The sequence below is a fragment of the Ovis aries genome, chromosome 4 (assembly GCF_016772045.2).
Source record: "Ovis aries strain OAR_USU_Benz2616 breed Rambouillet chromosome 4, ARS-UI_Ramb_v3.0, whole genome shotgun sequence".
NCBI classification, from domain to species: Eukaryota; Metazoa; Chordata; class Mammalia; order Artiodactyla; family Bovidae; genus Ovis; species Ovis aries.
In genome coordinates this window covers 63,450,714-63,590,923 of record NC_056057.1, presented here as the reverse complement: position 1 = coordinate 63,590,923, position 140,210 = coordinate 63,450,714, and the positions used below count along the sequence as shown (strand labels likewise).

Below are 140,210 nucleotides of genomic sequence, written 5' to 3'. Positions count from 1 at the left end.
GATCGAACCCGGGTCTCCGGCATTGTAGGCAGATGCTTTATCGTCTTCCATCAGAGTAACTGCTCAGTAGATGTCCAAAGCAGTGGATGCTGTCTATAGAGGATGGTAAGTCCTCTGTCCTCCCAAAGCCTGAGGCTGACAGTCCAGAATGGATGTGAAGATGCAGGGGAGTAGAGTGCGGTAGAACAGGGACAGCTGTGTGATCTTCCAACCAGTCCCACCCTCTCTGGGCTACAAGTTTCTCAGCTCTCTGAGCAGTTGCTCCTCCCCTTGAAGTTCCCTGCTTCCCACATGTTCTTTACAAATAAGGACCGTCTTTACAAATAAGGACCATCTGGTGGATCGTTAAGCTTGTATAAAATGGTAAGCAACTCCTCTTACTTCTTTCTCCCCTCCCCCAAGAAAGAAGGCTGCTTCACACAGAGAGGGTGGTAGAGCAGAAAATGGAATAGTCATGAAGGTTATGTGCCAGATTTCATTTTGTTGAAATGCACAAGAGCAGACAGCGCAGTGTCTTCATATTCATATCTTTAGGCTAAGGACTGCCACGTAGTGGTGAATGCTGGAGAGATGCAGAGAACTGAAAGCTGCACTTAAAAAAAAGTGTGTTGTGTGCAGATGATCCTATGAATTAATTCAAGATTATAATGAATATAGATTAAGTATTACAATTACTGACCAACTTTAATGCCCTTTTCCCCAGGAGTTCCAGATGTACCGGGAAAGTACTTCCTTATGTGACCTTATAGAAATACTGGATCAAAGCAGACAAATTCTGAGGAGAGAAACCCCACAGCGCAGGACTTCCCGGTGGTCTAGTAGCAAGGGGGGCCTGGGTTCAATCCCTGGTCAGGAAACTAGATCCCTCTTCCTGCAACTAACACCTGATGCAGCCAAATGAATAAATAAATACGTTTTTGTTTTTGTTTTTTAAGAAAAAGAAACCCCACAGAACAACCACACGTGAATTCCTCATCTGGTCACCAAGTTATAAGCCCAGTCCTTTTCTTACTAAAAGCTACATTTTGGACATTTGAAATAAAAACTTTTAATCAAAAAAGTAATTTTGTAAAAAATGTTGGGGATGGAGAAATAAGAGATTAAAAGAAGGAAATGAGCATAGAAATAATAGACAAGTAAATGCCCCCAAATAAAGTTTAGCAATATTATAGAGACCAGGGAACTACTGTTAAATGAACCACAAAAAGTAAAATTTGGCCAAAGGAAGGCTGCTGGGAACCAATTTTCTTATTTGTTTCCACTGGCATTTTCAAAGCCCTATTAAAAGCCCTATCCAAATTTCCCCCTTTTCCTCTCACTCCCTCTCCTACCCACAGAGTGAGAGCAAAGGAAGAATCTTGATCGGGCATCTACTTCTCATTTCCTTAGAGTAAGTCACTTGATCTCCTTTTGCAGAAGTGTCTGGGGCTCAAGTTCTAGATTCTGACAGCTGTGTCCCCCAGTGGTTGCTCCTATAGAGGAACCTGTGTAACCAAGGCACACTTTACAGAAGCCTAAAACGGGTGCAACAAAGTACATCTGTATAACATTCAACTTTCTACAAAGCTCCAACATTAACTTGTCACTGTGTTATAATGTATTCCTTTAGGCTCTGGTGAGAACAAATGTAAATTGCTACTTTATTGCTTTTCAGATTCTATCTTCTGTCTTTCTGGTAGCTGACCTTGTAATTTTAACTGTTCATACTCCAATGAGTGTTCCTGGGAAACTCAGAAAGTTCATTATTAGTCCTAGTTCCAGTGCATCATCCCTCTTACACTGTTGGTGGGCATGCAAACTAGCACAGCCACTATGGAGAACAGTGTGGAGATTCCTTAAAAACTGGAAATAGAACTGCCTTAGGACCCGCACCCCACTCCAGTACTCTTGCCTGGAAAATCCCATGGACGGAGGAACCTGGTGGGCTGCAGTCCATGGGGTCACTAAGAGTCGGACACGACTGAATGACTTCACTTTCACTTTTCACTTTCATGCATTGGAGAAGGAAAGGGCAACCCACTCTAGTGTTCTTGCCTGGAGAATCCCAGGGACGGGGGAGCCTGGTGGGCTGCCATCTATGGGATCGCATGGAGTCGGACAAGACTGAAGCGACTTAGCAGCAGCAGCAGCAGCAGCATGACCCAGCAATCCCACTGCTGGGCATACACACCGAGGAAACCAGAATTGAAAGAGACACATGTACCCCAATATTCATCGCAGCACTGTTTGTAATAGCCAGGACATGAAGCAACCTAGATGTCCATCAGCAGATGAACGGATAAGAAAGCTGTGGTTCATATACACAATGGAGTATTACTCAGCCATTAAAAAGAATACATTTGAATCAGTTCTAATGAGGTGGATGAAACTGGAGCCTATTATACAGAGTGAAATAAGCCAGAAAGAAAAACACCAATACAGTGTCCTAACGCATATATATGGAATTTAGAAAGATGGTAACGATAATCCTGTATGCGAGACAGCAAAAGAGACACAGATGTATAGAATAGTCTTTTGGACTCTATGGGAGAGGAAGAGTGTGGGATGATTTGAGAGAATGGCACTGAAACATGTATAATATCATATATGAAATGAATCGCCAGTCCAGGTTCAATGCAGGATACAGGCTGTTTGGGGCTGGTACACTGGGATGACCCAGAGGGATGTACAGGGAGGGAGGAGGGAGGGAAGTTCAGGATGGGGAACACTTGTATATCTGTGGCAAATTCATGTTGATGTATAGCAAAACCAATACAATATTGTAAAGTGATTGACCTCCAATTAAAATAAATAAATTTATATAAAAAATAAAGTAAAAAAAGAAAGAAACACTCCATTACAGAGGGGCATGTCTCCCTAAAATGCAGTTCCTATTACTGAGGGCTTACTATGTCCTTGGTATCTTAGTGGATTTTAGAGACATTAAAAATTCAGATAAACTCTTCATCCCCAAAAGGCTTGCAGTTTAGATGGAGAGGCAGGGTAAGCCAGGAGCACATTTGATTGTGCAGGAGAATGTGTGATTTAGAGCCTAAGTACTGAAAGAGTTACAAAGAGGAGAGACCACGTCTGACACGATTTAGGAGTTTTCAGGGAGCAGATGAACCTTGTCTAGGCATTATTGGAACAATAGAGCTTGCTTAAACAGAAGGAAGCTTGGAAAACACATTATAGACAGGGAACAGCATGTTTCTGAAACCCTTGTGTGCCTGGCCCATAGTAAGTGCTAATAGGAACATCTTAAATCCTTTTCAGAATGAGGAAGGAAAGAAGCAACTAATTTAAGGAATAAATAGATTAAAAAGACTGGAGCATGAAATGCTTAGAGTGCTCACACATGGATTCTGGGTCCCAGAGCCCCCAGATCTCTCTGCAACTGAGCAGACTACTTGCTAAAGGATGCTGAGCATTCCTGCCCCCGTCTACCCTCCACTCCACCACCCCAGTGCCCCACAAACACACCCAGGTGGACTTAGAAACACTGGAAGCCAATGAATTCCACCATTCGCCTCTAATTTGGGCAGAGACTTGCTAGTATCCAACAGGACTTTGCTGACTCATAGCCTGAGCCTCATGCTCACCTGCCTCCGGATGCAGATAAGGTGGGGGATGGGTTCATCTGGACACTGAATGGTCAGTGCTTGAGCCCATTCTCCAGGATAAGCAACTGAATATATCACACAACTTATCTGCTCCTTGCTAAACTGTTTCCTTGACCCCACCTTATCTTGTGCTCCCTGAGGCCGACAATCCATCCCTCACACACTCAGCTCATCTCAGTAGTCTCAAAACCTTGGCTCTTTTTAGAGGTCCTTTCTCCTGTGACAGGTTCATTCCCTCATTAAGGCCACCCCCTCCTTTCCTTGGATCTCCTTTCTGCCTCCGGAAAGCTCCTCCGGGGCCCTTGCTGTCTTTGCCTTTCGTCATTGCTTTTCTCTTCAGGCAGCTCCATTTACTCTAGTCCTGGCCCCCAGGCCTCTTAATTCCTACCATTGCTACAACTAACTTGAGTACCTTTATAACACTGAGCCTCTTAGCTCCTTGATATTCTCGCCTCTGATGACCTGCATTCCTACTCTGTGTGACCCCCCCACTCTTATAGTCCTACCCTGCTCTTTGTCATCACCCCAATCTGGCTTTACTCCTGCAGTTAAAATCCAAGCAACCCAGCTTCCAGTGCCTCTAAGTCTCCTTGTTATCCCACCCCAGCCCATCACTGCAACTCCCTCTGTCAAGATCCCCACCCACGCCCCCTGCGTGGTCCCTCCATCTCATGCACCTGGCAAAATCCCACTGTCTGACTTCAGACCCCATGCTACTGAGGAATGCTGGAGAAATCCCACAGCCTGGAAGGCAGGAACTCCTATGAATTCTTAGTTTCCACTGGCAACTGGCCCTGAGTGCTGCCCGGAAGTCGTCCAACATGCCCCTGGTCCCATTCTCCATAGCAGATACAGCAAATATTCGCTGCTCAATGTATAATGTATAATTCCTGCTCCCCAGATTCATGGGTTAAAACCAAATCCCCAGTGTGATGGCATTTGGAGCTGGGGGGATGTAATTAGAACCTGAAAGCAGAGCCCTCAGGAAAGGGATTCGTGCCTACGAAAGAGACTTGGAATTCCTTCTCCCCCTTCCATCATGTGAGGATACAGTGAAAAGAGGGCCGTCTTTGAATGGGGAAGGAGGCCCTCACCAGACACTGAATTTCCCAGCACCTTGATCTTAGACTTCCCAGCCGTATCTCTCTCCATTCCCCAGTCCCCTCTGCCCTCTGTCCCCCTGAACTTCTTCACATGCTGTTCTCTTAAACTGTCACACTTCTGTTCTGCCCAGCCCCTGGCAGTTCTAGCTAACTGAAATCCTCAACCCCTCACTTAGAAATCATCTTCTGCAGGAACTCTCCTCTCCTTTCTCCCCTCACATCCTGAGCCATACATCTAGTAACCTAAACTTTCCCTTGTCATATCACTTACCACTGTCAATTTGCCTGTTTATTTGTCTGACGTCTCTGTTAGACTGTAATTTTCTTGAGGGAAAGCTCTGTATTAGGTCAGGTTCCCCAAAAATCTCTAAGATAAAAATTTGTATGCAGGTGGTTCCAGAGTCGGGGGAGGTACTTTCAAGAACAAAGCTTTTAAGGGAGTCAAGAAAGTAGAGTTAGACAAAGAGAAATCGAACTGCAGACCAAATGCAGCAGAAGCCTCGATCAATCCAACAGGGAGCCCTGGAGCTAGGGTGGCCCTTCACAATCATTCTGAATTGTGGCAAGGGTCCCAAGTCTGTGACACCACGCCAATTGGCTATTGGAGGTGGCCTCTTGCAAGGAGTGAGAGAGACGTGGGCAGGCAGCTCCATAGAATGTGTACAGCTAAAAGCCAGTCCCCAAAGGGGTTCAATGGTGAGCTGTTAGCGACCTACACCCCTGGCATTAACTCGGGGGAAGTCTGGGTAGCCTACAGTAGCCCCCTCTGCTCTGTGCTATCTCAAGGCCTGACACTCCAGAGGTGCCCATTCTCTTTGTACATAAATCATCAAATGTATGATTAAATGAATTAATTAAAATAGCAGAAAACAAGGTTAGTAGATTAAATATATTAAGATTTGGAGCCTTATAGAAGGAAGGACATTTTCTATTCGAAAACAATGAACTCTAGTGCTCAAAAGATTAATGGGTTGTAAATAAGATTTGAAAAAATAGCAAGCAGATATGCTCTGAGGATATGAATTTGTGGCATGTGGATGGTAGGGATGGCTGAGATGATAGCAGTAATGTCTCTGCTTTTTAATATGCTGTCTAGGTTTGTCATAGCTTTTCTTCCAAGAAGCAAGCATCTTTTAATTTCATGGCTGTAGTCACCATCTGCAGTGATTTTGGAGCCCAAGAAAATAAAGGCTCTCACTGTTTCCATTGTTACCCCACGTATTAGGTATACTTGATCTCATATATTAGTTATAAGCAAAGAGTCACCATTTGAAATGTCAGGACTATAAATCAGATGTAAGTCTAACCTTCAAAGGTATTCACTGTACATTTCTAAACTATAATTTTTGATCAGTTTAGTAGATATATTTAAAAACTAAAATATTTAGTTGGTTTACTTCCCGAGCAGCTATTAATTCAAGTCATCTCAGCCCTTGCCACTAATCCTGGTTTGTTTTCAGAAACTAATATTAAAGGCAATAAGCTGTAGATAGTTTGTAGCCATCTCAAGATGACCTGAAGCCCACAATACTCAGCAATGTTGGAAATTCCTTATTTTTTTCCTACCTGAAACTCCACGTTGCTATGGTGCCCATTTTGTCCCAGGAAATAGTTTAGGGAGGAGGAACAGGTAAGGAACCTTTGGCTCTTCAGAGGAAAGTGGCATGGGTTCCAGCACTTGATTTTGCAACCAAATAAGGGATGTTGTGTCTGGACTCAAGACTGCTCTTGCGAGCACTAAAGTGCAAAGTTTGGTGAAGCAGAGCACTAGCTCTGGCATCTTGCTGGAGAGGTGGTACACATCATGCTGGGTTGCTGGAAGCTTTGGGAGGCTCTGCAGTATGGATTCTGTGCAGCCTCAGGAGGAATCAAGATCCAGTTGTCATCGGCCCCAGGGTACCGAGAGAATAGGGGCACAGTAAGAAAGAGCTTACCCCAATCCTTTCTGACCTGTCCCAAATGGCCTATTTGTTGGGTATAGTGGACAAAGGAGCAAGAAGTGGCAATGACTGAGCACACAGCCCCAGAGTCCATCCTCAGGCCTATGACTGCACAGTCCATGAACTGCTATACATATCTGAGGAGTTTCCAACTCAGGATTGGGGGCACTGGTACCAGGTGCAGTGGTGTTTGTGATGCTTTGGGGCCAGTGCTTTTCCTGACACTGTTCAAAGTGTGAAAGTCAGAGAGGGTTAAGCTGGGCGTCCAGGGTCCCCTGAACAAATGCCACAGCAACCCACCCAGTGCTTGGCCCAAGTGCCGCATCTTGCTTTGTGCAGCGTTTCATCACCCTTGGGTATAGTACAGCCCTGTAAGCAGTTTTGCACGGCATACTCTGCAGTTCCTTTGGCAGCTTGTCTCAGCACACTTGGTTCTAGGTGTTTGCTTGTCTTTCTTCATTTCCCAACACGAGTTAACACAATCAGTCCTTTAAGATTATCTGCAGGCACTTCATTCCTTCGTTGTCATCTTCAGCCTTCTAATCTGCAGTATTATTTTGTTCATGGGAGTGAAACTTGCATGGTAAATCCGATACAAGTTACCTGATAAAACACAGAGAATGAAAGAATGCAAGATCAGCTCTCCATAACAGTCATGGACAACCAGAGCAATGCTTGAGCACACTTGAAGTCCACTCCAGCCAGACTAGGTGCACAATGAAATGAGAATGCTGGGAAGTTACACACCTTTATTATTCATTATGGCTAAGATAAATAAGCTACAAGGATGCATTGTATAGCACAGGAAATAGACCCAGTCTCATATAATAACTTCAAGTGGAGTATAATCTATAAAAATATCGAATCACTATGTTATATACCTGAAACTAATATAATATTGTATATCAGTTACACCTCAATTAAAAAGAAACATTTTACAATTCAGCAAGTTAAATGAAATATTTTAAAAAATTAGTTCATCTTCCTAATACCTTACCATGTTCTAAATTTCTTTTCTTCTGTGGCTATCTGGACCAATGCATGTGTTTCAGATGCCACTGAGTGAATCGGTTGGTTGAGGAAGAAAGAGTATGGTGAGACAAGAATTGTTCCAAGGAGGATGATCCTTGGAATGGAGAGGAGGCAGAGGCAGAAGGCGACAAGTCAGGGAACAGACAGCTCAGTAGAAGCACAGAGACAGAGACAACACTGATGTCAGGGGCCGTTCAAGCAGCTGGATACGCACCTCTGGGAAGCTGCCCTGAACCCCCAGGACAGGCCACCTGTTGAACTCCAGACCTGCCTCGTCAATACTTTCCCTGGAGGAGTTAACCTTTACCAATTTATTTACTGGAACTAAGTGCTCAGTTTTGTTTTAGAGACAGCATTGCTGCCTTAACAAGTAGAGCCAAGCGAAACACCTGGAAGTTTGTTTTCCGGGTTGGTTTTTGGCTCTGACGGGTCTTCAGTGCTGCACAGGCTTTTCTCTGGTTGCAGCAAGTGGGGGTCACACTCTGGGTGTGATGCATGGGCTTCTCATTGCGGTGGCCCCTCTTGTTGCAGAGCACGGGCTCTAGCACTCTGGCTTCAATAGTTGCGGCCCATGGGCTCAGTACTTGTGGCTCCAGGGCTCCAGAGCACAGGCTCAGTAGTTGTGACCCATAGGCTTAGTTGCTCTGTGGCAGGTGGGATCCTCCTGGACCAGGGATCGAACCCAGGTCTCATGCATTGGCAGGCAGATTCCTCACCGCTGAGCCACCAGGGAAACCTGGAAGTTTGTTTAAAATGCAGATGACTGGCTCATGCCCCTAGAAAGTGAGAAGTTGGAGTTGAAGCCACAGGTAACCTGTGTGTCTAGCCAGGAGGCTTCTGACAACACATTATAAAACCTGGCCTGGGTGATAGTATAAGAGTTACTTACTTTATATGAATTCATTCTGAGTGTTTGGTGGTTGCACTTCCCAGTAAATTAAGATTGTTTTGCTTCTATTTTGCATTTGTTGAAGACAAAGGTTTTCTCAAATCCCTCTATTAATATTTATATTATTAGTATTTAATAATCTATCAGTATTAGTACTTAGTATTAATAGTAATATTAGTCTAATAGTATTACTATTAGTATTTAATAATCTGTACATTTGAGAAGGATAAGCAAACAAATTGTGCCTGTTGAAAAAAAATGGACAACGCAATAGAGATTCATCTTCATAGAGTTTTTTCTTCATCCTTCTTTTTGGGATTATATTTTGGATGAATAGCTATTAATGTTCATAATAATTCTTCTTTAGTAGTTTAAGATGGATCTTGGAAATAAGTCTTGAAAATACTGCCCAGAAAATGAGTAGGTAACAATAGGCTATGTACGATTAATAAAACTTTCCTGAAAGATTACACAGTATATTATTGTGAGTCCTGCCGGAAGCATCTATGGTGTCACCTAACCCTTTTCTTGGAACATGAGGTCGGAGGAAGGAGGTACAGGGAATACCCACAGGCACTCAGTGTGGATCCACAGGCCTGCCAAGTCGCATCCTGGAGCTCTGGCAACATTAACGTTACCTGGGAGCCTTTAAGAAATGATGCCAAAGCCCAGACCTGACTCAGATCAATGAAATCAGAAAGAATGAGCATCTGTATCTTTTAGAAGCTCCCTGGTGACTCTGCCAAACAGTGAGGCTGAGATCCAAAACTTTAGGGAAAGAGGAAATTGATCTCTGTTTTTATTCATTAGCTGCATGACATATTTTTAGCATATATTAACTTATCTTTATGCAGGGTCTGTGCAGTAAAGGAGAAAACACGGACATTCAGGGAATGCAGGATGCTGTTCTGATCAAAAAAAGCGGCTTTCCCACATCAGAGGCATATCTTGTCCATGGCACTCATCTCTACTTGAGTCCCTCTTCAACACTTAGATCAGCTCACAAATGTTCATTTAATTTGCAGAGAACAATAGTACACAGCACTGGTTTGAAAACTCTTTGGAAATTCAACCTGGAAAGCCAGGGATTCATCTGCTAAACTCCTACTCTTCTGCTCAGCCCAGCCTTGGCTTTACTTCAGCTTGGAAACCTTGAACAGGAATCTCCCCTTCTCCCTGCCCCCTCCCTGGACTGGGCAGGAACAAAAGAGCCTGAAAATGATGGACGTAGGGAAGGAGAAATGAATCAAGGTACAAGTATGAAGAGCCAATAAAGAGAGTCATGAAGTATTTTGGAGGAAAGCTCCTTGTGCCAAATCTCATTTTTACTGGAGCTACCCAAGCCCAAGACATATTTCTGGAGCCAGCCATAGAAGAGGCCCATGGAATTTTAAGTATCTTGAAAACAAAAGAAATCCAGGCTGAGATGTCCAATGTATTTATATTCAGGCAGAGTGCAACACAGTAATGATATATTTGTTCTTTACATCCCAAAACAACATGACATACAAAACATTGAGGAAAACCCTCAAAAAAGGAAAAGGTTCACAATAACAAATAATAGTAGCTGCTATAAAACTAGCCTTGGCTAGATTTCAGGCACTGTTCTGTGTCTTTTATATACATCATTTAATCCTCCTCACAGCAACCTACAGGGTGCATGCTTTTATTATCCCCATTTTGAAGGGGAGCAATCACAGAAAGGCTGAGTAACTTGCCCAGGGGCAGAGCTGGTTAGAGGGAGCTGGGGTAGGGACTCCATGGGGCCACCCTGCCTCACCCTTGAGTCCATGCAATCTTGTGTGGTGGAACATTCTTAAAAGACAGACACCGTGAATTGTGGTTTCCTTTAAGAGCTAAAAATTGCTTCTTTCCAAATAAAGGCTATCCAACAATTGCAGGCTTTCACAAGAAAGAATGTTCAGGGCAACTGAGTGTGGCAGATCACGGGGATTAACTTGAGTTCTCTTTAATTTGTATATTGTTTTCAATGTAAGTCATTGGCAGACTTGGGAACCCTATTGTTAGTAACAGATGACTTGCACCATCACTGACAGCCCACTGCAACACCCCAGCGGGTTGTAACACCACCATTGTGGGAACCACCAGCCTGGCAAATAGACCTAAGGAGGAAGATATTTATGTGACTGAGTTGGAAAAAGTAGCTGGAAGGTGAGTGAAACTAGATATCAGCAGTTTGTGTCAGGCCTCCCAGCGCAGTGCTTTCTGGAAAAGTGGGCAAGTAAACGAGTTGGCTTTGGAACATACACATCACATTGTTGCAGCTGAGCTGGCAGAGATAAGCTTCGGGGCATCCCAGCACCTGCCAAGAATACAGGACAGAAGCCCCAGAAGCCACAGTATTTATAGTCTAAGATAAAATCACTCCTGGTTGAGAATTCTCCTCTTTGACACAACAAATGACAGATGCTGGGGGGGCTTCCCTGGTGGCTCAGTTGGTGAAGAATCTGCCTGCAATTCAGGAGACCTGGGTTCAATCCCTGAGTCAGGAAGATCCCCTGGAGCAGGAAGTGGCAACTCACCCCAGTCTTCTTGCCTGGAAATCCCATGAATAGAGGAGCCTGGGGGCCTGTAGTCCATAGGGTCACAAAGAGTCAGACATGACTGGGCACACATGCATTAGGGGAAGAATAACCACTTTTCCTAGGACATGTGGAGGCTACCATTTGGGCATTTTGGCCCCTAGACACCAGGTCAGCGAGGTGACTTTGGTCATGAGTTCATCTGCATTAGCCCCATTTAACCTCCATTCCCCCAAAAACAATCTAGCCAAGAAATATTATTCCCATTCAATGTGAGGAGAAACAAAAGCTCTGTGGAGGTTTCAATGCAAAACGAAATTCTTTGAGTTCTTGCCATGAATACGAGACATCTATATTCCCTCCCCTAGAACAAAGGCATGACTTTCCACACCTCCTTGAAAACAATGACCTGTGAGGCTGGGTCACAAAAGGCCCTTGACTTCTGCTTTCCACTCTCCTGGGACAAGTCCTCTTGGAGCCTGGGCCTTGGTATAAGAAGTCTAGCTGCCCTGAAGCCACCGTGCTGAAGAGTCCATACGGAGAGATCACAGTGTTAGGGAAGAGTATCCTGAGGAGCCCCAGATGAGATATTCTAGCCCCTAGCTGTCTAGGACTCCCCAGGCCAGCAACCAGACATATGAATGGAAGAGAGTTTAAGAAAACTGGAGCCTGGCCACTGTGCAACTTTGTAGAAGGACCAAGAAGTTCCTCACTGGGCTCCATCAACCCCACACAGTGAAAAATAATACATGCTCATTTGTTTTATGCCACTAAGTTAAGAATGATTTGCTGTGCAGCAGGCTTTAAGAGAAGTCACTTTCCAAGATCACTAAGGAACTTCCCAGTGGAGCTGGGGCTGGAATCAGTTCATTCCATTCAATGCAGTATTTAATAACCAGAGAGGCGTGGCCCCTGGGGACCAGACAAGAATAAGATACTGCCCAAACCTTCTGCAATCAGGGCCTCCACCTTACACCTCCTCCTGAAGGCAGCTCCTCCATGCTGGAGATAGATGGGGTGGGTAAGCCCCACTGTCACTGGTTTCTAGAAGGAATTGGCTCCGGGGCATTCTGGCTATTTCTCTGCAGCATGCTGTGTACAGGTGGCTTCTGGCATCAACAGGTGCCAAGCCTGCCGCCAGCCTTGGCTTTCCCTCCAGCCCTACTCTGATGAGCTGGTTGGCTGTGTTTACAATTGAAAGCAGACAGCATTGCAAAGGTAGGTAGTTACCACACAGCCTGCCTGCAGAGTGTAGCTTGGCTCTGATGAATTATGTCCAGTCCCTGGTCTCACATTTGGCTGGATCTGCAGGAAAAATATGTGTGTTCTAGGCCCCAGCTGATCATTTAATCTAGCTTCTGTTCTAACATAAACATTCTCTGTTAAAATTGTAAACTTTCAACTGCTTTTTGAAAATAGATTGTTATAAAGGCATAAAATATATAAAAATCATTTTTACTTTGTAATGAGCTCAGGGCTGTTGGGTGGCCAGCACTCACTCAGACTCATGAGGTTGTCCTGTAAGTCAAGGAGGAGGCATTTACAGCAAAAACCAAGGGAATGGAGCCCCAACCGCAGGGTACAGCAGTCCTATGGTATTTTCTGCTAGGCAAAAATAGTACTCTTTTTCATTTCTGAGGTATATGTAGTGTATTTTCATTTAATCTTCACATTTCATGAATGAAATCAACAAATATTGATCAAGTATTGACTTGACTAGATATCAAATCAGTTTTGTTTAAAAAATGAGAACTAGCTTATTTTTGCCTGTCATAAAATCAAAGCCCAATTAAAATTTATTTGCCAAATTTATATTGCTGCTTTCTAGGTCTCCTTTAATCAAAGAATTCCTAAACATAAAGAAGAAGAAGAAAGGGGAGGGGAAGAAAATGAGGGAGAATTCAGCATTGTGATAGAGAGTAAATATTATGTTTAGAATATTATGCACAGTGCCTGGCCTATGATAGATACTCAATAAATGCGATTATAGATCTTTATTATTCTGCCTTGTCTCTCCAAGGCCTCTTCACCAGGAAGATACAAATGAGGTCAAACTCACGGGGCTATTTAAATTTATTTTACTGCTCGGCTGGCTCACATCTGCGGAACCTTTGAGCATCCTGCACTGTAAGTTCCACACCAGCATTTCTGGGACTCTCCAGACATGTCTGTCAGGTGTACGAGGACTAGCCTGCTGACTGCCCTGCACATCTGCCTGTGCCTTGCCTGTCACCGGCATACCCTGCTTTCAGTTGCCACAGCCTGGAAGCTTCCCCTGATGGGAGAAGAGAGGTCCAGTTTCTCTGCCACCCACCTGCTCTGGTGACCTGAGCAAAGCTGACAGCAAAGTGTGGGGAGAGAACCATCTCTGTGTTAACAGCTGTGGGAGGGATGCTGAGCAGGGCTCCTTGTGACTTTCTGTGTTAGAAATTTGCAGATAGAATGGTCATTTTTAAATAGGCATTGATGTCTTCTTCCCTTTCCCCAAGAAACAGACAAGCACCTGCATCCCAGGGGCTGGGCTGGGTGGGCACCAACAGCTCCCTTTACACCAGGCTTGGATTCTTTACTCTCTCCAGCAGTGAAGCCTGTGCTGTCAGTGCCAGTTTACTGCCCTCAAACCGCTTCTCTTGGAAGGTCTTCCCCACAACCCCGGGGGGTCTGTTCAGCTCCCTACAGCGTCAGCCCATGGTGGGCCCAGCTGGCATCTCTTCCAGCATGCTCTTCTGCTTGTGCAAACAGGCTGCTGCAGGTCCATGTCTCGTCTGCTTGTCATTCACGCTTAGCCTCCCACCACTGCTGCTTCACACCTGCTCTGGGGAGCACTGCCTCCTGCATCTCCATCCTCCTCAAGGAATGACCACTGTGGCTGCCACAGGTTCTGTCCAGCTCCCACTGGACTTGGCTCTTCCTGACCCAAAGTGACAATTCTGGCAAATGAGAAGCCTGGCCTCTCAGGTGGATGGGAAGAAACCAGTATGCATTGAGCACCCCACTAAATGTTGGGGTGTCTGGCCATGTCTTTCCTAGCTGTCCAGGATTTCCCTTTTGCAGGATGAGTGAGAGAAGGTTACTTTGCCGTAGCCAGGAGCCTGACTTCGAAACCAACTCTGACTAAATCAAAACTTCATGCTTCCCAGAACTTCCCTGTCTTTGCAACCCCTGAGGGAATCTTTGCCTGTCAATGGTCACACTTCATGGTGTCATGAGAGTTATTACAATTCCCTCAAGAGCTAGGCTGAACATGACTCGGAGTAACAGTTCTGACCACCACGTTCCTCCCACATGGCCCCTAAACTAGCCCTGGACCAAATCCCCATCACTAGTTACGCTAGCACCTTTCTTGGGGTCTGCAGTTACGGTCCACAGCCCCTCCTTGAGAGTCATCCTAAGCTCTGAGGCATTGATATCTTCCTCCAGTGAATCTCCAGTGTCTCCAAGGGACCTGGGTCCCCTGGGAACATGGGGCCCCTGGTGGCATTCCTAGTGATGTCTACTCTTTCATTACTGATACTGGTAGTTTTTGCTCCCCCACCATCCCAGTCTGTTAATTTAACTGAATTTTATGCATTTTGTTGATATTTTCATTGACTTTGTTTATTGTTTTCTGATTTCACTTTCATTGATTTTTGCTCTTATCTCTATGTATTCCTTCCTTCTGCATACTTTTGATTGAATTTGTTCTTCTTTTCCAATTTCTTAATCTGGAAGCTTAGACTATTGATTTGAGACTTTCTTTTTTTTAATATGAACACTTAATGTTATAAATTTTTCTCAAAGCACTTCCAATTGTTATACTTTTATTGTTATTCATTTTAAAATATTTTCTTATTTCCCTCCAAACTTCCCTTACTTCTTTGACCAATGGACTACTTGGATAGTATTGTTTAGTTTCTAAATGTTTGGATGTTTTCTAGCTATCTTTCTGCTTTTGATTTTTTAAAATTATTTTATGGTCATACATATTTATTACTGTCTACATACCTGAGCACTTTCAATTATTCTTTTTTAATTTAGGTTTTATATAATGACCCAGAATATGCCCATATAGGCACTTTAAAAGAATGTGACTTTTGCTATTTTGGAGTAGATTGGCATCTATTCAAATCCACTGGAGATTTTTGGAGTTTTTCTCTCTTCAAATTCCTGGATACAATTGATTTTTAAAATTTAATATAAATTTGTTTATTTTAATCAGAGGTTAATTACTTTACAATATTGTATTGGTTTTGCCATACATCAACATGAATCCGCCACAGGTATGCACGTGTTCCCCATCCTGAACCCCCTCCCTCCCCGTACCATCCCTCTGGGTCATCCCAGTGCACCAGCCCCAAGCATCCAGTGTCATGCATCAAACCTGGACTTGCAATTCGTTTCATATATGATATTATACATGTTTCAATGCCATTCTCCCAAATTGTCCCACCCCCTTCCCTCTCGCACAGAGTCCAAAAGACTGTTCTATACATCTGTGTCTCTTTTGCTGTCTCGCATACAGGGTTATGTTTCCATCTTTCTAAATTCCATATATACGTGTTAGTATACTGCATTGGTGTTTTTCTTTCTGGCTTATTTCACTCTGTATAATAGGCTCTAGTTTCATCCACCTCATTAGAATTGATTCAAATGTATTCTTTTTAATGCCTGAGTAATACTCCATTGCAGAGAAGGCAATGGCACCCCACTCCAGTACTCTTGCCTGGAAAATCCTACGGACGGAGGAGCCTGGAAGGCTGCAGTCCATGGGGTCACTGAGGTTCGGACATGACTGAGCAACTTCACTTTCACTTTTCACTTTCATGCATTGGAGAAGGCAATGGCAACCCACTCCAGTGTTCTTGCCTGGAGAATCCCAGGGACGGGGGAGCCTTTTGGGCTGCCATCTATGAGGTCACACAGAGTCGGACACAATTGAAGTGACTTAGCAATACTCCGTTGTGTATATGTACCACAGCTTTCTTATCCATTCATCAGCTGATGGACCTCTAGGTTGCTTCCATGTCCTGGCTATTATAAACAGTGCTGTGATGAACATTGGGGTATATGTGTCTCTTTCAATTCTGGTTTTCTCGGTGTATATGCCCAGCAGTGGGATTGCTGGGTCATAAGGCAGTTCTATTTCCAGTTTTTTAAGGAATCTACACACTGTTCTCCATAGTGGCTGTTTGCATTCCCACCAACAGTGTAAGAGGGTTCCCTTTTCTCCACACTCTCTCCAGCGCTTATTGCTTGTAGACTTTTGGATCACAGCCATTCTGACTGGTGTGAAATGGTACATCATTGTGGTCTTGATTTGCATTTCTCTGATAATGAGTGATGTTGAGCATCTTTTCATGTGTTTGTTAGCCATCTGTATGTCTTCTTTGGAGAAATGTCTGTTTAGTTCTTTGGCCCATTTTTTGATTGGGTCGTATATTTTTCTGGAATTGAGCTGCATAAGTTGCTTGTATATTTTTGAGATTAGTTGTTTGTCAGTTGCTTCATTTGCTATTATTTTCTCCCATTCTGAAGGCTGTCTGTTCACCTTGCTTATAGTTTCCTTTGTTGTGCAGAAGCTTTTAAATTTAATTAGGTCCCATTTGTTTATTTTTGCTTTTATTTCCAATATTCTGGGAGGTGGGTCATAGAGGATCCTGCTATGATGTATGTCAGAGAGTGTTTTGCCTATGTTCTCCTCTAGGAGTTTTATAGTTTCTGGTCTTTCATTTAGATCTTTAATCCATTTTGAGTTTATTTTTGTGTATGGTGTTAGAAAATGTTCTAGTTTCATTCTTTTACAAGTGGTTGACCAGTTTTCCCAGCACCACTTGTTAAAGAGATTGTCTTTAATCCATTGTATATTCTTGCCTCCTTTGTCGAAGATAAGGTGTCCATATGTGTGTGGATTTATCTCTGGGCTTTCTATTTTGTTCCATTGATCTATATTTCTGTCTTTGTGCCAGTACCATACTGTCTTGATGACTGTGGCTTTGTAGTAGAGCCTGAAGTCAGGCAGGTTGATTCCTCCAGTTCCATTCTTCTTTCTCAAGATTGCTTTGGCTATTTGAGGTATTTTGTATTTCCATAAAAATTGTGAAATTATTTGTTCTAGCTCTGTGGAAAAGTACTGCTGGTAGTTTGATAGAGATTGCATTGAATCTATAGATTGCTTTGTGTAGTGATAATATTGATTTTTGTTTGTTTGCTTTAGCAACGAATCAACCTCATTAGGTACAGATAAAAAAAAAATTCTGTGGAACTGGTTTCACCTCAGGTCAGGTCTCCAAGTGACTGTGATACGGTTTTAGGTCTGACTCATTCATGTGCAGCCTGGCAGTAAGCCCAGAGCCGTGTTGGTTTGTTCACAGAATTTAGAGCATTTGTCTCTCCAGTTCTGGCCTCTCCAGGGTTTCCCACACACTCTCCAGTTCCCATTCCAGTCCATTTTAGTTCACTGATTCCTAGAATGTCAACATCCACTCTTGCCATCTCCTGTTTGACCACTTCCAATTTGCCTTGATTCATGGACCTAACATTCCAGGTTCCTATGCAATATTGCTCTTTACAGCATCGGACCTTGCTTCTATCACCAGTCACATCCACAGCTGGGTATTGTTTTTGCTTTGGCTCCATCCCTTCATTCTTTCTGGAGTTATTTCTCCACTGATCTCCTGTAGCATATTGGGCACTTAGCAACCTGGGGAGTTCCTATTTCAGTATCCTATCATTTTGCCTTTTCATACTGTTCATGGGGTTCTCAAGGCAAGAATACTGAAGTGGTTTGCCATTCCCTTCTCCAGTGGACCACATTCTGTCAGGAAGCAACAGTTGGAACTGGACATGGAACAACAGACTGGTTCCAAACAGGAAAAGAAGTACATCAAGGCTGTATATTGTCACCCTGCATATTTAACTTTTATGTAGAGTACATCATGAGAAATGCTGGGCCGGAAGAAGCACAAGCTGAAATCAAGATTGCCAGAAGAAATATCAATAACCTCAGATATGCAGATGACACCACCATTATGGCAGAAAGTGAAGAGGAACTAAAGAGCCTCTTGATGAAAGTGGAAGAGGAGAGTGAAAAGTTGGCTTAAAACTCAACATTCAGAAAACTAAGATCATGGCATCTGGTCCCATCACTTCATGTGAAATAGATGGGGAAACAGTGGAAACAGTATCAGACTTTATTTTGGGGGGGGGGGCTTCAAAATCACTGCAGATGGTGATTGCAGCCATGAAATTAAAAGACGCTTACTCCTTGGAAGGAAAGTTATGACCAACCTAGATAGCAGATTGAAAAGCAGAGACATTACTTTGCCAACAAAGGTCCATCTAGTCAAGGCTATGGTTGTGAGAGTTGGAATATAAAGAAAGCTGAGCGCTGAAGAATTGATGCTTTTGAACTGTGTTGTTGGAGAAGACTCTTGAGAGTCCCTTGGACTGCAAGGAGATTAAACCAGTCCATCTTAAAGGAGATCAGTCCTGGGTGTTCATTGGAAGGACTGATGCTAAAGCTGAAACTCCAATACTTTGGCCACCTCATGAGAAGAGTTGACTCATTGGAAAAGACCCTGATGCTGGGCGGGATTGGGGACAGGAGAAGAAGGGGATGACAGAGGATCAGATGGCTGGATGGCATCACCAACTCGATGGACATGAGTTTGAGTGAACTCTGGGATTTGGTGATGGACAGGGAGGCCTGGCGTGCTGCGATTCATGGGGTCGCAAAGAGTCAGACACTATTGAGCGACTGAACTGAACTGAACTGAACTGAACTCCAGTTCCCAGGGCCACTGGTACCTGGTTCCTCTGGCCAGAAAAATGGACTCCTCGTAGTTTATTTGGATCTGTTCGGCAGTTCTATGTGACTGGCACTACATTCAGGGCAGAGTGGTGAGATAAAAGTGAGGAAACAATAATGGAGCTTTCCCCTATCATCTTTGGGACACAGAGAACCCTTTTTGCCTGATCCTCTGACCAGAGAAACTCAATTTTTTTTTCCTCAGGGCTTTAGGTGTTCATAACACAACCACTGCAATGAAGTTCCAGACTGGGGCCACCCTTGTGTTACAAATAAAAAAAGAGGAAAAAATTGGATGTGTCCCACACTTTTCAGGTTGCAGGGGGGCCCCTTTCTTGTTTTGGTGACAAAGGTAGGTTCAGATTTCTGATGTCTCTGACTGCTGTCCAGTTCCATAACTGGGCCCACTTTCCTGGGAGAAGGGTGAAATAAAGGAAGAAAAATGACCCCAAATACTGGTTTTTCAATTTTTACTTTCCTCTGCTTACTTTTCAGATTCCTTAAATATCTGAGTTTCATTGTGTCAATTTTAGCCCTAGTTAGAGAAAGAGGGTACAGAGGGCTTACTTCGTTTCGGCCAACAACAGCAGTTGCAGTAATATTAAATACCTAACAATTATTGAATTCTATATACAATTTACATCTTCCTGTCCTTCCCTTTCTGGGAAGGATTTTTAAAATGCCGAATTTGTGGGGATTTTGGAAATGCTGTGGGCCTCTGACTTCTGCTTTCACTGAGAAGTGCTGAGAGTTTCACGGGGGGAAGGGGGGTGTCCATTAGTCCATATGCAGCTCTTTTGCGAACTGATAACTTCAACCTCCCATGAGTCATTATGATCCAGTGTCCACGCAGTGTTCAAACGTGTTTCTGTGTTTATTTTCACATTCTGGAAATATAGGTGCCTGTAATACTGGGTGTAACTGTCGGTTTATTTGTCTGTCTCCTCCTGAGGGTCCTCAAGAGCAGAGAATTTTTTCAGAGGCATAGCAGGCTGGTGATCATTTGTTAAAATTGTCTGATTTTGCCTTGAAAGTGACTTTCTTGGCATGAATGCCAGCATTTTTCTTGTCTGTTAACCATGTCTGAGGTTAATAACCCGTCACACATCTCTGAGAGTTATCCTGTACAGGCTCTGCTCCCTGAGAGAGGGTCAACACTTCACAAACATCAGTGTTCTTCAGCTGTCGGATGTGGTCACACTGAATATTCTCTACTTCAGGGACAGGTAAACTAAACCGTGGCAAAGCCAAGTGTCTTTGGACTCACCCTAAAGTTACTGATCACCATGAAGAAGTTGAAAGAGAGAATCTGCATCAACCCAAACTCATAGCAGTTCTGATCTCAATTGCCCTCAGCTGCCTAGTTGACAGCTCAATATACATTAACACTCATTTTCACTCTTGTATTAAGACATCACTTAATAGGTTTTTGGACTTCCTCTGTATCTCTGGCTGCATGAACAATCAAATGCAGCAGCGCACCATGCTTCACAATCAAATGCAGCAGCGCACCTTGCTTCACAATCAAATGCAGCAGCGCACCATGCTTCACAATCAAATGCAGCAGCGCGCCTTGCTTCACAATCAAATGCAGCAGCGCGCCATGCTTCACAATCAAATGCAGCAGCGTGCCATGCTTCACAATCAAATGCAGCAGCGCACCATGCTTCACAATCAAATGCAGCAGCGTGCCATGCTTCATCATTGTTCTCCCCCACCACCATATCATTTCCTTCTTCTTGTGGAGCAAAAGCCTTAAAAATGTATTTTTTTTTTTCACATTCTGCTGGTTTATGAGTGCAAAGCAATTTTATGTTATTTTTCAAGTCTTTTACATACTTGGGGAACTTTGCCTTTGAGAGGGATCAGCAAGATGTCACATCAGCCATTCACTTCCATGTCCTAAATTGAGCGCCTACCCTGTCTGGCTGAACGTTCCATTCATATCATTGAGAACAGCTCCACACCCTCAGGAGCTACACGGAGTTGCACACACATCTCAGACCATCACAAAGTTGCCTCAGATGAGAATTTCATTTCCTCTAGAGCGGAAGAACTGTACAAAAAAGATCTTCACGACCCAGATAATCATGATGATGTGATCACTCATCTAGAGCCAGACATCTTGGAATGTGAAGTCAAGTGGGCCTTAGAAAGCACCACTATGAACAAAGCTAGTGGAGGTGATGGAATTCCAGTTGAGCTGTTTCAAATCCTGAAAGATGATGCTGTGAAAGTGCTGCACTCAATATACCAGCAAATTTGGAAAACTGAGCAGTGGCCACAGGACTGGAAAAGGTCAGTTTTCATTCCAATCCCAAAGAAAGGCAATGCCAAAGAATGCTCAAACTACTGCACAATTGCACTCATCTCACATGCTAGTAAAGTAATGCTCAAAATTCTCCAAGCCAGGCTTCAGCCATACATGAACCATGAACTTCCTGATGTTCAAGCTGGTTTTAGAAAAGGCAGAGGAACCAGAGATCAAATTGCCAACATCTGCTGGATCATGGAAAAAGCAAGAGAGTTCCAGAAAAACATCTACTTCTCCTTTATTGACTATGCCAAAGCCTTTGACTGTGTGGATCACAATCAACTCTGGAAAATTCTGAAAGAGATGGGAATACAGACCACCTGACCTGCCTCTTGAGAAATCTGTATGCAGGTCAGGAAGCAACAGTTAGAACTGGACATGGAACAACAGACTGGTTCCAAATAGGAAAAGGAGTACATCAAGGCTGTATATTGTCACCCTGCTTATTTAACTTCTATGCAGAATACATCATGAGAAATGTTGGACTGGAAGAAACACAAGCTGGAATCAAGGTTGCCAGGAGAAATATCAATAACCTCAGATATGCAGATGACACTACCCTTATGGCAGAAAGTGAAGAGGAACTAAAAAGCCTCTTGATGAAAGTGAAAGAGAAGAGTGAAAAAGTTGGCTTAAAGCTCAACATTTAGAAAATGAAGATCATGGCATCCGGTCCCATCTCTTCATGGGAAATAGATGGGGAAACAGTGGAAACAGTGTCAGACTTTATTTTTGGGACCTCCAAAATCACTGCAGATGGTGACTGCAGCCATGAAATTAAAAGATGCTTACTTCTTGGAAGAAAAGTTATGACCAACCTAGATAGTATATTCAAAAGCAGAGACATTACTTTGCTGACTAAGGTCTTATCTAGTCAAGGCTATGGTTTTTCCAGTAGTCATGTATGGATGTGAGAGTTGGACTGTGAAGAAGGCTGAGCGCCAAAGAATTGATGCTTTTGAACTGTGGTGTTGGAGAAGACTCTTGAGAGTCCCTTGGACTGCAAGGAGATCCAGCCAGTCCATTCTGAAGGAGATCAGCCCCGGGATTTCTTTGGAAGGAATGATGCTAAAGCTGAAACTCCAGTACTTTGGCCACTTCATGCGAAGAGTTGACTCATTGGAAAAGACTCTGATGCTGGGAGGGATTGGGGGCAGGGGGAGAAGGGGACGACCGAGGATGAGATGGCTGGATGGCATCACGGACTTGATGGACGTGAGTCTGAGTGAACTCCGGGAGTTGGTGATGGACAGGGAGGCCTGGCATGCTGTGATTCTTGGGGTCGCAAAGAGTCGGACACAACTGAGTGACTAAACTGAACTGAACTGAGAGCATTTTAAATTCCAGCAAATGGGCTCTATTTTAAAAAAAAGAAAGAAAGAAATGCTGCAAAGGCCTGTGCCCTTGTCTTTTGTTCAAGGCTAATCTTGTGCTTGACTCAGCAGAGAAGCCTGCAGTCTGGACAGCAGAAACCTGAACTTCCCCAAGAACAAACAGGGTCCCTAAGTCTGCCAGTGAGCCTGGTGCTGAGTCAGCTGTGCAACTCAGTGTCTCTGCAGCTCCCCACTGAATCACTTTTTAAAAATTTTGTCTTCCTTTTTTATTGAGATATAATTGACCTATTATTGTGAGAATAGAAAGAGCAGGAGTCCTGCTGTGAGCTGGAGTTTCCGGGTTTGCAGAATGACCTGTGTGCCTGCCTCCCTTTCCCTCTCCTCTGCTGCACCAGCCAAGACTGGCTCCCCACCCCCACGTTCAGCCTTGCCTTGCACCCCCAAGCTATACCTGCTCCTTCTGTCACCAGCCATGAAAAAAAATGCTTACAAAGTACTTAACTGAATTAAACTGGGTTGAATTTAGGGTCTAAGTATGTTACTAAAAAATCATCAACATAAACTTTTGGAAGGCCTTTCTTGAAAACATATTGAATGGAAACTTCCTTACCTTTCAAATGACTGATAGCATATGCTGTGAGACAGTCTATTTGTTATCCATTTTCACTTTTGTTTTGCAACAATAATATTTAAATTATTTCATCTATCTTCTAAAATTTCTTGTGAAGGTAGAACTCTAGAACTCCAGTGTTTACATCTCTCTCACCTGAATCTAAAAATGTCTGCCATTTTCACATTTTAGTGTAAACTGCTTTGCTCTTCCCCTCCTCCTGAAATTAAGGTGTCAGTGGCAATGCGTCTTCACAGATCATGGGCTTTTAAGAGCCAAAGGCCTTACAGATCATCTGAATTAAGAGTGGAATGGGGATAAGAAGCATGTGTTCAGTCATGGCAACTCTAGGCAACCCCATGGACTGTAACCTGCCAGGCTTCTCTGCCCATGGAATTCTCCAGGCAGGAATACTGGAGTGGGATGCCGTTTCCTCCTCCAGGGACCTTCTCAACGTAGGGATTGAACCCATGTCTCTCGTATCTCCTGCATTGGCAGGCAGACTCTACCACTAGTGCCACCTGGGAAGCCGAACTAGAGCAAGTTGCCTGCAAAAGAGACTTCTGCTGGTTAGGTGAGCGAGGAGTAGCTGCAAACAGAAAGATAGATACCCATCACAAAAGAGTGGAATTCATCTAAGCAGTATTATAATATGCTTGGTCATTTTTTAAAATTTCAAGACCCACTGATTTCCCTTATTTGCCTAGTCTGATTCTCCATGGAAACCATGTACACAGAATCTGTTTGTATATATAAATTCATCTAAGCACTTATGAAAATCAGGCATTGAGTTAGGTCTTGGGCATGCAAAGGAAGGCTTTTCTATCAAGGCCTGATTTGTACTCCTAGGGAAAATTGTCACCAGCAAAGCCCACTGGATACCCAGGAAAAATATTAGTAAGATGTAATCTGGGTGATAAGGCCTAATCTCTTTTGTGCTTAGTTCCACTTATCTATAGGTGGCTGGGTGCAGAGGCCTGGTACCTAACACATCAGATTAGAGTTCCCAGTGTGAGCCACTGCACTGACACCTCAACTTGGTGGGCCACCTGCAGAGACATTGCACCCGACACTGCAAGCTGGAGGCCTGAGCAACATGACTGTGCCTGCCCCTGGAGAGCTCCTTACTCTTCACCTCCAATTCTATAAAGCAGCCCTTTGGGGAAAGCATGTGTCTAGAGCACAAGCTCATACCTCTCCATTGTCTGATCAAAGGATGAAGCTTTCCTTTGCTTCTGCACCAAACTTGGTTTTATTCCATTGGTGCAAGCAACACCAAGCAGGAGAATCGTTGATGGGCCCCAGCTCAAAAGGGTTGGAAACCAAATGAAGGTTAATAGAGTGAAAGCCACTGAAATGTTGATCCCGCAATGGAAGTCTTTATCCTATGGTGAAGGCATAAAGGAGGAAGCAGAAATTTCATTCCTATTTTTCTGGTCTGGAGAACAGAATAGGTGACCTAGTGAAAAGTCTTTGTATACTTTTACAGAACTCTCATATTTATCTTCTGAAATAGACTCAGTTAAGAAAACTGTTATAATGCCAAAAATTTTTTGCCTTAATAATGACTACATTCATTTTCCTGCAGGAGAGGGTGCTTCTAGAGAAAGCAATGTTTCTTCATCGAGGATCTCTTTCTACTTTTCTATGACCTTGCTTCTGACTCAGGAGGGCTTGGATACACCCAATATGAGGATGGTTTTGTGTGTATGTCAGATTTCTAAGTATGAAAGTAATTTCATATGTGTGTATGAATCCATAATTAAAAACCACCTAAGCTGAGAAAGTGGCATCAGCTAAAACACTATAAAATCAAAGTTTATTTTCTCTTGGATGCTACTAATAGTAGGAAAATAGTGCCTAGGGAAAAAAAAAATAAATCACCTGTTGAGGGGAGCAGAGTGTGGAAAAGTCGGCTCGGTTGAGATTGAGTCCCCAGCCTAAGTAGATAACCTGAGACATTGGTCATACAAGACAAGTTTTATACTATGACTGTCCACCATCATGGCTTTATCTAATTACGTGAAAAAGCTTCTGGGAAGCTGCTCTAGGCAAACCGGATAGCTACTGTTATCTATCTCAACCACCAGCCACCTCTTTCCTTTCCCTCCACATCTTCCCCTCTTCCACCATCCCTTCCTTTCTCCGAACCTTGATTCCAGTAGCAGGAGTGAGAGGTAGAGAAGAGAGAGAGAATGACTTGTTAAAGAACCAAGCCACAAACCCTTGCCTCTGTTTACTCTTTCTCCTATTTGACTCTCTTAAGGTTAAGCCATCTGTAAGAACAGGAATTTAGAAAAGTATTTGCAAACTCCATCTAGAAGTAAACTGAGACAGCCAGTTTCACCAACCTCTACCCAACGAGCCTGTGACATTAGGTAAAATTTGTACACAGGACATCAACTCCCTTGATGGTATTCGTGTCCTTTTTAAAAGCAGTTATTTTTCTGTTTTAATTTGCCTTGCCTTTACTAGTAAGTTAAATCAGAAGCTAAACGTTGGAGACCTGAGATGGTTGGGTTTCTTATTTTATACCTAAAGGCAAAGCCAACTGAGTAAATTCTAAATTATTTTCAAGGCAACATGATCTGGCTACACTATAGTTACCAGCTTTTGTAGAATAAGTCATAAGTGACAGTTGCTCAGTTGTGTCTGACTTTTTGCAACCCCATGGACTATACGGTCCATGGAATTCTCCAGGCCAGAATAGTGGAGTGGGTAGCCTTTCCCTTCTCCAGGGGATCTTCCCAACCCAGGGATTGAACCCAGGTCTCCTGCATTGCAGGCAGATTCTTTACCAGCTGAGCCACAAGGGAAGCCCAATACAGTCACATATTTAGGCTGTGCACATTTCTGTTTTTAGCAGAATGGCTTTTTTAAAGATATGAAATTAGCCCTGATCAGAGAAACAACACAGTAGTAAAACTTCTGCAAACTGACATAGCAAAATGCTGACAATGGACTCTAGAAGAGGCAGAGACTCGCTAAGGAATAAAGAACCCCAATCCAGGCAGCAGTTCTCTGTGCTGATCTTCAGTCGGTTCCTGGAGTTTCATAAGAACAACAACAAAAAGAACAACAAGCAGCTTAACTGTACACTGAACTCTGTTTTATACTCTTTACATGTGTTACCTCATTTTTTTTTCTTCAAAAGGCCATTTAGAGGGATATACCTTTATTATCTCCATTTTGTAGATGGTAAAATTTTTAAATGTTAAATGAAGTGCCCAGCTAGTGAGTGACAGAGCAGGGATCCAAACTCAGTCTTAATTTAGATACTGATATTTTGAACCTGATCCTCAGAGCACCTAATACAGTGTTGGATACTTGAAAATAATTAAGACCATGTTGATCCATCTGTGGGATAATCGACTCAGCTGGTGAAGAATCTGCCTGCAATGCAGGGGACGCAGGTTCGATCCCCAGATTGGGAAGATCCCCTGGAGAAGGAAATGGCAACCCACCCCAATATTCTTGCCTGGAGAATCCCATGGACAGAGGAGTCTGGTGGGCTGCAGTCCATGGGGTTGCAAAGAGTTGGAAATGATTGGGCACACAAGCAAACTAGTAATAACTGTATAAGAGGGACAGTAAACAGGAAAAGTGGAGAAGGCAATGGGGAGCCTGGTGGGCTGCAGTCCATGGGGTCGCGAAGAGTCAGACACGACTGAGCGACTTCACTTTCACTTTTCACTTTCATGCATTGGAGAAGGAAATGGCAACCCACTCCAGTGTTCTTGCCTGGAGAATCCCAGGGACGGGGGAGCCTCGTGAGCTGCTGTCTATGGGGTCGCACAGAGTCGGACATGACTGAAGTGACTTGGCAGCAGCAGCAGCAGCAGCAGCAGCAAACAGGAAGAGAGACCTAAAGGGATCACTCACCACTCAATTTTTCTAGTTACTTTCCACATTATTCCTTCACACGGTATTTACTGAAATTTTACTAGGGAGTGCCTAGTGTATCTAGCACAGTGTACCTACCTAGTGCACTAGCGTACCTAGTACAATGCCAGGTACTGTGGTGGGTGGAAAACAGAAATAAATAAGAATCTTGTATTTTAGTAGCTCACAGCTCAATTAAAGACTCCCAAGGATAATCAGACAACTTAAATGGTCAAACAACATAGGAAAGAGAAGTGACATTAGCAGACTATGGAGGAGCTGGCAGGACCCCAGCTTCCAGGAGGAGGGGGCTTCTGAGCAGAGACGTGAAAGATGAGCAAGAGGAGAACAACAGTTAAGGCCTTGATAGACTGAGGGGAGAGTGTGAGCACAGGCAAGAGAAAGGGACATGGCGATTTCAAGCTGTTCATTGTTGCTGCAGTGAAAGTGCTGTGTTGGGAGTATCAGTGTATCCAGGGTCCTGGACAGAGAGGGAGGGATGAAATCAAACAGAACCTTCTAAGACATGGGAGGTGGGAGTTGGATGAATTAAGTAGCAGAGGTGTGGGGGCAAGGGAGAGAAGCAGAAATTATGCTTCTATCACTGTGAGTAAATCACAATGTAAAAAAAAAAAAAAAAAACAAAAACAAAAAAGTGCAGTTCATGCCCTTGAGTTCTCTTCATTTCTCCTTTGGATTTTTCCTATTTTCTATTAAAGTGAAAGTGAAAGTGTTAGTCACCCAATCATGTTGGACTCTTTGAGACCCCATGGACTGTCGCCTGCCAGGCTCCTCCATGGAATTTTCCAGGCAAGAATACTGGAGTGGGTTGCCATTCTCTTCTCCAGGGAATCTTCTCAACCCAGGGATCAAACCCAGGTCTCCTGCATTGCAGGCAGACTCTTACTCTTTACCAGGGACGCCCCCTATTTTCTATTAAAACACATGCAAACGTGAAACACATTTCATTCACGAAATAACATGACCTACAAAGAGTGTTCAGGAATCAGTTTGCTGAAATAACATACCTATAGAAAGTGTTAAGGAACCAGTTTGCATGGCAACCCACTCCAGTATTCCTGACTGGATAATTCCATGGACAGAGGAGCCTGGGGAACACAGCCCTTGGAGTCACAGAGTAGGACACTATTTCATGACAAATGTTATAAGACGTCATAGCCAGCAGATGGCACTAGGCCTGCATAAAATAAACATTTTGTGCACTGTAACTTTTTAGTGGACGTTCCTTCCTAGTTATTACAAAAAGAAATGGCTTTTATAATACAGCAAATCATTTTGGTAAGTATGGGGAATAAACATGAACTATGTTTCAGATTATGATAGCTTTGCTTTCCAGTATACTAGAGAGTGTCTAATAAAGCCCAGCTGTTACATTTAAGATAACTGGACTTGGCTAGAGAAATTTGTGATCAAATTTCAGTGTCTAAATCCTCAAAGAAGCGTGCATATGTATTTACTAAGCTTTGATGGTTTGAATGCCTGGCTTCTATGGTTCACATAGCACTTTGTTCTGGGAACTCTGAGGTTTGACTAAGGTCCAGGGTGTGAGAAGCATGGGTATCTCACAGTCACGCAGTTCCCCTCTCCTGACAACAGCTACCACAATATAGCCCCAAAAGGGATTACCTCCAGGGCCTCAGTGAACTTCTAAAAAGAAGTTTCATTGGTGGCACCATCTCTGAGTTGTCAGGAAAATTCATGGAAAACTAGATTTTCCTACAGTCAGAGTTGCTTTGTTTTGTATTCATAAGCCCTGCACACACAGAGAACAGCACAACTCTCCAGAATCCCTAGCTGCTGCTGCTGCTGCTGCTGCTGCTAAGTTGCGTCAGTCATGTCCGACCCTGTGCGACTCCACAGACGGCAGCCCAACAGGCTCCTCTGTCCCTGGGATTCTCCAGGCAAGAATACTGGAGTGGGTTGCCATTTCCCTCTCCAATGCATGAAAGTGAAAAGTGAAAGTGAAGTTGCTCAGTATCTGACTTTTAGCGACCCCATGGACCACAGCCTACCAGGCTCCTCCGTCCGTGGGATTCTCCAGGCAGACTGAGACAAAACCCTGAACTTGCTCTGCTTGGGATTCAGGCTGGCATCCACCTAGGTTAGCTCAGATTCTTCAGGAAACACGCTGAGAGAGGACAAGAGGCTTATTGGAAGGGGGATCAGCTGTTAGAGGAGGGAGCTGGATTGGTTAGGGAAGATTTTTGGAATGAGGTGGATCTGATACCTACAACAGAAGGAGCAAGAAAGGAGAGCCAGGGGGATCCAACCAGGTCTTGATTTACTCAGTAGGGAGTTCCAAAGTCCAGCACTGGGCAGAAACGGCCAGGCCCTGGTAGCCTGCTATGCCTTGTCACTGGCTGGAGACTTCTCGGAAGAGTGTGACCTTGGCTTGAACACTAGTGGCAGATACAGAAGGGGCTGCAGGAAGAAGCCGTCAGTAAACTGTAGGTTGACAGTTAGTTTTTTCCCCGAAGAAGGTCTGAGGGCTGGTGTACCTTTGTGGCTGCCACACTAACCTAGTTAAAACAAACTCCATTCATGTTAAGATTCCCTTTGTATTCTTTAGGTCTCTCTTTGTGGCTGCCACACTAACCTAGTTAAAACAAACTCCATTCATGTTAAGATTCCCTTTGTATTCTTTAGGTCTCTCTCAGATGAAGGTGTGTGAACAGGCTGTTTCTTTTCCAGCAGTTGAGGTGCTATTTCTATACAGATGTTAACTCCTATATTTTTGGGTTATGATTCAATCCAGAATATTCCATGAAGGGCCCTTCAGCTTCATTTGAAAAATCTCAATGTCTATATGTGAATCATACATACCTCTTTTATGGAATTAAAAAAAAAATAAAGACTGCTGTTTGTGTTTAAAAAGTTACAGATGAATTTTAGTATCAGGCAAGCATAATAAGGAAGTCAATATTTGCAAAGGCTCCTCTAAGTTCAATTCCGTTCAGCTCAGTCGCTCAGTCATGTCTGACTCTTTGCAACCCCATGAATCGCAGCACGCCAGGCCTCCCTGTCCATCACCATATCCTGGAGTTCACTCAGACTCACGTCCATCAAGTCAGTCATGCCATCCAGCCATCTCATCCTCGGTCATCCCCTTCTCCTCCTGCCCCCAATCCCTCTCAGCATCAGAGTCTTTTCCAATGAGTCAACTCTTCACATGAGGTGGCCAAAGTACTGGAGTTTCAGCTTTTGCATCATTCCTTCCAAAGAAATCCCAGGGCTGATCTCCTTCAGAATGGACTGGTTGGATCTCCTTGCAGTCCAAGGGACTCTCAAGAGTCTTCTCCAATACCACATACTTGATTAGATCTTATTTCAAAGAAAAGCAGTGTACCCTAATAATATTAGTGAAACATGCTAGAAATTTTGCTTTTGAAAATCTTTGTAGTTAACAACAGGGGGAGAAAAGAAGGTAATTTAGCATGATACAAGAGAAACAGGGAGGCCAATTTGAAGTTCTAAACAAGGTACTGCTGAGTAATAAAAACCTTGACCTTTGAAAAAATAAAAACAAACTTGCATTTAACTATTAAACAACTTTTTTATTCTTCTTTTCAAGAATTTACGTATCTGTTTTTGGCTGCTGTGGGTCTACACTGCAGCATGGGCTTTCTCTAGTTTGCTGTGAGCAGGGGCTGCTCTGTGTGCGGAGCGGGCTTCTTACCGTGGGGGCTTCTCTAGCTGCAGAGCACAGGCTCTAGGCAGGTCTCAGTAGCTGTGGCACGTGGGATCTTTCCAGACCAGGGGTTGAACCTATGTTCCCTGCATTGGCAGGCAGATTCTTAATCACTGGGCCACCAGGAACACTCCAAGCTTTTTATTCTTAACCTTATATTTGAGATTCATTCCTATTGACATGTGAATAGATGATTTACCCCTGTAATATTCCATTATATGGAACTGTTTTGTTTTACTCACTCTCTCTATTGGTGCCTTTAGGTTGCTTCCAGCTCCCTCCACCAGGTACAAATAATGCTTCCATGAGCATTCTTGGGTTTGAAATTTTAATAATTCTGCCTTCTATAACCTATAAAAAGCAGCTCAGATGAGATCAATAATAATGGTTTAAGAAATTTCATACATAAAACACAATTTACAAAGTCAATGGTGTCCAAGCATGAAATTATGATCATTGAATCCTTATTTAAAAGCAGTGGAAGCACTGAGATTTTTTAACGTGGCATTTAATATTAAATATGACATCCTGGATACACTATAAAGTATACTATAAAGTATATAGTATAAATTATAAACTATTTTAGACAGGCTGAAGCATCATGCCCAGCTTATTGAGGAGTAGGTAAACTAATATGGCATTTTTATCAACTTTATGGAATGCTTAATGACAAGACAGAATCAGCAACAGTGAGGATCTGTAACACAGCTGGTCTCAGTGCCAGGCTGGGCTTTCATAAAATATATGCAGACAAATGTAAACAGACAATGTATAAGAGGAAATGTAACCATTTACAAACAAGAACAGGTGGTCCAATCACACAAACCATGCTGTTGCTGCTAAGTCGCTTCACTGGTATCCGACTCTGCGACCCCCAGACAGCAGCCCAACAGGCTCCGCCGTCCCTGGAATTCTCCAGGCAAGAATACTGGAGTGGGTTGCCATTTCCTTCTCCAATGCATGAAAGTGAAAAGTGAAAGGGAAGTCGCTCAGTCGTGTCCGACTCTTCGGACCCCATGAACTGCAGCCCACCAGGCGCCTCCGTCCATGGGATTTTCCAGGCAAGAGTACTGGAGTGGGGTGCCATCGACAAACTATGGGATAAATGCAAATTAAAATGATAATGAATACCATTTTGGGTGTCACAAATTAGCAAAAAATTATTAATTGAAAACCCAATGCTAATGAGTGTTGTAAGATGAGCATTATCACACACTGATTTTTGGTGATGCATATAATACTTTTGCAGAGGTAATTTGAGGCAAACTGCATTGACAGTATACATAGTGTTTTATTGAAAGAAATTTATGGGAATGTACCCTAAAGAAATAATTTGAAAATTAAAAAAGAATTCATGGCAGAGTTCTATACATATCTTATATATTGTACTATGATATCCACATAGTCACAAAAGTGGAAACAGCTAAATAATGGTTAAGATACAAATATCTGTGCATATATTTATATACAAAATAGGGCATTATGGAGCCATTAAAAATAGTTTGTATGTAACACTTCCATATTTATTACATGAAGAACAAAAGATAAAACTGTTTACATTAAAACAACAAAGACTTATGCCTAAAGGCTGGAAGAAAACAATGAGATATTAATAATGTCTTGGTGAACATTTCCCCTTTTAAATTTTGTTTTTTTCAAAATTAATTTTCCATAATGAGTTTGTATGGCTTATATAATAAAAACATATAAAATATAAGCATAGTTTTATTAAAATTAACATGAAAAGTGAAGTGAAAGTCACTCAGTCATGTCCAACTCTTTTTGATATATAGTCCATGGAATTTCCCAGGCCAGAATACTGGAGTGGGTAGACATTCCCTTCTCCAGGAGATCTTCCCAACCCAGGGATTGCACCCAGGTTTCCTGCATCGCAGGTTTACCAGCTGAGCTACCAGGGAATCCTCCATGAAAAATATTCAATGATTTTTTATGTAGTGGTCTTAGCAGCAAAATACTAGCATATAACACACGTATTATTCACTGAAGCTGTATATCAGCTTCTGACAACTTGATGGTGGAGGGAATTGCTGAGCTTGGGCACAACTCACTTTTATCATGGTTTCAAGTAAGTGTGCAAAAATGTAACCATAGGAAACTAAGGAAAATGCTTCCTTGCACTGAGGAAAAATCTACCCATTACTCAACGAATAGCATTCATGCATATTTTTTTCAGATTTCCAAAGAATAAATAATAAAATGTTCACAGACAAGAATCTAATAACCTAATTAATATTACAAAAGTAAGCAGTGGTCCAGTATTCTTATTATAGACACTAAAGAAAAGTGGGACTATTTGCATTAGTATATGAACCTATTTACTGGGAAGGAATGGAGACACAGATGTAAAGAACAGACTTGTGGTGACAGTGCGGGGAGGAGAGAGTGGGATGAATGGAGAAAGTAGCATCGACATATATACACTGCCACGTGTAACATAGATAGCTGGTACTAAGTTCCTGTATAATACAGGAAGCCCAGCCAGGCACTCTGTAATGACCTAGAGGGGTGGGAGTTGGGGATGGGAGGAAGGCTCGGGAAGGAGGCTCAAGAGGGAGGTGATATATGTTTAATTATGGCTGATTTGCATTGTTGTATGGCACATTAAGCTGTGGAAAATTCTGAAAGAGATGGGAATACCAGACCACCTAACCTGCCTCTTGAGAAATCTGTATGCAGGTCAGGAAGCAACAGTTAGAACTGGACATGGAACAACAGACTGGTTCCAAATAGGAAAAGGAGTACGTCAAGGCTGTATATCGTCACCCTGCTTATTTAACTTCTATGCAGAGTACATCACGAGAAACGATGGACTGGAAGAAACACAAGCTGGAATCAAGATTGCCGGGAGAAATATCAATAACCTCAGATATGCAGATGACACCACCCTTATGGCAGAAAGTGAAGAGGAACTAAAAAGCCTCTTGATGAAAGTGAAAGAGGAGAGTGAAAAAGTTGGCTTAAAGCTCAACATTCAGAAAACGAAGATCATGGCATCCGGTCCCATCACTCCATGGGAAATAGACGGGAAACAGTGGAAACAGTGTCAGACTTTATTTTTGGGGGCTCCAAAATCACTGCAGATGGTGATTGCAGCCATGAAATTAAAAGACGCTTACTCCTTGGAAGGAAAGTTATGACCAACCTAGATAGCATATTCAAAAGCAGAAACATTACTTTGCTGACTAAGGTCTATCTAGTCAAGGCTATGGTTTTTCCAGTAGTCATGTATGGATGTGAGAGTTGGACTGTGAAGAAGGCTGATCGCCAAAGAATTGATGCTTTTGAACTGTGGTGTTGGAGAAGACTCTTGAGAGTCCCGTGGACTGCAAGGAGATCCAACCAGTCCATTCTGAAGATCAACCCTGGGATTTTTTTGGAAGGAATGATGCTAAAGCTGAAACTCCAGTACTTTGGCCACCTCATGTGAAGAGTTGACTCATTGGAGAAGACTTTGATGATGGGAGGGATTAGGGGCAGGAGGAGAAGGGGATGACAGAGGATGAGATGGTTGGATGGCATCATTGACTCGATGGACGCAACTCTGAGTGAACTCTGGGAGACGGTGATGGACAGGGAGGCCTGGCATGCTGCGATTCATGGGGTTGCAAAGAGTCGGACACGACTGAGCGACTGAACTGAACTGATGGCAGAAACAATCATAATACTGTAAAGCAATTTCCCTCCAACTAAAGAATAAAATTTTTTTTTAAGTAGGACTATTTGGAATTCTGAAATGAGACAACACACCAGGTAACACGGTATTATAGAACTGGTTATTGGTGGGTAAGGGAGAAAGAGTAAATGGGCTAACAATTGTCGAGGGCCTGTATGTGCTGTAACACATCATCTCACTAATCCTCAAAATGACTTTGCCAAGTAGGTAATATGAGTCTCCTTTTTGTGTTAAGAAACTGAAGTTTTCAGAGTCAAGCCACATAGCTACGAACAGTGCCTGACATTCAGTAAGTGTTCAAGAAATATCTTTTCGATGGATGGTAGGTAATATATCTAGTAAATGAAAGTTATCAGGATTCACACTGAGATCCACCTGGTTACAAAGCCACACTATTTCCTCCACAGTACATTGCCTTTTGTGTGAGACTACACAGAATTGTTTTAAAATGGTTAAAAAAACACTATCAATGTAAACATGGTCGGGAAACCATGATTTCTACTTTCATATCAGAGAGATTTCAATTTCCAAATGTGTTTTAGTAAAGAATGAAGAAAGACAGAAAACACATGCCAGGATCTTCAAGGACTTTTTTAATTTAAAACATATATAGCATGTGAAATAACATAAATTCATATTAATACATTATATTTATATGAAATATGTTTTAGTTAATCCAACTCATCCATTTTTGTTGCTACATTCTAGCAATTTCTTTTAAATGTTGCTTATGAAAATATTATCCAAAATGTGCCACTTTAATTTCATTAATCTTAGGTGTTGTAGCTCTTTTCTTTATCTCACATTTACACCAAATGAAATATTTGAAAATGCTAAAATAATGCTTTCTTAGTGGCTTTGCCTCTTGTATTAAAATATTTTACAACTATAAAAGTTGAAAATAATTTTGATTTCCTATATATAAACCCATGTAAATATACCTGTACTGCATATTTTATTAACTGATAAAGTTCTTTAAAAATTCTACCAACTTCTTTAGAATAGTTCCTATGAAAGCATCATCCAAAATATATTTGAATTTTTGTGTTAGGTGTTCTATCTCCTTTACTTCTTTGCCCCATACTTAGATCAAAACAAAGTATCTGAAATGTGAATATAAATACAATTTTGTACTCTTAGCTGTCCTGTATCTTGTATTAAAATATTTTACAATTATAATAAAAGTTGAAAAATAATTTATTGGTTTTCCTGTATATGTAATTTTCTACCTACTATAAAATATGAACTAATCTATGGAATTAAGTCATTTTGCTATCTCAAACACAGAGAAGGCCAAAAACAAGGGAATTACAAACATTCCAAGATTATTAAAGCAGATGCACATTAAAATACTACAGATCTGGCATATTCAACATCTATCAGTCAGAGAGAGTGTGTACCTTTCCACTTGGCAACCATATTTTCCAGATAACTAACACTTTTCAAAGCATTACTGTTGGATAGGTTTTATACTGGAAGAGAGCATCTATAAAACATTACTGTCCTCATCCAAAACCAAAGCTAAATAAGGACTTAAAACATATTATTAAAAAAGATGGTGACTGGGGTAAAAATGACTATGACCAATGAGCTACAGGACTTCAAGATGAAAATGCCTTTGCTTCTTCAATTTTATTTGATAAAACTGGGTTTTCTTTTCTGATTATGCTTATGACCTAAATTTGGCTGTGTACTATAACAATTTTACTTGGATAGTAAAAGAAAAAAAAAAACCCCACTGTATTCTAAAAGACAGATTAATAATCTGCTGAAGTTAAATTGAGAACTGATCAATGGAAAATATCTGGCTGGATAAATAAATTTAAAAAGATTGAAAACATTGCAAAATAAGCTGTTTGAAAAATACTTAACTTAAAAATGATTTTTTTAAAAAGTTGTTAAAAGCTATTAAAGATCTTTCCTGAGGGCTACTAAAAGCAAAAACAACCTTAATAGACACCATGGTTACAAACAAATTTCCTCACAAAGATAGAGGTTGTGATCAGTACCAGGATCTTAGGGAAGTGTCATTTCAGAGACTGCATTAGTCTCTTCTAAGTGTTTTAAAGAGTTTGAGTTGGTACATCCTAGAATACTAGAGGAAATTAGAAGCAATTTGCCTAGTTGGATACAAAAGGACTTATATAGTCTTGATTTATTCAATTTCATTGTTCTCTTACATATATTTTTCTTCTTTAAAACTTTAAGATGAACATTTATTTACGGAATACGAAATGATTTACTCATTTATATGACAAGTTTAATAAGGCTGACATTCAATGGAAAACAATGAAATAATTTACCTTTTAGAAATTAGAAAAAGTTTAAATCATTTTTGTTATCTTGTTTTTAAGGGTCCTTATTAAAGCTTGTGATTTTTATTAATGTAAATAAACTAAAGTGATTGTTTTTGTGCACCTCTTTGCACCATAGTGTAAAGGGCAGTCTTTTCTCAATTAACTTTTAACACTCTGTACATACTATTCTGAAACACTGTGGTGAAGTATGGCCTCGCATCCTTTAGCAAGATGCTACATAAGGGAGGGTTAGCTGAGTTAGAAGGGTCTTCCACATCCCAAATTTCAAGCATACTGCAACCGGGCCTGAAAAAATAAGCACACATATATATATTAAAAATGCATTCATATCTAGAAGAACTATAATTATAAAATATCTCAGATTTTTAGAGACATTTAATAAATTAAAGATCTTAGTACATTTCAAAAAACATGTTTAAAATTTAGAGATATTAATAATAAAATGAAATTATGCTATATTCTTATATTCTAGTTAACCAAATAACCAATATATTATTGAATAAAATAATAAGAGCTCAATGTAATTCAGAAACATATATTTAAAAATCCACCTTCAAAGTGAAATATAAATGAATATATGTTCTAAACGGTACTGCTATCCAAATATAATACCCGTTTACAGTAAAATGAGACAAATTAAAGCAAAGTTAATAGTTAATCTAATTCCTGATGAATTACCTACTTCATATTCTTGAACTTAAATTTTGAATTAAATTAGCATGATAACATATAAAGTCCAAAGCAGGAAAGATAAGCTCTTGCGCCACTGTTACTCCCCTCAACTCTTCCCTTTCTGAGTGGACTGAATGAGATATTTCCCACTAGAGAATAACCCTGCACGGGAATCATTACAGGGAAGAAGTCAGACAAAATCAGTCTATATTGAGGTATAATTTACGTACAATAAAATTCACCCAGTTTATGTGTAAATTTTCATAAGCATGGGTAAATGTGTATAAGTGTGTGAGCATCATCATAATCATAACATGGAAAATTTCCATCACCTCAACGAGTCCCCTTGTACCCCTTTCATAGTCAATCCTCTCCCTGAAACATCAGTCTAGGTAAGTACTGATCTTCCTTCCACACCATAGTGTTGCCTTTTTAGAATATGCTAGAAAATACATATTTAGCATATGCTACACACACGGTTGGTTACTCAAGTGGTAACATTTCTATCCTTTCTACTTCAACCTTTCTTTCACGTATTTGTACTTAAAATGCATCTTCCTGTAAGGAAGGACATAGATGGGTTTTGCTTTTGTATTCAGTCTCAACCTCTGACATTTGATTGGAGTGTTTAGACCCCACGCACATTTGCAAGTACTGATACACTTCTTCCTATACATCATTTATTCAATTTTAAAATTAGATACAAAGATTAGCTACTAAAATCTCAAAAATTAGCTCTTCAAAAGTCTCATATAGCCAATTCCTAATTATTCATAGGAGAAATGAAAATTCTTAATGTTAAGATTAATACAACTAAGGATTTTTTAAATCAAGGAGACTAAACAAAGGCCTGAAGATATTCATTACACATCTCAGAATTTGATGTATTTTTAGGTATTCAAAATTTAGAAATTTAAAACTGTTAATTAGAAACAGTTTCTTATGTCCTTCTGAGTTATGTGACACTTCTTATATGTCTTATAAAGCCAATGTAATAGTAGCAGAATGCTAGTATCTCACTTTGCTATAAATTCAAATCTATTTTAGATATCTAATAAAATTTAAAAAACTTGAAAATTATGGAAAAAAGCTACATTCAGATGTTAAAATGAAAGAATTAGGATAGCAAAATACACTATCATTTCTGAAATTACATTATGCTTAAATAGTATAATTCCATGCAAGAATTTTAAATAAAATACCAAGATAACAACTTAATGGAATTAATTTAAAATAAAAATTTTTAGAGAATCAGGACTGCTGTAATGAAGTAAAACATTCACTGCTTTAATATATACCATATATCATAGAGCATAGGGCTCATACTCACTTAGTTCTCACAACACACCATGCCTCTTCTAAAATGTAGTAATTTACATGTAACTCCACCAACTTATCTCTCACTTCTTTTGCAGATTTTCGACTATATGCGGAGTAAACTATTTTTGTCCGAGCTCTTTAAATTCAAACAAGTTAAAAAAAAAGTTTCTAAATAAGTGATAATAGAGTTGACTAAAGAAATTTTGTTACCAAATTAAAACCCCAATGCTTACTGGATGGAGCCCTGATTATACATGACCCCAAACAGCATGAATTATTTGGGGATAGAAATTTCCACATTTTACTTACATTTTAAATGTTCTAAAACTTACAGAACTTTGAATTTTGCAGGTGCTGTTTATCAGTGTATAAGCCAGTTTAGAGTCTAGAGATAGGTAGCAGTATAATAGCTCAGAATATAAAAGTATCTTTGCATAATTTAAGAAATCAACTAATCTGGAAGAAACTCAGATAGAGGCTAAATATAGTGAAAATACAGATTTCAGTAGATAATTTCATTTAGAGAAGGTTTGAAAGACATATGAGTTGAAACTGAATGTAGTAAATAGAATAATTAGACAGTGAGCATCTACAGTAGTAGTCAGGTAGAGAAAGTACCCTAACAGAAGCTTGAGAAACAGGAATGCTTACTAAAATATGGTAGACAGATGATTTAGTTCTAAATGGGAGTTTTTATAAAATCCTAAGTAAATGATCAATTATACATTAGACTTTTCTTAAGAGTTCAAGCATACAGAATGCCCAATCTTCAAAGCCAAACATAAAAGTTTAATTTAAAATATTACCTTGAACAATAAACCAAAGTCACATTAAAAGGAAAAGATTATCCAATTATTGGGTGATTAAAATGATTTTTAAAAGTCACTTAAGGAAAACAAAACTTTCAGATTTCAGTGGAAACTAGGGTTCCCATAATCAACTAATAAAAGAGCAACCCAAATTTTCGTAAAAGCATTTAACATAGTGGGCTTCATAAACTGTTTTTACCTGTGAAGAAAAGGCTAATCATTGGCCACCAGTAAGATCAAGAGTGGTTTCTTAAATCAGGCGGAGGGGCTGTGGAATCTAGAACAGGGGTTGGCAAATGATGGCCATGAGCCAAGTGTATTCCCTTCTTGTTACTACTACTTAGGAGTGTCACTGGAATACACACACCCATAGAAACACACAGAGGCTAGTCATAAATGTGATCTATTATTTTACTTTGAGCAAAATTCAGTTTTGCTTTTTTCAGTTTTCAGCAATTTATTAAGGTTGCTTTAACAGGTACATGTTGTAATTTCTGAATTGTTACTACTTTTTAACTTCTAGAATGAACATGAGAATGAAAGAATGTGTATGTGTGTATATAAAAATTTTCCCTATTCCTATAAGTCAGTAGAAGTCATTGGTGTGTCTGGTTGTAGTATTCTATCAGTTGCCCACCTCAAGTCAGCATCCTCATAATGTGGGTGATTCACAATGGGGTGAAGAGTGGAAAGCTTGACACTTGCCATCGTAGGCATGGCACCAGCAAAAACAGCATCTGGAAAACAAGATTATATTTCTTAACAACATGTTTTAAAGAAAACCAAAAGTTACTCATCTATAATATTTGAACCCAGTTAAGAAAGATGTGCTGCGCTTAGTTGCTCAGTCATGTCCAACTCTTTCTGACCCCATGGACTGTGGCCTACCAGGCTCCTCTGTCCATGGGATTTTTAAGAATACCAGAGTAGGTTGTTATTTCCTCCTCCAGGGGATCTTCCCAACCCAGGAATCGAACTCAGGTCTCCTATATCACAGGCAGATTCTTCACCAGCTGAGCCACCAGGGGAGCTCAGGAATACTGGAATGGGTAGCCTACCCCTTCTCCAGAGGATCTTCCCAACCCAGGAATCAAACCAGGCTCTCCTGCATTGCAGGCAGATCCTTTACCAGAAGAGCTACCAGGGAAGCCCACGAAAGATGAAGTACTGCTACTGCTAAGTCACTTCAGTCGTGTCCGACTCTGTGTGACCCCACAGATGGCAGCCCACCAGCCTCCCCTGTCCCTGGGATTCTCCAGGCAAGAACACTGGAGTGGGTTGCCATTTCCTTCTCCAATACATGAAAGTGAAAAATGAAAGGGAAATTGCTCAGTCGTGTCCGACTCTTCGTGACCCCACAGACTGCAGCCCACGAGGCTCCTCCATCCAGGGGATTGTCCAGGCAAGAGTACTGGAGCGGGGTGCCATTGCCTTCTCCAAAGATGAAGTACAGTTAAAATAATAATCATTGACAGCATTCTTTTTTTTTTCACTTAATATTTACTGATATTCTACACAATAATAGCCAACTTTTGTTAAATGTTATCTTGGTGGCATACACTTGGTGATTATACAATTTAACTTGCACAGCTTTGGGGGTGGGTTCTATGTTATACCTGTTTTGTAGGTTAGGAAGCTAAGAGACAGCAAAGCAATTGGCCCAAGACAGCATAGCGCGGAACTATCAGGGCCCACCCTCTTAGCCATTTCACTAGAGCACACTGTTCTGTTCAAATGCTATACTAACAGATAGCACTACAAAGACAGGACTGGAAAAAATTGTAAAATTTCATATCTTGTTCCAATAGTCTAAAGTTCTAGGAACTAAAAGACTTATAAAGGGCAAGTCTCATGGTACATGTTTTAAAGTGAGTTTCGTGGGTTATGAACTGTAATCCTGAGAACCTGCCAGATGAAGGCATTGTTTTCTTCCTTTAGATCACTTTTAAATATTCATAACTAAGCCTTGACTTTATAAATATATACATTTCATCAAACTATTTCATTACGTGTTAGTAGTACTTTCTGGAGTAATAACATGTATAAATTCATTGCTTTTTGGTTATAACTAGTGATACACCAAAATCTACTGTGTGGCTTCAGTTTTAGTTGTATTTCTTGAGAGACAAAAAGACCAAATGGAAAGAAATAAATATGACTTATTATAATCATATAATAAATGATTATATAATTATGAGGATCATTATCACTTTTAATCAGCAAAGTAAAACCACCAATAAGAACTAGGCATATTACTCAGATCTACTGGAAACAACTGAATATTTATTTTCAAATATAATTAACCATTCTAAATGTAACTTTGAATGAATTTGTTGTTGCTCTTCAGTCCCTCAGTCATGTCCAAATCTTTGCAACCCCACAGACTGCAGCATACCAGCTTCCCTGTCCTTCACCAGCTCCCAGAGCTCGCTCAAACTCAGGTCCATTGAGTCGGTGATGCCATCCAACCATCTCATCCTCTGTCCTCCCCGTCTCCTCCTGCCTCAATCTTTGCCAGCATCAGGGTCTTTTCCAATGTCAGTTCTTCACATCAGGTGGCCAAAGTATTGAAGCTTCAGCTTCAGCATCAGTCCTTCCAATGAATATTCAGGATCGATTTCCTTTAGGACTGACTGGTTTGATCTCCTGGCCAACTCTCAAGAGTCTTCTCCAACATTACAGTTCAAAAGTATCAGTTCTTCGGCACTCAACTTTCTTTATGGTCCAGCTCTCACATCCATACATGACTACTGGAAAAACCATAGCTTTGACTAGATAGACCTTTGTCTGCAAAGTAATGTCTCTGCTTTTTAATATGTTGTCTAGGTCTGTCATAGCTTTTCTTCCAAGGAGAAAGCTTCTTTTAATTTCATGGCTGCAGTCACCATCTGCAGTGATTTTGGAGCCCAAGAAAATAAAGTCTGTCACTGTTTCCATTGTTTCCCATCTATTTGCCATGATTGGATACCATGATCTTCATTTTTTCAACACTGAGTTTTAAGCCAAAATTTTCACTCTCCTCTATCACCTTCATCAAGAGGCTTGTTAGTTCCTCTTTGCTTTCTGCCACAAAGGTGGTGTCATCTGCATATCTGAGGTTATTGATATTTCTTCCAGCAATCTTGATTCCAGCTTGCACTTCTGGTTCCTCTGTCTTTTCTAAATCCAGCTTGAACATCTGGAAGTTCTCAGTTAATGAAGCCTCGTCTGGAGAATTTTAGGCATTACTTTGCTAGCAGGTGAGATGAGTGCAATTGTGCAGTACCTTGAGCATTTTTGGCAGTGCCTTTCTTTGGGACTGGAATGAAAACTGACCTTTTCCAGCCCTGTGGCCACTGCTGAGTTTTCCAAATTTGCTGGAATATTGAGTGCGGTACTTTCACAGCATCATCTTTTAGGATTTGAAATGGCTCAGCTGGAACTCCATCACCTCCAGTAGCTTTGTTTATAGTCATGCTTCCTAAGACCTACTTGACTTTGCATTCCAGGATGTCTGGCTCTAGGCAAGTGATCATACCATCGTGATTATCTGGGTCATTAAGATCTTTTTGTACAGTTCTGTGTATTCTTGCCACCTCCTCTCAATATCTTCTGCTTCTGTTAGGTACATACCATTTCTGTCCTTTATTGAGCCCATCTTTGTATGAAACGTTCCCTTGGTATATCTAATTTTCTTGAAGAGATCTCTAGTCTTTCCCATTCTATTGTTTTCCTTTGTTTCTTTGCTTTGTTGACTTAGGAAGGCTCTCTTATCTCTTTGCTATTCTTTGGAACTCTGCATTCAGATGAGTGTATCTTTCCTTTTTTCCTTTGCCTTTCACTTCTCTTTTTTTCTCAGCTATTTGTAAGGCCTCCTCAGACGACCATTTTGTTTTTTTGAATTTCTTTTTCTTGGACATGGTTTTCATCACCACCTCCTGTACAATGTTATGAAACTCTGTCCACAGTGCTTCAGGCACTCTATCAGAACTAATCCCTTGAATCCATTTCTCACATCCACTGTATAATTGTAGGGATTTGATTTAGGTCATATCTGAATGGCGTTTTCATACTGTGGACTTTATTGACTATGCCAAAGCCTCTGACTGTGTGGATCACAATCAACTGTGGAAAATTCTGAAAGAGATGGGATACCAGACCACCTGACCTGCCTCTTGAGAAACCTATATGCAGGTCAGGAAGCAACAGTTAGAACTGGACATAGAACAACAGACTGGTTCCAAATAGGAAAAGGAGTATATCAAGGCTGCATATTGTCACCCTGCTTATTTAACTTATATGCAGAGTATATCATGAGAAACGCTGGGCTGGAAGAAGCACAAGCTGGAATCAAGATTGCCGGGAGAAATATCAATAACCTCAGATATGCAGATGACACCACCCTTATGGCAGAAAGTGAAGAGGAACTAAAAGCCTCTCAATGAAAGTAAAAGAGGAGAGTGAAAAAGTTGGCTTAAAGCTCAACATTCAGAAAACGAAGATCATGGCATCTGGTCCCATCACTCCATGGGAAATAGATGGGGAAACAGTGGAAACAGTGTCAGACTTTATTTTGGGGGGCTCCAAAATCACTGCAGATGGTGACTGCAGCCATGAAATTAAAAGAAGCTTTCTCCTTGGAAGAAAAGTTATGACCAACCTAGATAGCATATTGAAAAGCAGAGACATTACTTTGCCAACAAAGGTTGAGAAACTCTTGGCTAGAGGGACCCAAGCTCAGGACCAGGATCATCCAGAAGAAACTAGGGAAGCCTGTCCAGAAAAAGCTGAAACCATGGAGAAGAAACTGTCTATGAAACAGAAGGAGAGGGAGAAATACTCCTTAGCTGCTTCTTTCCTCTTGGGAGTACAGCATCAAATATGAGCATAACAGGGAAACCACAGGATCTTTTCTATAATATATTTAAATCTCCAATTAGCCTACTGCATGTATTAGAAAAAAGATCCCTTCAGATCTGACAGAACCTCACTAACATATGACTTGTGAGTGGACCACAGGCTGGATTAGAGTTCCCACTTGTCCTCTCAACTGAGCACCTTTGTGCTGTGTACAAACTATGCAAAGCTACATGGTGGACCTGAATGTAAGCTCTAGTCTCACCTTAATTATAGAATCTCAAGCTTCTATTAATAAAACATGTGGTAACCATGAGAGAACTCATAATACAGAGATGAGAAAAATTGGTAGGATCAAAGAAGAGGCAAAAATGAGGTAAGAGTTTGTGGGAAATCTCTTAGAAGGTTAAGTTGCTAAACATAGGCTTTCTTTGCCAAGAACCCAAGACAAACACTGGAACAAAGACGCAAGCAAACATGAAAAGAACAGATACCTTTTAAAGCTTTGGAAAAACAGGTGTAAGTGGTGAGGGGTGAGAGAGAGTAAAGGCAGTAACTACCTTGTACCTTATAGGGAAAAAATAAAGTATTAATTCAAAAATTCTGATTAAACTAGCCTGGAAGCTCTAAGACCTAGAGTCTAAGTGATGAGGCATTGTCATTGTCATCCTTTGAAAGCCACAGACCAAATATTTGAGTTGAAGTTTATAAGTTTACCTTCAGTTCAGTTCAGTTCAGTTCAGTGGCTCAGTCATGCCCGACTCTTTGTGACCCCATGAATCGCAGCACGCCAGGCCTCCCTGTCCATCACCATCTCCCGGAGTTCACTCAAACTCATGTCCATCAAGTCGGTGATGTATTCCAGCCATCTCATCCTCTGTTGTCCCCTTTTCCTCCTGCCCCCAATCCCTCCCAGCATCAAAGTCTTTTCCAATGAGTCAACTCTTTGCACGAGGTGGGCAAAGTACTGGAGTTTCAGCTTTAGCATCCTAGAACACCCAGGGCTGATCTCCTTCAGAATGGACTGGTTGGACCTCCTTGCAGTCCAAGGGACTCTCAAGAGTCTTCTCCAACACCACAGTTCAAAAGCATCAATTCTTCGGCGATCAGCTTTCTTCACAGTCCAGCTCTCACATCCATACATGACCACTGGAAAAACCATAGCCTTGACTAGACAGACCTTTGTTGGCAAACTAATGTCTCTGATTTGAATATACTATCTAGGTCGGTCATAACTTTTCTTCCAAGGAGTAAGCGTCTTTTAATTTCATGGCTGCAATCACCATCTGCAGTGATTTTGAAGCTCCCCAAATAAAGTTTCCACTGTTTCCCCATCTGTTTCCCATATAGTGATGGGACCAGATGCCATAATCTTCATTTTCTGAATGTTGAGCTTTAAGCCAACTTTTTCACTCTCCTCTTTCACTTTCATCATGAGGCTTTTTAGTTCCTCTTCACTTTCTGCCATAAGGGTGGTGTCATCTGCATATCTGAGGTTATTGATATTTTTCCTGGCAATCTTGATTCCAGCTTGTGCTTCTTCCAGCCTAGTGTTTCTCATGATGTACTCTGCATAGAAGTTAAATATGCAGGGTGACAATATACAGCCTTGATGTAGTCCTTTTCCTGTTTGGAACCAGTCTGTTGTTCCATGTTCAGTTCTAACTGTTGCTTCCTGACCTGCATATAGGTTTCTCAAAGAAGTTTACCTTAATGATAGCTAATTAGTAAAATGGTGACTACCAAATAAGAGATAGGAGAAAAGTGGCTCAAAGAGTCACAGGATAAACTTAAATCATAGGGAAGAAATTAAGCCTGAAAAAAACTGTCTCAGACAGGACTATAGAGTAGTTGCAGAAAATAGCACAGAATATATTCATTCTCTGGAAAGGTATTTAAAAATGAAGTAAATATCAATCTGCTTGAGGCAGTCTTAGATAAAGACTGTAAGAGAAGAAAAACTAGAAGAATATTTTAAACTTTTTTAAATAGCATGTATAATCATCTTTTTGAGATGAGTTAGTGAAAAAACCCGAACGTCCAAGATTTTAACCCTTCTATATGAGATTGGTTTTATAGACATGAAGCAGAGGGTATGCACTGGTGGAAGTCATGGGAAGGGTATTGCTAACCTCCCCACAGTCAAAACTGGTTTCTCCAGTGGCCTGTCACACAGTGCAAAAGTTTGTCATTAAAGGTTTTTTACTTTGACGTGTCACTGCTATGATTAAAATACAATAATAATCTCAGAGTTATAGCATATAACTTGTGAACAATTATTAACTCTAGATATCAATTAAAATTCTTTTTGACAGATATCCAGGAGGGGTTTAAAAAGGACACAAAATTTCCTTTTGGAAATTTGATTTGGTGAACACTGCAATTGACACACTGAAAATGCGTGAAGGTATGAATGCATGTGTTTTTTTAAACTGTATATATACCCACATATATATATGAAATGACAACTATACAATATATACAAATGTATAACAACCTATAACGTGTATAAGTGTATGTGTGTGTGCTAGCTATACATATAATCAAAACAGCTACATACCTGGCCTGGTATTGTATTTGATCCACTGTATCAGTTCTTCCTGGGGCAAATTATTAAATTCTCCTATTATGCTCCATTGATTATGGAGGTTTGCATAACCTTGTATTGACATTATTGATACAAGACTGAGGATAAGAGGCATAAAACGAACTCTGAAAAAAAGCCAGCCAAAGAGCTGAAATGAAAGAAACCATTTATTTATAATTCTTATATGAACAGTGCTATTGGGTCAATAATATATTCTCACCTTTCTACCTAAACCAAGATGGATTACCATTTGATACTAATAATATACAAAATATAATAATTATCTATTGTTTAAAACCAGCAAATATTTTAGAATTATATGATCCAGTTAAAAATGGAGCTTACTGTTCTCTTGAAAAAATTAAAGAAGAAATACCTGATCCTTCCAGTACAGATTTACAACCAGGAGTTAAGGTTAACAAATCATAATTCTGACATATCCTCAAACTAAATCCTGTAATATCTGGATGTCTTTTATGGACATCTTGAATATCTAGGAAAACATCATTAGTACTGAAAATTTTTATCCTCTCAGGAATTTAAGTATTATGATATTCTAAGGCAAAACATTTATAATCAAAACCAAGTAAGGGGTCTCTAGAAGTAACTTGGTCCCAAAATTCTAGCTACTTTATCTAGCTGTCTTGCATATGAACTACAGTAACAGAACCCTAGAAACTGACAACTTTTCCACCGATTATCCAAGCCCAACAGACAATACTAGAGCAATTGCACTGCATCTTCTCTAGTATTACAAGAGTGCTCGAGGATAGTTTTGGTGGGCCATGAAGCTATTACACTGACCTAAATTTCAGAAATTATATTAGTGAGAATACTAATAGAGGGGAAAGTCACAGAATTATCAGCTAAAGTCTAGGAATAAATTTCAAGGCTACTTGAATTTGCTTTTCTTATGCTACAATGAATTACAAACTAGTACTTTAAATCACTTAAGCTAAACAAACACCAAGTGCCTTTATGTTTTAGATTAGTGAGCAAAACCATGAGTAACTACATTACAGTTGCTATAGTGTTACAGAGCAGTTATGAAAGAATGAATACCTTACCCGCCGAGAACATATCAGGGAAGCCATAACACACATGTGAGGTGTCAAAAAGAGCTTCAGCCTCATAATTAAAATGGCAAGGGGAGTAAATGCAAACAACTGCAATGTGTGAAAAATTATCTATAAAAACACAAAACAAAATTAATATTCACTTCATATTTTAAAATTAGTATATGTACAATAAAGTATATTAAAACTATTGTTATTCACTAGGACAAGGATCTTTTAACTCAGTAATGCATCTATTAATATTCATTCATTTATTCAACAAAGATTTATCAAATGCCTGCTATATGCCAGGTACTGTTCTGAGTGCTTTGGATATAGTCGGGTGCTAAAACGACACTGAGCAATTCCTGTCCTCATGAGACTCACATTTTAGTACATTTAGTAAGGAGAGACAGAAAATAAATGGACATATCAAATAACAAAGCCTATTAAACAGTCTTTGAGAAAGTGGTAAGTATGATGGAAAAGGAAGGAGAGCTGAAAAGGAGACTGAAATGCAGGCTGTGGTGTGAGGTCACAAGCAGAAGGTGCAAGTGTACTTAGGATCATCAGAGTGGAACTCCTCAAAAAGGTGGTATTTGAGCAAGGACCTACACCAGGTGAAAAAGGGAGTCACAGAGACTTAAAAATATGGGATGCTTCAAAAATTTGTGATATTCAGTCAGCAACAAAAATCATAACACAATCTAGATTATTTTAGAAGTAGTGGGATTGTATAAATATTTGTACTAATCAGTAGGACACCCCATTTTGATTAAGATGGAGTTGCACTAAGTTTTCAAACAAAACTTTTCTAACAGACATATTCATAAAATATCAACAAACTTCTCAGTACATAAATGGACAAAGAATTAATATGAGTAAAAGTAACTAAAAATCATGTTCTAAACTACTAGTATTAAAACAAGGTAAATAGTAAAAATAATATTTTCATCTATAAAACTGACAAATATTAAATTAATATTGAGTATTAGAGAGGATGCCATGAAACCACACACTGTAATAACTGGCATATTTTTGTAATTTAGCAATATTTATCAAGATCCTAGAAAAGAGCCAACCTTGGCTAGGGTCTAGCCAAGACCCTAGAACCAAACCAACCTAAATTTTGACTCTAGGTATTAAAGGGAATAATCAAAACATAAAAATACTTCTACAAAGATGGTAACTTAAGTGAGTTTTTCACACCAGAAATAGAAACAAACTAAATGAACAATATAGAAGACTAAGTAAATTACTGCATTTTCACATGTGAAAAGTAAAGTGTTAGTTCCTCAGCTGTGTCTAATTCTTTACAACCCCATGTACTGTAGCCCCCCAGGCTCCTCTGTCCATGGGATTCTCCAGGCAAGAATACTGGAGTGGGTTTCCATCCCCTTCTCCAGGGTATCTTCCCAATGCAGTAATCAAACCCAGGTCTCCTGCATTTCCTGCATTTTAGGCGGATTCTTTACCATCTGAGCTACCAGAGAAGCTCCATTATCACATGTTATATAGACATTAATATATTGGAAGACTATTTAATGGTGTGGAACAGTTTTCAAAAACAAAGATCATGACATCTGGTCTCATCACTTCATAGCAAATATATGGGGAAAAAAATGGAAACAGCGACAGACTTTATTTTGGGGGGGCTCCAAAATCACTGCAGATGGTGACTGCAGCCATGAAATTAAAAGACGCTTGCTCCTTGCAAAAAAAGCCATGGCAAACCTAGACAGCATATTAAAAAGCATCTCCATCACTTTGCCAGCAAAGGTCTATATAGTCAAAGCTACGGGTTTTCCAGTAATTGTGTACAGAATGACAGTTGGACCATCACGAAGGCCGAATGCTGAAGAATTGATGCTTTTCAACTGTGGTGCTGAAAAAGATGCTTGAGAGTCCCTTGGACAGGAAGGCGATCAAACCAGTCAATCCTAAAGGAAATCAATCCTGAATATTCTTTGGAAGGACTGATACTGAAGCTTCAATAACTTTGGCCACCTGGCGCGAAGAACTGACTCACTGGGAAAGACCCAAATACTAGGAAAGACTGAAGGCAGGAGGACAAGAGGATGACAGAGGATGAGATGGTTGGATGGCATCACCAACTCGATGGACATGAGTTTGAGCAAGCTCTGGGAGATGGTGAAGGATAAGGAAGTCGGGCGTACTGCAGTCCACGGGGTTGCAGAGTCTGACACGACTTAGCAACTGAACCAAAGTTTTCAGAATATAAAATTCTATATTTACAAAATAATATTAATTCTATGAAAACCATTTATGTGTGTATATAATATATATGCACAGGGGGAAAGACTATAAGAGAGTATACCTAAAAAGTCTACAGAGATTATTCCTGATTGGTAATTTTTCTGGTTTTTCAAATTTTAAAAACAAGTGCTATTCTTACAATCATAAACATGTAATTGATATTTAAAACGGAATGGCATATGACCCAGCAATCCCACTGCTGGGCATACACACTGAGGAAACCAGAATTGAAAGAGATACGTGTACCCCAATGTCCCAATGTTCATCGTAGAACTGCTTACAATAGTCAGGACATGGAAGCAAGCTAGATGTCCATGGATGGAGGTTTGTGACATTGTACAGGAAATAGGAATCAAGACCATCTCTAAGAAAAAGAAACGCAAAAAGCAAAATGGCTGTCTGAGGAGGCCTTACAAACAGCTGTGAAAAGAAGAGAAGTGAAAAGCAAAGGAGAAAAGGAAAGATATACCCATTTGAATGCAGAGTTCCAAAGAATAGCAAGGAGAGATGAGAAAGCCTTCCTCAGTGATCAAGGCAAAGAAATAGAGGAAAACAATAGAATGGGAAAGACTGGAGATCTCTTCAAGAAAATTAGAGATACCAAGGGAACATTTCATGCAAAGATGGGCTCAATAAAGGACAGAAATGGTATGGACCTAACAGAAACAGAAGATATTAAGAAGTGGCAAGAATACACAGAAGAACTGTACAAAAAAGATCTTCACGACCCAGATAATCACGATGGTGTGATCACTCACACTCACTCAGAGCCAGACATCCTGGAATGTGAAGTCAAGTGGGCCTTAGGAAGCATCACTACAAACAAAGCTAGTGGAGGTGGTGGAATTCCAGTTGAGCTATTTGAAATCCTAAAAGATGATGTTGTAAAAGTGCTGCACTCAATATGTCAGCAAATTTGGAAAACTCAGCAGTGGCCACAGGAATGGAAAGGTCAGTTTTCATTCCAATCCCGAAGAAAGGCAATGCCAAAGAATGCTCAAACTACTGCACAATTGCACTCATCTCACATGCTAGTAAGGTAATGTTCAAAATTCTCCAAGCCAGGCTTCGGCAATATGTGCACCGTGAAATTCCAGATGTTCAAGCTCGTTTTAGAAAAGGTAGAGGAACCAGAGATCAAATTGCCAACATCCGCTGGACCTTCGAAAAAGCAAGAGAGTTTCAGGAAAACATCTATTTCTTCTTTATTGACTATGCCAAAACCTTTGACTGTGTGGATCACAATAAACTGTGGAAAATCCTGAAGGAGATGGGAATACCAGACCACCTGACCTGCCTCTTGAGAAATCTGTGTGCAGGTCAGGAAGCAACAGTTAGAACTGGACATGGAACAACAGACACGGAACAACAGATTGGTTCCAAATAGGAAAAGGAGTACGTCAAGGCTGTATATTGTCACCCTGCTTCTTTAACTTCTATGCAGAATACATCATGAGAAATGCTGGACTGGAAGAAACACAAGCTGGAATCAAGATTGCTGGGAGAAATGTTAATAACTTCAGACATGTAGATGACACCACCCTTATGGCAGAAAGTGAAGAAGAACAAAAGGGCCTCATGATGAAAGTGAAAGAGGAGGTGAAAAAGTTGGCTTAAAGCTCAACATTCAGAAAACGAAGATCATGGCATCTGGTCCCATCACTTCATGGCAAATAGATGGGGAAACAGTGGAAACAGTGTCAGACTTTATTTTTCTGCGCTCTAAAATCACTGCAGATGGTGATTGCAGCCATGAAATTAAAAGACGCTTACTCCTTGGAAGGAAAGTTATGACCAACCTAGAAGCAGATTAAAAGCAGAGACATTACTTTATCAACAAAGGTCCGTCTAGTCAAGGCTATGGTTTCCCAGTAGTCATGCATGGATGTGAGATTTGGACTATAAAGGAAGCTGAGTGCTGAAGAATTGATGGTTTTGAACTGTGGTGTTGCAGAAGACTCTTGAGAGTCCCTTAGACTGCAAGGAGATCCAACCAGTCCATCCTAAAGGAGATCAGTCCTGGGTGATCATTGGAAGGACTGATGTTGATGCTGAAACTCTAATACTTTGCCCACCTGATACGAAGAGCTGACTCATCTGAAAAGTCCCTGATGCTGGGAAAGATTGAGGGCAGGAGGAGAAGGGGACGACAGAGGATGAGATGGTTGTATGGCATTACTAACTCAATGGACATAGGTTTGGGCAAACTCCGGCAGTTGGTGATAGACAGGGAGGCCTGGCGTGCTGTTGTTCATGGAATAACAGAGTTGGACACAACTGAGCAACTGAACTGAACTGAGATGTCCATCGGCAGATGAATGGATAATAAAGCTGTGGTACGTATACACAATTGAATATTACTCAGCTATTAAAAATATCATTTACATAACAATATTTAATATTAATGATTAAACAGTAATATCATTAACAATAATAAAATATTATTCAGCATTTGAGTCAGTTCTAATGAGGTGGATGAAACTGGAGCCTATTATAGAGAGTGAAGTAAGGCAGAAAGAAAAACACCAATGTAGTACATTAATGCATATATATGGAATTTTAGAAAGATGGTAACTATAACCCTATATGTGAGACAGCAAAAGAGACACAGGTATAAAGAACAGATTGTTGGACTCTGTGGGAAAAGGCAAGAGTGGGATGATTTGAGATAATAGCACTGAAACATGTCATATGTGAAACAGATCGCCAGTCCAGGTTTGATGCATGAGGCAGGGTGCTCAGGGCTGGTGCTCTGGGATGACCCTGAGGGATGGGAAGGGGAGGGAGGTGGGTGGGAGGGTCAGGATGGGGAACACATGTACACCCATGGCTGATTCATGTGAATGTATGGCAAAAAACACCACGATATTGTAATTAGCCTTCAATTAAAATAAAAATAAAATAAAAACAAAACAGAATGGCAAAAATTGTACCTAAAGCTTTTTTTTTTTTATGATGTTTAAAACCTGCCATCTTTAATTTTTAAAAATAATTCTTGAACCCAAGTTTGGAATGTGGAAAATGTATTTCAAAACCAACCCTTCATTTTCCTTTAGTCAGACTCACCCTTGGACAAAATCTGAATCATGCTTTGGAGAAAGAAAAGAAACCTACACATTTCACACCCAAATAGGTCCTTTTTGGAGGGCCACTAAATCACAGATTGGTAGATTATGTGAGCCATCTACTTTAATCAACTACCCAAAACAGGGATCACTTCTATAAATCTATGAACAGAATATTCACCATTTCCAGAATAGGAATACACCTATTACAAAGATAGATGCTGTATATATGTGAGAAAATCTTTTCTAAAACTGAACTACTGTTTTCCTGTAACTTCCACACCTATTGGTGCATCTCAGTTCTCAATTATCTAAAAACTGTAATAATAATTTTACACTATTAACTTATGCTTTCTATCCAAACAACAAACTATTCAACAATGCTGCTGCTGCTGCTAAGTTGCTTCAGTCGTGTCTGACTGCGCAACCCCAGAGATGGCAGCCCACCAGGCTCCCCCGTCCCTGGGATTCTCCAGGCAAGAACACTGAAGTGGGTTGCCATTTCCTTCTCCAATGCAGGAAAGTGGAACGCTAAAGTGAAGTCGCTCAGTCGTGCCCAACTTAGTGACCCCATGGACTGGAGCCTACTAGTTCTATTAATCTGTGAATACAGAAGTGTACGGATTCCCAAAATATATTACTCAATACCAGTTTCTCAAAAGAAGTAATTCCTCCCCCAAATTCTGTATCACTTCACTTTTTCAATGGAATAGCTCCGAATAAGTTGTATGTTATGACATATGCCTTCAGCTGTATGTCATATAAAGCCCTTTGGCAATAACAGAAAAACTTTGTTTATAATATAAAACACAAAATAAAATGGACTTAAATATAAAGGATCTAATATAAAGTAATCACATAATATAATAAACTAGGGACTAGACAAAAATGAAGGCTGATGCAATACTGACTGTCATGCTCACAATGAGGTATGAGTAGGTCAAAAGAATACTCAGGAGTTAATTCTTCTAAATGTTATCTCTCCCTAGCCTATCTTTTCACAAGTTCTTCACAGTATTATGATATTCTGGAACTAAACATGGTTTCTAAATCTCTTTCTTTTTCTTTCCTGTGAATTACTATTTCTTTCCTGTGAATTAGTATTCCTTCACTAATTTCTAAGCTTGTAACATAGAACAGTTGGCTAAAAGTAACTAATATGATGCAATAAATAAAACACAAGTACATTAAATTATGAGTGAAAAATCACAAGACTCCATTGATCTAACAAACTTTAGTAACATCACGACAGTCAGGAGGTAACCCAGGGGTTCATTTAGTGAGCTGAGATTTGTAGACTGTCCCTAATTCAGAGGGTTGGCACAAAGCAAGGAACTTGGAACTTACTCCCTGGTGAAAAAATTATCCTAAGGAATTCTCACCTAATTTTGAAACAAGCTGGAATGTACAACCTTTTGTTATATCACATTCAGAGTTTGTCAACGTTTCTGCCTCTCACACCCTGTCATTCCTAAGGTGAAGTGCAGTCGCTCAGTCGTGTCCAACTCTTTGTGACCCCATGGACAGTAGCCAACCAGGCTCTTCCATCCATTGGATTTTCCAGGCAAGAATATTGGAGTGGGTTGCCATTTCCTTCTCCAGGGGATCTTCCCCACCCAGGAATCGAACCCGGGTCTCCCACATTGTAGGCAGACGCTTTAACGTTTGAGCCACAAGGGAAGTCAAGGTGAAAACAGTTCCATCCCAAACCAAAGAGATTTATCAAGTGTGAGTCACAAGTGGGAGTAGGATTAGGTGCCAAGAAGACACAAGACTTCACATTGGGTACTGCCCGGAAAGCTATCATCTCCTTCTATAAGATCTACTGTTTTTAGAAATTTAAATCTCTAATCTGTTTATGTATTAGGAGTTTAAAATATCCACTTTAGTTTAAAAAAATTAGAGATTTTCTATCACTGTCCTCTTTTTGGTCAGCTTGATTTCTAATTCCCTTTCAAAAATATATATATAATCTTTAGTGCCAATAGACTAAAATATTTAAAACTCAGATCTGACCATACCATCTCCAACTTTACAGTAAGGTCCTAATAACGTCCAGCTTCTTTACATACAAAGTTCCCACAGTCTAAAGATGCTTACTTTTCCCACCTCCTTGTCTTTTTTATCCATCAACAACACTGATTTGCCTTATATCTATGGATAAATTTGGAAAACTCAGCAGTAGCCACAGAAAGGCAATGCCAACGAATGTTCAAACTACCGTACAATTGCATTCATCTCACACACTAGCAAAGTAATACTCAAAATTCTCCAAGGTAGGACTTAACAGTATGTGAATAAGAACTTTCAGATGTTCAAGCTGGATTTACAAAAGGCAGAGGAACAAGAGATCAAATTGCCAATATCTGCTGGATCACTGAAAAAGCAGAAGTCCAGAAAAACATCTATTTCGGCTTTATTGACTATGCCAAAGCCTTTGACTGCGTGGATCACAATAAACTGGAAAATTCTGAAAGAGATGGCAATACCAGACCACCTAACCTGCCTCCTGAGATACCTGCATGCAAGTCAAGAAGCAACAGTTAGAACAGGACATGGAACAACAGACTGGTTCCAAATTGGGAAAGAAGTACATTGAGGTTGTATATTGTCATCCTACTTATTTAACTTATATGCAGAGTACATCATGCAAAATGCCACACTGGATGAAGCACAAGCTGGAATCAAGACTGCAGGGAGAAATATCAATAACCACAGATATGCAGATGACACTACCCTTATGGCAGAAAGCGAAGAGAACTAAAGAGCTTCTTGATGAAAGTGAAAGAGGAGAGTGAAAAAGTTGGTTTAAAACTCGACATTCAGAAAACTAAGATCATGGCATCCGGTCCCATCACTTCATGGCAACTAGATGGGGAAAAAAATGAAAACAAAGAGAGACTTTATTTTCTTGGGCTCTAAAATCACTGCAGATGGTGACTGCAGCCATGAAATTAAAGGACATTTGCTCCTTGGAAGAAAAGCTATGACAAACATAGACAGCATATTAAAAAGCAGAGACATTACTTTGCCAACAAAGGTCTGTCTAGTCAAAGCTATGGTTTTTCCAGTAGTTATGTATGGATGTGAGAGCTGGACCATACAGAAAGCGGAGTGCCAAAGAACTGATATTTTTGAACTGTGATGTTGGAGAAGACCCTTGAGAGTCGTCCAGGAGATCAAACCAGTCAATCCTAAAGGAAATCAGTCCTGAATATTCATTGGAAGGACTGATGCTGAAACTGAAGCTTCAATACTTTTGCCACCTGATGTGAAGAACCAACTCATTGGAAAAGGCCCTGGGAAAGATTGAAGGCAGGAGAAGGGAACAACAGATGATGGGATGGTTGCATGACATCGCTGACTCAATGGACATGAGTTTGAGCAAGCTCTGGGAGTTGGTGATGGACAGGGAAGGCTGGCCTGCTGCAGTCCATGGAGTCACAAAGAGTTGGACACAACGGAGTGACTGAACTGAGCTAAACCAGATAAATTCATTACCTTCTGTCTTCCTAGATCTTCCCTGGTGGCTCAGAGGTTAAAGCATCTGCCTCCAATGCGGGAGACCTGGGTTTGACCCCTGGGTCAGGAAGATTCCCTTGGAGAAGGCAGTGGCACCCACTCCAGTACTCTTGCCTGGAGAATCCCATGACGGAGAAGCCTGGTAGGCTACAGTCCATGGGGTCGCAGGGTCGGACACGACTGAGCAACTTCACTTTTCACTTTCTTTCACTTTCTGTCTTCCTTGCACGCGTGCATCCTTTGTCTTTAGCTAGCTATTCCTCTCTATACATTTTAAAGACCTTTCTCCAACTACCACATCCCCTCCACACAGATTTAATCACTTCTTCTGTACTACTTCTATATCTCCCTTTGTCACTGCACATGTCCTTGCATGTTCTCATTTTTTCCTTCTACTATACTCCTTCATTTCCATAGAAGTAAAAACTTGGTGTATAGTAGGCACATAAAAAAGATTAAATGGATAAATATACAGAATTAACACAAAAGATAAAAGTGGGCAAAATAAGTATAAATGGAGAAATGAATGACAATGAGAAGGTAGCAAACTAATGTGAAAAGGGGAGGCAGAAACTTAAAGAATACTTATGGAATTAGGTGGTTGCAGAGTGAGTGACAAACAGATAGATTTTGTTGCTATACTGCCTGGATTCATAGTACTTGGCTCTACAAAGCTCAGGTCACTCTAGCTTTCTGACTTTAGGCAAATTACTGACCACCTCTTTGCCAAATTTTTTTTTTAATATGTGAAATAAAAAGTAGTATTTACATCAGTGGGTTGTTGTGAGAATGAAAGTATTAAAGTATGTAAATAACTACCCCTTCCCCAACCAAAATACCTGGCACATAGGAAGCAGTAAAGTGCTGACTACTCCTCTGAGAGCACTGGAAATGGATTGGTAGTGGATAAACTCAAGATTTACTGCAAATTTGCTGTGAGACCTTAGGTGGACTATTTCATTTCTCCAGGTCTCCAGTTCTTGGCAGAGACTCTTTGCTCTTATTCCTAGAAACAGCAAGATTCCACTTCCCAGCTTCACTGGCAGTCAGGTGTGGCCCTATGTCTGAGTTCTGGCTGTGAGCAGGAAGCAATATTTGTCTATTTTCCAGGGATAGCTTTTACAAAGCCTCCAGTGTGCAGTGTTCTTTTTTCTTTGCTGGCTTGTACAAATCAAGCCTGAAAACCACAAGTTAAAGATGGCAGAACCATAGGTGGAAGAAATCTGGGTCCCTGAAACACTGCTTGTTGGAGAACCACCTGCTAATCCAAAACTCTGGTTTTAACTTTATATGAGCAAAGAATTAAACCTCCACTGAGTTAAGTAATTTTGATGTTATAATTTATCTTTAACAGCTAATATCATTTAATTAACATGATTTTCTTATTTGCAAAGTGGGAATAATAATACGAGACTCAAACAGCACAGTACATGGCACATAGTAACTATTCAAAACATATTGTTTATCATCATAAGCTATTTCTATTAAGTTCACGATCAGTTGTCCTTTCATGTAAATTTGACCTGTCCCTTAAGACTCAAAGTTCTATTACTTAGGAAATTATATTTCTAGCCCATGCTATTTTATCTCTTATTGCAAAACAATTTAGCACCATAAGAAAAGACTATCCTGTTTTGTTCTCCACTGGAATATTAGATGTACCTGAGAGCAGGAACACTGCTATACCATCTGTTGTATCCTATAACACTGCTAAGATTATAACTGATTGACCATCAGGTCTGTGTGTGGCAAAGTCACCAGTCACAGTACCTACCCTGCTGATGGCCCATAGCTGATTGGCTCAGCAGGCTAGAAATTAATGTTTATTATTGTTGAATGAATGAATGAATGAAGGTAATTTAATTTAATTATACTCAGTGGTCATAAATCAGCTTTCTGGTTGTCAAGTCCTTATCACTCTTCAAAATTGAGAGCAGCTTAAAAAGCGGGAAGAATCAGCAGAAATCTACTGCCAGTATTGAATCACTTTAGCACTGCTGATGGTGTACCTGCAGCAAGGTTATACCTTTGTGAATATCCTAGAACTTAAATATAATAGACAAATCTAGCAGAGATTAAAATGAAAGCTTTACCTCACCATGTTCAAGGAGCTGTTTTCTGGAATAAAAGAAAAATATTCTCTGTTAACTGACTGTTCATTATACTATGATTATATCAGAATGAACCTCTACTTATTTGTTCTTATATTTTAAATAAATTAATATATAAATAAAGCTGTTGGATAAAAATTACTAAGTTCTACCAAAAAATTACTAAATTAGATAAAAATTACTAAATATAGTGGAAATTTAAAAGGCATGATTTATAGTCATTCTATTTAAAGTGTATCAAAATGCTCTTCTTTGGTTAAGATAAAGTGGGTCTTACTGATTGGTAAATACTACCTCTGGAGAAATAAATAATAAAAAGAATATTTATGAAATATTCAATCACATACATATATTATGCTTTAGATAAGCACTGCTGTGACTTTTGAGTTATTTTTATTTTTCACAATTATAAATATGAACATCCTTGTACTTAAAACTCTGTAAGCATCTCTGAGTATTTCCTTAGGATAAATTTCTAGAATAAATTTTTTGGGTAAAGCATATAAATATTTTTAGTTCCACAAAAGTTGTTTTACAAATTTCCTAAATATTTATGTCTAAAAATTTACTAAAACTTTATGGCATACCTAATGTGTTCCAGACACTGTGCAGTGAACACAGTGTGAAGAGAACAGATCCTGTTCTTATTCTCCACAGTTTATGTTAGATTGGCAAGAGGTACAAGACTGCTTATTTTATTGCCCATTGTAAAGACAATATTTCACTTTTATAACAAAGCTTTGCAGTATAAAAGGCCTTCTCATATGGATTTTGGGTTTGGCAAGAGAAGTAAGACAGTATAAATATGAAAGTATGAAGTACAACGGAGTTCAGGGGCACACACGGATCCAGAGATTTTTAAAAAAAAGAAGAGTAGGAGGGAAGGCCTCTTAGAAGAGTACTGAAATCACTAAATTACTTTGCCACCGCTGCAGCTCCTTCCTGACTTCTGCAGTCAAGAGTGGAAGTGGGGGTGGATGGATAGGTTCCCACATGTCCAGAAACCTGTCAGTTACAACAGAATCCTGTAGTGAGTGACTGCATGTAAGGGAGAGGCCTGGTAGGTAAGTATGATAATCACCAAAGACCCCAACAATAACTATGGATACAAATAAATCTAGTAACTAATTTAGAATATCAGTATACAATCAAATCATGAGAAACAAGTAGGATAAAAGAAAAACACCAAGATAAATGAGCAAATGAACTCTCAAGAAAGTGTTAATATAAGTAATAAGAGTATTAAATGAGAGTTCCAATTATTATCTTCACAGATGCTTAAGAGAACACTGCTGCTGCTAAGCCGCTTCAGTCGTGTCTGACTCTGTGAGACCCCATAGACGGAAGCCCATCAGGCTCCCCCATCCCTGGGATTCTCCAGGCAAGAACACTGGAGTGGGTTGCCATTTCCTTCTCCAATGCATGAAAGTGAAAAGTGAAAGTGAAGTTGCTCAGTTGTGTCCGACTGTTCGCGACCCCATGGACTGCCACCTACCAGGCTCTTCCGTCCATGGGATTTTCTGGGCACGAGTACTGGAGTGGGGTGCCATTGCCTTCTCCATAAGAAAACACTGCATTCATATAAATAAAACAAGCTGTACTAAAAAAGAGCTTTCAGAGATAATGAAAAAAACTAATTTGCCAAATTTAAAACCTCAAAAGAAGGTCAACTAGCAGTGTATACAACTGAAAGTTGTGTTGAAGATGCATTCATGAAATTCTGAGAAGAGAAAAAAGAAATTAAAAATGTGATAAATGTAATAATAGATGTTCAAAAAAGAGAGGCTAAAGCAAAAGAGAGAGGGAGAGAGAATATCCCTTGAGCTAAAGAAAAATTTGAGTGTTCAGATTAAAATTTCCATGAATAATTATATAAATAGGGCAGAAACTTTATTTAAAGAATAACAGCTGAAAACCTGCAAACTCTGGAGAGAGATATGGACATTCAAGTACATGAAGCTCATAGGTAACTCCCTCCACACACTGCAAATTCACTAGATATAATAAAACTGTCAAAAGCAAAAAATGAACTTCAAAAACAAAAAATCATCTTATATAAGGAAACTCCTGTAAGGCTATCAGCAGATTTCTCAACAGAAACCCTTGTAAGCCAGGAGAGACTGGGATACTTAAAAAGTGCTCAAATAAAAAAATCTGCCATCTAAGAATATTTACCTAGCAAAGCTGTCTTTCAGATGAAGGTGAGAAAGACTTTGCCAGAAAAACAAAGTTGAGGGAGTCATCATCACTAGACCTGCCTTATAAGAAATGCTAAAGAGAGTCCTTCAAGCTGAAATAAAAGAATGCTAATTAGTAATATAAACATACATGAAAGTATAAAAGTTGCTAGTAAAAGCAACTATATAGTCAATCTCAGGATACTGTAATACTATAATAGTGGTATATAAATCACTTAACTCTAGTATAAAAAGCCTAAAGCATTAAAAAATAAATATAGCTACAATAATTTGCTAACTGATACACAATATAAGAAGATACAGATTGTGACATCAAAAGCAAAATGGGGACGAGGGAAGTAAAAAAGCAGAATTTTTATATGTAGATGAAGTTGAGCTGTTATCAGCTTAAAATAGACTCATAACTATAAGATGTATTATGATAACCACACAGCAAAAATGTGCAACAGATATACAAAAGAAAAAGGAGTCAAAGTATACTACTATGAAAATCATCACATGATGAAGAAAGATGGCATGAAAGGAAGACAGACACTACAAAACAGAAAGAAAACAAGATGGCAAAAATAAGCCATCCCTATCTATCAATAATTACTTTAAGCATAAATTGATTAAATTCTCTAAAGACAGAGAGTGGCTAAACGGATAAAAAACAAGACCCAATCATGCTGCCTATGAGAGTCTCATTTTAGTTTTAAGGATACCCATGAAGGATACACACTTTTAAGTGAATGGATGGCAAAAAAATATTCCACTAAAATGGAAATGAAAAGAAAGCACGGGTGTGTGTGTGTGTGTGTGTGTGTGTGTGTGTGTGTGTGTGTGTGTGTGTGTAAAATCAGGAGAAACAACCTAAGCTGAAAAATGTAACAAGAGAAGTTTGGAAGTTTATCATTAAACCTTTGAGGATGACATAGCACTTTAGATGATCACAAAGATCTAGGATCTTGATAACATCTAGGATCTAGATGAAAAGTCCCTGAGGGTCTCCTTCCCATCTCTCTTTGTTACTTGCATGTGTCTTTAAGAGGTTTCTAATCAGTATATGTTTCCTCTGTAGACACTACACCCAGAAAAAGTCCTTCCTGGCATTAAGGGACAGAAAGCTACTGAAACTGGAAAACCTGACTCTCGATCAATGCTGCTTTCAGAGAAAGGTCTTGATCAAAAGGGAGAAAGCAAAAAAAAAATGGAAATCTCAATTAATAGGAGTTGGGAGACAAGAAGGGGAAACTTTCATGCCCTGAAATTATAGAAGAGTCCAACAAGAAGAATAAGGATTCTTCTTCTTTCCTGGCAAGTATTCAGCCAACTAAAAGCCATGAATTTTTTGTTTGCTATAGATCTCACGACTTTGTTTTCCCTTCCATAAAAGTGTTCTCTTCTCCTTGCTATGCAGCGACTTGCATGTGGCTCACCATAGTGGTAAACCTCAAAGTGCAATCCTCTGCTGAACCCCAGTAAACCCAATTTTGCTGAAGAAATCATCTGGCAGTCCAGTTGTTTTGTTAGGTCAACAGTGAATAAAGGAAATGTGGCATGTGTGTATACTCTAATACAATAGAGTATTATTCCACCATTAAAAAAAAAAAAAAGAAAAACAAGGAAATCCTGTCATTCGCAACTACATGGATAAACCTGGAAGGCATTTTGGTATGTGAAATAGGGCAGATAGGGAAAGACAAATATTTTATGGTATCACTCATATGTGGAATCTAAAAGTGACCCCCAAAAACATAAAAGAAAGAGCAGAATGGTAGTTGCCAGGGTCTGGGGACTGGGCATAATGACGTGATGTTCCTTAAAGGGTACAAACATTTAGCTATAAGATGAAGAAATTCTGAGGAAGCAATGTGGCTTCAGCATAGTGGCTATAGCTGATAATACTGCACTGTATACTTGACATTTGCTAAGAAGGTAGGCCTTAAGTATCTACACACATACAAATACTCACAGTAACTCTGTGAGTTGATAGATGTGTTGAATGTGTTAATTAACTTTGTTGTGGTGATCACTTCACAACATTTACGAATATCAAATCATTGCATTATCTACTTTACACATATTTATTTTGCAAAAATCTATGAAAGAGAATATGATATTGATGTGGGGAAGTATATCTAAGCACAGAAATTAACAGAAAACAGAGAGAGTACAGTTATGATTGTATAGAAATTTTAACCTTCTATAGAGCAATGACCATTAATAAGTTATAAGCTGACATTCTAAAATAAAGCCTGTTATACACATAACAGACAAAAGATTACTGTCTACACTATAAAAAGACACCATAAATAAATTTTCAAATGGACAAGAAAGAAATACCAATAGTCAACAGACATATGGGAAGATGTACTTCACTGGTAAATATGTAAAACTTCACTTCACTTTGTAAAATGAGTTACTTCTTAAAAAACTACCAGTAAGAAAATGTGGTTAAGAAAACTTAATAACATTGGTGTTCATAGACATGCAGAGAAATGGACACTCTCACCATTATCCTCTCAGTATCCATCAAATTGTAAAATATTCATAGCCTATGATCCAGCAGTCCCATTTCAAATATGTTAAATATGCTAAATACTGAAATAAGTGTTCAAATGAATGTGTATAAAGTTGATAATTACTCATAGCATTGGTTGCTATGACAAAAAGAGAAATATAATTTAAACCTCCAGTAATGTGAGAATGGCTAAGTACATGATAGTCACTCGTGATAATGAATAAATAAAACATGGGGACTACTATAAAGTATGAGCAAGATGCTCAAGAGAAGCTGTTAAAAAAAGTAAAGTTACAGAATAATACCAGTAAAAAAAACATACATTGTGCTTTCAGAAGTATTTTCTGAAATGATACATACTAAGCCATTTATAAACAGCACTAATTGAGGAATACATCTAAGAGAGTGGAATATTTCTTCTTTTCTTGATATACTATTTTTTCTGATTGTATCACCATAAGCATATAGTTGGCCCTTGAACGACACAACAGTGTGGGGTGCAGTTGAAAGGCTGAGTATAAATTACAGTCGGCTCTCCATTTACTTGGTGAATACTGAAATTCAATCAACCACAGATCTAGTAATAGTGCAGTGTTTATTACTGTAAAAAGTCTGCAAATAAGTGGAACCATGCAGTTCAAATCCATGTTGGTTCAACAGTCAACTGTATTATTTTCGTGGTTTAAAGGACCCTTCCGCCCAAATACCCATGGAGAGCCAGAACTTTCAGGAATGTAATCACCAAGAAAGACCTCATTTCCACCAACTCGCCGCTCAAGTCTGTCCTCTACATTGTTGTTCAGTCACCAATCATGTCCAGCTCTTTGGTAACCCCAAGGACTATAGTCCGCCAGGCTCCTCTTTCTCTGTTCATGGGACTTCCAGGTAAGAGACATTCCCTTCTCCAGGGGTTCTTCCTGACCCAGGGATGGAACCCGCATATCCTGCATTGACAGGTGGTTTCTGTACCACTGACTGAGCCACCATACCCTCTCAATTTTTTGAGACAGCAGCCATGTATCATGGGCTTCCCTGGTGGCACTAGTGGTAAAGAACTCACCAGCCAATGCAGGAGACATAAGAGACACGGTTTTGACCCCGGAGTGAGGAAGATACCCTGGAGGAGGGCGTGGAAACCCACTCCAATATTCTTGTCTGGAGAATCCCATGGACAGAAGAGCCTGGAGGGCTACAGTCCACAGGGTCGCAAAGAGTCATTCAAGACTGAAGCAGCTTAGCACACTTGCCATGCACCCCTTCATCTTCTATTATTCAATTAAATATCTCAAGTCTCTTAATGCACTCCTTATGTGAATAGTTTTCAGAGCTCTAAAAACATTGTTTTTAGAATGTCAAGACACATTCTCAGGGCTCCATCTGACCAGAACAAGGTAGAGTGGATCTATTAACTCTCTTGAATCGGAAACAATTTCAACAAATAAGGTTTAACCATTTCAACTGTAAGATTCTAATTAGCTCTTCTGGCTACCATACAAAGTTGTTTACTGAAAATATAAGCAGAGGGCTATGGTTCATGGAAGCCCTGTGCACTAATTTTATAATTTTTCTATAAATCTAAATGGTCCTAAAAGATAAACTTTTTTAAAAAACAATAAATGTAATGGCTATATGTACAAATATAATGCAATTTGAGTTAAAATTTTTTCTCAGAGGAAGTTTTCCTTACAATTTATTTCTCATGTCCTATAACAGTGTGTGCTTTAGTTATATTTTGCTTGTATTTGTTTATACTATAATTTTAGTGACTACTAAAACCACAAATAATTGTAATAAACAGTTTTAACAATAAATGTAGGAAAAACTATTCCATGAATACTCAGAAAAGCAAGTTGCTTTCTCTGAAAGTTAAAAAAAAATCACCAAAAAAACACTTCAGCTTGCTTATTTACTGACTTTAAATTGTAGTGACTTTAAATTTACTGACTTTAAATTGTACTGACTTTAAATTGAATTACTTTGAGGTAATTCACAAATATAAATCCTTTAAAACAAGTCCAAATGCATAAAAAAGACACAGCCATCATATAGTCTTTTTTTTTCTTTCCAAGAAGAAGAAATCTAAGTTTGGTTCATGTTTCCTTTCGTAATCATGATGGTGATGTTTAATGTACATTCATTTGGAAAACTGATATTACAGCAAGTTTTTTAATAACCAAATATTAAAAACAACTATGATATAATTACCTTAGATAAGTGTTTGCACATAAGACACACTGAATATCACGAATAGCCTGTGAACAGAATCAAATTGATGAAACGTCTAAGGAATTAAGTGATATTTTAAATGCCATGATTCATTAACAAAGACATCCCTACTAGAAAGAAGTATTTTTATTGTTAAACAAGTCCTTGGAAACAATTTAGTTCCAGCTCTGCCTTAGGAAAGCAGGAAGTTGTAACCTCCTTCTCTATGAAAATGACAGGTACTAGAGTAAATCTTTGGGTCTAAAATTCTAAGGTTTATATATGGGTAACTTCTGACTGGAGTTTAAGTTTATATTTTACCAGATGCAAATGAGCTGTAGTTGGGGGAGTGGTTTCCACAAAGGAGGCAGGTTTCTCCAAAATTTCAGAGGCTATTTTATGTCGAACTTCTAAGAAATTAGGACTCTCTCTCTCTCTCTCTCTCTCTGTCTACAAAGACGATATTCCTACTCAAACTCCTGATTATTATAAAATTAGCTGTGGCATACCTGCCTCCCTGGTCTACCTCAGCCTAAAGTGACTGCTACAGAAGGCTTAAGAGCACTTATCAGGATGTATCAGCTAATGATGAGAGGGAGAGGGGGAGGAGTAAAGATGAGCATGAAGCTATGTTGGCCAAAAAGGTTTCAGCAGCATTTATAGACAAGAAATTTACAAGAACTTAAAATTTTGTACTCTGCATGGTATGTGGCTTATAACTCACAGATAAACATTGAAAAAAATACATAATAAAATTTGGACTCAGATGTTATATCTAAGTTTAGAATTTTTAACTTCTCTCATTGATCCAAGAGCATCCTGCATGGAAGAATGTTTCAAATAACAAAAACGAGATTACACTCCTTGTGACCAGCAAAAGCCTATTCAAAGGTACGGACAACAGAACGCACACACTTATAGGAGTCTAAGATTCAGCAGTGTCATGGTAAAATGACACTACACACGTCTTGCTCCTTTCCTTCCCAGAAGTGATTTCACACAGGTGGAAAGTTAAATGAACATCAGAAGTATCCCTGACGTGAAAAATAAGCCATAACAGGACAAAGAACGACTGAGGCATTTATGTGGATGCAAAAGTGGAGTTAAGCTTTAATGGCTGCAGGGATGGTTATGTCTGTGTATACATGCGGGCATGTTATGTCTGTGTATACTGTATGTTATGTGTGTGTATACTGTATGTTATGTCTGTGTATGTGTATACGTGTGGGGATGGTTATGTCTGTGTATACATGTGGGGATGTTATGTCTATGTATACTGTATGTTATGTCTGTGTATACGTGTGGGGATGTTATGTCTGTGTATACTATATGTTATGTCTGTGTATACGTGTGGGGATGTTATGTGTGTGTATACTGTATGTTATGTCTGTGTATACATGTGGGGATGTTATGTCTATGTATACTGTATGTTATGTCTGTGTATACGTGTGGGGATGTTATGTGTGTGTATACTGTATGTTATGTCTGTGTATACGTGTGGGGATGTTATGTCTGTGTATACTGTATGTTATGTCTGTGTATGTGTATACGTGTGGGGATGGTTATGTCTGTGTACACGTCTGGCGATATGCGTGTGTGCACGCCGGCTACTGCACAAACATGGTTTGAGCTGCGGTATGTTTGGGAGCTAGTATTTATGAGGCTGTATATCTTTATTTTTAAATTAGTTAATAGTAGATCTAGCTGTCATTTTCTCCTGTGCTGGATTGTTAATTCTTGCATTAGTACTTACAAGTGGGACCTCATAAGAGGAACACAAGCTGACACGATGGGACAGACAAACTGGCTAACAAAGAAAACCTGCAGCTCGAGCTGGGCAGGGTCAAAGCAAGGGAGAGCAGCAAACTTGTGTGTGGTTTACTCACTCCCTCTCATCACCTCTGTCTATCCTGACTCTTTCCAAGTGGTGCCTAGGGAACTAGACCAAGGGTGAAGAAGCACAGATGTAGAGGGAATGCCTTTCTCACTCATAAATTAGTCATCTTCGATATGAAAACAAAATAATAAGAAATGCGGGAATTGAAACTACATAGAAAGACAGGCAATTTGACTTTAAATATAGAATACTGACTTCAACAGAACCAGCTGAAGTAGAGACAACTTGCTCTGGCAGTAGAGAAATAATGTTACTGATATCTGCTTAAAAGCATAAAACACCTACTGACTAAAGGCAGGGCAATTTTTCAATAATATAAATAAAGATGGTTTAAAATTGCTAAAAACTGAGGACCCACTGTCTTTAACCAGGCTTTCAGACAAACTACTCCCAGACCAAGAAAATCTTCCAGTAGTATTTTAAACATTAGTTCTTCTATGGTGATAATACTTTCTTTTTTTGTGTGAAAACAGTGAACAGAAGAGAATGATATTTTAATGGCTATACAGATTTCTATTCATGTTTCAAAATGGATCAAGACTTCTTTGAATGTGTCTTATTTTGAAAGATACTGAAATGGTCATTCTACTTTTTTTAGTACCAATAACAATTGCAATTATTTAATCATTTGGGAAATTACTTGTTCATTGTTCCCACTGGATCAGATTGTGAGTTGCAAGATAGGGTGGACTTGTCTTATTTATCCCAGTGTACCTACAGTGTGCATAGTTCTTACCATATAGTGGGTAACTGACACATTTCTTTTGAAAGAATAAATAAAAATATCTTTTCTAATGTAGCAGATTAAAAACTCCATATAAAGTGAGATAAAGAAAAATCTGAATAAAAAAAGGTTTTAGGGAGGGGTAGAGTCATCCTAAAAGTAAGACAGAATTCTGAGCTATTAGCACTAATCTAAGTCCTTGTCTTAAACCCAAAAGCAAGTAAAAAAAATTTTTAAATACCTTTTTAAAGATAAAATAAGTAATCACCACAATAGTTGGAAGCAACAATGTCTTTAAGTATCGCACTGGCGTCTGAAATATAGCAAATTATTCAAAGTATTTTTTTATTAAATTTTATACTATAAAAGTCTATTTCAAATTGTCACAATGAGATTTCTTAAAGGTAAAAGATATCTTTGTCATTAACAGAATATATATTATCAAGTTTCATATTCTAACATAAGAATAAAAATTATAATGAGTTACACAAATATATCAAAAATTATAATGATGAAAACTATTAAAGCAAAATTAGCTATGGATATTATTTTTTCCTTTCTTGAGTTTTATCTTCCCTTTATTTATACAATAGTAAGTTTTAAAGTGTGTGTTTATTGATCCATGGGCCCTAGATTATCATCTCCTGGGCTTTCAGTTTCTATTATTTTCATTTGTGAAACTATAGGACTAACAAGGGAGAAAGACTAAGTAATTACTATAAGTATAAATAAATACTGAAACAAAAACAGCAGCTAAATAATTCTCATGAGTTGTGATAGGGAGTGATTTACCACTTAACTAAATTATATATTTCTTAAATGCAGGAACCAAGTTATTTAACTCTTTGTAGTCCTATTACAAACTGCCTCATAGATAATTAATGGTCAATAATTGTTTTTGAATGAATGTATGACTGATTTGACAGATAAGAGATAATCATATATTATTACTAGCATATTTACTTGGCAATGTTTTATTATAAAATTTTGTAATATTTGAGATATTAAGTGAAAGAAAACTGAATTTTTAAAAAACAAAACAATAATTTGGGTTTATTTTTCCTGAATACTCTCATACCACCATCTGACCTAGATTATTAAAAGTAACTGAACTGCAATAATAGTAATTGACCATAGGTCACATCCTGTGCACTTGGCCTGGTAGGGGCCATTGTTCACTGATTTTACAGGTAAGAAACTAGATGAGAATGGCCATATTATTAGCAAAAGTTATCATAAAAAATGATAAGAATAAATAAATTGGGTGTTTCTAAATAAAATTTTTGAATTTCAGATTAAGGAGAAACTTAAGGGCAAGAACTCATCATACCTGTAGAGGAAAAAAATAAAAGAATCACTCATACCGCTTTTTCCATGAAGTCAAATTCAGGAGCACAGGTGTAAATTAAGGTATCAAAATCTGTATATCTTAAGATTCTGGCGGCAATAAGGTCACTCAGGCGAATCTGGAAGAAAAATTAAAATCACAAAAATAATTATAGTTAATAATAATTGGTTTGCTGCAGCAGTAATAATGTCTACAGAGAAGATATATCCATGGTACAAGGACGCCTCTTCAAGAAAACAAAAAATGCAGTGAGCCCCATTATGTGCTGAGTAATGAACAAAACTGAAAACAAACAGAAATATCAAGAGAAATGAAAAGGAAAAAGAAGTCAGGAAAAAGAAGTAGATAAGACGATAATACAAAGAATGAGCTAAAATCAACATTTACTGGGCACAAACCACCATGCAGTTGACCAAGAAATTTCGTGATCGGATCATTTATCAAGAACAAAACATTTCATGTTAACCCCTTTTATCACATATTGTAAATCATTAACAAATTTTCCGTGTGTTGTCATTTTCACAAAACCTCATACATTAAGCACAGTTTTTTAGTGCTTCTTGAATTTTTCAGACATACGTTGAAGCCATTAACAATGAAGCTATTCTTCAAGAGAATTACAACTATACATACAACTCTGATTTAGTTACTTGGTCTGGGAAGGCCTTTAAAATAAATACCATCAACTAAATCCAATGTAGAACTATTTTCTACTGATCACTTATCATTTACTTTGGTGAGACAATTATTTTTACACTGCATCCTTAGAAGGTAAGAAAAATATCTGGTATGCAAAGCAGTAATTCAAATTACTTTACAAGAACATAAATTATTTTATATCAACTTTGATGATTATGGTTTTCAATTACTCATCATTGCATTATCTAGCAGGACCAAGCATAATTTACAGTTAACTTTATTTTTCTAATTTAGAGTAGGGCTGGTGACTAATGATAATTTAACCAAGCCACTTTAGTTTCAAGTCTTTCTCACAGTTGTCACATAGAAGTCACTTAAGAATACCAAGGGTGTATGCGTGTGTGTGTGTTTTAGGATTTGTAGAGTTGGGTGAAAATGTAAGGCAAGTAAATCACAGATTAACTTAATAATAACTTCAGATGCCTAAATAAAGTTTACCATAAAATATACATCCCCTAAAGAATAAAAATTTAAGAATGACAAATAAACCTAATAAACCACAATGCAGAGGTAACAGTAAATGACAAATCCTTATATTTTGAAATTTCATTTACCATTAATATGCATATAGGGTCAATTGTACTGGATAGTGATAGCACTTGTCATTTTAAGAGAGTTAACTACAATAATCCCTTGTTAAGTTTGAAGCAACTTCATCAGCAGACAGGGTTCTAACTGGAGAGTACTAGATATGGTAAATTTCAGGGGAGATTATTGCATGATACACTCATCTATCTTCTATCCAAACAGAAAGTGGTAAAAATCAAAAGTTAAATTCATGTACTGCTTTCTATTCCCTAAACAAATTAGCTGATAGGAATTTATCTTTGAAAAGAGCCATCATTTGAGGCATTAGCCTTAAAATAGACAGAAACAGTGTACATTAGGGATGTGGTCCATATATGTTCTAGAAGATGAAAAGATAGAGAATCTTTATCATATTCTTTATATAAGAAAAACTATAAAGATATCAAATCACACCTTAATTTTAGTGTCTAATTATAAATAAAACTTTGATTTCTATACTTCAAAGTTGAGGACAGACTGTTCATATTTACATTTATAATGAATCAATAACTTGCCAAACAGATTATTTGTATTTTAACCAAAACATAAACAACTATTTAACATAATTTTTTCCAAGAAGGTTTAGTCACCATTCATTAATGTACTTTTTTCTTAGTGGGCTGAAAAAAATCTACAGGATTTTAGTACTGACTCTGCCAATAACTAGCTGGGGACTTCGAAGAAGGTACTCAGCCTCCATAAAATATAGAGGTTTCATTTTAAAAGAGATGGTTTCAAAGTCTTCTCCAACTATACATTTACAGAACTTTTAATGTCCTAACTAGAAAGTACTTACATGGTCTGAAACACCTAAAATTTTAGACGTCAGAAATTTCAAAGTGATTGTTCCAAAAAACCAAGCACTACCTTGAATTACCTAGAAAATAAACAAAATAGATAGAAGTCAGACGACTAAAAAGCCCTTTCTCTTGGAAATTATTAATAACAAACATTCTAATAACAAGTCCTAAGTGAAAGGGAAACACAAACTTGAAGAATTTTTTTTTTAAATAAGGTAATGAAAACTACATACTAGAAACTAAGGAATGTATGTAAACAGTGATCAGAAGAAAATGCATGGCCTCAAAAACTTCTAACAATAAAAATATGGGGGAGAATGGATACATGTGTATGTATGGCTGAGTCCCTTTGCTGGTCCACTGAAACGATCACAACATTGCTAATCAGCTATATCCCAATGCAAAATAAAAAGTTTGTAAAAATTAGAGTAAAAATAAATGAAAAGCCTGACTCAAACATCTAGACAAAAAAACAACAAAATAAAAACACATGAAAGGAAACACTCAAGAGAAAAAGTCAATTATATTTACACCTATGTGTATCCATTTTGTTGTCCTTTATTTCTTCTGAGTGTTCTAAGATTCTTTCATCATTTACTTCCTGCTTCAAGGACTTCCATTTAAGGGTTGCTCTACTAAAAACAAATTCTTAGTTTTCCTTCATCTGAGAATATGTTTTACTTTCCTCTTCATTCCAAAAAGACACTTTCACTGTATATATAAATTATCATTCACAATTCTTTGCAGCATTTTTCAAATGCTGTGCCCCATCCTTCTGGCTCCCATAGTTATAGAAAAGAAGTCTGGTATGTTTGAAATCTGTTTGGGCCTAAAGGTAATGTCCCATTTCTCCCTATATGTTTTCAAAACATTTTCTTTGCCTTTAGTTTGTAGCAGTTTATGATTGTGCCTTGACATGGATTTTGTTAGCTTTATCCTACTTTGGATTCAGTTTATATATATATATATATATATATATATATATATATATACACATACATACATACACATACACATGCATATGGCTACTTTTGAGTTGCTAATCTTCTCTTTTGTATTTTAGATCCATGGAGTAATTTTTAGTATAGATGGAATTTAAAAATCTGTGTTCATGAGTAAAGTGAAGTTGAAAGTGAAGTTGCTCAGTCATGTCTGACTCTTTGCGACCCCATGGACTATAGCCTACCAGGTTCCTCTGTCCATGGGATTTTCCAGGCAAGAACACTGGAGTGGGTTGCCATTTCCTTCTCCAGGAGATCTTGCCAACCCAGGGATTGAACCCAGGTCTCCCTGAATGTTGATGAGTAAACCTAGGCTTAACCATACTGTTCATGCCTGACCTTCAGTTCAGTTCAGTCGCTCAGTCGTGTCCGACTCTTTGCAACCCCATGAATCGCAGCACGCCAGGCCTCCCTGTCCATCACCATCTCCCGGAGTTCACTCAGAGTTGCGTCCATCGAGTCAATGATGCCATTCAGCCATCTCATCCTCTGTCATCCCCTTCTCCTCCTGCCCCCAATCCCTCCCAGCATCAAAGTCTTCTGCAATGAGTCAACTCTTCGCATGAGGTGGCCAAAGTACTGGAGTTTCAGCTTTAGCATCATTCCTTCCAAAAAAATCCCAGGGTTGATCTCCTTCAGAATGGACTGGTTGGATCTCCTTGCAGTCCAAGGGACTCTGAAGAGTCTTCTCCAACACCACAGTTCAAAAGCATCAATTCTTTGGCGATCAGCCTTCTTCACAGTCCAACTCTCACATCCATACATGACTACTGGAAAAACCACAGCCTTGACTAGATGGACCTTACTCGGCAAAGTAATGTCTCTGCTTTGTAATAGGCTATCTAGGTTGGTCATAACTCCTTCCAAGGAGTAAGCGTCTTTTAATTTCATGGCTGCAATCACCATCTGCAGTGATTTTGGAGCCCAAAAAAATAAAGTCTGTCACTGTTTCCACTGTTTCCCCATCTATTTCCCATGGAGAGATGGGACTGGATGCCATGATCTTTGTTTTCTGAATGTTGAGCTTTAAGCCAACTTTTTCACTCTCCTCTTTCACTTTCATCAAGAGGCTTTTTAGTTCCTCTTCACTTTCTGCCATAAGGGTGGTGTCATCTGCATATCTGAGGTTATTGATATTTTTCCCGGCAATCTTGATTCCAGCTTGTGTTTCTTCCACAAACCAGATGCCATGATCTTAGTTTTCTGAATGCTGAGCTTTAGATTACAGTAAGATTTTGTTTTCCTTTTTGTAAGTATTTACATTCTTTATGATACACAAAGAGTTCCCCTTGGGTTTTGAGTAAATTTCAGCATAAGCTCAGTTCAATATTTACCTTGCAACTAAAAACTGAGGTCTCCCATTAAGCACTGAGTTTGCTCCTATTGAGGAAAACTGTAAGTGAATCACTTAGGCCTAAAAGTACTTGTTTAGGCTTTATGTCATAAATATTTATCTTTCTAAAGATACAAAGAAGCTAAAAATAGAGAATACCTAGTACCTAGCAAGGGGAAAAAGAGTCTTTCTTCCAACTAACCACATGATGGTAAAGAATATTAAAATTAGGATTTGATCACTCATAAGTGACAATTTTCCTATACATTGTTTTACTATCATTCAATTCAAAAACATAAGGATTTCCTTGTTTTAAAATTTCCCAATTATGACAGAATAAGATATGCAACATAATCTTTATTCCATAGGCATGTAAGAATTACTTGGGTAATAAAATAGATGTTTTCATTAAAAAAAAGTGTCAGTTCAAAACAGTTTTGCCTTTTCTCTTACTCTTTTCAAAAAAAATTAGCCATATAAAGCGAGAATATCTTTTATGCTGTTTAGATGACTATGATGGTTCATTTCTCCCTTTTGCAAGAGACTGGTGGTATTAATTACATCAGTTTAAAAACATACATATAAGCTGAATATTCATAATATCTTTTCTCTGATTCAGATTTTTGTTTCTTTGAAATTCTTGAGTTGAAAGCTTTTTATTCTTTCTGATCTAAAACTGAAAATATACAAGACAATAAACTTTGCTCTGAGCACAATGTTGGCAGAATCCCCTAAATATCCACAGGCACTGCTGATTTGCTGTCATTTTACAATGATTTGTAATTAAAACTTTGCTTTTCTTTTGAGTTCAATTATTATATAAAAATCTTAAAATTTTCTTTCTGATTTCTTGGTTTAATCTTTTAAAAAACAGGCATTGACAATTTTTCTAAAATAAAATAAACTCATACATCATACATTAGAAAGGTAATGTGATTCAAAAACTTAAGTGTATTTTCATCATGGTTATGGGAGAATGCTTCCAGTAATGAGAAACTGGCAACTCATCCCATTTTGTTCATTTGCATTCTGAGTAGATATTTACCTTATATTTTCCAGTTTTACCATAACAATACATAATATGTAATCACACAGTTCTTCTGTATGGCAGATTTTATTTTTTAGAAAGAGTACATTAAAGACCCAGAGAAAAAGAATGTTATCTGCCTGATATTATAAGAGGTAAGTCATTGCAACACCTACCTAATAAAATACTTACTTTACTTTGCAACATAACCCACAAGTATAAAGGTGACCTGGGCCACTCATGTGTACATTTGGGGACAAGTGAAACAAAGATCAGGTAGTGGGTGAGTTGAAATTAAAAAGGGACTGTGAGATTGTAAGGAAAATGTTAAAAAGACAAAGATAGTAAGAATCTAAAGATGGAAAATGAAGGAAAGATTGATGATGAATAAATGCAGAAAAAACAAACAGGGACAGCAGGGACAGAACTACAGACTGAGTTATGTTGAAGAGAAGGTTACTAAGTCTAAAGAAAAAAAAAACCTCAAAGCAAATAGAAAAAAAAATTAAAAGCCAGGTAGTAGGGTTATAGCAGAATGAAAAGTAAAGAACAACGGCCTGAAAGTAGTGCTGAAATAAATGAACTAACTTCTTGAAAAGGACTTGTAGGTGTTGCTAAGGACTATTTCCCATCTTGTGAAAGTAGCTTTAATATTTATTAACTATAAATCATTCAATTCTTAAAGTACATTATTTGTATTCAGTTTATAGAAATAAATAAGGATTTGAAGAAATTGTGGTAAAAATGTTGAACCTTACCCAAAAGTGGAGTTCAGATACTCCAAATCTTTGAATTTTATTTCTCTTTAGAATTATCACCTAAAATGCATATGACATAAAATAAAATAATTAAATAAAATTAACATTTATACTTTATATGAATGATACATTTCAAAAATCATGTAGCCAACCCCTTCTACCTTGGTTATCACCAGACATTTTCCTTCATTGTTGATTTTTCTGAATTTGGACATGGAAAATTTTGGGGGGTGTGAGAGCCAAATGCTTTCTCTGCCAAAAAGTTGACTCTAGAATCAAGTTAATTCCTCACTAAGTTACTTGGGATGTTTTATGTATGAAAACTCCTCTGAGGAGGCAGATGGTGTAGGAAAGGTACATTCCATGCAAGTGTACACACAAGTTACCCAGCAAAAGGAGAATTCTTCCTCTCCAAACTCCCACATATTTTAAAATGTTAAAAAATACGTCTAACTGAATTTATAATAAAAAAAAGGCACTTATCAGGTGCCAAGGAAAGGAGGTGATTTTAAAAAACTAAACCATTAATTAGGAGAGAACCTATGACAGTTTTTAAGGAGGTCTGTAGACCAGAGTTACAGGGTTACAAATGTGAGCTTATATTAAGAGGGAGGGCAGCAGAAGTGACTTGAAGCAATGTAAGGTTAATTAAGACTCATGCAGACAGCTGGGATCCTCAAAATCCCTGGGATCCTTGATGCTATCAACTAAATATTTATATCCCTGTACAAATCCATATGCTGAAATGACAATCTCAAATGCAACATATTTAGATGTGGAAACTTTGTGAGGTAATTATATAACATTATGAAAGTGGGAACTTCATAGATGGGCTTAATGCCTTTCTAAGAAAGGACATAAAGAAAATCCCTTTATCCATCATGGGAGGACAAAGCAGATATCTGTCTATAAATCAAAAAGAAAGCTCTTACCATGAACTACATCAGGTGAAATCTTGATCTTGCACATTCCAGCATTTAGAATTGTAAGAAATAGATTTCTACAAAAGCTACCCAGTCTGGTATTTTTATTATAGTAGTCTAAGCTGACAAAGATGTACAGGGACTAGGAATACTTCTACTACTGTCTCTGCAAGTTGGTAAGGTATTTGTTTATTCTCAAGTTGGTATTGAAAAACAAAGGCTCCAATGAGAAACAAATCTTAGGCCTGTGTATTGTTTAGATCTGGAGGAGCATTTTCTATCATCTATTTGGCCCAAGATGAACCAGATTTCCTGAACTTCCAACAACAGAAAAATATAAATGTACCATATTATACAATGCAAAATTGCTTATAAATGCAAAATACAAGAAATAAATCAAGTGCCCAGACATAGGACAGTGGTTAAATTATCTATAGAATATGCAGAAGGGAATACTTACTATGAAATTATAAGGAAGGTTGAAGATCTCTATCCAGGAAAGGTTACTAAGTGATACCCAGGATAGGTTGATAAATCAAAAACACAAAAGACTATAGTATGCTACCTTTCATGTAATTAAAAGGGGTTATGATTAAATATATATGTAATATTTATTAGCGCAAAAAAGAAAAAAGTAAATGGGTAAACTAGAAAACCAATGAGCTATCTCACTTATAAGAAACAGAGAGGGGACATCCCTGGTGAAGTCCCTGTGGTTAAGAATCTACACTGCGATGCAGGGGACGCAGGTTCAATCCCTGGTTGGGGAACTAAGATCACATGTGCCTCAAAGCAATTGGGCCCCCTTGCCACAAATGGAGAGTCCGTGTGCCACAATGAAAGATCCCACATGATGCAATGAAGATCCTAGGACCCAACACAGCCAAATAAATAAATACGTTTTTTAAAAGAAATAGGCAGGACCAAGGTAAAAAGAAAAGTGGAGAGAATGAGGTGGAAGAGAGGAGAGAAAGTGGTATTTTTCTGAGCATAAGATGTATATTTCTTATTCCTAGAAACATGGTACTTTTCACCACAAAAATAATTAAAATCAATCAAGAGGGAACTTTTGCTTGTGGTCAAAGTTGGTACAACAGGAAAGAAATTTACTTCCCCATCTTTAACAACTAAACACAAGCAAAATAGGTAAGAGACTACTATGAACAATTAGATGTCAGTGTATTATATTTTTTTAATTATATTATTTTTAAAAATGGATCCATTTCTAGAAGCATATGATCTACCAAGACAGAATCATGAAGGAAGAAAAACTCTGATCACACCTATAACTAGTAAGGATATTGAATCATATTCAAAAATCTCTCAAAAAACAAAAGCAGGACCAGTTGGCTTTACTGGTGAATTCTGCCAAATATTTCAAGAAGAACTAATGTCAATCCTTCTCAAACTCTTCCAAAAAATTAAAGAGAAAGGAATAATTCCAAACATATTGCATAAAGTCAGCATGTTTCTGATACCAAAGTTAGATAAGGCCACTACAAGAAAATGAAACTATAGACCAACATCTCAGATGAACACAGATGCAAAAGTTCTTATCAAAATATTATCAAACCAAATTTAACATCACATCAAAGGATCAAGGTCAAGTGATAATTATCTTTGCAATGCTAGGATGGTTCAACATAACAAGGGATAAAAATCACATAATCATTTCAATCAATGCAGAAAAACATTTGATAAAATCTGACACCCTTTCATGATAAAAACTCTCAACACACTAAAGGGAAATTATCTCAACATAATTAAGATCATATTTGAAAATCCCATTGCTAACATCATACTCAATAGTGAAAAACTAAAAGCTTTCCTCTAAGATCAGGAACAAGGAAAATGTAAAATTATCTCTGTTCACAGATGGCATCATCTTAAATGTATAAGACATTAAAGATTCTATACACACACACAGTGTTAGAACTAATAAGTTCTGCAAAGTAGCAGGGTACAAACTCAATAAAGAAACTAAGTTGTATTTCTAGACATTAACAATGAACTACCTAAAAAGGAAATTAAGAAAATAATGCTATTCACAATAGCCTAAAAATTATAAAATAGTAAGGATAAACATAACCAAAGAGGTGAAAGCTTTATACACTGAAAACACTGTTGAAAGAAATTAAAGAAGACACAAATGGAAAGACGGTAGCTGTCTTTCTCTGTCTGACTTATTTCACATAGTATTATGTCAAGGTCTACCCATGTTGTCACAAATGGTAGGAAAATCTTTAGCTACTATTTCCAACGCCTTTCATAGAGCCAGACTGATATCTAATATTATAATATATTCCTTTCATATGAAGGACCTTCTTTAATATTTCTTTTAGTGTAAAACTGCTGGTCATAAACTATTTTGCCTTCATTCTTGAAAGACATGTTTGCTGAATATAGAATTGTAGATAGCATTTTTAAGTATTTTAAAGATGTTGCTTGACTGTTTTATTGCTTGTATTTTTTTCTTATGAAAAATCTGACATCCTTACTCTGTTCTTCTATATTTATTATGTCTTACTTCTCTTGCTGCTCTTAAGATTTTATCACTGACCTTGAACAAACTGATAATATGCCTTACTATATAGCTTTGTGTTTCTTGTACTTGAGATTCATTGAAATCCTTCATCCAGAAGATCGTAATTTTCATCAAATTTGGAAAATTTTTGGTCATGATTTCTTCAAATATTTTTCTACCTCCTCCCAACTCCACTGATTTAGACATGTACTTTTCATATATAAACTGTAACTGGGGGATTAGAAGATCGGAATTTTGCAATCCTTATTGAATTAATGAATCTGGTACTAAGCACTGCAGGCTGTGATCATAAGAAGAGAGGTACCAGATAATAAGTGCTTTCTGCTTAAAGAACAATACTATAGACTTGCCAAAGGTATTAAACTTGAACATGTCTAAGCTTTAGATTCAAGTATTAATACAGAAGACAAAGAAGATGTAAAGCTGCCTCATAATGACTCAGAGAGTTAAATCTAGATCACAGAACCCTTCACATGTTCAATGACCCAGGTTTTTCAACAAATAAATATTCCAGGAAGAAAACATGGAGACATATTAGAAGCCTGTAGATTAAAACCAGAAGCTTGATAAAATTATAAGGAAAAGCTTGGAGTGATCAAGTGATCTTGACCATAGCCAAGATAGATGCTACTGTTTTTGAGCCCCTCTAGGTCACGTGGAGGGCTTCTCGAATGGTTGAAAAAGTTCTGGCTTTGATGTGATGGTATTTTAAGGATGTATAACAGTCCTTAAAAACAGTATTATTAATACTTATCAGTATTAGTCAGTATATGAAATATTGGTTTTATAAAGTTTTCTACATCTGCTATATTTTAAAATAAAAAAGGTTTTCATAAAAAGAGGTGGATGAGCAGAATATAACAAGTTCTCTACTCTGTAATGCTGAAAATGTTTGGCAAAATGCTGAAAAGAGCCTGTGTTTTTTGGAGATAGAAAGAGGAGAGCTTACTCACTGTGAGGTAAAAAAAAAAGTATGGGGAGATAAAAATGTTAAAAACCTAAATTTCAAGAATGTATGTGTGTGTGTGTGTGTGTGTGTGTGTGTGTGTGTGTGTGTGTGTGTGTATAACTGTGTCACTTTGCTCTACAGCAGAAATTGGTGCAACATTGTAAAACAACTATACTTCAACTTTGAAAAGTGGGGGGGAAAAACCTTAAATCTCGAAAGATTCAATCAATGCACCGTATATGGAAAAGTGCTGTATTTTGGTATTTCTGTATTATCATTTTCTGATCATTGTGGAAAGGGAATATCCCAGGAACATTCCAGTGAAGGAGAACATTCCAGGTACTGGCATATGAACATCAAAAGTGTGACTATAAGGTAATAAAACTGATTTACTGAACTGCCATTCCAAATACAACTTCAAATGAGAGTTATTCCATGAAAGTAAGTTACATGAGGAGACTATACACTTATTCTAATTTATGTTGCCATTGCTCAAAACAGTTTGGAACTCCTCTTTATAAACTTTATAATTCAGAGTTTATTTCCTTATGGGTGCAAGAAAATCGGTCTTATCACTATTGTCACACCATATTTTTATCAAGATCTGTATTATCCAGTCCAATCACCCACCTTAGTCACAAGACTTTGGTCGTTTCCAAAAATCAAATCCACCCTTGAAAGACGAAGATTTGCCACCATTGAGGATATTCAAAAGAATGTGCCACAGTCTGTGAAGGCAATTCAGAGGAATTCCAAAAATGCTTTGGGCAATGGCAGCGTCACTGCAATAAGTATTTAGCCTACTGAAGTGACTTAGAAGGAAATAAATAATTTTTATCATAAATTATGGCATATTTTAAAAAGTAAGTCATTACTTTATTATTTAAAAAATAGTTACTGGGGTATTGGCTTAAAAAGGTAAACCTTCCTTATATTATTTTTTAAGGATGAGATAAAGAAAAGCATTATCTTGGAAAAACTTTTCTTGTGAGTAACAATCCAGAAAGGGCCCTATTTGTTCTTGTTAATTGTTGTTGTGCTCAGTCTTGTCCGACTCTTGGTGACTTCATAGACTATAACCTATTAGGCTCCTCTTTCCATGGAATTTTTCAGGCAAGAATCCTGGAGCAGGTTGCCATTTCCTACTCCAGGGGATCTTCCCAACCCAGGGATTGAACCCACATCTTTTGCATCTCCTGCATCGGCAGGCAGATTCTTTATCACTAGTGCCACTTGGGAAACCCATTTATTCTTTCTAACCTACATTAAATGGTTAAAATTGCTATTTGAAGGTAAAGAAAAATCTTTATGAGTTTAACAAACACTCACCAACGTTATTACCAGAGATGAAGAATAGTAAGAAGATAAATACATTGGATTTCCAAACATGAATACAAAACAAAGGAAAACTGAAATCTGAAAATTGAATAAATACATTTTATAGTTATTAGATAAATATCATAATGCATACTTTGTCTACAAGGATACAGTCATTTCTAATATAAACTTTATTTGCATAGAATATTAATACATAGATCTTGACCAAGTGATAACAATTTCAACACACTGACAGGCTCTAAGTACCTTCAACACCATAAATACTATATAACAGATTTTAATTTTTTTCTCATTTGCAACCTGGCACGAAGGAAAAACAATGATTTCTACTGATTTAATAATGGAATGATATAAAAAGAAAGACTCAGTTATAAGTATTAGTTTTCTAATCTGAGTTTTGTTAAACTACTTAAGGACTTCTCTCAGTAAGGAAGTTTTATTTTACATTCTTAGTAAAGATTTTCATTTTTTATTTTCTTAAAGGAGATGTGTTTGGAAACTAATAAAAACATTAATGGAAAAACATTTACAGTCATGCAAAGTATTAAAAAATCTCAGGTCTCAGAGAGAAAAGGCAGTTTCAAAAGTAGCAACAATAATAATAAAACAAAAAATTTTAAAGTTTCATTGAGTATAAAACATCTGCAGTCTAGTTGAAACCAGAGTTACTCTAATATGTCATTCAGTTCTCCTTCTAATATTATCAGCATCATATGTATTAAACACTACCTGAGAGGAGGTAAATAAAACAGTCAGTTATTTTATAAACTCTGAAATCTTATTTCAATATATGACTTATAAGTATTTAAAACTTTACCATGTTCGCATGAATTATCTTTTGAAACTTGTTTGGCTCAATGTACCCCACAATATACATAGGAAATAATGAGGCTATCTGAAATAAAAACATAAAAAAGCAGAAGTGAAAAAATGTAGAAAAGCATTTCCCTATTCATTAGCAAAGTAATTGTAAGAGGACAGTCATATTTCTAATAATTAAAGTCAGAATAATGTGAACCAACCTCCTCACTAATGACTGGAACAGCTCAAAAAAATACTAAAACTACCTGTATGAAAGGCTTCCCAGTGACTTAGTGATAAAGAATCTGCTTGCCAAGCAGGAGATATGGGTTCAATTCCTGGCTTGGGAAGATACCCTGGAGAAGAAAATGGAAACCCACTTCAGCATTCTTGCCTGGGAAATCACATGGACAGAGGAGCCTGGCAGGCTATAGCCCATTGGGTTGCAAAAGAGTCAGACACGACTTGGCAACTAAACAACAACAACCTGTATGAAAGCCACAGACTACTAATAAGGCATAAAAGAATTAGGAAGCTAAGAGCAGAGAAAAGATAGACATCTACACAGATGAGCATGACATTTTGGGTCACTTTTCTTCCAGAGGCATCTGTCAACTCCATCAGTAGCAGATGCCTGCCAGCTGAGAGGCAGTTGAGAGGTTTCTAATACTCAGCAGTCAGATAATCTCAAAAGTGAGATGCCTGCTAAGTCCTTAAGATTTGGTTTGGGACTTCGAAGAGTTTTACTGCAAGCGTGAGTGCTCAGCCACTCAGTCATGTCTGACTCTTTGCAACTCCATGGCCTGCAGCCCCCAGTGTTCCTCTGACCTGATATTCTCCAGGCAAGGATACTGGAGTGGGTTGCCATTTCCTCCTCCAGGGGATCTTCCTGACAAAGGGATTGAACTCATGTCTCCTGTGTCTCTGCATTGGCAGGTGGATTCTTTACTGCTAAGCTACCTGGGAAGCCCCTAGATGACAGGCAACCAGAAATCAAAGCATCCCTCCTAAATACTGAATCCCATCTTTGAATTATCTCATTCTCTGATTGCAGGAGTATGATTAAAGATTGTTAGTCCCTGTATTTGCCTGCTGGAAGAAAATTTACTTTTCTCTGAAAGAAGTGAATATCATCTTAGTCTCAAAATAACTCTATTGAACTCAAATTGTTCATGTACAATGTCCAATACCATATCAAAACTAATCAGATGTAGGAGGAGATATGACATTATCACTAAGACAACAGAAACAGATCTAAGAAGAATCCAAATCTAGTTCAGGGGTCAGCAAACTGTTTATGGAAAAAGCCAGATAGTAAATGTATTATGATTTATAGGCCACATGCAGACTCAACTCTATATTCTTCTATGCTTTTTAAACAACATTATAAAAATGTAAAAACTACTCTTAGCTCACAAATCATTCAAAAACATGTCTGGTATCATCAGACATAGACTTTATGTTTCACATATGCACACAAATAATACAGAAGATTGAAAATTCCAGGAGGGTACTGAAAGCCATAAAAAATAAAATAAAAATGTACAACTAGTATTACAATAATCAATAATAAGAAGTCAAAGATGGGTTTAAAGGCAGGTGAAACACAAGCAAACAAACAAGTGATTAAATTGGAAGATACATCAGAAGAAAGCATTAAGTGGCAAAAGGATGAATGAACAACATATGAAAGAACATAAGAGATGTAAAACATACAGTGTAAAGATCATAATTTACATCTCAGAAAGGGTTGAGGGATTTATACTTAAAAGACATTATACCTGAGAAGTTCCCAAAATCTACAGAAAAAAAAAAAAATCAAGCCCTGATTCATAACTAACCCACAGCAAAGGCTAAATTATAACAAATAAAACCTAACCACACTTAGACATGTCGTAGTAAAAACTGCTTATAACCAAAGGCAAAGAGTAAACACTTAAATAGAGTATGAAACTGACTTTAAGACTTACTATAAAGTTTCTGTAATCAAGACATCATGGTACTGGAGAAAAAATAAACAAACTGACCAAAGGAATAAAATAGAGGGTTCCAAAACAGATCCACGCAATCACAGGCAACTGAGCTTTGACAACAGAGCAAAGGTAATTCAATGGAGAAATGATAGTCTTTTCAGTAAAATGTGCTGGAAGACCTGGACATGCATGTATTAAAAAAAAAATCTAGATCTATACATTACATCTTTCAAAACTTGACATAAATTTATCTTAGATTTAAATGTAGAACACAGACTAAAAAACTTCTAAAAGATAATATAGGAGAAAGTCAAGGTGATCTTGTTTAAGGATGAGTTTTTAGATAGACAAGCACAAGCATGATTCATGGGAAAAAACTGATAAACTGAACTTCCTTAAAATTAAAAATTCCAGCTCCACAAAAGACACTATAAAAAAACTAAAAGACAAGCCAGGTGTTTTGAGAAAATCATTACATAACTCATATCTAATAAAGGTCTAGCATATAAATACTAAGAACTCTCAAAACTCAGAAATAAGAAAACAAATAACCCAATTTAAAAATGGGCAAAATATCAGAACAAATACCTAATCAAAGAAGATATGCAGAGGGCAAATAAGCACATATAAAGAGGAGAAAGACAATACTACATTAGGGAATGGTGATTCAGAAGAACAAGATACTGCTACACACCTATTAGAGTGGCTGAAATTCAAAAACTTGACACAACTGGCAATTTCTTACAAAATCAATCTTACCATACAGTCCATCAATCACAATCCTGGGCACTTACCCAACTGAGCTGAAATCTTTTGCCCACTCAAAAGCTTCACATGATTTTTTTTATAGAATCCCAAATCATGTTATTTGGTGACTAGTCATGATCTTTTCAAGAGGTGAAAGGATAAACAAACTGTGGTACATTCAGACAATGGAATATTATTCATCAGTGAAAAGAAACAAGCTATCATTTCATGAAAAAACATGAAGGAACCTAAAATACATATGGCTAAGTGAAAGAAGACAGTCTAAAAAAGTGACATGAGATGCGGTCCTAAGATGGCTGCGGAATAGGACAGGGAGACCACTTTCTCCCTCACAAATTCATCAAAAGAACATTTCAACGCTGAGTAAATTCCACAAAACAACTGAATGCTGGCAGAAGACATCAGGCACCCAGAAAAGCAGATCATTGTCTTCAAAAACAGTGAACCTCTCTGGGTGTCCCTCAATGTGGAGAAACTTTTCATCTTTAACCTAGATGTTTTATCATTGGTGCTGTATAGATGGAGAAGTCTTGAGGCTACTGTAAAATAAAACTGAAAACCAGAAGCAGGAGGCTTAAGTCCAAAGCCTGAGAACATAAGAGAACTCTTGAATCCAGGGAACATTAATCAATAGGAGCTCATCAAACGCCTCCATACCTACACTGAAACCAAGCACCACCCAAGGGCCAACAAGTTCCAGAGCAAGACATACCACGCAAATTCTCCAGCAACACAGGAACACACCCTGAGCTTCAGCTTAAAGTTACTCCAAAACCATTGACATCTCATAACTCATTACTGGACACTTCATTGCACTCCAGAGAGAAGAAATCCAGCTCCACCCACCAGAACTCCAACACAAGCTTCCCTAACCAGGAAACCTTGACAAGCCACTGATACAACCCCACCCACAGCGAGGAAACTCCATAATAAAGAGAACTCCACAAATTCCCAGAATACAGAAAGGCCACCCCAAATGCAGCAATATAACCAAGATGAAAAGACAGAGGAATACCCAGCAGGTAAAAGAACAGGACAAATGCCCACCAAACCAAACAAAAGAGGAAGAGCTAGGGAATCTACCTGATAGAGGATTCCGATTAATGATTGTGAAAATGATCCAAAATCTTGAAATCAAAATGGAATCACAGATAAATAGCCTGGAGACAAGGATTAAGAAGATGCAAGAAAGGTTTAACAAGGACCTAGAAGAAATTTAAAAAAGAGTCAATATATAATGAATAATGCAATAAATGAGATCAGAAACACTCTGGAGGCAACAAATAGTAGAATAATGCAGGCAGAAGATAGGATTAGTGAAATAGAAGACAGAATGGTAGAAATAAATGAATCAGAGAGGAAAAAAGAAAAACGAATTAAAAGAAATGAGGACAATCTCAGAGACCTCCAGGACAATATGAAAAGCTCCAACATTCGAATCATAGGAGTCTCAGAAGAAGAAGATAAAAAGAAAGACCATGAGAAAATCCTTGAGGAGATAATAGTTGAAAACTTCCCTAAAATGGGGAAGGAAATAATCACCCAAGTCCAAGAAACCCAGAGAGTCCCAAATAGGATCAACCCAAGGTGAAACACCCCAAGACACATATTAATCAAATTAACAAAGATCAAACACAAAGAAAAAATATTAAAGGCAGCAAGGGAAAAACAACAAATAACACAAAAGGGGATTCCCATAACGATAACAGCTGATCTTTCAATAGACACTCTTTAAGCCAGGAGGGAATGGCAAGACATACTTAAAGTGATGAAAGAAAATAACCTACAGCCCAGATTACTGTACCCAGCAAGGATCTCATTCAAATATGAAGGAGAAATCAAAAGCTTTACAGACAAGCAAAAGCTGAGAGAATTCAGCACCACCAAACCAGCTCTCCAACAAATGTTAAAGGATATTCTCTAGACAGGAAACACAAAAAGGGTGTATAAACCTGAACCCAAAACAAAGTAAATGGCAATGGGATCATATTTATCAATAACTACCTTAAATGTAAATGGGTTGAATGCCCCAACCAAAAGGCAAAGACTGGCTGAATGGATACAAAAACAAGACCCCTATATATGCTGCCTACAAGAGACCCACCTCAAAACAAGGGACACATACAGACTGAAAGTGAAGGGCTGGAAAAAGATATTCCATGCAAATAGAGACCAAAAGAAAGCAGGAGTAGCACTACTCATATCCAATAAAATAGACCTTAAAACAAAGGCTGTGAAAAGAGACAAAGAAGGCCACTACATAATGATCAAAGGATCAATCTAAAAAGAAGATATAACAATTATAAATATATATGCACTCAACATAGGAGCACCACAATATGTAAGACAAATGCTAACAAGTATGAAAGGGAAATTAACAATAACACAATAATAGTGGGAGACTTTAATACCCCACTCACACCTATGGACAGATCAACTAAACAGAAAATTAACAAAGAAATGCAAACTTTAAATGATACAATAGACCAGTTAGACCTAATTGATATCTATAGGACATTTCACCCCAAAACAATGAATTTCACCTTTTTCTCAAGTGCTGATGAAACCTTCTCCAGGATAGATCACATCCTGGTCCATAAATCTAGCCTTATTAAATTCAAAAATTGAAATCATTCTGAGCATCTTTTCTGACCATAATGCATTAAGATTAGATCTCAATTACAGGAGAAAAACTATTAAAAATTCCAACATATGAAGGCTGAACAATACGCTGCTGAATAACCAACAAATCACAAAAGAAATCAAAAAAGAAATCAAAATATGCATAGACATGAATGAAAATGAAAACACAACAACCCAAAACCTGTGGGACACTATAAAAGCAGTGCTAAGAGGAAAGTTCATAGCAACACAGGCATACCTCAAGAAACAAGAAAAAAGTCAAATAAATAACCTAACTCTACACCTAAAGCAACTAGAAAAGGAAGAAATGGAGAACCCCAGGGTTAGTAGAAGGAAAGAAATCTTAAAAATTAGGGCAGAAATAAATGCAAAAGAAACAAAAGAGACCATAGCAAAAATCAACAAAGCCAAAAGCTGGTTCTTTGAAAGGATAAATAAAATTGACAAACCATTAGCCAGAATCATCAAGAAACAAAGGGAGAAAAAAATCAAATTAATTAGAAATGAAAATGGAGAGATCACAACAGACAACACAGAAATACAAAGGATCATAAGAGACTACTATCAGCAATTATATGCCAATAAAATGGACAACTTGGAAGAAATGGACAAATTCTTAGAAAAGTACAACTTTCCAAAACTGAACCAGGAAGAAATAGAAAATCTTAACAGACCTATCACAAGCACGGAAATTGAAACTGCAATCAGAAATCTTCCAGCAAACAAAAGCCCAGGTCCAGACGGCTTCACAGCTGAATTCTACCAAAAATTTCGAGAAGAGCTAACACCTATCCTACTCAAACTCTTCCAGAAAATTGCAGAGGAAGGTAAACTTCCAAATTCATTCCATGAGGCCACCAACACCCTAATACCAAAACCTGACAAAGATGCCACAAAAAAAGAACACTACAGGCCAATATCACTGATGAACATAGATGCAAAAATCCTCAACAAAATTCTAGCAATCAGAATCCAACAACACAATAAAAAGATCATACACCATGACCAAGTGGGCTTTATCCCAGGGATGCAAGGATTCTTCAATATCTGCAAATCAATCAATGTAATTCACCACATTAACAAATTGAGAAATAAAAGCCATATGATTATCTCAATAGATGCAGAGAAAGCCTTTGACAAAATTTAACATCCATTTATGATAAAACCTCTCCAGAAAGCAGGAATAGAAGGAACATACCTCAACATAATAAAAGCTATCTATGACAAACCCACAGCAAACATTATCCGCAATGGTGAAAAATTGAAAGCATTTCCCCTAAAGTCAGGAACAAGACAAGGGTGTCCACTTTCACCACTACTATTCAACATAGTTTGGAAGTTTTGGCCACAGCAATCAGAGCAGAAAAAGAAATAAAAGGATTCCAAATTGGAAAAGAAGTAAAACTCTCACTGTTTGCAGATGACATGATCCTCTACATAGAAAACCCTAAAGACTCCACCAGAAAATTACTAGAGCTCATCAATGAATATAGTAAAGTTGCAGGATATAAAATCAACACACAGAAATCCCTTGCATTCCTATACACTAATAATCGAGAAAGTAGAAAAATTAAGGAAACAATTCCATTCACCATTGCAACGAAAAGAATGAAATACTTAGGAATATATCTACCTAATGAAACCAAAGACCTATATAGAGAAAACTATAAAACACTGGTGAAGGAAATCAAAGAGGACACTAATAGATGGAGAAATATACCATGTTCATGGATCAGACAAATCAATATAGTGAAAATGAGTATACTACCCAAAGCAATCTATAGATTCAATGCAATCCCTATCAAACTACCAGCAGTATTTTTCACTGAGCTAGAACAAATAATTTCACAATTTGTATGGAAATACAAAATACCTCAAATAGCCAAAGCAATCTTGAGAAATAAGAATGGAATTGGAGGAATCAACCTGCCTGACTTCAGGCTCTACTACAAAGCCACAGTCATCAAGACAGTATGGTACTGGCACAAAGACAGAAATATAGATCAATGGAACAAAATAGAAAGCCCAGAGATAAATCCACACACCTATGGACACCTTATCTTCAATAAAGGAGGCAAGAATATATAATGGATTAAAGACAATCTCTTTTAACAAGTGGTGCTGGGAAAACTGGTCAATCACTTGTAAAAGAATGAAACTAGAACACTTTCTAACACCGTACACAAAAATAAACTCAAAATGGATTAAGATTTAAATGTAAGAACAGAAACTATAAAACTCCTAGAGGAGAACATAGGCAAAACACTCTCAGACATAAATCACAGCAGGATCCTCTATGATCCACCTCCCAGAATATTGGAAATAAAAGCAAAAATAAACAAATGGGACCTAATTAAAATTAAAAGCTTCTGTACAACAAAGGAAACTATAAGCAAGGTGAAAAGACAGCCTTCAGAATGGGAGAAAATAATAGCAAATGAAGCAACTGACAAACAACTAATCTCAAAAATATACAAGCAACTTATGCAGCTCAATTCCAGAAAAATAAATGACCCAATCAAAAAATGGGCCAAAGAACTAAACAGACATTTCTCCAAAGAAGACATACGGATGGCTAACAAACACATGAAAAGATGCTCAACATCACTCATTATCAGAGAAATGCAAATCAAGACCACAATGATGTACCATTTCACACCAGTCAGAATGGCTGCGATCCAAAAGTCTACAAGCAATAAATGCTGGAGAGGGTATGGAGAAAAGGGAACCCTCTTACACTGTTGGTGGGAATGCAAACTAGTACAGCCACTATGGAGAACAGTGTAGAGATTCCTTAAAAAACTGGAAATAGAACTGCCTTATGACCCAGCAATCCCACTGCTGGGCATACACACCGAGGAAACCAGAATTGAAAGAGACACATGTACCCCAATGTTCATCGCAGCACTGTTTATAATAGCCAGGACATGGAAACAACCTAGATGTCCATCAGCAGATGAATGGATAAGAAAGCTGTGGTACATATACACAATGGAGTATTACTCAGCCGTTAAAAAGAATTCATTTGAATCAGTTCTGATGAGATGGATGAAACTGGAGCCGATTATACAGAGAGAAGTAAGCCAGAAAGAAAAACACCAATACAGTATACTAACACATATATATGGAATTTAGGAAGATGGCAATGACGACCCTGTATGCAAGACACGGAAAGAGACACAGATGTGTATAACGGACTTTTGGACTCAGAGGGAGAGGGAGAGGGTGGGATGATTTGGGAGAATGACATTCTAACATGTATACTATCATGTGAATTGAATCGCCAGTCTATGTCTGACGCAGGATGCAGCATGCTTGGGGCTGGTGCATGGGGATGACCCAGAAAGTTGTTATGGGGAGGGAGGTGGGAGGGGGTTCATGTTTGGGAATGCATGTAAGAATTAAAGATTTTAAAATTTAAAAAATAAAAAACTAAAATTAAAAAAAAATAAATAAAAAATAAAATAAAATAGCCCTTTGACTCACAAAAAAAAAAAAAAAAGAAAGAAAGAGACACATGTACCCCAATGTTCATCACAGCACTGTTTATAATAGCCAGGATATGAAGCAACCTAGATGTCCATCAGCAGATGAATGGATAAGAAAGCTGTGGTACATATACACAATGGAGTATTACTCAGCCATTAAAAAGAATACATTTGAATCAGTTCTAATGAGGTGGATGAAACTGGAGCCTATTATATAGAGTGAAGTAAGCCAGAAAGAAGAACACTAATACAGTATACTAACACATATTATGGAATTTAGAAAGATGGTAATGATAACCATGTATGCAAGACAGCAAAAGAGACACAGATATATAGAACAGACTTTCGGATTCTGTGGGAGAAGGAGAGGGTGGGATGATTTGGGAGAAGGCATTGAAACATGTATAATAATATGATATATGAAACAAATTGCCAGTCCAGGTTGGATGCATGAACAGGATGCTTGGGGCTGGTGCACTGGGATGACCCAGAGAGATGATATGGGGAGGCTGGTGGGAAGGGGGTTCAGGATTGGGAACTCATGTACACCCATGGCGGATTCATGTCAATGTATGGCAAAACCAATACAGTACTGTAAAGCAAAAAATAATAAAATAAAATAAAATTTAAAAAATAAATAAATAAAAATTAAAAAGTGACATATGATTCTAACTATATGACATTTTATTCTGGCTGTATTTTATTTCATTAAAAATTGCAGAGCTCAACTGTGAATTACAGTATTAACATTTCTTGTATCTTAGATGACTGCATTCACAATAACAATTAAGACTGGACCCAGGAATTCTTTTGTTTGGGCCTTTGAAAAGTCCCATGCAACTTAACATTCAGCAGTGATCAGATTATGGATTTGTTGTAGAAGTAGAACAATGATGGATAATTCATTTAAGAATTCCAAAGAGATTTTTATTTCAAGAAGCACCAGTTGGAGATGGTTGATGACTTCCAAGTAACAACCAATTTACCTGAATATAGTTTCCCTGAATTTTGCTTATAACTTAATTGCTTGGAGCTTAAAGTACAGTTTTCTGGAAATGAGGCTATAAATTCAAATCTATTCAGTGGATACCAGAGGGCCAATGCCATCTTCACCCCAAAGAAACGTACTTGCTGGTGGTGTGGGAAAAAAGGCAAGGACACAACTGTCTCAGCAAACCTCTTTTCAACACATTAGCAAGTGCCTCATGGAGCAAGCTCAAGCAAGGCCATAGAACCTCAGAGTCACAGAATGCATAAATTGTTACAGGTTTATTCTACTGATCAACTACCCAGAACTCTATGATTTAACTTATCAAGAATTCAAAATTATTTTTGTGGAAACTCAATGAGCTACAAGAAAACACAGAAACACAATTCAATGAAATTAGGAAAACAGTATGTGAACAACATGAGACGATTAACAAAGAGATAAAAATTATTTTAAAAAGAACCAAACAAATTCTGGAACTGAAGAATCCAATCAATGAAATGAAAAATGCAACAGAGTATCAACATCAGAAGAGACCAAACAGCAGACAAAACAGCGAGTTAGACAGGAACTCCTGAAATACTCTATCAGGGGAGAGCAAAGGAAAAAGCAATGAAAAAACAGTGAAGAAAGCCTATGTGATCTATATGAAAACATCATTGAATCAGTTCTGATGAGATGGATGAAACTGGAGCCGATTATACAGAGTGAAGTAAGCCAGAAAGAAAAACACCAATACAGTATACTAACACATATATATGGAATTTAGAAAGATGGCAATGACGACCCTGTATACAAGACAGGAAAAAAGACACAGAGGTGTATAACGGACTTTTGGACTCAGAGGGAGAGGGAGAGGGTGGGATGATTTGGGAGAATGGCATTCTAACATGTATACTATCATGTAAGAATTGAATCGCCAGTCTATGTCTGACGCAGGATACAGCATGCTTGGGGCTGGTGCATGGGGATGACCCACAGAGATGTTATGGGGAGGGAGGTGGGAGGGGGGTTCATGTTTTGGAATGCACGTAAGAATTAAAGATTTTAAAATTAAAAAAAATAAAAAACTAAAAAAAAAAAAGAAAAAAAATCAGATGGTCAAACATCAGAATCACTGGAGTTTTATGAGAAGAGAAAGAGAAGAGGTAGAAAGTTTATTTAAAGAAATAACAGTTGAGAACTTCCATACCTACAAAGAAATCTGGACATTCAAGTTCACAAAGCTAATAAATCACCCCATCACTATGACTCAAAAAGACCTTCCCTAAAGCACACCATGATGAAACTGTCAAAAATCAGAGACAGAGAGAATCCCAAAAGCAGCAAAAGAAAAAAAGAAGTTGCCATTACACTATCAACTATAGAAATCAAAACAGTATGGTTCAGGAATAAATAATATACATACCAGCAGAACAGACTGAGTGGCCAGAAATAAACCCATGCATATACAGTCAACTAATATTTGATAAAGAAACCAAGAATACTTAGGGGGAAAGATAGTGTCTTAAATAAATGGTGGCAAGAAAACTGGATATTCACATAAAATTGGACTTTTATCCACATCATTCACAAAAAATAATTAAAATGGATTTTAAAGACTTAAATATAAAACCAGATGCCACAAAACTTTTAGAAGAAAACCTGGAGAGTAAGCTCCCTGACCTTGGTCGTTTCAATGATCTTTTGGATTGTAACACCAAAAGCACAAGCAACAAAAGCAAAAATCAACAAGTGAAACTACATCAAACTAAAAAACCTCATGTACATCAAAAAAAATGAAAAGGCAACCTATGCAATGGGAGAAAATATCTGCAGAGCATATATTAGGTGAAAGACTAATATCCCAAATGCATAAAGAACTCTACAACTCAATAACAAAAAATGATTAAAAATTGGTAGCAGAAAAATGAATATTTTTTGAAAGAAGACATCCAAATGGCCAACAGGTACACAAAAAGACACTCAACATCACTAAGTATCAGGAAATGAAATCAAATCCTCTATGAGATATCTGCTCACACGTATTAGAATGGCTATAATCAAGAAGACAAAAGAAAACAAATGTTGGTGAGGATGTGGAGGAAAGGGAACACTTGTGATGCACTGTTGAGAAGTTCAGTCACTCAGTCGTGTCTGACTGTTTGCGAGGCCATGGACTGCAGCACGCCAGGATTCCCTATCCATTACCAACTCCCAGAGCCTACTCAAACTCATGTCCATTGAGTCAGTGATGCCATCCAAACATCTCATCCTCTGTTGTCCCGTTCTCCTGTCTTCAATCTTTCCCAGGATCAAGGTCTCTTCCAATGAGTCGGTTCTTCACATCAGGTGGCCAAACTATCAGAGTTTCAGCTTCAGCATCAGTCCTTCCACTGAATATTCAGGACTGATTTCCTTTAGGATTAACTGGTTGTACTGCATGCTCTGTTAGTAGAAATGTAAACTGGTGGAGCCACTATGGAAAACATTATGGAGGTTCCTCAAAAAATTTAAAATACAGCTACCATACGAGCCAGCAATCCCACTTCTGGTACATATTCCAAAGGAAATGAAAACAGAATATTGAAGACATCCCTGCACATCTATATTCACAATAGCCAAGGTATGAAAACAACCTAAGTGTCCATCAATAGATGAATGGATAAAGAAGAAGTGTATACACACACACACTATGGAGTAATACTCAACCATGAGAAAAAAGGAAATCCTGACATTTGCGACAACACAGATGAACCTTGAGGGCATTATACTAAGTGAGAGAATTCAGATAAAGACCAGGTTGGCCAAAAAGTTTGTTTGGTTTCTGGTAACTTCTCACAGGAAAAAAACCAAACAAATTTTCTGGCCAACTCAACACTTCATATCACCTTATATGGAATCTAAAAAAGCCAAACTTGTCAAAATAGAGAGTAGAATGTTGATTGGGGGTTTGGGGGAGGGGAATGAGGGAGATGTTGGACAAAGTGTATAAATTTGCAACTAGAAGATGAATCGCGGAGTCAGACACAACTGAGCGAGACTGAACTGAGAAGATGAATAAGTCCTGGAGATCTAATGTACTGCATAGTCATTACACTCAGTACTATACTAGATAAGTCACAGTTGCTAAGAGACTAGATCTTAAATGTTCTCACCACAAAAATGAAATAATAATGTGACTTGATAGAGGTGTTAACACTATGATACTAATCAGGTGATAATCATATTGTAATACAATAATGTATCAAATCAACACACTGTACACTTTACAAAATGTTAATAATAGCTCAATAAAAAATTAAAAAAATAAAAGTCTAGTTCATCTTTTGAATGGATAAAAAATCATTAAGGCAATATCAAAATTACCCAAGGAACTAAACAGTTTCATCAGCACCACTAAATTAATACATTTGCTTGCAAGGAAATGATGTACACTAGAATCTATTCTACTATGTTGGCATACGCAAATAATGAAAACCATAGAAACTCCATGTTATTAACAGTTATAGATCAAATATAAGGAAGTAAGGCAGAGTGAATATTCTAAATATGCTTTAGACATGTGGCATAAACTAAATTGAGATTATAACTTCATTTTTTATAGACAATTCCACATACAAAAGATTCTTGGCAGAATTTCTCACTGCCAATAAAGAATATCATTACACATTACCAGTGTTTGTTAGTTAAGTGGAAAGGAGTTCTAACAAAAATTCATAGTAGGAAATTTCATCAAAATTGATCTTATACTCTGCTTCCCTGGTGGCTCAGATGGTAAAGAATCTGACCACAGTGTGGAAGAACCAGGTTTGATCCCTGGGTCAGGAAGATACCCCAGAGTAGGAAATAGCAACCCACTCCAGTATGCTTGGCTGGAAAATTCCATAGACAGAGGACCCCGGTGGGCTATAGTCCATGGGGCCAGAAATAGTTGGCAACTGACCACCTGATGCGAAGAGCTAACTCATTTGAAAAGACCCTGATGCAGGAGATTGAGGGCAGGAGGAGAAGGGGACAACAGAGGATGAGATGGTTGGATGGCATCACTGACTCAATGGACATGAGTTTGGGTAAACTCCGGGAGTTGGTGATGGACAGGGAGGCCTGGAGTGCTGCGATTCATGGGGTTGCAAAGAGTTGGACATGACTGAGCACCTGAACTGAACTGAGTGACGAACACTTTCACTTTCTGTTTCCCCAGCTCAGTTTCTTGTCATTAATTACTTAGTTGTTTGGGGTAACAGGATACGGTCTCAGTTTACTCCATAATATCAAGATTAAAGCTCTGAGAAATGGTGTCCAGTATGATTCTGCTCTTCAGACAAAACAGCCAACATTTAGCTGGAATAGAAGCAGAAATCTCCTAGCATGAAGAGTTTAAGTGGTCCTTATCATGTTATGCAGATTGGCACCTAAAATGATTACTCAGGCAAAAGGAGAATCTACAGGTAGAATTACAGAGATCACCTCAAATACCAATAGGAAAAATTATGGATTGAAATAAGAGCAAAAACCCTGTTTTACAGGTGGACCTTTAATATCTGCCTAACTAACACATTCACAGAAGGTAGGATTACATAATTTTTTAAAAAATCAAACATGTATGTCAACTTTATAATCATTCAATATTTTGAAAATCTATTAGGACACAAATATAATCATATTTAAAATTTCTCCAAAATGATAAAGAACATTTAAAAAAGAATGCATATATGTGTATAACTGAGTCACTCTGCTGTATAGCAGAAATTAGCACAGAACTGTAAATCAACTATACTTCAACAAAAAATTTTTTTCAATGGAAACAACCAAGTATATCTTGCATTCAGCTTAAATAAGTTTAAAATCATCTTACCTGTGTAAAAAGTATAAACTGAGCAAATTGCCAGGGAAGCATAAAAGCAACATTGGAAAGGCAGAGTGCAATAAAGTGCCTTCTACTATTGTTCGTTGTCCTTAATGAAGAGAATTGACACCATTAAGTTTTACTATATATAAAAGTAGCCTATCATTGAACTGAAAGACTGGTTGCAAAATGTTAAAATCTAACGATCCCCTTACCTTTGATGTAAGATAACAAAATACAGTTAACTTTTAAAAGCACATTAAAAAGAACAAAATATTTGAATTATAAAAATGCTTATAATAAAACAATCAAAATTAGAGCTTTAAATAAGATATTGTATCTAGTTTATCAGTAAGTATTTTAAACCTATAACACAATAATTATAGTCATTTTTAATTAACTTTTAATGGAGTATAATCCATAAAAATAATGAATCACACTTCTGTATACCTAAAACTAATATAATACTGTAAAACAACTATATTCAACTAAAACTTTATTTTCCTTTAACGATGCATGACATTAGACATTTAATACTCCAGCAAGAAGGTCAGAAAATAGAATGTGAACTGACTTTGCATACCTTGAGATATTTATATTATATGAGCAGTAGTAGCTTTCATATACCACCACTTTTAAGTTTTGAAAAATGTTACGTGCTGGTGAAATTATAAGCTAACGACTAAGAGAGAAATTTAAAGGTCATTTTCAATGATGACTTCAAGGGAATGATTCTGGAATGCAGTTAAACTAATGCATATTGAAATTTAAACTGTCCATTTTTCAATTATGAGATATAACAGTAACCAATACCTTTTACCATATAAGACATTAGTATCTTTTAGAATATGAAAAAAGGAAATGCAAACACTTTGTGTAAACTACAAAACTCTGTTATTTTTCTAAAGGTGATACACTGTTATAATATGGTACATAAATTTTCAAAAGTAAAAATTGTAATGATCATACTATTTAGTAATATATCATAAAATATATTAAGTACTCAATTATGGTTACAAAATAAAAATTATTTTTGACTAAAGTCCATCCTAAAGGAAATCGGTCCTGAATATTCATTAGAAGGAATGATGCTGAAGCTGAAACTCCAATACTTTGGCCACCTGATGCAAAGAGCTCACTCATTTGAAAAGACCCTGATTCTGGGAAATATTGAAGGTGAGAGGAGAAGGGGCCGACAGAGGATGAGATGGTTGGATGGCATCACCGACTCAATGGACATGAGTTTAAGTAAGCTCTGGGAGCTGGTGATGGACAGGGAGGCTTGGCGAGCTGTAGTCCATGGGGTCACAAAGAGTCGGACACAACTCAGTGACTAAACTGAACTGAACTGAAAGTATGGAGTATAACACATGCATTCAAGCATACAATGCTAAGTGTTCTAATTCACTTATTTCCTTCCATGAAATCTCTGCCTGGCCAGACTAATATCACTTCAAAAAATTTAAACAAATAGAAAATAAATGGATAAAAATTAGATTTCCAAATCCAAATTCAATATAAAAAAAAAACCTTTCCTATAGGTAAGGTAGTCTGCACCTTTTTAGAGGTTGTTACTACCCCAGTTTCCCTTTATATATCTTCTTTAAGTGAACACATAAGGGGCTTTAAATGGCTACAAGACAGTGTGCTAAGTGCTCCATGGTTAAAGACATAAATGTAGCATGGTCTCTGTTTTCAGTGGCATTTTACTATATTAAGTGTATATTCAGACATTTGTGCATGTGTGCTGTATTAACAAATTTATGGTTTTCAGAAAGAAAGAAGATGTACACAAATGATCTTAATATAGGCAAAATCTGAAGGGTACTAATAAATAATCACTAATAACGATCACTCTCCCATTTCTCTGGGAGTTTGGAGGGGACAGTGATCACTATTTGATTCAGTGATAGATCTCAATAACATTCTATGAAACCTATCTATGTGATAAAGTTATTTATAGCATTCTACTATTTATGCTTCTGATGTTGTTGCTCAGACTTTTAAATTTTCTGACATGCTTATAAAGTTAATCCCAAACAAAATATATGTGCAGGGAAAAAAGCTGAGATGAAACCTTGGTTAAACCTCTAGAAATATCTGTAGTTCAGAAATATTAATAGACATATGAACACAGATACTCCTATGTAACTCAGCATTTCTCAAATTCATTTGTGCATCAAACACTTATTTCATGCTTCATCAAACCACAGATTGGAAAACAATGAGTCAGAATACAAGAGGACTGAAGGGAAAAAGTATTAGCTTCTCAAAACCCTTTGAATCTTTGTTGTTGTTCAGCGGCTATGTCATGTTTGACTCTTTGTGACCCCATGGATTGCAGCTCGCGAGGCCTCCCTGACTCTCACTATCTTCTGGAGTTTGCCCAAGTTCACGTCCACTGAACAAATTGGTGCTGCCATCCATTTCATCCTCTGTCGCCCTCTTCTCCTTTTGCCTTCAATCTTTCCCAGCATCAGGGTCTTTTCCAAAGAGTCTGCTCTTTTCACCAGGTGGCCAAAGTACTGGAGCTTCAGCTTCAGCATCAGTCCCTCCAATGAGTATTCAGGATTGATGTCCTTTAGGATTGACTGGTTTGATCTCCTTGCTATCCAAGGGACTCTCAGAAGTCTTCTCCAATACCACAGTTCAAAAGCATAGTATTGTAAAGAAAAATAAAGTAAAAATAAAAATTAAAAAAAAAACCTAGGAATAAAACTAAAAAAAAACAAACAAACAAACAAAAAACCAGCATCATATCTTTGGTGCTCTGCCTTCCTTATGGTCCAGCTCTCATATCTGCACATGACAATTGGAAAGAACAGAGCTTTGACTATATGGACCTTTGTCAGCACAGTGATGTCTTTGCTTTTTCATACACTGTCTAGATTTGTCATAACTTGCCTTCCAAGAAGCAAGCTTCTTCTAATTTCAAGGCTGCAGTCATCATCTACAGTGATTTTAGAGCCCACGATGAGGAAAATTTGCCACTGCTTCCACTTTTCCCCCTTCTATTTGTCATGAAGTGATGGGACCAGATGCCATGACCTTGGGTTTTTTAAAAAATGCTGAGTGTTAAGCCAGTTTTTTCACTCTCCTCTTTCAACCTCATCAAGAGGCTCTTTAGTTTGTCTTCACTTTCTGCCATTAGAGTGGTATCATCTGCTTATATGAGGCTGTGAGTATTTCTCCCGGCAATCTTGATTCCAGCTTGTAACTCATCCAGCCCAGCATTTTCCATGATGTACTCTGCACATAAGTTAAATAAGCCGGGTAACAATATGCAGACTTGTCATACTCCTTTACTAAATTTTAACCAGTCAGTTTTTCTATGTAAGGTTCTAACTGTTGTAGGTTTCTCAAGAGACAAGTAAGATGGTCTGGTATTCCCATATGTTTAAGAATTTTTCAGTTTTTTTAGACCCACACAATCAAAAGTTTTAGTGTAGTCAATGAAACAGAAGTACATGGTTTTCTGGAATTCCCTTGCTTTCTCCATGATCCAATGAATGTTGGTAATTCGATCTCTGGTTCCTTTGCCTTTTCTAAACCCAGCTTGTACATCTGGAAGTTCTCAATGCATGTACTGATGAAGCCTACCTTGAAGGATTTTGAGCATAAGCTTACTAGCATGGAAAGTGAGCACAGTTGTCCAGTAGCTCAAACATTTTTCAGCACAGACCTTCCTTGGAATTGGGATGAAGACTTACCTCTTCTAGTCTGGTGGCCACTGTTGGGCTTTCCAAATTTGCTGACATATTGAGTGCAGTAGTTTAACAGCCTTATCTTTTAGGATTTGAAATAGTTCAGCTGGAATTCCATCATCTCCACTACCTTTATGAGTAGTGTCCAACTACTTAGTCATGTCCAACTCTTTGCGACCCCATGGAATTCTCTAGGCCAGAATACTAGAGTGGGTAGCCTTTCCCTTCTCCAGGGGATCTTCCTGACCCAGGAACAGAACTGGGGTCTCCTGCATTGCAGGTGGATTCTTTACCAACTGAGCTATCAGGGAAGCCCCTTATTGGTAGCAATGCTTCCTAAAGCCCACTTGACTTCACATTCCAGGATGTCTGGTTCTAGGTGAATGACCACACCATCATGGGTATCTGGGTCATTAAGACCTTTTTTGTACAGTTCTTGCCACCACCTCTTCTTAATCTCTTCTGACTCTGTTAGGTCTTTACCATTTCTGTCCTTTATCATGCCCATCCTTGGATGAAATGTTCCTTTGATATCTTCAATTTTTTTTTGACAAAAACTCCAGTCTTTCCCATTCTATTGTTTTCTTCTATTTTTTTGCATTGTTCATTGAAGAGGCTTTTTATCTCTCCCTGCTATTCTCTGGAACTCTGCATTCAGTTGGGTATATCTTTCCCTATCTCCCTTGCTTTCTGCTTCTCTTTTTCCTTCAGCTATTTGTAAAGCCTCCTCAGACTGCCACTTTGCCTTCTTGCATTTCTTTTTCTTTGGGATGGTTTTGGTCACTGTCTCCTGTATGAACCTCTGTCCATAGTCCTTCAGGCACTCTGTTCAGTAGATCTAAACCCTTGAATCTATTTGTCATCTCCACTGTACAATTATAAGGGATTGGATTTAGGTCATACCTGAATAGCCTAGTAGTTTTGCCAACTTTCTTTAGCTAAAGCCTGAATTTTCCTATAAGCAGCTGATGATCTGAGCCACAGTCAGCTCCAGGTCTTGTTTTTGTCGACTGTATAGAACTTCTCGATCTTCAGCTGCAAAGAATACAATCAATCTGATTTTGGTATTGACCATTTAGTGATGTCCATGTGTAGAGTCATCCCTTGTGTTGTTGGAAAAGGGTGTTTGCTATCACCAGTGCATTCTCTTGGCAGAATTCCATTAGACTTTGCCCTGCTGCTTCATTTTGTGCTGCAAGGCCAAACTTGCCTGTTATCCTAGGTATCTCTTGACTTCTTACTTTTGCATTCCAATCCCCTATGATGAAAAGGACATCTTTTATGTTGTTAGTTCTAGAAGGCCTTGTAGGTCTTCATAGGACTGGTCATCTTCAGCTTCTTCAGCATCAGTGTTTGGGATGTAGACTCGGATTACTGTGATGCTGAATGGATTACTGTGATACTTGAAACTTAACCAAATATATATGATCACAAACACATTGGTTTATTAAAACATAATGTAATTATCTAAAATCTGTAGCCTAAACTATTTTAAGTGGAAAGCAATTTTTTTACATAGTGATTTTAGATTTTTTTTTAAACTGGACACAATTTAACTTTGAATAATATTTAAAAACTGAACCTAAATTTAGTAACTATAACAATAGGTTGAAGTAATTCTGAGAAACTCATAATTTATCTAGATTTGTTTTACAAATTAAAATTACCTGAGAATCACAGTTAAGATGTACATCTGAAGTACAAGAAATGGATATGAAAAACTTTCCCGGAGAGGTGGTGTCCACATCACCCGAGTAGCCTGAAATCAATAAAATGCTTACTTTACTCTATGTTCCATTGCAATAAACATCATTAACTTAATAATCATGGGTTGGTTGGCCTTGGCTGGTCTTAGTAATTTTTGTATTAGGCTTATTTATTTCTGAATACCTGTATGGCTTCTCAGTTTTTGGAGTACTCTTATAGGACATAGTCATTAGGTAGAGAGCCATTAACTACCAAGTCCAGAAACAAGTGAAAGATAGATCAGGTCAAATCTAAGGACACCCAAAGGACAAAGAAGATGATAGGGTTAGGAGCAGTGAGGATTCTGGGAACAACAAACCAGATCTACACTCTAGCTCTGCAGTGATAACTGTGGCACCCCATGGCTTTGGGACTTATGCATGCTCAGAAAAAAATAAACAAATGTCACCTAGGGCATTCACAAACACCAAGAGTTTGTACATGACAAATATAATGAGTACAGACATATGCTATAAATAATTAAGATTGCCCTGAATTTGTGAAATATACCTTTGGAAGAGTTAACTGCAAACTTCTAAAAACAAAGAGTATTTGGGAATCCCTGATATGATGTTTATAAGTATTAATTATCAATAAATTTCATAGTCTTTAAAACTATTTTCAAGACAAATGGGACTATGATCTCATGGACTATAGCCAGTCAGGCTCCTCTGTCCATAGAACTCTGCAGGCAAGAATACTGGAGTGGGTAGTCATTCTATTCTCCAGAAAATCTTCCTAACCCAGGGGTTGAACTGGGGTCTCCTGCACAGCAGGCAGATTCATTACCATCTGAGCCACCAGGTAAACCCAGATAAATGGATGGGAATATTACAAAATTTTATATCAAGAATTCTGAAATTCTAGAAAAGAATCTAAACTCTTATAACCAACCTTGCAAGAGTCTTAAAATTCATTGCTCTTCCTACAGGAAACTAAACTGTAAACCTTGGAAGATGAATTACACACAATATGTAGAAGAAGATTAAAACATAATGCATACTCAAAAGAAAAGCCTTGTCTTTGCATAAAGAAAAGACACATCTTTTTGTATAACACATTGTTGACTGACAATATATTTAAGTTAATATATTTAAGATATTTATGTATAATTTTATGATTCCCTTCCCAGGTGGCGCTAGTAGGAAACAACCTGCCTGTCAATGCAGGAGCTGTGAGACACAGGTTCGATCCTTGAGTCGGGAAGTTCCCCTGGAGGAAGGCACGGCAACCTACTCCAGTATTCTTGCCTGGAGAATCCCATGGACAGAGAGGCCTGGCAGACTACAGTCCATAGGGTCACACAGAGTTGGACATGACTGAAGCAACTTAGCACACATTTGTCTAATTGATTTTTTAAAAAATAACCATAACACATATATATGGAATTTAGAAATATGGTAATGATGACTCTGTATGCGAGACAGCAAAAGAGACACAGATGTATAGAGCGGACTTTTGGACTCTGAGGGAGAGGGAGAGGGTGGGATGATTTGGGAGAATGGCATTGAAACATGTATACTATCATGTAAGAAATGAATCGCCAGTCTATGTTCAATGCAGGATACAGGATGCTTGGGGCTGGTGCACGGGGATGATCCAGAGAGATGATATGGGGTGGGAGGTGGGAGGGGGGGCTCATGTTTGGGAACTCATGTACACCCGTGATGGATTCATGTCAATGTATGGCAAAACCAAAACAGTATTGTAAAGTAAAATAAAGTAAAAATTAAAATTAAAAAAAATAACCATGTATCTACTTGTCCCAACATAATGAATAGAGACTTCTACCCTATATAATCTCTGCCATAAGATATTACATATTTTGATTTCAAAAACTAGCAGTCAAGATTCTTCCACTTTTCACTCCCAAAACCTCAGCATCTAACACAGAACCTGGCACACATTTTTTACTTGTTTTGTTGAATGAATCCATCATATTCTAAATAAGTTTTCATGAGCTCTTTTTAGGTGAATCCTGTTTTGGTGGACTGAGTTACCAAGTTAATTTCTGTTTTGAATTCAGCTTGTGTTATTAAAAGGATCGTGATGTAATAGAAGTGAGGTTTTAGAGCCAGAGAGAAGGATAAGAGGAAACCCAGCTTCATCATGGAGTCAATCAGGAATCTTGACTTTGTAATTTAACCACTCCAAATTTCTATTTCATATCTTCCACTATGAAGATATCAACCACTTCTCTAAAGAGTCTGATGGAAGTGTATGAGATAATGTATATAAGGTGCCTGAACTCAACAAGTATAATATTTCCTTTTTCTACAAAATATATATAACACATATACATGCTAAAAACCAGGCAAGATATTTTACATCATATATTCTAATGACTATGTAAAAAAGTGGATCAACATGATTAAAAAACAACTTACAACATAAGGTTCTTTAAAATATTGCAAAGTCCTAAGTAAGATACAATTAAATACTGCTTTAATATACTGCCCCTTTTATTTCTAAAAATTATTGTCTAGAAAACAAACCTCTCCATGGTTGAAAAAGTAGCATACGACTGTAATTATACCTCCAAGTTGAGTCCCACTGTAAAAAAAAAAAATATATATATATATATACAATCAAAATTCATGTAAAATATAGTGACTTTTTCACAAAATTATTTTAGATTTTAAAATGCCACAATACTAAACCATGTAAAATAACAATAAAAATTGCAAAAGTACTCATGTAGTTGATGTTGTACTCTTGAATGTATAAGGATCCAAAGTATAAATATAAAGTAGTCTGAATCTTACAATTTATTGTATTTAAAATATTTTCTAAGTATATTAGATGTGAACATAAAATATTTTTTAACACAGGCCAGCATTTCAGAGTATATATACTCCATTCTTTGAATATTCTGAGTGGAGGAAAATTTTTTGTCATCAAATTGGATATCAGTGACTGAAAGATGAAGAGTCTAACAGTTTCATTTAGCAGTAACTGAACCATCTAAACTACTACAAATATTCTCTTGCTGAGTCCCAACGAACAACATTGTAGAATACAAAACTCAGATCAAGGACGCCTGATAATTATCAAAGATTAAGAACCGTTTCTTAAGGTTGCCTTTCTTTAAAGTATTGTTCATCATTATACACACATCTTCACACTCAGAAGACAAATACTGGTTTAATGACTGAAAAAAGGGAAGAATGAGTTCAACAAAACAAGCAGAGGAAAGCCAGTTGGAAGTAATTTACCTTGAAGATATTTTCACTAAGGGGAATTCAAAGGGCACACTTTGAAGAAGGAATTGAGAGGAAGAAGGCATGAGAAGCAAGAATAAATGCTGCATACAGTAACTAGGAACAAGTAGATAAATCTAAAGAAGACTTGGCAACATAGAAGAAACAGTGGTGACTACTGTGGAGGGGTACTAGAAGTACTAAACTACTAAGTATTATAGTTAGAATAATTATAAGATGCTAGGAACTGTTTTCAAGTACACTGTTCTAAATTCCTTGTATTGATCAAAAAGAAGAGGAAAAATATCAATCAATTCTAGACTTGGTCAAGTTAAATATGCATGTTAAAGTTTTATCTTTAGCCACCAAAAGAACAGAAACAGAATACCTGTGTCCCAAGTTAGTGCCCAGAGGGGAGAGTAGACATGGTTAAGAAATAGAAAACTTCTCCCCAAGCCCCCGTTTCTTTTGTTCCTCATATGCCATAGTTTCTAGTCTCCTCACAATTTTGGTGACACTTTTATAGTCAGCATATGTTATATCTTCATATTCTTCTTAAAGACTGGAGCTTAATAAAGTATTGATATCCTGGAACTGTGTAACTAATTTAAAGAAGACTGTAGCTTTCCTCATGGGTAGCTTTCCTGATGAAAAATACTAATTTTTAAAATGTCTTGGTCTAGTGTAAAATTTTCCATATTTGAAAAAAGCATAATAAATACAAATTATTGTTTAAAATAGAACATCTTATTAACATCTTAGCCTGTTAGCACAATCTAAAAGCAATTCTTTTCCCTCAAAATACTGATGAGTTTATATATTTTTCTATATAGCATACATATGGAAAAGTGCATTAAGATTTTCCGATAGTTTACAGAACACTTATAAAGTGAATATTCTTTTGACCACCATATGTCACTGAAATAGAAAACAGATCACATCCTGACACCTCACATGCCATCCCTTGAGACAGGGACTATCCTGAGTTTTGTAATTATCAACAAAACTGCTTCTATACACATCATACTATCATTTACTTTCACCTGTATTTGAACTTTATACAAATCTAATTTTGCAGTATTTTCAGATTTTGTGCCTGCTTTGATTCATTCAACATTATATTTGTAAGATTTTTTTCCACATTGATGCTGGTACCTATAGTTCATTTATTCTCACTGTTTATAATATTTCTCTGTAATAATAAACTTAAAAGTGTACATTTCTCTGTGGAGGGATGTTTAAGTTGTTTCTAGTTTGGAGTTACTACAAAGATGTTATGTTATTGTACATACTTTCTGGTGTACATGTAGAAGAGTTTCTTAGGCATATTTACTTCAAACTGGAATTGCTGAATTATAAGGTATATATATCTTCAAGTTACTAGATAATGCACAATGTTTTTCCAAAATAGTTGTACTAATTTATATGTCCACCAGCCACGGATAAGAGTTCCTGTTGTCAATTTTCCCAACCCAGGGATCGAACCCAGGCCTCCTGCTTTGCAGGCAGATTCTTTACCATCTGAGCCAGCAGAGAAGCCCTTTGTCAACCTAGTAGATGTGAGATAGTATCTCACTGTGGTTAAAATGAGTATTTTCCTGATAATTAATATGGTGATCAATTTTATATACATTTGTTGGCAATCTGGAACTCTTCTGGAAGATGTCTTTTCATATTTTTTCCAATTTTCAATTGGGTGGTCTTATTTTGTCTGCCTCCTTAGCTATAAATTCCATAAGGACAGGGATTATTTGTTTTTGTATTCCTAGCTCCTATAGAATAGTGCTCTCAGTCACAGTAGGCATCTAATAATAATTGTCAAATTAAGTTTGACAATTAAGTTTGTCAAATTAAGAGCATAAGTTTGGATACCACATCCATAAGACTGGATTACCCTACAAGGATAAAAAGGAGGCCTTTTAATATTTTAAAGATTTTATTTTAGTGACTAGCTCTAGTTTGAGGCTGCATATTTGGCTAAGCTTTTGAAAAAAATAAAATCTAAATGTTTCCATCTGTTAGTCAATTAATCTTGTTAATTATCCTTTTAATTTAATCAACAAATGTCAGAAAGGCCACCGAAATGTCTTTTAATACAGTAATCTTACCTCAGGTAAGCACCATACATGAAGAACAATCCCATCATTATTCCATTTAAAATAAAAATCACACCAACATAAAAGCAAGCAGGGTCTCCCAATCCTTTAAAAAGACACAGATTATTAAGTATTTAATGAGTAAATGACTATATAGCAATTGAGCATAATTATCTCAGTGGTTTGTAATCAAGAGCTCATGAATTAGCTAAAAGCTTTGTGGCTCAGACTGCTGCTCTGTTTAATAGTTACATTAGTACTTTCCCCATACATGAGGTATTATTGGTTACATTTGCATTTTTTTCCACCGAAGTATTATCATACTGTAATGATTAGTTGGTGCTTCATTTTATTTAGGTGATGCTCCTATGAACTTTCTGTAGAGTTACTTGATAAATCACAAGACAAAATCCACTACATTAATTTTATCCTGGATGACTCAGATATGGCCCCTGACCTTAAGGCACAGCTTTAGTCTATAAAAGATAAACTGGTCCATTACTATGTATAGCCAGGACCATAATATTTAATACATTCCATGTATAACTTCCATGTACATGTGATATATTGACACAGACATAATCTACTAGGTGCTTTTTCGCTATTATCTGACATAATACTCAGAACAAATCTTTGAAATTACTTGCTGTGAAAACAAGCTTTTCAGTGGTTGAGAAAACAACACAGAAAACTTAACCTGCCAAAAGTTATTTAGGTGTAACTGGTGGAGGCAGGATTAAAGGGCTAGCCTTTCTGATTTCTTCTACTTCTCTGATCATTCCTTTTCAGTCTGTCCTAATAATTCCTCTTCCTATACACACCCTCCTTCAACGCTGGCCTACTTTAGGACCTGTCATATGCCCTCTTCTTTTCTAAGTCTGCATGTTCTCCTTAAGGAAATTCTTTGACTTCCGTGGTTCCAATTACCATCTACATACAGATGATGCCAAGTCTACATTCAAATGAGAACTTTCTTATTCCTGTATGTATGTACATAGGTAGCCACTTGACATCTCTACTTTGGAATCTCTCAGATACTTCAAATTAATGAACCAATTCAAACCTGCTACTTTTTTAATGTTTCTTACCATTTTGAATGGAGGGATTCAATTACTTAAGCCAGAAACCCAACAATATTACATAAACCCAGCCTCTTTCCTCTTTCCCATCAATCATCAAATCCTTTCATTTCTGCTTTATACTCTCTCTCAAATCCATTCATTTTCCAGTTATCTTTCCTTTAATCACTTGCTGAGAGCAAAATAGTTTCCTACCTGGACTCACTGAATTCACTTTTGTCCTTTACTAATTATCTTTTCCATGTAATTGCCAAAATCATGTTTTAAAAACATGTTAAAATTCTTCAATGAATACATATAATATCCTTAGCCAGTAAATGGTTCTTCATTATCTGACCCTTGTTTACATTCCAAACATCATTTCACACCATGTTTTCTTCTCTAACTGCTCAAGGAAGTCTAGCTTTCTTTCAATTCTCTCTTGCTTCAGAACTTTGGAATATGCTGGTCCCTGTTCTGGAAACACCTCTCTTATCCTCAGCAATTTTATTTTCTTGTTTGTAATATCCACCACAGTTGTACCTGCTAACATGTAAAATCTATGCTGGTAAGGCCCCATGTTTACCAGGTTTATCTTAGGAGCCCAAGTGCCAATACTAACCTATCACTTGAAAGTGAAAGTTAAGTCGCTCAGTCGTGTCCGACTCTTTGCGACCCAGTGGACTGTAGCCCACCAGGCTCCTCCGTCCATGGGATTCTCCAGGCAAGAATACTGGAATGGGTTGCCATTTCCTTCTCCAGGGGATCTTCCCGACCCAGGGATCGAACCCACATCTCCAACATTACAGGCAGACGCTTTAACCTCTGAGCCACCAGGGAAGCCCCTTAGTGGCAATTTAATAAATACCATATACACATACATAAGGTGATTTTTTCCCATCCCTCAGACAAGGTTCTACCTTCCATGCTGGCCGAATCTCTCAATTTATGAGGCATTCTCTCAATTCCTTTGAACAAAAAAGTTTAACTGTCCTCAAATATCCTCTACCACCACTGTTTTAGATATTATAAAGAGCATCTGAGGGAATCAGTAAAAATGTAAGGGAAACATGAAAATACAGATTTAGGATATATTCTGAGAACAGAATGTTATTGCACACAAGTTAACAGAAAAAAATATATAAAACAAAGTTGTAGAGAATATGAAAAAGAAAAAAACAACTATGTAAGTGTTATGCAAGTAGATACATGGGATTGCAAATAAAAGTTTCAAGGTATAGCATTGTAATCTACAATTACTAATCTAAGTACTAATCTACAATTACTTAGATTGTAATAGGGCTAAATTCCAAATATCTTAAATAGCAATGACAATTACGGATTCGGTAAAACTGTTAAATGATTCTAAAAGTGGTTCTCTGACAGATACTAATGTGGAAGATGTATATGAAGAACTACTCATGGACTGTGAGAGCACAAAAAAGTAGAACTTCTAAAGTAACCTATTATTATATATGTCTAATTTTTAAATATTTATGCATGGCTAAATGTTTACATTAACTTTCTCAACGATTACAGATAGAACTGTGGCTATTTGATCTATATCCCCTATATTTACATATTCAAGCCACCTCAAAACCATTTCTGTGCCTTCTGAAAGGAAGGAATGTCTTATAATCAGTATGACCTTACACAGATATATATTAATATTCAAATTAAATTCCAAAATAATACTTATGTTAGTAAGTACATTGCCCTCTCAAAAATTTATTTTAAAGGGTAAAGGTAAATATTTAGGTGAATCAGTTCTATAATGTTTTTAAAGAAAAAAATCAAGCATAGTAATTTATAATAATTCTTAGAGAGTCATAATATTGTAAAATATATATGTAAATATTAATGACAATATACAGCAGCATTTTAGGAAGAAACATGCCTTCACAGCTTTGAACTTCATTTAGAGGTTCTATTCTGGTCACGTTCCAGCAGGTCTTAGTTTCTAACCCAAATAAATTCATTATTCCCACAAGTGTGCGATAGCAGAAGGCTAAAATCACCTAAAAGAGATAAAATTAAAAAGATGATAGATATACATTATCTTTATAATTTTTCCAAAATATCATTTTATGATGGCTGTGATGAATTTATAACATTATAAACTTTGATGAATTTATTTCAATCATTTCATGTGGGAAACAGTCATTTAAATAATTTTATGTACACATACACTATAAAGTTGTATATTACTGAGTAATGCACAGCTATACAATTTATGTTGTGATTGACATCTCTGTAATATACTCTTTCAAACAACTGAAACAGAACAGTAGCTGTAAAATCAAGCATTAAGTATATAATTAAAATATGAAGAAAATTAATAGCAAACATACAAAGCTTTACAGGAGTATTTTATAACATTTCTCTTAGGCCCTTGAACTTATTATCTTCATAGTCTAAAAACCAACTCATAGTCTATAAAACAACTGCACGTGGAATAATAGCTCCTATGCCCATTAAGCATTAACATTTGATTAAGCAGATTGACTTAACCAATCCTTCCCAATCTGAAATCTGCCTTAAAATTTTTAAAGACAAAGGAAATTAGCAACAAAAAATTACAAAAAAGTACTGATTCCTGGGAGATTGCTTTAAAAAAATAATTTTATAGATTTGAGAAAAATAATGCAGATCACTGTGCGGGGGGAGGGGCGAGTTAAAAAATAAAGATTTCAAAGGGAAAGTAAACTATTTTGGTGACCATCCTTCCAGTTTCTCCCTAGGCACAAAAGACAGGTAGCTAGTGTCACTGGGGCTTCCCTTGCGGCACTAGTGACCAAGAACCTGCCTGCCAATGGAGGTTAGACGTAAGAGATGTAGGTTCCATCCCCAGGTCGGGGAGATCCACTCCAATATTCTTGCCTGGAGAATCCCATGGACAGAGAAGCCTGACAGGCTGCAGTCCATAGGGTCACAAAAGGTCGGACATGACTGAAGCGACTTAGCGTGCACACATGCAGAGTTATTCATTGCACAATATTATACAAGCAGTTAATGTAATACACATCAGTAAACACCAGAAACAACTTTTCACGTATAATATAGATTTACTATATCACTTAATTTTGTAAAACTGACATTCTGCTCAAATTTATAACTTGTGTATTTTTCACAAATGTACAAAAATTTGTCACATTAAATGTGCAAAATCTAGAATTATACTCCTTTATGAGATATCATTCAGTATAGGAAGAAGGCATGACTTTGAAGTCAAAATAAACAAAATATTCTGACTCTGCAAGTTATAGTTTCTATGGTGTGAAATAATCCTTCAGCCTCTGAACCTCAGCTACCTCATCTCTAAAATAACATTAATGACCATCTTACAAGAGTGATGGGAGATTAGAGCTCACATATATAAGTGCTGGTATAGAGTAAGCATTAAATGCCTTTACCCTTTTAAAACACATTGTTTCACACTCATATTTTAAGATGAGAAATTAAGCTCCTTGTGAACACAAAGTATGGGCATTTACTTCAACACTGAAGTACCACATAAGGCTGCAAGCAAATTTAAGTGTTCTCCATATTATATCTATGCAATATGAAAATAAGACTGGACAAGTCCTTGTTGGCTGTCATTTACATGCTTTCAAGTTTTAAAAATGAATGAACTAATTATCATGATTATTTTTTCATAATATCAAAGAAACTGAAAATTGTGCAAATTCAATAAATTTTTTGGTAAGTAAAATGAAAAAACTAGTTAATGTTTTAGAGGCCATACTGATGGAAATTAGTGGCACAAAAAACAGAGATTTAATGATATAAAATTATAAAAATAACTCAAAACTAAAAATAATAATTATCAAACACTGGAAGAACTTGGCCTAGTCCGATAAGCTAAATCCTTATCTTATTTACATAGAGTAAGTCAACATTAACTAAAGTTGAAGATTCAACAAATAGTTTTTTTTTTCTCTTTGATTTTTCTATTTTCACTAGAATTATCCAGATAATCATTAGAGGAAATAAGGTCAAAGTGCCTCTGAAAAGTAAGATGGGATATGGAGAAAGCTGCTGCAGAAAACCACTTCTTTCATCTTAAATCTTATGTAGGTCTATACCATTGTTACTACCACAAATTACATTGAAAAGCACTTATAGAAATCAAATAAAGAAATAAATCTGAGAAACCCCTAAATTCTTTGAAATTCAATAACACAATATTTAAATATCCAATGGATCAAAGAAGAAACCACATGGAATATTAGAAAATCACTTAAACTAACTGAAGATGAAAAAAAAGGCAATATTTAAATAAGGTAAATGTTCACTTTGGGGAAATGGAGTAGATGTACTTTTCTCTATTCCTGCAAGAACAACTAGAACTTCTGCGAATCATATAAATCATAAGAAGAAAGGTAGAAAAAAGGCGGCACACTAGCTAGGAGTCTCAGGACCCAAGGAATGACATGGTTGTAAGTTTCCTGGACTTTCCTTTTGCCTTACTTTCTCAGATTTGGAGTCAGAGTCTGGCAACCAGAAACACCACTGGGGGCTTACACGGCATTCAGAAAAGGCCTACTCTTTCTAGCCAAAGGACTAGGACAGTGGCAGCCTAGAAATAGATAACTTTTAGACAACAAAAACAACCAAACACTCAAAAAACAACACATATATATATGCACACATACACATATATATAGTACCATTCTCTTCAGTAGAGATCAAATGGAGTATGTAAATAAAAACTGAATCTAGGTTTTTAAATGCTCTAAACACAATGAATTTAAGCTACAAATTAATAACAAAGATAAATCTTCAAACACTTGAAAACTAAAAGAAACCCACTAAACCCACTAAAAAAAAAGTCCATGGACCAAGTAAGCAACCTCAAGGGAAATAAAATATATTGAATCAATTTTTCTTTTAAGTATAAGGTTTCCAAGTCCAGCATGTAAGAAGCTTATAATTTGCCACTCCATTCTAATAAGAAAAAATTAAACAAGCTGAAAAGTCAACTCTTCTCAGATCCAAAAGAGAAGTGAGGTCACTAGGCAAACTGCTTCTCCCAGACTGTAAAGGTTGACAGGCAAATACAGAGAATCACAACTTATTGGAGCAAAAACCCAGGGGTGGAAACCTCCATGGGAACCAGATGGAGAGACGGAAAACCTAAATTATAATTGATGAATTGCTAGAGGCACAGTGTAGACAATTCTAAGAATCAAAAACTCCAGGGAGACCCAGTAATAGGGATAATGCATACATATTTATGAATTTTATCTCTAGGAGAAATCACTAGTTTCTTACAGTGATATCAGAAAAAAATCTGTTTCTGAGGGAGAAGTGGAAAGAGGAACATTTTGAAATACACCAGAGCACTCTGTTCTTAACAAGGCCTGCCCTTGAAAGAGACTACTCTACAAGTAGGCCTAACCAGCTAGGGTTTTCAGTTCAGTTCAATTCAGTTCAGTCACTCTGTCATGTCCAACTTTTTGCGACCCCATGAATCGCAGCATGCCAGGCCTCCCTGTCGATCACCAACTCCCAGAGTTCACTCAGACTCATGTCCATCGAGTTGGTGATGCCATCCAGCCATCTCATCCTCTGTCGTCCCCGTTTCCTCCTGCCCCCAAGCCCTCCCCGCGTCAGAGTCTTTTCCAGTGAGTCAACTCTTTGCATGAGGTGGCCAAAATACTGGAGTTTCAGCTTTAGCATCATTCCTTCCAAAGAAATCCCAGGGCTGATCTCCCTTAGAATGGACTGGTTGGATCTCCTTGCAATCCAAGGGACTCTCAAGAGTCTTCTCCAACACGACAGTTCAAAAGCATTAATTCTTCGGCTAGGGTTTTATCAAAGCCTAAACTACAGGGTCGGAGAAGGCAATGGCACCCCACTCCAGCACTCTTGCCTGGAAAATCCCATGGATGGAGGAGCCTGGTGGGCTGTTGTCTATGGGGTCGCAGAGAGTCAGACACGACTGATGCGACTTAGCAGCAGCAGCAAACTATAGGGTGGCAGAGTAATACCCAACTCCACCCCTCTATGTGAGAGAAGGGAAATACCCAATTCCAGCCCACTCTAGTCATCCTGCTGTACCTAAATGGGAAAGAAAAAACCAAGAAGCACTTACAAAGTTCACAGTCCAGAGGTACATGTTCACAAAAAATTGAGACCTAATTACAGAATGCTTCCCTTACACTACTAAAGGCCTATTTATGGCAGCTCTTTGTACCCAGTACCTCAAGCTAGCTATTAAGAAAGGCATCACAAGGCATACTAAAAGCCAAAACATTGTTTGAAGAAACAGAGCAAGCATCAGAACTAGACTTAGATATGGCAGGCATGTTGAAATTGTAAGACTGGGAATTCAGAACAGCAATAATTAATGTGCTAAAGGCTCTAACAGATAAAGAAAGGAGCATGCAAGAACCGATTTGCAATGCTAGCAGAGAAGTTCTCTATACACTATAACAGAATACACTATAACAGAAATCAAGAATGCCTTTGATGTGCTTATTGGTAGGCTGGACCTGGCTTGAGGAAAGAATCTCTGAGCTTCAGTATATTTCAATAAGAAACCTCCAAAACTGAAAATCAAAAATGTAAAAGACAATACCCAAGCACTGTGGGACAACCACAGAAGGTACACCATACATGTAATGGGAATGCCATAGGAGAAAAGATAAAGAAACAGAAGAAATATTATGAATAGAAACAATGACTGGGAATTTCCTCACATCAAACTACAGGTACAGAAAGCTTAGAGAACACAGAAAAACTATACCTATTCATAAATCATACATACTGAATATGCATATAACATTCAAACTATAAAAAAATTAAAGATAAAAAAATCCTTACAGAAGTCAGAAGAAAAACATGCCTTACTTAAGAAGGAACAAAGGTTAAGAAGTACCTCTGACTTCTCAGAAACTATTCAATTTAAGAAGAAAATGAAATATTTAAAGAGTTGAGAGGATAAAAAACCAACTTAAAATTCTGTATCATGTGAAACTATCCTTTAAAAGTGAAAGAGAAATACTTTCTCAAACAAACAAAAATTGAAAGACTTTGTATGTTTTTTAGAGAGATAAGAAAGACATGGATTAGAAAACTTGGATCCACAGAAAGAGCATCAAAGAAAGAATAAGTGAAGATAAAAAAAACTTTTCTTTTTCTTACTCTTAATTGATCTAAAGTATAATAGCTTTGTTCAAAATTGACTGTGTGGATCACAATAAACTGTGGGAAATTCTGAAAGAGATGGGAATACCAGACCACCTGACCTGCCCCTTGAGAAATCTGTATGCAGGTCAGGAAGCAACAGTTAGAACTGGACATGGAAAAACAGACTGGTTTCAAATAGGAAAAGGAGTACGTCAAGGCTGTATATTGTCACCCTGCTTCTTTAACTTCTATGCAGAGTACATCATGAGAAACGCTGGACTGGAAGAAACACAAGCTGGAATCAAGACTGCCTGGAGAAATATCAATCACCTCAGATATGCAGATGACACCATCCTTATGGCAGAAAGTGAAGAGGAACTAAAAAGCCTCTTGATGAAAGGGAAAGAGGAGAGTGAAAAAGTTGGCTTAAAGCTCAACATTCAGAAAATGAAGATCATGGCATCCGGTCCCATCACTTCATGGCAAATAGATGGGGAAACAGTGGAAACAGTCAGACTTTATTTTGGGGGGGCTCCAAAATCACTGCAGATGGTGATTGCAGCCAGGAAATTAAAAGACTCTTACTCCTTGGAAGAAAAGTTATGACCAACCTAGATAGCATATTCAAAAGCAGAGACATTACTTTGCCAACTAAGGTCCATCTAGTCAAGGCTATGGTTTTTCCAGTGGTCATGTGTGGACTGAGAGTTGGACTGTGAAGAAGGCTGAGCGCCAAAGAATTGATGCTTTTGAACTGTGGTGTTAGAGAAGACTCTTGAGAGTCCCTTGGACTGCAAGGAGATCCAACCAGTCCATTCTAAAGGAGATCAACCCTGGGATTTCTTTGGAAGGAATGATGCTAAAGCTGAAACTCCAGTACTATGGCTACCTCATGCAAAGAGTTAACTCATTGGAACAGACTCTGATGCTGGGAGGGATTGGGGGCAGGAGGAGAAGGGGACAACAGAGGATGAGGTGGCTGGATGGCATCACTGACTCGATGGACGTGAGTCTGAGTGAACCTCGGGAGTTGGTGATGGACAGAGAGGCCTGGCGTGCTGCGATTCACGGGGTCGCAAAGAGTCGGACACGACTGAGCCACTGAACTGAACTGAAATGATGCATGTACTTAAACTTATGTGTAACAAACATAAATGACAGCAATGATTCAGGGTTGGAAGGGAGGAATTAGAATTATTTTGTTATTAGAAGGTCCTCACACACACACACACACACACACACACACACACACACACACACACACACACAGCCCTGAAAGTGGTTTAGTGTTATCTGAAAGTGATCTTAGATTCATTTTAAATGTATACTGCAATCTCTAGGTCAACCACCAAAAAAAGTTAAAAAAAAAAAAGAATTATAACTAATACGGTAACAAAGAGAAAATGAAATAATATAAACTGCTCAGTTAGAACCACAAAAGGCATGAGAAGAGTGGAGTCAAAATAGGAACAAAAACAAGGGCAACAAATATAAAATATTGTAGCAACAAATATAGTTGATATCAATCTATGTCAATAATTACTTAGGACATCAATGATCTAAATGCACCAATCAAGAGACAGAGATTATCAGAGTAAATCAGAAAATCAAGACTCAAACATACTTTGTCTAAACTAACTTTAAATATAAAGACTCATATAGATTAAGAGTAAATGAAGAGGACTTCCCTGGTGGTCCAGTAGTTAAGAATCCGCCTGCCAATGCAGGGAACATGGGTTCGATCCCTGGTTGGGGAAGATTCCGTGTGCCACGGAGCAACCAGGCCTGTGAGCCACAACTACCAAAGCCCATGTACCCTAGAGCCCATCCTCTGCAACAAGAGAAGCCACCGCAAGGAGAAGCCTATGTACCACAAACAAGAGCAGCCCCACTTGCCCCAACTGGAGAAAGCCCTTGCACAGCAACGAAGATCCAGTGCAGCCAAAAATAAAATGTGTTTTAAAAAGAGCGAATGAATGAAGTAAGATATACTACACAAAAACTAATTAAAAGAAAAATCAGAGTAGCTGTACTAATTTCAGACAGAGCAAAACTTCATGAACAGTTATCAGGGATAAAAAGTGGTATCACATAATGATAGAGGGGTCAGTTCTAAAAGGAGACATGCCAATCCTCAATGTGCCTGCATCTAACAACGGGGCGTAAATAAAATCAATAAGCCTCCAGCCAGGCTAAGAAAAAAAGAGAAAGAACACAAATTACTAATATCAGAAATGGAAGAGAGGTCATCCTTATAGATCTCATAGACATTAAAAGGATAGTAAAGGATTGATGGGGCTTCCCTGGTGGCTCAGTGGTAAAGAATCCACCTGCCAATGCAGGAGACATGGGTTTGATCCCTGGGTCAGGAAGATCCCCTGGAGAAAGAAATGCCAATCCATTTAGGTATTCTGGCCTGGAAAATCTCATGGACAGAGGATCCTGGCAGGCTATAGTCCATGGGGTTTCAAAAGAGTTGGACCTGACTGAGCAACTAAACCACCACAGCAAAAGGAATAATGAACAACCCTATGCCCACGAATGTGATAACCTATGAACCATCTCCATCTGTGAATCTGTGGCTCCTTCCCATCTGGCTTGTCTATTACACTGGCCATTACTGCCCTAAGGTTCTATTCTTTTAAGTTCATGTGAGAATAATTTCTGGGATTTTTTGATTTAGGAAAGGAACTTTTGATGTGGTGCTCAACTATAATCAATAAACTTTATAGATCCCTTCCTTCCTATAACATCCTCATTGTGCTTATAACTTTCATCTGATAAAAGAAACCCCTCTACAAATATTTTCCCCAAAACACTGCTTACCTCTGGATAAAGATGGAAGCGTTTCACTGTATTAATTACAAGGGGATATTCAGTGAGCCTGTCATTCATAATCATCCATAGTCCTTGCAAAAATGAAGGTGCTTCAACAATGGTCTTGAAGTAGGAATAATAAAGTCCCTTTTAAAAAGTATAAATTGTTAATGTAAGTAAAATTTTAAAATACTTATTTTTCTCTTTTTAGACAATTTATTCTGAAAAGGAAAAAAAAGATCAATAATAAGACTTCCTAATTTCTACTTATTACTGCACTCTTGAGTGCAAACAAAAGCATACCTTTTTCAGGTCATCACTATACTATTCTTTCATATTTTCCATAGGTTTGAAAGAGTTAAAGGGATGTATTCAATGTTTTAAGGAATTTTTCTAACCTCACCTTATAATAAGTAAGCAATACATTTTAATTCTACCAAGCCTGATTTTTTCCCCCATATTGTGAGACACCTAGAGACTGAGATCTGATAATTATGGCATAAGTATGACTTTGTGTCACTGTATGTGTACAACTTTGCATAATTACTTATATTTTTCCAACTCTTTAGAAATAATAAATGATGGTCACAAGAGCATCAGATGGCACTTCATGCTTTCCTTTTCCTTCCCAGTTCCACTGACTGGCTCTGCACAAAGTGAAAGCTGTGAGCTACTGTTCATGACAGAAATGTTGTGTCCTGAAAGAGGGGTTATTCTAGTACATTACTACAGCATGTGAAATGATTATTTTATTAAGCTAGTAAAATTGCTATTTAAAATTCAAAGACTAACAAAAAAGTATGCTGCTTCATATTACTTGCTCATCAGTTTTGTACTTTCTTTCCTAAAAACTAAAGGGTCACATAGTTTGTAATATATGTTCCTCTCAAAATCATTGAAAGTAACCTTCAACTCTACACTCATTCTGGCTTCATACAACTATAAGGTACTTTATTTTTTTTTACAGATTAAGCAACAGGAGCGACTATTAAAATTAAAGATTTGTTTTAACTAATATCTGAAAGGGCACTTCTTCATAATTTTTAATTAGTATCAATAGAGCAAGTTCATATAAGGATCTTTCCTTTTTGCTTATGAGAGAAACAGGGCAGTACAACAAAAAGATATCTAATATGCATGTCTGTACTAACAGAAAGAGAAAACATACACATTTTTATTAGCAAGTTATTATTTTCGTGTCTGGTACTGTGCTATGTGCTTCATTCAATTTCTCTTTCTTCATTTTCAATAAAATCCTATAAGGCTGGCATTATTTCTAATTAACAGATGAGACTGAGAATCAGACAACTTACTCATCATTATACAACAAAGCATAGAACTGCTATCTGAATCTAGTGATCTGTCACAGAAGCCCAGATGCCGACACAGCTACATTTTCAGTCCAGTTGCTCAGTTGTGTTCGACTCTTTGCGACCCCATGAACTCCGGCGCGCCAGGCCTCCCTGCCCATCACCAACTCTTTATTAAATAATATTGTATATCCTCTCTTTGGAAATAACACCTATAAGATATTAAACATTCAAATGCCATACAAATGCTAACATGTCCAATTCTTCAAAGCTTTTAAGTGGCTATATGGTGAGAGATTTTAAAAAGCAATGGCTGAGATACCTAAATGAGGCCCATTTATAGACAGGAGTAGAATAGAGGTCAACAAGGAGCTAGGTGAGAAAGCAGTGGGAGTGGGGAGTTATGTGCTTAACAGGTACAGTCTATTTGTGATAATAAAGTTCTGGAGATGGATGAGGGTTAATGGTTGCACAATGTAAGTGTGTTTAATGCCACAGAACTATACTCTTAGAAATAATTGAAATGGTAAGTTTTGCTAATTTTTATTCTTTAATTAAAAATTTTAATTTAGTCACAATTAAAGGCAAACAAAAGAGCCAATTTCAGCTCTTCTCTTGGCCCCTGATTAGCTCATCTGGAGAGTCCTGGCTTCTCTTAATTGTAAATTCTGCATCTCTGGCTTTCTTTATCCCATTTAACCCCCACAATTATGTAAAATACAGTAGATTACATTATCCATTTTACAGATTCCGTGTCAAAAGAACAGAAAAAGTATTAAAGAAATAATATCAAAAGTTCTCTAAAAGAGATTATCTGGAAATCAAGAGAGCTTAAAAAATATTTTAAGTGCCAGCTAAAACTGGCCAACTCTACCCCAGGAGAAAGCAATTTCCAAGAATTCTGATAGGTCTCTATCACTTCTTAAACTTTGTTTTCCTTTCCTCACCTACTATAATTGATCTTTCAGTTCAGTTCAGTTCATTTCAGTCTCTCAGTCGTCTCCGACTCTTCACGACCCCATGAATCACAGCACGCCAGCCTCCCTGTCCATCACCGACTCTCGGAGTTCACCTAAACTCATGTCCATCGAGTCAGTGATGCCATCCAGTCATCTCATCCTCTTTTGCCCCCTTCTCCTCCTGCCCCCAATCCCTCCCAGCATCAGAGTCTTTTCCAATGAGTCAACACTTCACATGAGGTGGCCAAAGTATTGGAGTTTCAGCTTTACCATCAGTCCTTCGAATGAGCACCCAGGACTGGTCTCCTTTAGAATGGACTGGTTGGATCTCCTTGCAGTCCAAGGGACCCTCAAGAGTCTTCTCCAACACCACAGTTCAAAAGCATCAATTCTTCAGCGCTCAGCTTTCTTCAAAGTCCAACTCTCAATCCATACATGACCACTGGAAAAACCATAGCCTTGACTAGACGGACCTTAGTTGGCAAAGTAATGTCTCTGCTTTGTAATAGGCTATCTAGGTTGGTCATAACTTTCCTTCCAAGGAGCAAGCGTCTTTTAATTTCCTGGCTGCAATCACCATCTGCAGTGATTTTGGAGCCCCCCCCCCCAAAAAATAGTCTGACACTGTTTCCACTGTTTCCCCATCTATTTCCCATGAAGTGATGGGACCGGATGCCATGATCTTCATTTTCTGAATGTTGAGCTTTAAGCCAACTTTTTCACTCTCCTCTTTTACTTTCATCAAGAGGCTTTTTAGTTCCTCTTCACTTTCTGCCATAAGGGTGGTGTCATCTGCATATCTGAGGTTATTGATATTTCTCCCGCAAATCTTGATCCCAGCTTGTGTTTCTTCCAGTCCAGCATTTCTCATGATGTACTCTGCATAGAAGTTAAATGAGCAGGGTGACAATATACAGCCTTGACGTACTCCTTTTCCTATTTGGAACCAGTCTGTTGTTCCATGTCCAGTTCTAACTGTTGCTTCCTGACCTGCATACAGGTTTCTCAAGGGGCAGGTCAGGTGGTCTGGTATTCCCATCTCTTTCATAATTTTCCAATTTACTGTGATCCACACAGTCAAAGGCTTTAGCATAGTTAATAAAGCAGAAATAGATGTTTTCTGGAACTCTCTTGCTTTTTTGATGATCCAGCGGATGTTGGCAATTTGATCTCTGGTTCCTCTGCCTTTTCTAAAACCAGCTTGAACATTAGGGAGTTCATGGTTCATGTATTGCTAAAGCCTGGCTTGGAGAATTTTGAGCATTACTTTACTAGCGTGTGAGATGAGTGCAACTGTGCGGTAATTTGAGCATTCTTTGGCATTGCCTTTCTTTGGGATTGGAATGAAAACTGACCTTTTCCAGTCCTGTGGCCACTGCTGAGTTTTCCAAATTTGTTGGCATATTGAGTGCAGCACTTTCACAGCATCATCTTTCAATCTGAAATAGCTCAACTGGAATTCCATCACCTCCACTAGCTTTGTAGTGATGCTTTCTAAGGCCCACTTGACTTCACATTCCAGGATGTCTGGCTCTAGATGAGTGATCACACCATCGTGATTATCTGGATCATGAAGAGCTTTTTTGTACAGTTCTTCTGTGTAGTCTTGCCACCTCTTCTTAATATCTTCTGCTTCTGTTAGGTCCAGACCATTTCTGTCCTTTATTGAGCCCATCTTTGCATGAAATGTTCCCTTGGTATCTCTAATTTTCTTGAAGAGATCTCTAGTGTTCCCCATTCTTTTGTTCCTCTATTTCTTTGCATTATTCACTGAGGAAAGCTTTCTTATCTCTCCTTGCTATTCTTTGGAACTCTGCATTCAGATGCTTACATCTTTCCTTTTCTTCTTTGCTTTTGGCTTCTCTTCTTCTCACAGCTATTTGTAAGTCCTCCCCAGATAGCCATTTTGCTTTTTTGCATTTCTTTTCCATGGGGATGGTCTTGATCCCTGTCTCCTGTACAATGTCATGAACCTCATTCCATAGTTCATCAGGCACTGTATCAGATCTAGTCCCTTAAATCTATTTCTCACTTCCACTGTATAATCATAAGGGATTTGATCTAGGTCATACCTGAAGGGTCTAGTGGTTTTCCCTACTTTCTTCAATTTAAGTCTGAATTTGGCAATAAGGAGTTCATGATCTGAGCCATAGTCAGCTCCTAGTCTTGTTTTTTTCTGACTGTATAGAGCTTCTCCATCTTTGGCTGCAAAGAATATAATCAATCTGATTTCAGTGTTGACCATCTGGTGATGTCCATGTGTAGAGTATTCTCTTGTGTTGTTGGAAAAGGGTGTTTGCTATGACCAGTGTGTTCTCTTGGCAAGCCTCTGTTAGACTTTGCCCTGCTTCATTCCGTATTCCAAGGCCAAATTTGCCTGTTACCCCAGGTATTTCTTGACTTCCTACTTTTGCATTTCAGTCCTTGATAATGAAAAGGACATCTTTTTGGGTGTTAGTTCTAAAAGGTCTTGTAGGTCTTCATAGAACCTTTCAACTTCAGCTTCTTCAGCGTTACTGGTTGGGGCATAGGCTTGGATTACTGTGATAAAGAATGGTTTGCCTTGGAAATGAACAGAGATCATTCTGTTGTTTTTGAGATTGCATCCAAGTACTGCATTTCGGACTCTTTTGTTGACCATGATGGCTACTCCATTTCTTCTAAGGGATTCCTGCCCACAGTAGTAGATACAATGGTCATCTGAGTTAAATTCACCCATTCCAGTCCATTTTAGTTTGCTGATTCCTAGAATGCCGATGTTCACTCTTGCCATCTCCTGTTTGAACACTTCCAATTTGCCTTGATTCATGGACCTAACATTCCAGGTTCCTATGCAATATTGCTCTTTACAGCATCGGACCTTGCCTCTATCACCAGTCACATCCACAGCTGGGCATTGTTTTTCTTTGGCTCCATCCCTTCATTCTTTCTGGAGTTATTTCTCCACTGATCTCCAGTAGCATATTGGGCACTTACCGACCTGGGGAGTTCCTCTTTCAGTATCCTATCATTTTGCTTTGCTGCTGCTAAGTCAAGTCACTTCAGTTGTGTCCGACTCTGTGTGACCTCATAGATGGCAGCCCACCAGGCTCTCCCGTCCCTGGAATTCTCCAGGCAAGAACCCTGGAGTGGGTTGCCATTTCCTTCTCCAATGCATGAAAGTGAAAAGTGAAAATGAAGTCGCTCAGTCGTGTCCGACCCTCAGCGACTCCATGGACTAGCACCTTCCAGGCTCCTCCGTCCATGGGATTTTCCAGGCAAGAGTACTGGAGTGGGGTGCCATTGCCTTCTCTCATCATTTTGCTTTGATATCCTATTAATTGGTCTTTACTGTCTTATAAAGAAGTCTGCCTTTAGGAAAGGAAGAGAATGTGACAAAAGAATCCTGAAACACTTTTCTGTGGTAGATATTTTATTTTTTAGATTCCATATATCAAAATAAGTGGTAAAATAGAAGGGAATTGCTGGATCATATGGTAGTTCTATTTGTAGTTTTTTGAGAAGCCTGTACACAGACTGAAGCCATGAAATTAAAAGATGCTTACCCCTTGGAAGGAAAGTTATGACCAACCTAGATAGCACATTGAAAAACAGAGACATTACTTTGCCAACAAAGGTCCATCTAGTCAAGGCTATGGTTTTCCAGTGGTCATGTATGGATGTGCGAGTTGGACTGTAAAGAAAGCTGAGCACCGAAGAATTGATGCTTTTGAACTGTGGTGTTGGAGAAGACTCTTGAGGGTCCCTTGGACTGCAAGGAGATCCAACCAGTCCATTCTAAAGGAGATCAGTCCCGGGATTTCTTTGGTAGGAATGATGCTAAAGCTGAAACTCCAGTACTTTGGGCACCTCATACAAAGAGATGACTCACTGGAAAAGACTCTGATGCCGGGAGGGATTGGGGGCAGGAGAAGAAGGAGACGACAGAGGATGAGATGGCTGGATGGCATCACTGACTTGATGGACATGAGTTTAGGTGAACTCTGGGAATCGGTGATGGACAGGGAGGCTGGCGTGCTGCGATTCATGGGGTCGCCAAGAGTCGGAGATGACTGAGCAACTGAACTGAACTGAACTGTACACTGTTTTCCACAGTGGCTGCACCGATTTACATTCCCATCAACAGGGTAGGAGAGATTCCTTTTCAAAATTACATTTGTTATTTGTAGACATTGCAATGGTAGCCCTTCTGACTGTTGTGAGGTGATCTATCATTGTGGTTTTGACTTGTACTTCCCTAACAATTTGTGATGTTGAGCATCTTTTCATGTGCCTGTTAATCATCTGTATGTCTTCTTCGGAAAAAGTTTATTCACATCTTCTGTCAATATTTCAAAAACTGTTTATATTGAGTTGTATGAGCTGTTTATGTATTTTGGAAATTAACCACTTATCAGTCACAGCATTTACAAATATTTTCTCCCATTCAGTAGGTTGTCTTTTAGTTTTGAGAATGGTTTCTTCAGCTCCCCCAAAGCTTTTAGGTTTAACTAGGCTCTATTTATTTATTTCTGATTTTATTTATTTTGCCTTAGGAGACAGATCCAAAAATAAACACTGTAGCAATTTACGTCAAACTGTGTTCTGCCTATGTTCTCTTCTGGGAGATTTACGGTTTCAGGTCTTACATTTAGGTCTTTAATCCATTTTGACTGTACTTTTGCTTACAAAGTGAGGACTAAAACACTTTTTATTTAAATAACAAACCTATAGGCCAGATTTCAAAAACAAACCTATAGTTACCAAAGGGGAACTGTGGGTGAAGGACAGGGAGAGATAAATTAGGAGCTTGGGATTAACATACACACATTACTGTATGTAAAATAGATAACCAACAAGGACCTATTATATAGCACAGAGAACTCTATTCAATATTCTATAATAATCTATACAGAAGTAAAGAACCTGAAAAAGAATGAATATATGTATAACTGAATAGGTTTGCTATACACCTGACACTAACACAACATTGTAAATCAACTACATCCCAATAAAATTTTTTAAAAACAGCAAAAATAAAATAAACCTACAATATTGTGAGAAACAGTACAATTCACCAAAATTCATTTCAGATCCTAACAAATTTGCACGTTACTATTCTTAAACTACAAATGAATTCATTAGAAGAAAGAACCTAACCATTTCAGTGCGAAAAGTCATCTCCCGTTCTAAGGCTGAGAGGTGAGAAAAATGACGATCATTTTCAAAAAGTCTTACCAAATGTACCCTAGAAGAAAAATAACAGGTTTCAAAAGCAGGGCTAAACTATTATAACCAAAGTATAAAAACCATAAGATAGAAGAAAGAATAAATTTTTACAATAAATATTGAGATAACTTTATAGGTTGCCAATTTGTATATTTTTTTGGCATTTATAATCCAGCACTATAACACAGATAATAGTATATTTCCCCTTCATGGATCACTGCCTTGTCATGGTGCAGGGGCTTGCATAACTCAATGAAGCTATGAGCCATGCCGTGTAGGGTCACCCAAGACGGATGGATCATAGTGGAGAGTTCTGACAACACATGATCCACTGGAGCAGGGAGGCCTGGAGAGTTGCAGTCCATGGGGTCTCAAAGAGTCGGACATGACTGGGAGACTGAACAACAATGACTGTAGATCTAAAACTCTTGTAGATTTCTCCATCCTTCTTCCCATTCCAGGCGTCTAAATCAGAACTGAGGCGTGCTTTTGTTTATCTGTTATGTTTTACAAGTGCTTCTAATGTACCAGGTTTGGGGAATGTCTCTAACTGTTGAAAAGATTTAGAGTATAATTTTAAATAAAATTATTTTAAGTTAAATCAGTTTTTAAATAAGTAGAACACTACATAAAGTACCAAAGAAAACAGGACTGTAAAGATATTTCATCAGTATGACTGAAAAAAAAAAAAAAAAACCAGCTGTAGGTACTGAAATAGGAGCATATGTGACAAGTAAAATTGTAGTCAGCAATTAAACTATCCTTAATTATACAGTAGATGCTTTCCAATAAAGTAGAAAATTAAACAAAATTCCATATGGCAACCCTGTCTTCCACTCACCTTCATTTATACCTAGGACATATACCAGGGTATCACAAGCTGTAGGAAATGTTTCCTACCATTACAGTCTTAGTTCTATTAACATCGAGATCTCCCTGCAGAATAATGGTTAGAAAAGCACTGTCTCAGCAGGACGCGGGGCAGATCCCATTCTTTCCAAGAGCAGAAATCCTTGAGCTCAGGTAGAAATGAAGATATGTCAGAGGAAAATTATTTTACATATAGTTTTTACAAATATATCGTTTATGTAAAATAATGTGTATGTGTATGCACACTGAAAGGCTCATTTAATTCAGTATTACCATTACAGGGTGTTTACCTTCATTTCTACCTGATTTCCAATTGACAGGTGCTACTAAAACTTTACATAAACCCTGAGTTTATGTCACTGCTGCTGCTGCTAAGTCGCTTCAGTCGTGTCCGACCCTGTGCGACCCCACAGACGGCAGCCCACCAAGCTCCTCTGTCCCTGGGATTCTCCAGGCAAGAATACTGGAATGGGGTGCCATTTCCTTCTCCAGTGCATGCATACATGCTAAGTCGCTTCAGTCGTGCCCAACTCTGTTTGACTCCATGGACAGCAGCCCACCAAGCTCCTCTGTCCCTGGGATTCTCCAGGCAAGAATACTGGAATGGGGTGCCATTTCCTTCTCCAATGCATGCATACATGCTAAGTCGCTTCAGTCATGCCCAACTCTGTTTGACTCCATGGATAGCAGCCCACCAAGCTCCTCTGTCCACGGGATTCTCCAGGTAAGAATACTGGAGTGGGTTCCCATTTCCTTCTCCCTTATGTCACTAACAACTCTCAATTACTATAAAATGAGGAAGTTTTTTACATGAAATAAACATGAAAACTATACTACAAAAGCTAGATATTTAGGAAATACAGTGGTGAACCTTTTGGTAAAGCAAAAATATTTTAATTCATAAATTACTATTCCCATAATGCATTCATTTACAAATGTTTCACACATGAGGTTTTTAAAAAGTTTTATACACACACACATATATATGTTAACTGGTACACATATAGACATTCTATATATATAGCAAGCAGTTCATTTTTTATATATACAAACAGTGATGGTAATTTTTATAATCCAAATGTTTATATATATATCAAACCGAAACTAATCTTACCAGTGCAAAATTGCCACAAAGGCAGCTGGAAAAAGAAAAAAAGGAAAAAGTCATTAAAAGTTGCTTTACTATAATATGCCTTTAAAATGACTATTTAATAACTTTTAAAATAAACACTGCAATGTTGGAAGCTTCCAATCATGCTTCTTCAGCTCTTTTTCCATATTCTCACCATCCTGAGCTCAGTCCTACCACTCTTCATTTCTCAGACGTCTAGTTTTATGTCACAATCAGCAAACTATGGTCTGTGGTCTGTCTGGTCTGTTTTGTCTGCGAGCTAAAATGGTTAATTTTTTTAAGGGTTGTAAAAAATAGGAAAGAAGAATAAATAACAAAGACTGTATGTGGCCTGAAGTTTAAAATTTTTACTTGGGTCTTTACAGAAAAAGTATATACTCACTACATGTTAACTTTCCATTTAATATATGGTAATACTATCAACCACTTTAAAACTAAACCTATACCTTCCCTCTCAACTCTGATAAGGTTTCATTAACTCTAAGATAGATAATGTCCTACTCAACTATATTTGTATCCTCTTTCTTATTCTCAAGGCAATTACTCCTAAAAATAATACTTAAGAAAAAAATCAAATATCCTACTAAGTCCATCTAGCTTTCCAAAATCTTCAAAATATTAGTGTCTCTCACCCCCTCCCCTTAACCCACATTCCCTACCCAACAAAATTATAAGGTATAATGATGTCAATACTGTAAATGCAAAGAAGGGCTTATCACAGCTCCTTCTAAAGTTGTGATTAAAAGCCTGTCTCCTGTATCCTGCCTCTGTCAATTTCACCTCTGAAAGTGACCCAAAGACCATTTGACGCTAGCACTCTCAACATCTCTTATATCCATTTCAACATTTCTCTATACAGTGATCTTTGCTTCTCTGTTCTCTACTGTCTCAGAAGAGGAAGTATCTGTTCTCTTTTCTACTGATAGCTTCTCAAATTCATGCCTTTAGCTCCATCCTTCCCAATTATTCCGAGACTGCACCATCAAGTATTTACTCTCTTCAAACCTCAATCTCACCCTCTCTCCTCAGTCCTTCCCCTTCAGCCTTTAATATTCCCAAGCCTTAAAATACTTCTCTTGATATAGTAGACCTTCCAGCTACGAAATATTCTCTTCTCCATCCCCTGCCATGCCTGACAAGATAATCAGCCAACTTGTATAAAGTTCCTATAACTCTTTTAAATGACCGATGACCCTTCATTTATCAACATCAACAGTCTCTTTCAATTTTCCTGCTTTCCAATCTCTCTGTAGAATTTCACCAGATCCTCAGATTTCTTTCTCTATCAAGACTCATCATACCAACCTGCCAATTCTTCCATTTTCTGACCATTTTGTTTTTATATGCTTCTGTTTTTTATTTTTCTCTTCTCTCTTAAAACAAAGTATGCAGGGGTTTTCCCAAGTATCTTTACTTTGCTCTCTTTTCTATCTTGGAAATCTCATTCAATGTTAATGTTTCAACTCACTTCTACATGAATAATTCCCAAGTCTACACTCCTCATGCCTGACCAAATGTTCTCTCTTCCTCTCATCACATTCCTTTTCTCTCCTACCTCATCACCTACCCAGTTCCTCTCAACATGTTTCCATCAACATGCACCTCTGACTTCTCTTCTCCATTCCTACTGTCACTGCCCTCATTAAGGTCACTGCTGCCTGGGGCTTCCCTGATCCAGTGGTTAAGAGTCCACTCTGCAATGCAGGGACATCGGTTTGATCCCTGGCCCCAGAGGATCCCACATGCCACTGCAGAGCAACTAAGCCTGAGCACCATAACTACTGAGCCTGTGCTCTAGAGCCTGGAAGCTGCAACTACTGAGCCCACATGTAGCAACTACCGAAGCCCTGGTGCCTAAAGCCTGTGCTCCCCAACAAGAGAAGCCAGTGCACCCCAACTAGAGAAAGTCCACATGCAGCAACGAAGACTTATTACCACCAAAAAATAAAATAATAAATATTAAAAAGACTACTATCGTCTAGATTCTAGCATACAACTGTTTTTTTCTACCTCAGTCCATATCCAGTCCATTTTACACACTGCTGTCAAATCAATCTCTGAAGCACACTTCTGATCGTGTCACTCTATTTAAGTCATTTAATGTCAACATCAACAGAATGTACTAAATGTCACAAAACTGTTCACTTTAAAAATGGTTAATTTTGTTATGTGCCTTTCACCTCGTTAAAAAAAAAAATTTATTTTCCTAAAGAAAAGAATCCATCAGTGCCATCCTACTGAATGAAGTTCAAATGCCTTAAATGTAGACTTGAATTAGACTCCCCACGGCTGGTCCCAACCAATTTTTTGAACACTCTATGTTCTCTTTTTGTACCCTTACTTTTATTTCATATTTTCTTACTTCCATGGCTCTGATTATGCTGTTCTATAGGCCTCTAATACTTGTTCTTTGCTCCACACATTCAAATATTACCTTTTTTGGTCCCAATTAAAATCCCACATTTTCCGTAACTAGACATCTGACAAAATCTAAATATGAACCCCTATTATTTCTCAAGTATTGTCTACATGCTCCAGATGTGGAGATCCATTCTACTTTAATATCAGCAATCAACTTACAATGGAAAAGAAATCACAGCTTACATTAGGAGACATCTATCTGTGTTTCAATATACAACAGCAGCCAGTATGAGCAAGGACTAGGCTCAAAATTGATCTTAATGAAACAGCAAAATTTACATCTTCTAAAATTAGGAATGCAAATAAAGAAAAACCTTTCAAGGGCTTAAATAAGAAAGCAATTTAGGCATCAAGCTCCTCAGCAAGATGAAAGTAAATAGATACCAACATGGAGAAATATATTGCCTAATTTGATCCTATTTCCCCTGTGAAAGATTCTCAACTCATTAAAACCAACACATTATTTTGCTTCATTCAAGGTGCAGAAAAATATAAAGTCTGACCTCCCCCTCCCCCAAAGCTACCATTTTTACTAGGGATAAATGGCTGCCTTAAGATGACATTTTGTTGGTGACACATGAAGTTATCACTGTGCCTGCAAACCTTTGAAAATGTTTTAAAATAAGAACTAAGGGGGCTCGGAATTCTTGTCAGCGATTTTCCAGATACTGGAACTCGCCATTATTGCTGCCAAACTTGCTTGTTAAACTGATATTCAAGATTCACGGAAACCACGTCCAACCCTAGGCTCAAGAGGGTACACGGGTCTCTCCATTGTGAGCCTAGCCTCCCGGGAGTGCTGGTCTCGGAGCTGTCGGGGCTCCAGCAAGGGGCTTTCCTCGGTCGGTTCCGCTCACCTATGCCGATGGCCCCCCTGCCCGAGACCTGACGTCTTTGCAATACTTGAGCCTTGTCCCAGAGCTGCTCCAGCAAAGAGCTGAGAAACGGAAAGCGGCCGTTCAGAAAATCGGGCCTTGTGACCATCTCCACTGGCACGCAGTTCTGCGTTTTCAGGTTTCGGATCCTCCGCGGCGAATAATTCCGGGCGCCCCCTGGCAGGTTCCTCCTGCGTGTGCGCAAAGGCAGCTCCGGCCTTTTCACCTCCTTCTTCGGCTCCTCCTCCAACTCCCGCTCCCCAGTTCCTGTGGCCCGGCGCCGCCGTCTAGACTGCGTGGAGCGGAGAGAGTGCGACGGCTCTGAAGCCGCACCTCTGAGCTTATTCCTCGTTTGCCCGACCATTTTCTCATAGTCCCCGTTCGGATGGGGCTGGTACTCTCTCCGGCGCCGGCCCGGCCCGGCCCAGTCAGGGGAGGTCCGCAAGAGACCTGGCTCGGCTCACAGCCTCAACGACTCGCCGCAGCGCCGTTGCAGGCTGCCCGGTCGTCAAGGCGACCGCGAAACAAAACCCAGGCTGCCTGGCGCCGCTCGTGCGCCTCTCACGCGCGCAGCCCCACGTGCGCTTATCCTGCGCACCCTGCCACGTGCACCTCCCACGCGTTCAGCCCCAGGTGCCCTTATCCAAAGCACCACGCGCAACCTCCCTCGTGCGCTACCACGCGTGCAGCCCCATGTGCTCAGGTCCTTAGCACCGCCCCTCGCGGACTCTCCCACGTGCGCCCGCACGTGTCCATTCTGTAGTGAGCGGACTGCTCCGCGCCCCAAGCACATCTCCTCGCGCGTTTCCCCGCGCATCTTCTCACGTGCGCGGCTCAGCTGTCATACCTTGCTAGCGGACAAGACAAGAACTTTCTTCGTTTTAATTCCTTTCTTCGGGTTTAGCCTTAGCTTTGTTTTTGCCAAAAGGTTGTCTGTTTCAAGGTTATTAACAAAAAAAGGAGATCTCAATTTTAAAAGTAACAGTAGGGGGGAAAAAAGCGAGGGAAAGAAGCTAAAGCGTGTCACGCGCCTGGCACTTACTAGGAGCGTCTCTCCTCGCCTCCTTGGAACACTTGGCTGGTATGGGACACGTAGAGTTCATCTCCTACACCGAGGCAGTGGCCCGAGGCTGCAGGCAGCAGGTGGCAGAGCTGGCGTGAACCCGGTGAGTCTAACCGCACAGCCTCAGGTTGGATGCGAATTCAGTGTTCTCCCCTTTGAGGACAGAGTTTATCCATGTACTCTGAAGTGAAATTGTGTCCCAAACCAGATTGCTCAGAATTCCTCAGCAGTTGAGCGCGGAGCTGTGCTCAGCACTCTCACCTTTCTGAACCAGAAACCACCCGGGACCACATAAAAGGAGAAACCCACAGTCACTGCAGAGCCATACGCGACGCCACAGCGACTGGCAAAGATGCACAGGGACCCTGGCGCTTGTCACGTCCTCTGCTCCCGGCCCTGCGGCCGGATCCCACACCGCCTCACGTGCCATGTTTCCAGACCGATCCAACTCCCTAAAACCCCTTCTCCCCCCCCCTCCCCCAACTAGTCTAGACGCCCTGCGGCTAGGTTAATTTCCCGGATGCCACACCGCTCAGAAATGCTCAGGACTCCCATTAGCCCATAAATAAAAGTTAAACTCCTTGGCTTGTTTATTGGCACCTTTAGTAGCCTGCCCCATCTACCTTTTCAACTTCAGTTTCCCACGTCCCCGGACACAGATCTTCCTCTCCAGTCATTCCAAGTGAGGTCTTCAGTGTGACTCCGTAACTGTCCCTTTACTCATAACCTGAAGCCCTCTTGGGTTCTCATCCGTTTTTGCCTGCCTCTTTCAGTTTTGTTACTTTCCAAGCCCCACCCGGTTTCTCCAGCCCAGGTTAATTTCCCTATTTTGCAGGTCTAAAATCTTGTCACTTAAATTCAGTAAGTGTTATTATTAATTTGCTGGTTTGTAAGATGACCCGCCTCCGCACCCCCCCCCCCACCGCGCCCGCCCCAAGGATCCTTTCTATGTTACTGGCACTGTGTTTGCTGCTTAAAATGTTCACGCATTTAGGGAATTCCCTAACAGTCTAGTGGTTAGGACCTCACTCTTTAATTGCTGAGGGCCCAGATTCAATCCTCACCCCCATCTCCACCCCCACCCCCGCGGGGCTAAAAAAATTAACAAAATGTTTTCGTATTTAATCGTATTTAAATTCAGACAGTAACTGTATGAATTAGGAAACCGTGGACTAAGGATGTAGTGATTTACCCAAGTTTTCACAACTGAAAAATCGTCCAACTCTGAGTTTAAAATACAAGGCACTTATGGGTGGTTGATAAAAACATTGAAAAAATATGCAAATTCAAAAAATACCTTATTTTTTCATATGAATATTCTAATATTGTTTTTGGAGTGCTATGATTATGTTTTCCTTTAATGAAAAGGAAATTATAGAATTATGTAAGACATGAATTGGGTGCATTTGCACCTTTATGTATGTATTAGATAGAGCATCTGATTCTGGAGCTTTTTAATTTCTCTTTATTATATATTTATAGTATATATTATTAGTCCCTCAGTCGTGTCCGACTTTTTGCGACCCCGTGGACTGTAGCCCGCCAGGCTCCTCTGTCCATGGGATTTTCTAGGCAAAACTACTGGAGTGGGTTGCCATTTCCTCCTCCAGGGGACTTTCCCAACTGTACATAAAGGAGACTTCATTAATGTGCACTAGAGGATACCCCAGGTTAACTGTCATAGAAAACTGTCTCTTGAGCCTTTTTAAATTCTATACCAATTCTACATCTCTGGTTGGCCGACTGTTTGTTTCTTTACTTAGGTTTTAAGGTGAATGACCTGGGGCTATTTGTTTCCATCAACCTGATTGTGAATCTATTTACAGGCTACTACTTCTGGTATCACTTAGGGAAATTTATATTTTCCAACAGACATTTCAAGTCAACTGAATTATACACTCTTTTACCTGAAATCGATATGGTCACCTGTGCCTTTTCTAAAAATCAGTGTTTTCCCAAATAATCTGTTTATTCCTCAACTCTGTGATTTTTCCTAGATGTGTTTAAGTTATGTCTTGTTGAATATTTTCAAAGGTAATTTGAGGGTCCCTGTTGATAGATTATCTACTTAAGTGATTTTATGTTTTACATCTTTGTTTTTTGTGAGGAGTGGATAGTTTTCTGGGAGCAAAGAGTGGCTGCTACTGGGATGTTGGCCAAATGTCATTTTCAGTGACATTTTCTTGTATAACTCTGAACTGAAATTTATGATTTTGGTCTTCTCTTCAGTCTGTTTTGTCTGCTTCTTATGTTTCTCTCTTTTCGAATTTGTTTCTTCAAATTTCCTGTTGTCTTTTGGATCACTCCATGTGCAAACAGAATAAAGCATATGCTTACCCTTAGTCTAGCCCTCAAAGGTTCAAATCTGGTCATGTTCTCCATTTAAAAAATAATTCTTATGATGTTCATTGTACTATTATTTACATAAGTGAAAATTAGAGCTCCCATGTCAAACAGTGAATTACAGAACACCGATGATGGTGAAGCATTACTAAATTCAATAAAGTAATTTTAAATGAATATTTAACGGTATGCTGCTGCTAAGTCACTTCAGTCATGTCCGACTCTGTGTGACCCCATAGATGGCAGCCCACCAGGCTCCCCCGTCCCTGGGATTCTCCAGGCAAGAACACTGGAGTGGGTTGACATTTCCTTCTCCAATGCATGAAAGTGAAAAGTAAAAGTAAAGTCGCTCAGTCGTGTCCGACTCTTAGTGACCCCATGGACTGCGGCCTACCAGGCTCCTTTGGCCATGGAATTCTCCAAGCAAGAGTACTGAAGTAGGTCACCAGTGCCTTCTCCAATTTAACAGTATAGGAAAATACTTATAGTGTTAAAAATGGGCTTACCGGGTGGAGCTAATGGTAAAGAACCTGCCTGCCAGTGCAGGAGATAACGGAGATGTGGGTTGATCTCTGAGTCAGAAAGATCCCCTGGAGGAGGGCATGGCGGCTACTCTAGTATTCTTACCTAGAAAATCCCATGGACAGAGAAGCCTGGCAGACTACAGAAAGTCACAAAGAGTTGGACACAATTGAGGTGATTTAGCATGCATATAGTGTTAAAGGTAAAATAAGCAGTGTATATATGATTCAGTGTATAGTAAACACATAGAATTAACTGTGTCCCATGGACTTCCCTGGTGGCTCAGATGGTAAGGCGTCTGTCTGCAATGCAGGAGACCTGCCTTTGCTCCCTGGGTTGGGAAGATCCCCTGGAGAAGGAAATGGCAACCTACTCCAGTGCTTTTGCCTGGAAAATCCCATGGACGGAGGAGCGAACGTAGGTTTAACATAGAAGTAACCCCATACATAGGAGTAACCCCATAGGCCTACAGTCCATGGGGTTGCAAAGAGTCAGATACAAATTGAGTGACTTTACATACTCCCCTCTAAATCTTTTACATAGAAGACTCATATATGGCAAATTACCAGTGTTGTGACCTTTAGTTAGTAACTAAGTCACTCTAATACTTATCTCCTGATCTGAAAAATGCTGAAGCACTGAAAGCATAGTAAAGCATCTAAAAGAGTACATGCTTACTTTTAAAACTGTTACTATATCTTGGGGACTTACCTGGTGGTCCAATGGTTAAGACTCCAAGCTCCCACTGCAAGGGGCAGGGCTTTGATTCTTGGTCAGGGAACTAAGATCATACACATTGTACACTGTGACCAAAAAATAAGATAAAGTGCTCTACAGTGACCATATTTAGAATATACTGATGAGTATTATTTCCAATTAGTGTTTTGCTCACCTATATTTTTGTCATTAGTTTTATGTTAGTTCTATGGTTAAACAGTAATAAGAATTCTGTGTTCACTAGTTAACTGAGAAAACTGAGAGTTGCCTAAATGAATTTGCATTCTCTCAGTAAGCGGAGGGATAGATTGTGTATGTGAGGGGAAACATGACACTTAGTTTTATTCTGTTGAACAGAATCATGGCATGTTTTCATCTTGTATAACTTCCCTAACAGTGTTCATTTATTTTGAGCTAGCTATTTTGGACACAGTTGTTGCAGTCATATTTAGCTACATGCTTGTTAATGACAATGACTTAAATCAGTATTCCTAATACTTATTTTCTGCTGAACTAACAGTGCATTATAATTTTATATAATGCAGTATATTCTCAAATTATTTCTATCTCTTTGAAATGAAGGTAATACGTGATTTAGTAAATTGTTTCCCTCACATAGAGATTTTCCAGTTATCTATGTCTAAAACTTGTCTCAATTTTCTTTTAGTAAAGCAATTGCTTTTCTTTATGCCAAAATGCAGTGAAACTGTAAAACCAGCAGATGGCAGTAATGACTTGTAAATAAGGATTTTAAAAATTAACGAAGTTCATTTTTTTAAATGCGAAAAAAATCACTGTTTCTGTACATCAGTTAACTAGGAAATGTAGGGAAATTTGAAATTAATCCATCATAAAGATATTACATTGTGTATTTCATATATCAAAATAATTAAGATATTCATCATGGCCAGTGTTCAGTTTTCATAAATAATAATGATTTTGCTTTCATTGAATCAGATATTTTTAATCAAGTTTAAGTGTTTTAACTTTGCACAAATATATAGATATAAATTTAAGTTGATAGTTGAGTTACATCTATATCTAGCTTAGTTATATGGATCTGGAAAGATTGAGATAATTAAGTGAATATTGCTTTGAAAATGTTATACAAGTTGATAATTTAAAATACTAATTTCACTTTAATAATATGCATACAAAATGAGGTTTTATTTGTGCTATTTCACAGTTTCTTATACATTACTTCCCCCCCCCCTTATGGAACAAAGAATTGGAATTGGCATCAAAGTGTTTACCTCTAGTCTGTCATCATTAACTAGTTCGAAAGATGAGAGCAGAATTCTTAGGCTCTCATGATTATGTTAACTATTATTGAGCCACATATCCAAGATTTTTTCAGAGCATTTAGATTTAGTGATTTTATTCATTTCAATTAAGTTTTTAAAAGAGGAACTGAATGAGATTCATTTTCTATACTTTTGTAAGACTTCCTATGAATTCACAAAGATAAAAAAAATTCTGTTTATTCATGTATCTCTGTATTTGCTTCAAAAACAGAAAAACCATAGACTCAGTTTTCTTGGTGGCTGTTTATTTTCTGATTGGTCTGTTTCATATATGTTAAAAGGTCCTTTCAAATTCATCTGCAGCAAGTTACTTCCACTAAAAGAAATGTCTTTGCACATGTATGTTTTATGAAACAACAGCTTCAGTCTAAAAACATTACATATCTTGCATTGATTCATTTTTACATAGTGCATTTGCTGCTATGACTTACTTTATAGAGCCTGTTTCGATTCCAGTTTTATGCAGGTGCTTGTTCATAGAAGAAAATGGAAAGTCATCAAATTGCAGTGAAGCATACAGCTTGAATGTAAATACATCTGTATGTGACACTTTGTGTAAACACTGCCTTTTCATCCACAGGAGAAAAGATATCTTGTAATAAGTTGAAATTTCTGGAAGTTCTAGTCCTTTTGTGTCTGTGAAGGTCCTATTCTCCTTTTAAAACTATCTCTCAACCACCCATACTGGTTAGTTCCCAGGCCTATATCAGATGAAATGAGATCTGCTTGACCTTAAACAGCCTTATATAGAAATATTTCATTCAGAGGAAGGAAGATAATCCATTAATTAATTGGGAGAATTCCTTCACTTCCCCCACAGAGAGACCACCTGATCGCATAATATGTACACACTGATTTGAGCAGAAGGGTACTCGGTAATCATTTTTAAATGACTTAACTAATACATACATAACCACGGGCATGAATTTATGTCATACCCCCAAAGTCCATTTTTCCATGAACCCAATGATGATAGTTCCTTGAATAACTTTCAACATATGGATTTTAAAATTTTTTATAACCAAAGTAACTAATACAAGAACTACTACAAATAAGCAAAAGTCTTAGACCATATTAAAGAATGGACTGTTGCTTATGTATGAGCAGGTTAGATGCAAAATATAGCAAAAAAAGAAGTGAAACATAAGACACATGTGTGCTATGTTTTATATCTCATTTTAGATTGACTTAAGATTTAACTTTGATTATGACATAGTGGTAAAGAAATATCAGTGGGATATTAGCCAGTATGTCTTGGTAGTTTACTTCACCAACTCTGATTTCTTCAACTATGAAATAAAGACTTTGGACTACATAGCCTTATTAAAGGGCTTCCTAAGTGGCCCTAGTGGTAAGAACCCACTTGCCAGTGCAGGAGACATTAAGAGACACAGGTTCAATCCCTGGGTTGGGAAGATCCCCTGGAGGAGGGCATGGCAACCCACTCCAGTATTCTTGCCTGGAGAATCCCATGGACAAAGGAGCCTGGCAGGCTACAGTTTATGGGGTTGCAAAGAATCAGACATAACTGAAGCCACTTAGCATGCATGCACAGCCTTATTTAAGTCTTTCAAAGTTGATTCCAGTTAGTATTTGAACATATGTATAGGTAGCTAGAAAAATATACATGTTGAGTTATATAATGCCTTGTACCAAACTCCCTTGTTAACCATGCTTCTCTTCTCTCCTTACCTGTCTCTAGCTATGTGTTCAGATTCCACCTTGATGGTCTTCAGTTCAGTTCAGTTCAGTCGCTCAGTCATGTCCGACTCTTTGCGACCCCATGAATCACAGCACACCAGGCCTCCCTGTCCATCACCAACTCCCGGAGTTCACCCAGACTCACATCTATCAAGTCCGTGATGCCATCCAGCCATCTCATCCTGGGTCATCCCCTTCTCCTCCTGCCCCCAATCTCTCCCAGCATCAGAGTCTTTTCCAATGAGTCAACTCTTGGCATGATGTGTCCAAAGTACTGGAGTTTCAGCTTTAGCATCATTCCTTCCAAAGAAATCCCAGGGCTGATCTCCTTCAGAATGGACTGGTTGGATCTCCTTGCAGTCCAAGGGACCCTCAAGAGTCTTCTCCAATACCACAGTTCAAAAGCATCAATTCTTCGGTGCTCAGCCTTCTTCACAGTCCAACTCTCACATCCATACATGACCACTGGAAAAACCATAGCCTTGACTAGGCGGACCTTAGTTGGCAAACTAATGTCTCTGCTTTTGAATATGCTATCTAGGTTGGTCATAACTTTCCTTCCAAGGAGTAAGCGTCTTTTAATTTCATGGCTGCAGTCACCATCTGCAGTGATTTTGGAGCCCCAAAAAATAAAGTCTGTCACTGTTTCTACTGATTCCCCATCTATTTCCCATGAAGTGATGGGACCGGATGCCATGATCTTCGTTTTCTAAATG

General features: G+C 38.2%; 1 protein-coding gene across 2 annotated transcripts; it reads right to left on the bottom strand.

The window, feature by feature from the left end:
* Window positions 1-35,013: 35,013 nt before the first annotated feature.
* DPY19L2 (dpy-19 like 2) lies at window positions 35,014-132,354 on the bottom strand. Of its 2 annotated transcripts, XM_004007903.6 has the most exons (22): window positions 131,827-132,354; window positions 128,531-128,555; window positions 126,478-126,565; window positions 119,079-119,216; window positions 111,016-111,136; window positions 108,073-108,166; window positions 105,260-105,317; window positions 102,686-102,777; window positions 97,324-97,423; window positions 82,643-82,720; window positions 81,817-81,903; window positions 76,071-76,130; window positions 71,948-72,028; window positions 69,902-70,003; window positions 68,779-68,850; window positions 65,917-65,963; window positions 58,993-59,017; window positions 48,048-48,167; window positions 46,954-47,128; window positions 40,195-40,294; window positions 38,759-38,884; window positions 35,014-37,041 (listed from the first exon to the last, which is right to left on the bottom strand). In XM_004007903.6, exons 1-22 carry the CDS (start codon window positions 132,206-132,208, stop codon window positions 36,891-36,893), a joined length of 2,322 nt encoding a protein of 773 aa, XP_004007952.2. In that variant the 5' UTR covers window positions 132,209-132,354; the 3' UTR covers window positions 35,014-36,890. The 2 variants fall into 2 exon arrangements, with proteins under 2 accessions (XP_004007952.2, XP_060271012.1); XM_060415029.1 differs by lacking the exon at window positions 38,759-38,884.
* Between the last annotated feature and the right edge of the window lie 7,856 nt (window positions 132,355-140,210).

What these genes read in the sequence shown, in the direction of transcription:
- DPY19L2 (XM_004007903.6), bottom strand. Translation starts at nt 132,208, where the DNA reads ATGGTCGGGCAAACGAGGAATAAGCTCAGAGGTGCGGCTTCAGAGCCG. An exon ending in AGTTTATACTTTTTACACAG is followed by an intron (nt 82,721 to 97,323) that starts GTAAGATGATTT and finishes TTTTTATTTCAG; the next exon opens with ATAGCCTCATTATTTCCTAT. An exon ending in CCCTGATATGTTCTCGGCGG is followed by an intron (nt 47,129 to 48,047) that starts GTAAGGTATTCA and finishes CTTTCATTTCAG; the next exon opens with CTCTTTGGCTGGCTTTTTTT.